Below are 144,179 nucleotides of genomic sequence, written 5' to 3' on the forward strand. Positions count from 1 at the left end.
AACAATGTCCTGAACAAAACAAAAAGTCTTCTCTTTGCACTGGAGATTTCAGGGCAACTTTTGACCTTCTGCATCTTCGTTGACTTATTTCTGACCTTTTGTCAGAGTTGAGTGTGGTTAACAGTTTCTTGTTCTCTCTAATCACACAACTTTCTTCTTTTCTCATTTTATTTGATGTCAGTGAGATTTTTGATATTACCAATGGCTCTGACTGGGATCACCTCTTTTGGTTCTATTTCTACATCTTTAATTGTACATTTTCCACATGTAGTGTACAAAGATTTACACTAGCCCTGCACTAACCCACTATTATTCCAAGAACCCATCCTTGGATTCTTCTTCATATAACTGCAACCTTGAAAGCAGCTCACTGCACCGTTGAGGTGTACAATGCTCATTCCAAGTCTTCCAAGGACAGAAGCCCAGGAGTCCTTGTCTCATGTTTCTCACCACCATCATGCGCTCGACTCACACACTTCTCTTTCATTTTGGTGGCTCTCCAAAGGAGGCCTGGGGGGACATTACTGCAGGAAGGTGACCTTTCACATCCATGGGTTCTGCAGCCATTGCTGATCATCCTAAACTGGCCAAATGATCTGATACTACCCCTTACTACTCCTTCCCTGTGTGCAGCCTGCCACTTCCATTTCCTCTCTACATCATCCCTTTTTCTTCAAAGAGAAACTTTTAAATAAGGATGCAAAACAGAGATAATCATGGGATGGAACCGAAATTGTGGGAACTCGACCTCAGATGCTCACAATTTCCTGAGAGGAAGGCGGCTGTTCCACAAAGGACTGCAACCCTTTCCCACAAGGTGATGTGCCAGAGAAGGGTAGAGACGGGCAAGGCCTATCCTGAACGCAGCATGTGGTTGATGTTAAAACCTGGTGCTACACGAACCAGCGAAAGGAGCCGGCTGAGAACTCGCTCCCTATTTTGCCGGTGAAATGTTCTGAGCTCGTATTTCTCCTATCCGAGTCTGTCTGGTATAAGCACCTGGAATATGAAGTTCCCAAACATTTCAGACTCCAGGCACCCCTTGGAAAATGCTAGGTCTCAGTTGCCACTGACTTTTTTGATTACAGAAAATATTAGAGCGGTTCTGGCCTCGTTATCTATCTCGTGTCCTTTCCTGCAGCCTCCACCTCCTTCCCTCAGCTAGCCACCGAGGCACTTGCTCCTTGGCTCCTTCAAGCCACCGCCTCACTCCTCCTCTTCGAATCCCACCCTGCCTGTCTGCTCTGGTCCCGGCTGCCTCCCGGGCAACGAGGCGACGCTCTGCGGCGAAGACGCTGCATAAAAAAAAGGCCCTTATTACCTCTCTATAAAAAAGTGGCAGCGTTACACCCAGGCTGGCTCTGGGGGGGCTTTTATTATACCCAGAGAAGTACAAGAGAAGCCAAAGCAAATTCCCCTGAGCTTCGCACACATTTTTGGGGATAGCCTCACCCAGGCAGCACCCGTCCGGGGGGCTCGGAGACACGGCCCCGGCCGGGGGGTGGAGGGGTTTCCAGTCTTGCCAACTCATGATGTTGGGTGTTGCTCTTAAAGTCCACGCTTTGGGCAGGTGAAACCGGTAGCTCTTTCTTTTATCTCAATATATAAATATATTTTTAAAAAGAGCTAAGTTTTTCACCTGCTGGAAGCGGGGACTTTAAGAACAACACCAACCATCATGAAGTTGGCAATCCTGGCTTTGATACAGCTCAGAGGCACATCTTGGCCAATGGAGGGTGCAGGGAAACTGAGTCACGGCCCAAGCCTATGGGTCACGGCCTCTGCCCATTGCTCTTATTCCTGAGGTCCCCTCATTGCCCCCCCCCCGGCGCGCGCTGGCCCTTTAAACCCCCCTCTTCCCCCCCCCCGCTCTGTGGTTCTAGTCGCCGCCCGCCCTGTAATAATTAGCGCCCAGAGCCGGCGCCTCCCTCCCGCCCCCCCGCCGCGCTCCGCCAATCAGCGCCCGCTCGCGTCACTCCCGGGCAACGACACGGGCCGGGGGGGGGGGAGGAAAAGTTTAGTGAAGAGCGAGGAGCGCGGGGCCGGCGGCGGCGGGAGCGGCCCCGGGGCCAGGTGAGCGCGGGGGGGGCGCGGGCTGGCAGCGACCCCGCTCAGCCCCCAAAACAGGAGGTGCCGGTACCCCTCCCCCCAGCAAGTCCGGACTTGTTCCGAGCCGCCCTTGTTCCGGGGGGGGGCGCTCTACGGGCCCGACACACGTTACATATATGGTGGGATCCAGGCTCCCTCCCTTGCGCTTGGAGGGGGTGGGGGTATGCTCTAAGACCTTGGCACACGTTACATATATGGTGGGATCCAGGCTCCCTCCCTTGCGCTTGGAGGGGGTGGGGGTGTGCTCTAAGACCTTGGCACACGTTACATATATGGTGGGATCCAGGGCCGCCCCCCCCCCCCCCGTCTGAGGGGGTTGGTGCCCTAAGGCCACGGCATACGTTACATATATGGTGGGACCAGGTCTCCCTCCCTTTGCCTGGGTTGGGCCCTGCCCTAGTTTTCTGCTATAGGTCACGCGTATGAGGCAATGCACTGGGCGATCGCGACATAAAGGAAGACGAGTCACACACTCAAAAGTAACTTTCCTGTCATCAACGTGACTCTCCGGCTCTAAAAAAGCCGACCGGCAAGAAATTCAGCTTTTGGAAATGTGGAACGACTCTGTGGTTGGCTTGTATCAAGTTTTGATTTGAACGTGTGGCACGGCCCGGTGAGGATCCTGGCAGTGCTCCCTCCACACCCTTTGGTCCCCTGGCTCCTGCTAGGAGCTGTCAAGCTACACCAGTTCTCCCAGTCTGCGTGCGACTGCCCTGCCATTGCCCTCCTCTGCGACCTTACCGTGCTCCTTCACTTGTGGAGTCACAGGGGCTGGACTTGTGCCAACCTCCCAGCCCTTCTTGTCCTGCCGGCTTGTTTCTTCCAGCGTCTCGATCGCTTCTATTGCTGTCCTTTGAATTCCCCCTTGTCTGCTTTTGAGGTGCCCAGAAAGGGGCTGCGTGTTAGGTGTGGTTCCCCTCCCCTCCAAGAGGAGGGCTCTGCTGTGTGCCTACCTCTGTGAGCTCCCTCTTTTTGGGGAGCTTTGCTTTGTTGGATGCCCGTGTTTTTATTCCAAGCCTCCTGAGAGAGTGGAGTGAATCCAAAATGCCTTTCTACCTGTTTTTTTCTCATGCCTTCAGGTCTCTTCCTGTTTTTCTTTAAGAGCAATTCATTTACTATATTATACACATGGAAAATGATTTCAAGTTTGACTTATTTTTGCATTCAAAATTCAAATGATATTAGGTGTGAAAACGTGGCCAAAAATTGTTTAAATTTCAGTATCTGACTACTTTTTTTTTTTTTTTAACTCTCAACAAATGATTTGCCATCATCACTTTAAAGTTATCTGAAGAGGACAGTCATTTTAATGGTCTCTTGCAATGATGGTTAGTACTGGTAAAGGTATCTCCCATGCCTGTGTAAATGTGTACTTTCTTGTAATAACTACATTTTATAAATTGTTAATATTAATGAAAATACACAAACTTGGGGCTTGGTTTTCTGAGCTACAACTGGGATATACAGTAGTTATGCATGTGGCTTTGAGGACTATTTCTGAGTCGAGCGTTACACCCTTTTTGGGCTTGCTTGTACAGACTTACTACAAATTCAGTTTCCATGTATAGAAAAGAGCAAGGGTTCATAGACCTTTCCACTGAATTCGACCATCCCAATCACACTTTCTCGTACTACTTACCTGGTGTCAACAGACCTCTGAGATGCTTCCTCGTGGTCTGTGGCTAAAGGAGGTGATGGGTGATACCTGCTTTCCCCTGTATTATTCTACAAGGTTTGGTCTCCGGTCCCAGACCTAATGAATACCAGCATGGCAGCCCCCCTGGGAGCATCTGGGAATTACAAAGTACAGGAAGTGTCATGGTCATAAGTGTGCAAACAACACTCTGCTCTGTTTACACTTCCCAAAAGATCATCCCTATACTGGGGTAAAGAAGAATTGAAGGCAGTTTATATCCCGCTACAGTTTGTGCTTGCCGGCAGAAGCAAAGAGTTTGTTTGCTGTCCTGGCAGTGGAGACCTTAAGCTGGTTAACTTCTGGGTTTGTTGTGGACTTTCCCCATAGCATCTGTTGCAGAATTACATCCTGTGACCCTGAAAACTGAACACTCCTCTGTCTGATGAAGACCTGGCCTTGTTCACATGCACATTTTGTCCTCTCAGGACTTGATAATTGCATTCCATTTACCTTGGATTGAAAGTGTTAAAAAAACAAAACAAAAACCCACCAGAAAGGCTTCAAGCTTACTGGGCCTACTGGGTGCCCTTCACTCTGCTGCTGCTGTCTTTACAGGGTGTCTGTTGAATAATGAGTCAGGTTCAGGGTCTCTCCCCACACTCCATGGTTATAGTTTTGGATGCCTGAAGTTCAGCCTGTCTGGGACCTTGACTGACATTAGTGGCATTGCTCTGTGGAAGTGTGTATCGCTGTGCTGATTACATAGGAGATAATGTGTTTCTGATGATGAAGTTCACATCCATAGATTTAGGAGCATACAAAAAAACCACAGAGCTTTCAGCTTGAAGTGCAGATCCCTGCCCCTTGACCTTGCTTTCCCTGTAGCAACTTGCTAGCATGCCTGGAAAAAACAAACTCCACATAATCTCACACAGCTAACTAATGTCAGAGAGGTATAAAAGAGTACCTGATTGCTATAAATCATTTATTTGTTCAGGGATATGCTCTGATACTATACCCATCACAGTGATATAAGAATGTGAACACAATACTGGGGATCATTGTTCCAAAAATACTGGCATGTAAGAAATAGCTGCAGTTGTCTAGACTGGGTGGATAATAGCTATTTGAAGTTGAATATATCTTTTCCAAGCAGAATTTAGTAGTACATACATACACCGTTTACAAGATTATTGGAAGTAAACTTGTTTACATCAAGTTTAAAGGCAGGACTTTATGTCAACAAGTCTTTTCTCAAAAAAGGGCGAGAGAGAAGTGGCAAGCTACATGTCCTCTTCTCTCTCACCCTTTTTTGATAAAAGACTTGTTGATGTAAAGTCCTGTGTTTAAACCTGATGTAAACAAGTTTACTTCTAATTCTGCCATTCTACTTAGCAGTATAAAAAGGTTACAAGTTAGAGCTGTAATTCTTAAATTCTTTCTAGTGCTGGCACACTTGATAGCCGTACAGGCCAAAGTCTCTTCTCCCTAATAGGCACAGCATGAGTAAACTATAGTTCTCTATGTTGCTTTGCTACTTATTAACCTGAACAAAACCTGTAATGTGTGTAAGAGTGTTGGAAAATGGTGCAAGTTGTCAAAGAGGCTTTTGCAGTTTACATGTGTCCATTGGGAACTGGACTGAGACTAGTGTCTTTTCATCTAAATGGCAGAACAGCCATGAGATAGTAAGCTTTTGATCACTGCTCTTCTGGTCTCCAAACTGGTGACATAGAGGTGAAGGCTCATTTCTTTATCATCTGAGCTATCAGGTCCTTCTAACTCAGTGTCTTTTATGGATTTAAAGATTACAGCATGAATGGACTTCTAGATCTACAATTACAAAAATCAAAGGAGACTAAAGCACTTCTGTTGCTGTCCCTAGTGCAAAGTGGCAGTGGCAGTAACAGGAGCTAAGACTTGAATCTTTTGTTTTAAGCTTGCCCTTGTTCAGAGCTTCCCCAATTAAGTAGTAGATTGCAGCTATCATCACTTTTTCCTGCTGTTTCTGCCAGCATTATAAGAGAAGCAGAGGTATATCTTAAGTCTTCAGAAGTTGAAATAAAATTAATTTCTCAAATCTGGAATGATTCAGGAAAACACCAAATGGAATTAAACCTGTGAAATTGGTCTCTTTCATACTCCTTTTCAGCAATCCCTGAAGTGGTTTTCTAGTAGACAGGACAGTAACTTCAGTAACAAAATCCTTCTAAATTTCTGACCCTGAAATTCAGGTGTGTTCATGCATGAACTTTGTGATGAGGTGACAGGGACCAGCTGCAAAGTTTGAATCTGAGTTAGATTCTGGTAAACTCCTTAAATTTGGAGGGGTGTTTACAAGGGTAGCTAAATATTTTTGGGGACACTTAAAGCAAGTAGTTCTTCACACCTTTCCTCCCCCCTTCCATTTCTTATGCGATGTGCCAGTTACTTGGCTGTTCCAGCCCATATGTGGCTGCACTGCTGTGGTGGTATAAATATATGAGGAGTTGTGTAAAGCCCTCTGGGTCTGTTCAGGAAAGATACCATGTAAATGCATATTATAAAACAAGCAAGCTACTAAACTGGTTTTAGAGTGGAAGACATTCTCTTTTTCCAGACTGGCTTTGGTGGTAAGAATTTCTGACTATATTTGTTGTTCTCCCAGGCCATTCAACTTAATTCATTCCACATTGCAGCATTGAAATTTGTCCCAGGTATTTCACTGTGACCCTTAATAAGTCTTACTCACATGGTGCTTTGTTTGCATGAAGTGTGTTCTTGCCATTGATTACTTAGATTGCGTGACACTTCTTATGATTTAATATTGTCTTTTGCAAGCATAGCTGCACAATTGCATCCAGATATCCTTACTAACATCATTAGTGCAGTGCATTCAGCTTCCTGGATTGTTGAAGTTAGGGCTCTAAAGTGATTCTTAATTAACGCTTCTTAAAGTTAGCCCTTTTCTTGTTAGTTTCCTTTGCTTATGAACGAGATGTATGTGTATTGCCATCTATTGAACCTTGTATTTTGCTGTGACTATTCCTCTTATTTGCTGTGAGTTAGCCATAATACAAGAAGCTATCTTGGACTTCATTGATCTTCAGTGGCAAAGTACTTTAGAAGGGGTACGTCTACTTTTCTAATACATGCTGGAGATTCTGCTTAACCTCTAATGTAAGTGAAATAGGCATCCATTTAGGAGTGTATACTAGACCTTAATTGTGTTTGGGGGTGGGAACCAGGGAGCTGCTGTAGGCTGGAAGGGAGTGTTGAAAACCAGAGGGCTATTTATGTTTTCTTCCTGTTCCCTTCTGAGTTTCAAAAACAGACACATTTGTGCTGATAGTCTATAGCCTGTTTCATTTTTAGGTTTAATGTCTTGCCCACTATCACTATTCCCATGAAAATACTGCACTGCACTAAATGTGCAAGCTTTATAGCTATGGTGGCACTGAAATACTTCCATTGTGTTGGCATGGACTTGTCTTGTGGGGCTACTTCCCTTTTGCACTGGATGGAGTGGGTCAGAAAGAAGTGGTATTCCTTAAGGGGTGTCTGGGAATGCATATGTTCCTAATGAACTGTGCTACAAGATACCTTTGTACTGTATTTTAATTTTTTTTTTCTAAATTCTAAACTTTTCACTTGTGTAGACTTAGTTGTAGTATTGCTCACAAAGTTTGCCCTTATGTTAGTTAGGTTGTATCCAAGAGCTTAATTGGGAACTGATCCAGTGTTTTTTCTACAGTACAGTTACTAAGAGTAAAGATCTGCTGCATGGAATACTGACTATTAATGTAGTTGGATTTAATTACCAATTAAAGGAAGCATGAATTTTAGGTAAACAAAGTCTGAGTCAGCAAAAAATAGTTTCTCTGGCACAAGCACAGATCCTTATAAGATTAAGATACTGGTTTCCATAGCACAAACTTTTTTTGTGCTGAGTCATGTCTTGAATTAGCAGAAGAAAGCAATTTTGAAACTGGCAACTTCATGATTTTTAAATTTAGATAACTAATTCTTATCTTTTGAGTTCTGTATAGTGTACTCAGTCTTTTGGGGTAAGTGCACAGCAAAACTAAAACTACATTTTATTGCATTGGTAAAGCAAGTAGTAGTTAAATTTTACATTAAAACTGAATTATTTTGAGTTCACTTAGATTATTTAGTCCTTTAGTAATAATTGGGTTTGAAAAAAGGATATCTGTACCATTATCTTCGTGTTTCTAGATAAATAATGCCTCGTGAATCTATGTACTTGCAAGAGTTCTTTGTTCAAGGTCTAACATGGCAAAATCTAAGCTTTTCTTGTTTGGTTTTACTGGAGGGTGCTTAAGCTGTTTCACTTGGTAATGAAACTAGTCAAAATCATGCAATTGAACGCTGTAGTTTGGCACAACTACACTCATGTACTGTTTCTTTAAGAAACCAGCTTGCCCAGGGTGTTTTAACCTGCTGAACCTAACCTGCTAGCAAGGAAAAGTTCTTTAAATAATGGATATTAGGTTTTACCAATCGGAGGCTCCAGCTTCCCTAAAAAGGTGGAGTTTTTCCATTCCAGCCAATGGAAGGGAAGGAGGTGGGGTTTGGTGTTCAGGCTAGGTTGCTCTGGACTACAGCTTCAAGTGAAGTTAATCTGGGGTGAAGCAAACAGAAAATTGTGCAGATTTTGTTGGTAGGATTTTTTGGTTCTAATCTTGTTGTGTTGGTTTGACCCTTGTCGGCACTTAGGTTCATGTGTGTATCAATTTCTTTTCGTTGCTTTGTTTTCCGATGCTGGCAGAATATTAACATTTATGCAGGGAAGCAGAACAAAAGGGCTCTTTAGACAGGAAATAAGGTGTTGAGAGATTCAAACTTGACTGAGTTTTTCTACCATTTATTTGTAGTTGAACCCCCCTATTTTTATTCCGAAAGGTCAAGTTGTGCAACAGTAAGAAGGAGTGAGAATGGGAAAATATTGAGGATCGGACTGTTTTCCTTTTAACATTGTGTAACTCTGAAAGCTTGATTTTTTTTTTTTTTTTTTTTTTTTTAACTCTAACTTCTCTGATTTCTGATGAGACTTGAACTAACTGAATGTGGCAGTTTTGATTGGATTATTTAATGATAGCATTTGCTGCAAAGCATTGGGCTTAAGTTTAATGTCTGTGATTATGACCCTGAAAAATGCTACACTATTTTTAAATTTTATTTTCCATCTGTGTATAGTTAACAGCGAAATGAACATGTTTTTGTAGGTTTTCTGCATTTGGAACACTGTTTGCAAAGATGTTTAAAAGCTGATTTTTATGCGTGCTAAGAATTTGGGGGGGGGGGGGGTCTTTTAATCCAATTTCCCAGAATATTTAGGACTAATAGAGCTTTGGGTTTTTTATTTATTTATTTTTAAAGCAGACAGGAGAATTTTAAAATTTTCTTCACTGTTCTGACTACTGCTCTTTCAGCTGAACATGGAGCTTTTTTCAGAACACATCAGTGCATCTCTTAAATCCATGTAGTGCTTGAGCATAGTTTGTTTTGGTAGCTGGGGTTGAAAGGTGGGGTGAGGGTAGTTAGTTCTGACCCATGTTTTTGGCTATTTGGTCTTTCTTTAACTTTCCTTTTTTTGTATAATACCTCTTCCAGTGGTCACAGGCCTTCAGGATAGGACATTGAATTAATCAAGAGGGGGTTTTCTTGAGTAATATAAGCTGTTTAACACAATCTCTCTCTTGCTCTCTTTGTCAGAGAGAGCAAATCTACATGCCTGGGCCAAAGGTGGGTTTGGAAAACAATGTCCCACTTTTTTTTTTTTTCCTGCCTCCCCTTCCTCTCCCTTCTGCACCAAAACAGTGTCTGTAAACAAGTGCATGTTTCTTGCTTCCAAATGCAGAAGAACACCTCCATGCACACCTGCTCATAGGAATCACAAAGAAAGCTTGTTATGTTATGGACTTTTATATTGAACTCTAATGCTTAACTACCAGGTTGATGTGTGTATAGCAAATACCAAGATAGCCATGGCTGTCCATGGAGGTCTGGGAAATAGAAAAGCAGATACAGAAAATTGAGCAGGATCATCCAGGTGACTGCAAAACAGTCCAGTAGGCCTGAACTGCAGGTATTTAAAGATGTGGTTAATATAGCACGCTTCACCCAGTTTCATTTTTTCCGTTGCTCCATCTTATCCTTCCGCTTCTCAAGCTTTGGAGTACTAATGCTTTCATTTTATCAAAGTACATTGCTACAGTGGCACCTCACCCCTGGTTCAGTATTTTATAGGTTTATGGTGTTAATATACTACTACATTTTATATGTGGTACAGTTTTCAAGTGCTTCCTTCATTTTTTTTGGAAGTATGGAGTTTAGAAGTCCTACATCTTTACATATTTATAAATAATAAATTGAGGGATGTAGGCATATTCCCATGTGAAATTACGTATTGTACATATGCATGAGATTTGTAGTTGCAAACTTCTACATGTTTGTTTACTATTAAATAGTAATTTGCAGAAAGCTGCTTTTACTTAAACTTGGAAAAGTCTGCTGAGCACATCAGCTAACACATCAGCATTTCAAACTATAGATTGAAGTAAACATTCTTCTGATTTTTTCCCTATATTTGATTACCTTGGCTTGTAAAATGTATTATGTGGGATCGATTTTCTTGATTTATTCAACTTGGAGGTCAACTGCTGTAGTCTTTAACCACATGTATACAATATCAGTGCAAACTGTAGAAAGCAAATCTTCCCTAAAGGATAAATATACCACTTTGCTGGCATGGCAGAAGAACTTCTGAATCAAGATCTAGCAAACATTCTTGTTTGCATTTAAAACTGTAGCTGGCAGACAGGCTGTTTCAATATGCTGATTGGTTGTCCAGTAAGTCCAGTAGAAACTTTTCTTTTACACAGAGAAGTTGCAGATCCTCTATAAATTGAGGCATGTTCTTATTCACTGTGTGGAGATTTATGTATATGCCTTTTGAGGGATATAAATAAGTGAGATTTCCATTGCTCAAAGGTATAACTTTGAACTTACAGCCATAGAACTAAATCATACTTCCCTCATCCACATAACCACAGGGATGGTAAGGATCCCTGGTATGATTCTTCTAACACTGTCCACATTAAAGAAAAGTATCAGGTTGATATTGGCTAATGCTTTCTAATGAAGGAAAGGACCAAGTGTTTGTCTTGGCAGAAGCTTTGGTTACTGGTGCTGGGCTGCTGATGAATGACAGGGGCAAGGGCTAGAGATGCATACTTCATGCACCAGAAACAGGGACTCCACGTGTATCTGTAGCCTCCTGTGGTATGGAGCTGTACTGTGGGAAGGATTGGTGATCTGTCCCGTGATATTTACACTGTAATAATGTTGTGTAAAAATAGGCAGTTAATTAAGTATGACCTGCAAAAGGATAAAAATAGCTTGGGTCTGCTTTTGCTCTGAGATGCATTTCACAAAAGCTTTGAAAGGTCTCTTAAAAAATATGTATATTTGTGTGTGTGTGTGTGTGTATAGATCTACATACACATTGTTGCATGTATATAGATATATATGCATGTATATAGATATAGCTGCGCTTATTTTTGCCTTGAAATATCAGGAATATTAAGTCTTGCCATGGTGTTAGATGTCTCATGTGTTATAAGCTTCTCAGCCATTAATTTAAGGGGCGGGATGGTATATTTTTAACAGATTTCTTTTTCCAATTGTGTTTTGTGCTTTTGAGACTAAACAGGGAATAATAATAATAATAATAGTAAAAAGCTTTAAACAGCCCAGCCCCTGGCTGCTTTACTTTTCATTCCATCCAGGAAGAGCACACACCAACTGCTGAAACTTCCTTAGCCTGACGAAGGGTTTTTGAACCCGAAAGCTTGCTTAATAACTATTCTCCAACTATTTGGGTTGGTCTAATAAAAGATATCAGATTCACCCAAAGAACCTTGTCTGCCTTAAACAGCTTAAATAATTTCTGCTATCAGTCAGATTTCTTTTATTAGTTATACCACAAGCTCTTCAATACAGAATAGATGATCTGATTTTTTTTTTTGATTTTTTTTTTTTAAACACAGTTGACTTACACGTTATGCAGAAACTTAATTCCTGCCTGCCACCCTTTTTCTTCCCCTCTCCCCCAACTTTTTTACAGGCCAGTATCTTGAATCTATGTCAAATAATTGAAGCCTTGAATTGACATACTACTCAAATTATAGGAATGTGAAAAGCTGTGCTGAGAGGTGTAATGGCATGAATATTTCCCATAGCTTTTTGAATGGGAAATCCCCAGTAATGAACTGTTCTGCTTTTGATGCCGCGGTTTAGCCAACTTGCAGAACCTGAATTTGTCCCTGTCCACATTCCATGTTTGGGCTGTCCACGCTCTGTGCAACTGCTTCCAGCCATTTTGTTTCCAGCCATGACGGATTGCATCATGACACTCTGACGAATACCATATCCTGAAGGATGGAGTCTAATATGTAGTAATCTTGTGTCTGTTGAACAAAACTATAAACAGCGTGACTGACTTGGCAAGCTCTGACGATTGCTTTAACTAGCCCTTGTTTTAAACTAGTAATGCTATGGTATGCCTCTTGTGATTCATAGTGCCACTATGTGGGGTTTTTTTCCTTTAACACGTGAAGGATTAGGGAGATCTAACACACGCACACACCTTAAGATCAATGTTTTGTTTGTGTTTTGTTTGATCTTATTTTATTTTTGAGGCCAGCAACATAATAGACACCTGAAACTCTTATTAATAACTATTTTTTCACCCTGAACAGACCTTTGTGTGGACACAGAAAATTAGAGTTGGTATGTTTTTCTTGAAGAGTGATAGTACCAAGTTCAAGGCCAAATACTACTTGGAAAATAAAACTTCAAAGTATATTTCAGTGGAATTAAAATTAAGTTATTTAAAGTTTCTTTACTTTGGTGGGATTTGGGGGGTTTTGTTGTTGTTGTTGTGTTCGGGGGGGGGTTGTTTTTTTTTGTTGTTTTTTTTTTTAAGCCCTACTTTTACGGGCAAAACTTTCAGGTTTAAATCAAGTTGTTACACAAATTTGTGTTGTTTTTTTCAAAGTAGGATGCATCTTTGAATTAAAGGTGTTAAGAGAAAATGATTGTAATCTATTGTTGGTCATAATAAATCTAGGCACCAAAGGGATATGGTTGAATCTGAATTGCAAAAAAGTAATGGAGAAGATGAGTGAATAAAGAGTTTCATGGAGTTAGGATATTAAGTATTCCTGTTATCCAGTAGGATGTTTACAAAACAAAGTGTTAATATTTTGTTACCCAGGTATCTTAATTAACCAAAAAAAGTTCATTGGGCTAATGGGTGAATATGCAAAATAAAAAATTGAAGGTCACTTTTCCTGTGTAGCTTTTCTGAAATTTAAGTAGTTTACAAGGGGGCTTACATTGTTGGTTATGGAGGATTTATATCATTACAAGAACTTTTAAGAAGAACCGTAGGCTTTTTACTTTGGCATAGTTCTGACATGTATTGTTAATATTAGTGTAAGCACTGGACTGAGCTTGTTTCATGACTGTACTTACAGTAGCTAGCTATCAAACTTGGTTACACTTCAAAATCCACTATAAGTGGTCATGCAGTTACTTGAGTGCTGAAATGCAAAATTAAAGTCTAGATAGGAGCTAATGTCTACAGTGTATTTTAGGGAGGGGGCTTAAATTTAGTTTAAAATATTACATAAACAATGCTAAACAGCAACAGATGCTTATGAGTTATGTTCAAAACAGCATTTGAACTAAAATGTTCTAATGTTGGCAGAGACTTCTCCCCAATTCACCCTCTTCCTCCCCCCTCACTCCCCTAATTTGAGTTGTCAGTGATTTTTTTTTTTTTTTTTTCAAAAGCCTGCTTAGTGATGTGCTCAGTAATGGTAAATACCTAGACAGACACTTGCCACTTGCATTCCTTTTCTACTTTGTGTTTATGTGAAAGCATTCATCTCAGTAAATTTAAGCATGCTTGTTGTGGTCTGGCCCAACTTTCAGTGCCTTTTAACATGCCTGGTCTAAGTGGCAAGTGATCGCATTTTTAAGGCATTACGAATCATACTGTGTAGCAGTCGACTTGGATTACTATTTTTATGTTTAAAATAATTCTTCTGTCTGTTTTTTACAACTTTACATGATTCTTCTGATCAAGGTGTATTTTCCTACTTTCTTTCCTTCCCCACCCCATTGTATTAAGACCTCGGTCCTATATTTAATCTCTCTCTTTTTTTTGGTGTATCAAACAATCTTTAGATGCCCTGACAAGTTAGAATATTAGTGTGAGAGCACTCCAATGTACGCTCTTCAGAACTGAATCTGATGCTTCGCACTGACATGGCTGCTGTTTACTCTGATTTTAGTGCAGCAATTAGCTCTTCATCCTGCCAAGTCATACAGTGACCCATGTCTCAATTTGTATTCAGTTGTATATAAGCAAATACTTGCAGAGCTCACGTGTTACCTACTTGTCATCCAATTTCTACCATTAATTCTCTGTTGCATAATCAGAAATATCTGAAGTATTATCAGTCTCCTCTGAGGAATCCTTGTATCCCCATGATAGCTCTGAGCACCTTCATTTTTTTTCACAACCATATAGGTCCTTTTATCACTTGTTTTGTCCTATCCTAAGACTTTAAGCCCTGAAGCAACCCATCTGATTGACTTGGAATAGAGTATGCTATATAAAACAGATGTTAATGTTTAAACTTCAAAATTAATTCTTAAATGGGAAAAGACTTTTACTTCCTTCAGAGTTTTTGTATAAAAAGCACACTTGACCTAATACTGTTTCTCTAGCAGAGATGGCTACTTAAATCTTTCCTTGCTGCACACCTTTATTAACCCTCTCAGAAAAGAGGCAATTTCTAGGTCCAGGGGGAAGCATCATATGCTGTTACTGCTTTCTACAATGGCAAAGGAGTGTTTCCCAAGAAGCCTGCTGACAAGTCTATGGTTGAGGCAGAGGTATTTTTCACTGGTGATTGTAACTGTGTTGGTCTTTGGGGGGGGGACGTGGTCTCCCTGATGCAATATCCTATGATGGTCCTAACCTTAAATTAATATCACTGTAAATAGGTTTATCTTGTGTCTATTGTCCTTGTACACATCCAGCATAAGTATAGGTCCCGCATATCTGGGGGGAAAGCTGGAATGAAGAAGAGGATAAGCCTCAGAAAAGACATCCTACAACGTTTAGTATTGTTAACAGATATCCCAGATAATCCTTACTACCTCAACTGTAGGTCCTTGTGTGAAGGTTACAGCCGAAACAGGTATCAGGGTAAAGGTCATCCTGCTAGCACTATCTTTTTGATAGCTAGTAAGGCTGTGCAAAGCTTTGGTCGCTGATTTGATTCAGCGGCTGAATCTCTGAAACTGAACTGAATCGGGAGACCCATTAATCTCTCCGAATCTAATTGGAAACCTTCGATTCAAGTCGGAGAGATTCGATAATTCGGCCACAGATGCAGCTTTGTGTTTTTTCTACATACCTCAAAGTACCAGGCGTGGCTCGTGAACGCTGAAATGGTGGGGCGGATAGAGCATCCCACAGGAGCGTGGGGGGGGTCCACTTCTAGTACTTCTGGTCCACTTCTCCACTTCTAGGTCTGCCGCAGAGCATGCGGGGGGACCCCCCCCCCCCTCCAGCTCAGCGACTGGTGCCTCCTGGGTCTGGAGCTCACCTGGAGTTGTCCTGTGGCCAATCGCCAAGCTAGGGGGGTGAGGGGGGGCCTGAAGGATCCCGCCGCCAAGTGTGCAGGCCCCCCCCTCCCCCACTCGCACGGGACACTCCATCTGTCCCACCATCTCAGCCGTGCCCAGTACCTCCAAGGTACGTAAAAAACCCCCCACAAAATTTGTGTCTATGGCCAAATCACTGATTCTCTGAATCGGAATCAAATCTTCAGATTCAGATTCGAATTAATCAAATTGGGACAGTGAATCACATCACTGTCCCCCAAATCAGGCTGAATCCAACTCGAATACTGCCCGCTTCACATACCCCCTCCCCCAATACCTACCTAGTCCATTTGATCTTTAGCTGAGTAAGAATATTACAGCATGACGATAAAGCAAAAAAGTAACTGGTCAAGTGAATAACACTGTCTACATATTCAAGTCTGGCCTAGAAGGTGCTCCTACCAATGCAGCCCAGTATGTTGTTAGCCTTCTTGGCAACAAGGACACTATAATGGCTCATATTCAGCTTATTGTCCCCTTTGGTCCCCAGGTATTTTCTGCAGAGTTGCTGCCCAGCCAGTTGGCCCCCAGCCTTGTCCTTGTTGAACCTCATGAGATTTCTTTTGGCTCAATCCTCCAATTTACCTAGGTCACTCTGAATCTTAGCCCTACCGTTCAGTTTATCAATTACTCCCCCTAGCTTGGTGTCCTCTGCAAACTTGCTGAGGGTGCACTCTATGCCATCTTCCAGGTCATTGGTGAACAAAACCAGCCCCAGGACCGACCCCTGGGGCACTCCACTTGACACCAGCTACCAACTAGACATTGAGCCATTGATTACTACCCCCTGAACCCGATGCTCCAGCCAGTTTTTTTGTCCACCTTACAGTCCATTCATATAGCCTATACTTCCTTAACTTACCTGCAAGAGACTGTATCAAAAACCTTGCTAAAATCAAGGACCAGTGCATCACATCCACTGGTCTCCCTGCATCCACAGAGCCAGTCATCTCATCATAGAAGACAATCAGGTTGGTCAGGCATGACTTGCCCTTGGTGAATCCATGCTGATTGTTCCTAATCACCCAGGATAAATCCAGTGTCTGATTTTTAGCCTAAGATCCATGTGGCTTGTGCTACATGAGCTTAGGGCAAAGAGTCTATTTCATACCGGTAATTAAAAACACTGGAGGATTTGTATTCATGTCTCTGACCAAATTCCATCGTGCTCCCCACTTCTTTCCCTGTTGTGCAACTTCCTTTAATTGATCAAATAGCATTCATATATTTTCACTGTGGTGTGTGTTAGAAGTTTCAAAAAAGTTATAAGCTGTTTTGTATATTCAGCACATTGAAATACATGCCTCTTAATGACAGATTCTTCATTCAACTTAGGACACTTCCTGGATGGTTAAGGCTGAAAACACGGGTTGAAACAAAATGAGGCAGTTCATATTTTAAGTGCAGCAGCTAACATGTATTTCTCCAGCTGTACTTCAGTGTAGAGTGCATATGTATTAAGCCTTACAAACCATATTTATTTTGCCCAAAAGTTGGGATGGAGCTAGTTGACATTGGCTCTCTCTTTCAGTTGTCTTTTCAGCTTTCACTGGCATGTGCAAAGACATTGGATCTTACTTACTCAGTGCATTCCTGTTTTAAGTGCAACTCTACTACTTGTGTAGTAAGTAATTTAATTTCACTTGTCCAGAAAGGATTTTGACTGACCAAACTGCATGAGACTAGCCTCGCCTGCATGCATGCAAAGTCCATGCTTTTATCCTGCAGTCACACACCCTTTTTGTATTCATTGGAGAACTGACCTAAAGCATGCTATACAAGTTCCAAGATGCCTAAATATAAAAGCAAGCCACCACCTCCAAGTCACCAGGCTAAATCTAGGTGAATTGCAGAAAACTGGGAATATATTTTGCCATGGGGAACCGCATGCTTAATTTTCTCTCTTACTCTCTGAAAACTTGTCCCTAAATACCCTCCTTTCCATTTGTAAGTCAGTAGCTTTAAGTTGCTTGCCACAAGTGATCACAAAAAGGATAAGTTTGTCTAATTTTAAACACCTGAATTACACTTGGTACAAAAGTCCAAATGAATGTGACCTAGCGTAAAATGATCGTGGGTGTCAATACCAATAATTCTGGAAGTTATCTTTAATTAGAGATTCACTGGCCTGTGATATGGCTATTGCCTTAAGTGATTATATTTGTTGGTGTTTTATTTGTTACCAGCCCAGGCACTGTCAGTGCCATGGGCACTATTTTGTTCACAGGATCTGTCTATTCTGATAAAAGAGCTCTTATCTTTGCCTCTTTCCTTTAAGTTGTGATAATGTTTTTAAAATAAGTGAGCCCCTTGCAGCCGCAAGAGGACTTTATTCACTGAAGCTCAAAATAAACTATTACTAAAGCTATATTCAATCTGTCAGCATTTACTTGCGTACTTTTGTAAACGTTTGAATTTTCTTTATAGATTTTTTCTCATAAGTTTACAAGGCTGGAACTGTTTTTAGACACAGAATACAAGATTTGCTTGTGGAGTTACAGTTGCTACTGTTTTGCTTCTTTTTTTAAAGAATATTTCAGGCCTAGAGAGGTTCATAGGTCTCCTCCGCCCACCCCCTTAAGCTTCTACTCTTAAGTATCAGTTGCCATCTGAAAATGTGTTGCCGCGCCAGTTAGATGTAACATTGGCCTACCTGTTTCAGTGAACAGCACGTTTTTTGCGGGTTTTGTGTTGTTTTGGTTTTTTTTACCTTGTAAAAAGTGTATTGGTGTATGGTGTGCCTATAAAATATAAAAGGTGGTTATGTTTTTTGGGATTCTGATTAAGAGGAAAAGCTTCTATCTGCAGGTGTCTCCTTACACCTTTGCTACTTAGTCCTTGTCTGCAGTCCTTGGGCATTAGATATCCGGAAGCCCAGAGGTTTATGTGTATGAGAGTGCCTGGTCATCCCTTAGCAGGCAGTCATTGGCTGTTGATAGGGCCGAATTGGTGCTGAACACAAAGTGCAGATGAAGATAAACTGTGTTCAGCTCTGTTTCAGGTAAACAGGTTGAATAGGTTCTACTATATTTACACAAATCCAAGATGACTTCAAATTTTAGATGACTTCCAATAATTAGATTCCTCACATGGAAAAGCATAACTTTTGTTATGATTTTCCATGTATAGAATCTAATTGTTGGAGAGTTGTCTTTAAATTTGTCCCCTGCACTGTTGCCATAAAGAAAGCAGTGGCAGGTAGCCAGATCACTGCTCCTGGTCCCACAGCCTCACCCTCATTCCTGTGCTTCTGGCTGTGCCCCTCTGCTACTGCTCCCCACCTCCAGGAGCCTGACACTTGCCCCCCTGGCTGCTTGTTCCCCCCCCAGTGCCTGCCCCACTGCCACTTACCTGCTGCTGGTGACTGGTTCCATCAGCAGCGGTGGCCCTGGCCAGGTGCTGGACAGAAGCAACAAGGGCAGCTCTGGAGCTGGAGCCAATGGTAAGTTGGGGGGAAGGGTAGGAAGGGGAGCAAATAACCAGGGAAGGGAAGGCTGTGCAATAACTTCCATGTTCCCTCCAAGCCTCATCTCTTCTGCATTCCCCTCCAGTTTCAAATAAGACAAGGCTCCCCTCTCCCCCCGCCATGTTATATCATTTTGGATTTGAGTATGTGTAACCTGGATAAAGGCCTCTTCTTTGTCCAAGGGGTACATGAATTAGGCAGGCTCCAAATAGACTCAGGGATTTGAAGATGGCTTTGCCTTTGGGACTGTCTACATGAAATACAGTGACATTACAAGGAGACTTGTTAACAAATTGTTAAAATAAATGATCTGAAATTAAATGCAGGTCTAGTCTTGGTCTCAAACTAATTTGGGTGAGGTGCCCTTTGAGTTGGTGAAAGTGAATAAATGCAATCTCCATGTTGTTCCAGCTTGTTTTTATGATACTTTTTTCTGGTAGGATGGCATGTCACAGAGACCTGCTGGTATTAGATATCTCATGTCTTTTTTTTCTTTCACATCTTCCTTGAATTCCTGTTTGTGCCTTACTTACATCGCTCTCTTGCTCTTTTTTTGTTCCCCAAAACATTCTCTACTTCCTGACTTCCCGAAAAGGTATTTATATAAAGCCCCATCAGAGGTGGCTAACTTATTTTTGCTTCTGTCTAAAGTTTATTCTCATTTTAGTCTCTGCTTTGTACAGACCACTGTGGTTCTTGGTTTTCTTTATCATTTACACATGTTCAACCCTTCCTCCCCCAATACTCGCTTGTCTTCTAGTAACCTGTCACATTGCCTCTTAATCTGTGGAGCAGGCATGCTTATTTTACATTATCATCTGCTTTGTTTTAAATCAATAGGTATGTTTTTCTAGTTAACTTTTTGTTTTGGGAGGTCAACCTGAATCCAGCTTGAGTGACCTGCCTCATTTTATAACTATTCTGTTTCAGAGATGAAGTGAGGGTACTTTTTAGCCTAATCTGACAGTGACACATGGCTCATTTGCCATCTGGTCTCACCTTTGGGCTAGACTTTTCTGGGTCATCTGGATGCATGTAGAAATATAGTACTGATGCTGCATTGAAGTATTGGGAGCTGAGCGGCGGGCCAGGTGACATAGCTCTGCGTGCTGGATCTGGCCCACAGCCCAGGGGTTGAGCACCTCTGATTTTTAGTCTGGTGCATTTCGTCATTTTATGCAGTGTCAGGTGGCAGATGCTTCAGCATAAAGAAGTGGTTGTCTAAAAACAATTTAAAATGAAATGAATGGCTGTATAGCAACCTGTAGCTTCTGGAATTTTGATACGTTCACGAACCCCCTTTTGTCCACACTGCATCTAATGTAAATGTCTCTGATGTAAATGAAATGTGTGGGGGTTTTGTTTTTTTTTGGGGGGGGGGGGTTACTAGTTTTAAAACTGTACATGTAGAAACAGATAACTGATCTATAAACATCTTTTTGATGGATGGTTTTCTCCCTACAGTCTTGGTATCCTAAAGCAGCTCAGATGGAGCAGTGAACCTTCATGAAGCTGCCGCTTCATTCGCTACAGCACAGCTTGGCATGAATACATTTTTGTTTTTAAAAAAAAAAAGTGATTTTGCTTGCCATTTGTAGCTTCTAAGTGGTTGTCGTAAGTAATTTGCTGTATCTGAATTAGATGAACCAGTTAGTGAAGTGCCTTATTTTACAGCAGTTACAATCTATGATTTAAAAAAAAAAAACTTTTAGTAATCTGATCTGTATTATGCTAACCTTGAGTGTGGTTTTAAGTAGGAACTATTGCTTCAAAGTAACATCAATTCATAGCAAGTATATGCAGACATGCACTGAAAGCTAAATCTTTATAATCAGTGTTTCTTTAGATATTGATAGAGAGCTTGTGTCTTGAGTTTTTTTGGCTAGTTTATTGTGCAAGTGTAGTAATGCAATGTCTCCCTATTCCTGATGCAGTCCAAATAAGAAAATGTTAGGCCACGGTGGTAAGGTAAGAACGGGGGCTACCTTTTTGCTCTGTTTGCACAGGCCGGGTCAGAATGAGATACTGTACTCCTAAGTCCTGGTCCACTGTAGCCACATGTTTGTTGCTGACCTTTCCTTTGTGTCCTAAAGAGAGTGTAGTGTGGGATTGCAGTTCTCAGTCTCCTGAATCTGATTGTGAATTGAGTACATAAGCTATTCTCCTGCCTTCCCCACTTTATAATGGTGGGTTTTAAACTATTTGGCAGCAGTTTGGTTTTTTTTCCAAGAGGCTCCAAACATAGGCCCTGTCAGAAACTCCCTGGTTCAGGGGTGCTCAGTCACTGTCCCATGAGCCGAATCTGGATTATAGGCGGCTTCTCATAGGTCAGGAAATTTAGCAGTGGGGGAGCAGTGGCAGTTTATACTGCCACACCTCCCCGCTGCCAAAATCCCAACCCCTGAGCAGTGGGTTGGAGCTGGGCCATGATCCTCCCCACGCATGACCAGATCAGAGGTGGGCTGTGACCCTTTCCTTGCATATGGCCAGAAAACAAAGCTGAGAGAGCATGCACGAACATTGAAAAAAATGCTTCTTTTAACAGAAATTGTCTGATTTAGTAAGTGGATAGTGGATGACCATACTGTGTTTTAGAAGAATATATTTTTAAATACTGCCAGGAGAAAGCTGAAAGTCTACTGGAGGTTTTAAAATAATTTTCTCCTAAAGATGAGAAGCTGGGTAGCTTGTGTCTTGAGATATAAACAGCTATTTGTTCCTCTTCCACTGTGTGCGAGTGAATATTTAGAACTATAGACCCATTTAAATTGGATATTAGAAATGGTTGCCTAAAACTACATTTACTTAACATAGTTAAACTTGAGCTTCTTCAATATTTTTCTTGTTTGTTTTACATGCCAGCTTGCACAACTATTTAAGTAGCTACCGATCTAATTAGCTGAGCTGTAAGAACTGAAACCAGCCTGAGTCTGTCTACATTTTCTGTAAATTGTAAGAAGCACAAAGTGCTTAAAATCCTAGGCTGTATTTAACCCAAATACTGTAAAGCCATAATGCCCCCCCCCCCCCCCCCCATTCCCTCCCAAAGTTGTTGTTACATTTCTTATCTTCCTTGGGTTTGACTTAAAGGATTGAATTCAAGCAAAACAACTTGAATCATTGTATAATCTCCCCTTTGGGCAATTCAAGGTGCCTGTAGATTCTCTTTGGCTGTTGCTAGTTGTGGCTTTATGCAGTACTGGGATTAGTTCATTCTGAGACTAATACATTCATATACCTGTTTTGTCATGCTTGGTATAATTGACTTTGGTACAGTCGAGTCTGTTACCGTAAGTATCGACTTGTGTACACTTGTCACTGTTACTTTCCAGTCCCCGGTTCTCTTTCCCCAAGTGCAAGCAAAGGAGCTTTCTCTGCACTATCAGGTGGAATTGCTTTAGCCTTGGTCGCCTTCTGCTGTCATGTGCCCTTGTTACTTTTTAATTTTTATTGTTCAGCAGTTGTGGAAAGGTAAGCAGGTTGCTGTGTTCTTGGCTCTTTGTTAGATTTGGCAGTTCTCTTTTATTAATATAACTACTTTCTGTGTTGTTAAAGGCCCAAGGATGGAAAGAACTCCTGCTCTTACAACTCCTGGGTTTCTTGAATCAGCAAATCTAATGGACTGTGTAGTTGCAGACAGACAGATTAACTTGTTCCAAAAGCATAAGAAGGTCACATGCTTCACACAGTTGCTGAGGATAAAATGGTGCTAAGAGCAGGAGTCATTGGAATGAATGCATGTATGCATAAATGAGGGATCCTGTGTGGTTTTGTTTCCCTCTTCTCTCCTAATTTATTTTCCCATTTAATTTGAAAATCCTGTGCTGTTCCTTTGCCTCTTAAAGTCATACGACTTTTCATGCAGTGACGCCAGATGATGCATTAAAGTGAAACCAGTAAAGTCCTTACACATGGCAAGTCTTGCTTTTGTTGAGGAAATGCTGTATCCATGAGCAGCACACATGACGGGTGGCTGAGTAGGACAGAACATGTCTGCAGTTTCTCTTTTCTGTTTCCTTTGCAGCAGTGGAAGATTATCTTTTAGAGCTGCTGCCATTCCTACTATAGCACTTCTGTGTTGGCTTGTGTGTGTCAGCAATGGGGGAGGCGAGCTTCAGCTTCAAGTGAGATTTGAAAGGCAGGCGAACTAAAGTACTGACTGTCTTGTTTGATAATACATTAGGGTTAATTTAAACCATCTCTTCATTCTTATAGCAGTGTGTAGCTACAGTATACTGTTGTATTGCTACAGTACAAATTCTGTTTAATTCTGCTGCTGTATTTGAAGTGCCTATATATTGTTCTGAGGTTGAGCAAACCATCATAATTTAATGTTTGGAGGTGTCAGGAGGAGGACTGGACTCTATAAAATGTGTCATGGTAGTTTTGGGAGCATTTTACACAACTTCAGTCACAACCCCTTAAGAAGGGTTAGCTGACATTTAAAGGCACCTGCCTCCTTTTTGCATCACAGCTTACAAATATTAGTAATACAGTAGCAATTGCATGCGTACTATATGCTTACTAAATACGCTTACATACACATGTTCTTTGTGTAGACGAGGTCTGATGGCGCAAACTGAGTGGTGGAGAAACGTGATTTATGTTCCGATCTAGGACTAAATGCTGTAGGACACAATCGCAGCATGATATGAAGCTTGAATGTGGAGGAAGTGGAGCAACAGGGATGATGAGGCATGCCTTATTTGGGGGAGGACAACAAGAAAAAAGGTTCTCTCTTTCTTGAGAGAGATTAAAAACATAAGGACTAATCCTGCTAAATACTGCTGCCTCTGATCCTGCTGATTGATGGTTGAAGACTGCAAAGCTAACGAGTACAAACAATTCAAGACGGTGGTGGTTACTTTGCAGGTAGCTTTTCAGAATTTGTCCTGCACCCATCATTCCTTTGCTTTCCATAAAAGGATAAGCAAGACTCAAATCAGAACCATTTTGGGGTTAACTGCCATGCACAGCATGATAGAGATGTAGTTTTTCCCAGAGAAGTTGCCTCCTAGAAACAGCCTGTACAACCCTCCCCACAATTTGTTATAGATCATAGCAGGAGTGTATAAAGCAGTGGTTCTCAACCAATGTACACCATACCACAGGGTTGGGCAATTATTTCAGCTGGAGGGCCACTTAACAAGTTTTGCTGAGCTATCGAGGGCTGCACACACAATCGTTCACAAGATATCATTCTAACATATTGTAGGATTTAAAAAAAAAAAAAGCAAATCTTATAACTAAAAGATAAACATCTACAGTTAACTTATTTTAATGTTATTTCAAGAAAGAGACAATCAGGACAAAAATTCTTTGTTTTTTTTTGTGGGGGGGGGTTGAGTAGCATATGTAGACATGATTGCTTAATAGTTCAGAATAGTCTCATTTTTGTATATTATATGTTGGAGGGGGGTTGCTCCTGTTTGGTGTTGGTGGGGGGAGGAAGGGTGGGGATGGGGGGGTGCATGCAGCAGAGCTTGCCTGGGAGGTGCGGTGCAGGTGTTGTCCCTGCCAACAGTATTCCAAATGGGGCCAAGCCCTGCCCTGGGTAGGCCACACCCACCCTGTGCCTGCTAAGGGCACTGCCCTGCAGCCCCAGCCGGCATGCACATCTTCCAAAAGGAGACCTGCAGCTGGACCCCCACACACTGGGGCAGGAACTGCCCAGCTGCAGCTTCCTCCCTTCCTGGAACAACCTAGCAGGAGGAGGAGCTGCTGCAGATTGGGAGAGCTGAGCAGCATCCAGGCAACTGCAGCCACACTAGAAGCAGCCCTGCTGGTAAGCAGCATGTGCTGGGCAGGACTGTCAGCAGCTGCAGTTGGGAGTGCAGTGCGGGCTTTCCAGGTAGAAGTGGGCAGGGCTTAGCCCCCCTGTGGAGCTCTGCAGGGGCAGCCTTGGGCCAGATGCATCAATTGGCGGGTACCTGCCCCTAAGCCAGATCCAATCAAATGACAGGCTGAATCTGGCCCCCAAGCCATATTTTGCCTGCCCCTGCCATACCAGCACTACTGCTGCCACAAGGTGAAACTGCCTTGCGTGTCATGGTTTTCAGGAGGTATGTCAGATGGAGAAGTGGATGTGGCAAAAAAAGCACATTACATTATGCAGGCAGGCATGCCTTTCTGGTGTATCCCCTTCCTGATCTGGCTCCACAGGAAGCATGTGGTGCAGTTCCCTCTGGCTCCAGAACACCCTTGGCCTGTTCCGTCTTGGCCCTTTTGCCCTCCCCCTCGGCCCTCTGCATGTGCTGCATGTACAACCTAGCACCTTGTCCCTGCTGGCTGGACAATCCCAGGCTTGGTCTCTTACAGTCCCGGGGCTGGAGTCCAAGGAGAATTGCCCTGGGGTAACTAGGGGAAGAACTTGGCCTAGAGATTCTTGATCCCCACTAGAGACTGTCATATTGAATGTAATAGTTTGAATGCTTGTAATAGTTGCCCATTAGCCAGTTTAGACAAAAAAGCGAGGTTCATCTGGAACCGTTTGTGGAGACTCCACTGTTGCTCTGGAAGCAAATGTGTGCTGAGCCAGGCAGAGCTAGAAGAGCCCTTTCCCCAGGGGCCTGAAGGGGCAAATGTAATATAAAAATAATAATATAATCAATGTATAGTATATTAATTGTTGAATGATAATATTCCTAATATATGTATATTATTTTTAATGGGGTGCTGCTAAGTTCTGAAAAGTTTTGGAGGTATGCCTTATGTCTAAAAATTGTTCTGTAACTGGTTCTGTAGCTACAAGGCCTGTGGACTGTTCTGTTCTGTCCAGTTACCTCTGTAGTGGGAGAGTCAGGTATTTAAATGGATTTTTAGCTGTCTTGCAGTGCATTTTAGCTGGTAAACACAGTACTAAATCCCCTTGTATCAAACACTTCTTATGATTACTGGTGGTCATGGACCACAATTTGAGAACCATTAACTTAAGGAAATCAACTGACAGCATTAATATCTCTGTATCTGGATACCATTTGAAATATATAGCAACAGTAATCTCTTCAACAATAGATGAGTGGAGGATGATCAGGTTAGGTGCTAAATAATTGTCTCGCTCAACTTCTGTTGGTGTTTTTGTTTGTTTACTTTTAATTATTAATTTCATTTATGCTCTTCAGTTAACCAAATCCTTTTGTTTCAGAAAGTACCAACTATATACAACATATGATTTTCGTAGTATGCTGGACATTTTGTTTTGTTATGCCAAGCAGTCTAGGGTACAGGTTATGCTGAAACACCTTTGTTTTACAAATTAAATAAAAGAAAGGGCAAGATGCTAAGTTGTTAATCAAATCCCCCAAGTGGTGATTTAAAGTACTAGTTCATAAATTGAAGTAAGTAAGCATCCATTATTTTAATATCAGGCTTGGGTAAGTGATGTGAAGCTCTTCTGGTTTACTGAGATCTGGCCACCTTAATTTCGTCACCACTAATTGAGTGAGGCATGTGCCAGTGTAGCTGGGTGGCAGCACTTGGTGATTATATCAAAGAAGCTTTCTCCTATTAACTGATGATTCGGACAAGCCTCTATTAACATTCCAACTGAAGACCCTTTCCCAATTTTGTACTTGAGAGTACTCAGCTCAAAGGTAGCTGACTGGTTTGGGAACTAAGGAACCACAGAGGTTTGTATGCCTGGTTATGCTGAGGTGCGGAGGCACAGTAAAAATGCACTAATGCACAGTACTTCTGTGTACAGTTGTCTGTGGCAGTGCATGCCATAGAAATATATCTGATTTCTCAGTAGAGGCCAACTGGTCAGTTAGGAGCTCGGTGAGGGTACAAACAGCACCTGACCTTTGCATAATTCTTGATTGCGCTAAAAGCTTGTTTTATATTGACAAAATAAGATGGTGCAATATTAATATTTTTTTTTCTCTATTGTATTCCCAGCATTAATGTAATATGATGAAAGATTGCCCACTTCCTGAATGGCCTTTGATTATTGTTCTTTAAAAGAATCTTTGGCGTTTGGAATGTTTAGGGCATCATGCCAATTGCTTGTCCTGTTTGGTGACTTGATCAACTGGCTAATGGACTCACTAACGAGTTTAGCTGGAAGTCTGTCCAGCTTTTCTTGTTTTCCCCTTGAGCCTTTTTACGTACGTACAACTCCTTTCACAATCAGTGGTGCTCAGCCTTTTTGGACAGTGGGCCAGATAGGTAGTGCCCAGTTGGCCCATGGGCTGGATCTGGCCAGTGGTCCCAATCTGGTCCCCAGAGCAATCACATTGGAAACCCATCCAGCTGTGCAGTTGGGTCGGGGGTCTGTGGGAGGGCCCTGGCCCTGTTGGGGGAGGGGGCATGGCCTGGCTGTAATCCCATTGGGAATGGGGGTGTGGTACCCCATCCTACTGCATGAATCTTGGGGTTTGAGATTTGGTAGCAGGGGTGCATGGCTGTATTTAATTGCTTCCACTCCCCTACTGCCAAATTTTTTAACCCATGTATCCCCCTGCAGGCTGATAGATCCACTATAGATCCACAGGCCATGTGTGATTCAGAGGCCAGAGTTTAAGCACCCTTGTTCTTAAATAATCTAATATAATCCATGTTAAGAAACTAATTCTTGAGCTCTTATTAGCTGCTGGTCCCTCCAGCAGCAATGATATTGATAAACTGGAGAAACTAGTGTTAATGTCTTACAGCTGCAGGATCCTGGGGTCAGCTGTGGCAAGGCATTGCTCAGACTTCGGAAAGTTAAATAAATGCCCCTTACTATTAGAGTGACTGGTGGCCTCCAGCTACCACAGCCTAATTTTAAACCAAAAAAGCATTATGCTTTGAGTTGGACATCTGTGCTCAATCAGCCATTTAAAAAGTATTTCTTTTCAATCCTTTTAAACCAGTCGTAGTGCACATAAGAGGGATTTGTATATACCATTTCAACTTTTAAAATGGTTGGTGGTACAAAAGCATAGAAAAACTTCTGAACATATTTTGTGCGTGAAATTTAGTTCTAATTACTAAATGTTGGGCCTAGAGAAAGTGATAACTTTCTACATATGTTACCTCTTTGAGGATATTGGGGACTAGTGAGGATGTTAGGGTTGTTGGTTTTAACTGTGTTGGTCTAAGGACATAGGCAGACAAGGTTCTTTGGGTAGATGTGATATCTTTTATTAGACCTACTATAGGGTTACCATACATCTGGGTTTTCCCAGACATGTCCTCTTTTTGAGCCCTCTGATCTCCATCCAGGCGGGTTTTTTAAATCTGACCAAATGTCTGGGATTTTGCTTTGCTCTGCTGGTGGGAGCAGGGGAAGGGTGATTGGAGGCAGCAGAGAGCACAGACATACCTGCCTGCAGCTGTGGAGGCACATGCAGACACATGTGGTGCTCCCTGCTGCCTCCGATTGCCTCCCTCTGCTCCCACTAGTGGAGTAAAGCAAAATCCCAGACATTTGGTCGGAGCTGGGGTTGCCTGCCCCTCCAGTGGGGAAGAGGGTCGGCGGGGTGGGCTTTGAGGGCAGCGGAGAACTCTGTGGCCAGCTGGGCAGCACAGGGGCCAGTGCCTGTGTTCACAGGGGTGGAGCGGCCAGAGATGCTGCCCAGAAGGGAGGGGGGGCCATGGCCAGGCTGCCTGGTGCATTGCTGCAGCCCCATCCCAGGGCAGGGGGTGCCACAAGTCTCCCCTCCTCTTCCATCCAGCTTACCTCCTGCATGAATCGGAGCTACTGCGCTCCGGTCCAATCAGGCCTGGGTCAGCAGGGGCTCCTCTAGCAAGGCTGGGGGGGCAGGGGGCTGCAGGTTGGGGGTGTGGGGCACTGGGGGGGGCTGTGGCTTGGGAGTGTGGGGCACTGGGGAGGGGTGGGGACCAGCTTGGGGGAGGCCCCCACTGTCATATTCCCCCTGCCCCCATATCACAAGTGTCTTCTTTTTTGGACCTGGAAATATGGTAACCCTAACCAACTAAATAGTTGGAAAAAATGTTCTTTGGAAGCTTTCAGGCACAAGTGCCCTTCTTCAGGCATAGGGAGAGTTTTTTGGACTTTGAGGATATTTTTTTCCCCCAAAAAATATTTGAAATGTTTTTTCAGCCACTAATAGTGGTTCTGTAATAAAGCCTGCAGTCAACATACTTCTGAGTTCAGTGGGAGCTTTGTGTGTAGACTTGCAGATGGAGGTGGATCTGGAGGGGCACAGTTATCCCCCCTCCCCTTTGATACTTGATCATCCTCCTGTAACCCCCACCAAAGTTTAAAACCAACTGTCTGACAGTGGCAACAGCATTTCTATTCAGGCAGCAGTGAGGGAGTCCCTTGACTTCATGGCTCCTTACAATCTATCCAATTCCTTCTGATCTTGTCATTCCACAGATATTAATGGCCTTTTCTCCTTTTTAATTGTCTTGATGTTCCACTAATCAAGCTATCCTTTCTTCTGCAAATCTGTTGTCTGCTAGCTGGTAATATTCCTATTCCACAGCCTTATGAACTGTTTTTAGCTCATTCCAGTAAAGTTGTATTTGTCTTTGCTTCAACCTTGAACTGAATAGTATAACCCTAGCCCCCTAGCAGATTTCTTAATCTCTGTTTTGAGAATGTGGCATAGGCATTTCTACTAGTTGTGCAGCCAGGAGACTAAGACACTATTTTGCATTCCCCAGATCTCTGTGAAATTTTTGTACTAGAAGTCAACTTTCCTGGTATGATTTTTGTATTTGATTCTCAGACTAAAGAGCATTGTTTTTTCTTGCAAGAGCTGCTTTCATCCTCATGAACATTTAACTGTAGTTTAATCCAATTTATAACTTATCTTTGGTGCAATTTTCAGATACCCTTAAAAAATCCTGGGAGTGGATGTTCAGGAACTATTTATTCCTCAGTGTTCTCCCAGTACATATTGATGCTATTTTTTTTTTTTTGTACTTTCAGTTTTCAGTGCTATTGCTTATTAGCTTTTGTTCTAGCTTAAAAGTGGTCACTCAACACCTTAATCTAAATTTTTGTCGTGTGCCGAGTAAACACTAGGCTGATGTGTTGCTTCCTATTTAGGGTATCCGGGCTTTATTAATGTTGAGGTTTTTATGCGGGTTTTTATCCGGACTTTATTAATGTTGCAGTGAAGAAACTCTTAAAGTTGATATACAAAGAATGAGGAAGAAATGTTATTGTAAAAAATATATAAATATATTGATCAATATATTCAGCTATATATAGATATATCTGGACTTAATCAGAGGAAAGCTTGTTTACATCTACACAATGTTTTCAAGAATTGTGGAACAGCAGTGGTGCCTAGAGTAAATTATCTGCATAAACTGGACTAACTGGTAGAAAATCTAGTTTCAGAGCATGTGCTGTTAAGTGTTATGTTGACATCCTTTGCCTAGAAAATCACTAGGTTTGCTTAAGCAGGATTCTTTTTCATAATTTTTGTGGACTACCTTTCTTGTTTCAGTTCCCACTCCCTAAAAATAAGATTGAAAAATGGATAATTTTCACTTGGTTTATGCCCTTAGCTAAAAATACTTTACATGGCTTTGGTTTGTAAACCATCTTTTCTGTATGTGAACTGTCCCTGGGCCTCAACCTTACTTGAACTTTAACTGGCTGAGTCTTCACTTATTTTCCAGTGATAGAGGTGACATGTACACATTTTGAATGTGCCATCTCAGTAACTAGACAAGTAATGAGCTGGGACTTAAGCTTATATTAAATCCATTCATTTATTTTTATGAATTTATTTAATTTCATCCCACACCATCTGTTTCATCCACCTAGTGAATCTGATCACAAATCTAAATATTTTTCTCTTTGGGGCACGGTAACTCTTAGATGTTTGCTTGCACTATGCCTCACATAATGGGGTGTTTTTGAGAGAGGTCCCTCCCTACATCAGTACAAATAAAGAGTGATCAGCCTTTTCAGTGTCAACTGAGCCTCTCTCAGGCTGAATTGATCAGATTACTGCTACTTCAGGTCTGTAATAAAAGGATCATTTCTTTGTACTGATGTGTATATGCATACTAAACTGTACAAGAATGATGTTCAGAAAGGGAGTACTTTAATCTCCATGAACATGAGAGAACCTCAGTTGCTTAAATAACCAAATATCAAAGGAAAATGTCTGCTAATTGACTCTACCCTAAGTACTTTACCTAGCTGAATAAGTGAACCAAGCACATGCAATTGAATTCTGTGTAACGTTCAGTAGTAGTTTATATTTTTTCAGATTAAAGTAATGTTTCTTTTGAAATGAAGTCTGTAATACAGACTACCCTTTAGCTGTATTCTGATGTCAGTTTATAGGTTACCATACTTTCAGTTTCAAAAAAGAGGACACCTGTGAAGGGGAGGAAGGTATATAATGGGAAGGCAGCGATTATGCCCCTGCTCCTCACTCCCAAGCCACAGCCCCCTCCAGCCCTGCTGCTGCCCCTCACTCCTGACCCACAGCCCCCTGCCCTTCCCACCCCCCCCCCCACACACACTTACCTGCCTGCAGCTGCCAAGCCTGCTCATAGAGCACATAATGTCCTGCCTCCAATGACCTGGCCCCAGCCCCAAGCAGCTCCTTGCTGGGGTAGAGGCAAAGCAAAATCCTGGACATTTGCTGATGTTTAAAAAAAATGCCCAGATGGAGATGGGATAACTCAAAAAGAAGACATGTCCAGGAAAATCTGAACATATGTTACCCCTAGTTTTGGGATCTGATTGGGGCATTGAACACGGGTCTAGAAGGGGGTTTCTGAGTCGGGGTTCCTGTGTTCTCAGGCAGCTATGTCATGTCCCTTTCATCCAGTCTCTGATCAGTTTATAAATGTGTTGAATGGATGTGTTGCAGATTCCAATTATTTGATCCAAGGGGTCAGGTCATTTGAGCGTAGCTAAGGAAGCTTTTTGCAGAGATGGCCATCTGAGCTTGTTTAATGTGCAAAGATAAATGTGCCTTGTTAAACAAATAAAGGCCGGGTTGACTTTACTCGTAAAGCTTCCTTTACTCAGTTGGCTTTAGAACAATACAATATTCTTTCATACAATGAAAACGGAACAGACCAAAAAATAAATAAAAAAACCCTGTACCAGCAAAGGTGAGACTATCACCAACTCTAATGCTCTTGAAAATTCCTGTGTGTAAATACCTCAATGTGTATTTTGTATTGACTGGTAGCACAAAGTAGAGTTCACAGTGTGAAGGGGAGTTAAATGCAGAAACTAGCTTGGGAATTTCTGTAGTCTATCTAGGATTGAATATTTGCCATGGGTAAGTATAGTTCCCTGTTCAGTTCAGGCGTTTCAGTTGTCAGGAACGGTTCCAAAAGTGTTCTCTGTAAATCATCTGGTTTTTAAGGCTGTGGGTTGGCATCATTTAGAAAATGACTGCTCAGTGCTGAAAGTAAAAATAAATAAGTAAATATGCAGACCTTTTAAAAATGTGCATGCTGCTCTATGTACTAGACAGGATTGGGATAGTAGCCCTTACTTTCTGGAAAGTGTGTGAGATTGATCTGTTTGACTCGATTTGAGAATTTGACTCAAAACTCTCCCCTCCCTTTTTGTGGCCTGAGGGGACTATGCCGGAACAGTAGGAACATTTCTATTTTTAAGTGCAACAGATGAAAAATTAACTTTTCTGAACCTGCTAGATAACTGGCTACATATGTGAATTTCAGGTTTGCAGAAGAGGAAAATGGCTCAAGAAACGAACCATAGCCAAGTGCCTATGCTTTGTTCCACTGGATGCGGATTTTATGGAAACCCTCGAACAAATGGAATGTGTTCAGTATGCTATAAAGAGCATCTTCAAAGGCAGAATAGTAGTAATGGTAGAATTAGCCCTTCTGGTAAGTAACACTAATAAGTATTCAGTATTCAGCTTGCTGGTTCTCATGTGACCGAACTGTGATGTGTCAGTGAGACACTTCCTGTCACTGCCCCACTTAACTTTCAGAGACTAATTACAACAAGAATATGAAAGATACAGCAATACTTCAGTGCTTTGTCCTAAGTACTTTTCCATCTTGGAGAATATTTTGAATCGGCTTTAAAATGAAATATACTTATTCACAGTGTGAATAATCTTTCTGTAAGTATAATCTTAACTTATTTTTGTGGCTTACATTTATTTTTGGTAAGGTATTGGACACACAGGGCTGCTTCTAACACTATGAAAATTTGGGCAACACTTTCCAGAGAGGATTTACCAGAAATGACTGACTCTGGAGATAATACCCAGCTTGAGAGAATTAATGAAAACTATTTAGAAGAAAATCAAAGTCTGAAATTCTGGAAAGAGTGCAAGATTCAAGCTGACACTTCAAACAACTCGGGGAAACCTTTTTTGAGAAGTTGTACCTGCAGTCTTTTATCTTAACTTGGGTTAAGATATTCCAGAGACCAAGGCCCAATATGTACATGGATTAAAATAGATGGCAAGAAGATCTTCTGCTAACCAACTGGAATGGGAAATGATTGTGGCTGGGGGAGTTTCCTTCTACCAGCTGTCGAAAGAAGCTACACAGCCACCTCTGTTCTGAACCTGTGACTGTTCTGTGCAGGGTGAAAGCAACAGAAAAGTCTTGAGCAGTGATGAACCCTGCTCCTAAACCCTGGTCTGCTCTAATGAGCCGGTTGCCAGAGCACTTCCATCCTGGTTTTTCGGGGCTGCTACTGCTTCCTCAGCTGGGAACTTTGTATGGGCTCTGATTAACCTCACTATAGCAATTGTATTGAAAATATGATCAAATTGGATCATATTTTCTAATATTGCTTCACAATTATGAGGGTAGGGACTTTTAAAAATAAAAACTTGGACTCTGACTTCAGGATCTGGGGCCCTAAGTATGGGCCTGTTTTAGGAGCTTGAGAATGGATTGATTTTTAACATCCTGTGGTACAGCATTTCTAAACCCCTGGGATGTGACCCAAAAGTGGGTAAAATTCCAGCAGCAAGGAATTTTATAATTCCATACTACCACCCTTGCTGCGGCCAGGGGGCACCTCACTATGGTGGCACAGAGCTCGCAGCAGTGTCACCAAGCTGCCCAGCCTGCTGTGCCCTGCCGCACCAGATCCCACCTGCTGGGTCGTGGAGGCCCCAGGAGGAGGGCAGCAGGGCCAGGAGCCCACCTCTGCCCCATGCACAAATTGCGGGGGCACATGCCCCCCATGCCTCTGCTGGAAGTGCAGCCTCCCTGCCACCCCCCTGCACAAGCCACCCACAGCAGTGTCCAGCTCCCTGCCCAGGCCCTGCAGACCCACGTTCTGGCCCCAGGCCCCAAGCCTCATGCACTACCTTGGCTGGGCAGCAGCCCCAGCCCTGCCCAATTCCCTCCCTCCCTCCCCAACTATGGGGGCCTCAGTTCCCCTCCTCCCCCCAACTTACCTGCGGGGAGCTGCTCTCCAGGTACATGGTGGCCGTGTACATGTGTACATGCATGCATGGGCATAGAACCTCCTGCCTGATCACCCTTTTCCCACTCCCCCTAGCCCCTTGCAGGCTGGCAGAGGTGCAGCCTGCAAGGGGAAATTCAGTTTCCCACACTTTTCTCCTTTTAAGGGAGAAAATCTGGATTTTTGTCCTTTAAAATGAGAAAATTTGGGTTTTACCATGTTTTTCTGTGGCAAATGGAAAACCCAGATTCTTGTTGATTTATGCAAGATAATTCAGCATTTCATATTCCTCTAATAGGGTTTCCATGGCTAAAGTGTTAACAAACCGAGACATTTGAAGACTGATATTATGCGCTTCACTGTGTGAAGGCTTGGCACTGTATATCTACAAAGAGATACTCAGTCCTCTGAATTTAAGCAGTGTCCCTCTGTTTTACACTGGTCATCACTTGACTTGGTGAATAGGCCATATTAAAAGCGTATAAAATTCAAATCGATCAATCACTCCATGCAGTGTAAATGCCTGATGCATCACTGAGGGTTCAGTGGTGGATCCCTGGTGAAAGGGGTTGAAGTATACTGTAGATACTAGATAAAGTGTCTTTGGGTATACATGGCCAGCGATACGTAGATATTCTAAAATATTTCAAAATATTGGTCTCTTTCAAAAATGTACACTTCAGTTACTAACAAACTATAGAAGCTTTTGATAATCTTAACGAACATTCTTTCACTTATTTGCTGTTGCTACTTTGAAATATATGCAGGGGTAAAGAGGCAGATGTGACTATACTTAAGTAACTTTAGTAAAACTTTTTTATATTGTAGATTCAGGTTCAGGAAGGATTTTAAGCATATGCTTAATTAGCTTGTTGAATTGGAACCGTAGTGCGGAAGAATCTGTTATGGCATCAACAACGTAAGTCTGGGAGGTGGCCTAACTTATTTTGTATTTATTGTTTTCCTTGCAGCAACTTCTGTCACTAGTATAACTGAGTCCTTACCAGTTCAATGCACAGAAGGCAGCGCGCAGGAAACTCAGTCAGCTTTAGACTCTACATCTACCCCATCTATGCAGCCAAGGTAAATGTCCTCGTCTATGCCTGTTAATTGACCTTTTACTTCAAATAACTCATTCTGAATAATTTTAAATACTGAATATTGGGAATGAAAAGTTAACACTTTATCTCTCATTTTAAGGTATTGGAATTCCCTGCCAGTTACTATTGAATAAAAAGTTCTGTTTTTTAATGGACTCTCAAAATGTCTGCCTTGACATCTCTCTGATATTATTCTCCTATAATGTGACTTATCTATAAATGGTCTCTAATCACTTGTCACCATGCAATTTGGTGGTTTGATTTCTAAGATTGAAAGCAGTTCCCTCTCAAAACTCAGACTTAATTATAAATATATCAAACTAGGTAGAGTTCCAGTTGCAGTTCTCAACTAACTTTGCATCAGTGTTAGGTAAATTGCTTCCTTGATTTCATCCTAAGGGAAACAGTGTGGTCCGGTAAACAGGATACACAAGAGCTGTGTTCTAATTCTAGTTCTGCCATTGACTGCTCTTTTCTTAAGCAAGATGCTTTATTTCTCTCAGAATTGGTAAAGGATACATAATGTCCTCTTGCAAAGCATTCCAAGATCTGCAGGTGCAAAATGGTCTGTAAAACGAGTACTGGACCATGTAGACTGGGATAGGTGGGGTTAGACTTTTTATTTTTGTCTAAATAAGTGCCAGCTAATTCACTGCTCCATGGAGAATGCAAATAATTGTAGGTTACCTAGTTGTGACTAATATTCGGGAGTAGATAATAAGGAGTAATTGGTGAGGGGATAGTGGTGGTGAACTGGTACAACAACAAACTAAACCAGTGCAAATTATTCCATAGAAAAAAATACACAGAAAACTCTGGTTAATCAGCTGGTACTCAGCTTTTTAATTAATACTTACAAAAAGCATTTAACTCATGACTATTTGTAGGTGTATACTTGGGTTTTGGCTATAAGCTGTTTTCCATCACTGAACCTTCTCCCCCACCCCCAATCCCTGTGTCCTGTCTACTACATAGATCAACCTTTTTAGCTTCCTGTGGCGTTCTCTGCTGATCTCTTGCTTTGTTAGCAAATGTGGAGAAGAGTGAATAGTTTACTTTGTGCATGAAAACTTATCTAAAATGTCTCCCAACCATGCAGTTGGTCTATAAAAGATACCACTCCTTCCAAAAAAAATCCTTGCCTATTGCTTTCATTCACATTCACATGAGTAACTTTGAGCATTGCAGTCTAAATAGAACTGAAGATGAAAAATTGTGCTCTCAGTAGTACCTGGGAGTTCTGCTACATCTTTTTTCTCTAGACAAATTCTTAACCAGACTGATGTGCTAAGCCAGTGAGGGGCAGCCTTTTTTGGCAGGCGTGCCACAAATTAAGCTCCAAGCCCTCCCTGAGTGCCATTCCCCTTCCCCTGTCTGCTCTGATTTCTGCTCCCTGCCAGGCCTGCAGCTGTGCTCTCTGCCCCTTCCCTGATCTCCTGTATACCACACGCAGGCTGCGTGTACCACTTGTGGCTTGCATGCCACAAGTTGGCCATCCCTGTGCTAAACCATGAAGTGTGAAGACTTCTACAGACCGTTCCATAACTGACTAATCTTCCCCATTGTACACAGACAACCTGAGGTGTCTGTGTAGATTCCCTTAGATTCTGGCTACAGACTGGACAACTAGAGAATCCACCTTTTTATCTCCTACTAGTATGTAATTCTGAAGCTTTAAAAGGAACTGCAGTCACTTTATCTTGTATTATAAAACCCTTGCATTTGGTGGATGGTGATGCACAGCATCATTCCTTAAAGAAACAGTAAGGACAACCCTAAAATGTTTCTGTTATCTATTTCTATTCTGTATCAGTCTTTCTTTACTGATATAATATGCCACAGTGGAAGCTGAAAATAATTGTCCCAGCAGCTTAAATCTAATGATCAACTGCCTTAATGTGCTGCTGATGTCCTAAACCAAAAAAACAAGGTTGTGTGCCAACTTACTGTTATATTAATTGCCAGGCAGTCTATTTTGGGGGAAGGTGGAGGGGGGGCAGTGGTGGCACCTGTGTCTCTGTCCCTTAAGAAGTCTAAACTGTTTTTTCTTCCTAGCCCCGTGTCAAACCAGTCACTTTTAACAGAATCTGTAGCATCTTCCCAAGTGGAAAGTACGGTTGTGGATAAAACAGTACCTGAAACAGAAGATTTGCAAGGTTAGTATCTGAGCTTGAGTAACTAGAACATGCACAAAATAATGCCTATTCTGTGTTGGTTTTTTTTTTCTCTCTTCATACTCTACTATTTTTAACATAGCCCTAACAGATGACTCATTCTGAAATACGACAATGTTCTGTAAAACTGAAAGAGAATACAGCAAGGTGCACATATGTAGTCTTAATGCAGAAATACTACTGTGGTGAAACTTTCAGATGAGCTTAAGAGGTGTAAATTTCAGTTTCTTTTTTTAACTTTACAGCACTTGCTGAATTTTTACATTCTACAGTGTTCTGTTTACTGGGATTGGAAATATATTTAGGGTGCATCTTGGCTATCTATCTAATCATAATTGTGCAAGAATAAGGACTCGTCTAATCGCTGAGAGTGCTAGAGGGGATACCGTAGTGATACAGAAATAAATGGATAGTGGTCTGTACTTTGTCTATATCGGAGGTGCCAAACTCTTTGAGCCTTGGTCCGGATCCACACCAAGGGGTTCCTTGCAAGCTGGATCTAGGAAGCGGTGGCTCTGACCTGTGGCATGTGGAGGTAGCAGTAGGTCTGACTCCAACGTTAACCTGGAGAATGTGGCAGTAGCTTTGGCTTCTGCCGTGTACCTCATGGTGCTCCTGACCACTATGTCCGCTGGGGTCTGAGAGTACCATATTCTTCAGTGGGCTGCTCCCCCTAGCTTCTGGTAGTCCAGTGGTCCTGTTCCGTGAGCTGTATGTTTGACTTTGTTATAAAGACCTTTGTGGGGGGTTGGGGAGTATGATGAAACATTTGCAGAACAGGTCCAGTCAAGTATATTAGCCTGGAATCGATACAGTGAGAATGGTATTGGATTCACACTTCTATGATTCATCTATAATTATTAAACCTCAGTACATTAACTTTTAAGCAGACTGAAACTGTCAGAGTAGGGCTGAAAGGGACCTCAAGAGGCCAATTAGTTTAGTTTAAACCCCAGCTCAAGTCAAGATAGCCTCTGAATAAACCATGCCAACAAGTGTCTGTCCAGCCACTTTTAAAATGTCCAAGGATAGAGAATCCACTTCTTGGAGGGATTTCCTTTTCAGTTACTTAGCTTCTGTAGGATAAAGTACAATTTACTCAGTCCCACCTTTGCTTTAAAAGTGTAGAAGTTCAACAAAGAAATAATTTGTCTGCTAGCTAGACTCCATTGAAACGTGTTTGTAATCTTCAATTGTGTTGAACAATATACATGTAAGAAGGTAATTATAAAAAGAAAACTTGAATGGGAGTCACTAATAGAACCTCTCACTGTTGGCAAGAATGTTTCTCTTCGCAGAAGCTAAAATTATGCAAAATGATGCTTGATCTTTATAGCATCATACTAAGTGCAGAATGTTAAACGTAAGAAATGTAAAAGCAACAAACCTCCAATGTATCCATTTAACTCACTGCAGCTTTCTAAAATTCCTTCTTGGAAGAAATACAGAAATCTAGAACTCTTGGTTCAGAGATGATAACTTAGTTGGTCTAATAAAAGGTATCATCTCTGAACCAAGAGTTCTAGATTTTTTGCATTTCTTTTTGTCTCAGACCAACACAGCTACCAAATACATCCCTGCTTGGAAGAAGTAATTCTTGCTTTGCATAGTACAGATGTAAAGCTTCATTAATTTAAACTCTTTTTTTTTCCCCCCTACCATTGCTGTGTAAGTAACTTGTAATTTATGGTCAGCAGTATGAGGAACTGGTACCAGACTGAAGCATTAGTTCTTGGGAGCATAGGCCACCACATCAGCCAAAGAATGAAAATATCCTTACAGTATAATAAAGGCAAGACAAATGTAATTTTGTACTATTCCTAATATGCGTGGCTCATAAATAACTGTTCCAGAGTTATATTAGTGCCCTACCGGTCATTTAATGAAAGTTAAAATATGCATTAGCTGCATCTTGTGGAAATACTTGCAATTGTTTAGTGTCTTAACAAAGCCTACAGTGTTCCTGTAACAATGAATGTTTTGGCTGAGCTCTTATGTTTTAAGTGGATTTTCCCAAAAGTTAAAAACAAGCAAAAAAACCGCAAATAGATGCATAGAGATTTATTTATGTTTGTGCAGACTTGTAGTATATTTAAGCCAAGCTAAACCTGTCAAGTTTATAAACCCCTCACAGGACAGTCACTCCCTCTCTGATCTCTCAGTTCTAATCCTCAAAGGGAACTTACAACACACCTTTCATAGACGAGCCTATGAACTTCACTTCATCAACCTACTGGATACTAAAAATCATGGACTCAATATAGACATTGGATTTATGACACATTACAACCTGCCTGACATCTGATTCACATGGTACCTGCCTGACCTGACTTCTTACATTGCTTTTCTCTCCTCCACTTCTCTGCCCCCCCCCCCCCCCCGTTTTTTTTCTGTTTCCTTACCATTTCCTTTGTATTGCTAGCCTCTATTTTTACCTTGTATTATTATCTCTGTAGTATTTTCCCTTTGGCTTTTTTGTCCCGTTTTCTTCCTTCTCTTCTACCTTTTGTTTTCCTACTTCTATCCTTTTATATTTTCACTGACATCCTGTCATGCTTTTAGCTTCTCCCTTTCCTGCTTCCCTGATCTCCAGCTATTCCCTTCTTCACAGACTGCCTCTCTTCCACCTTGTATTTTATCTCTGTTGTCTCCCTCTGACTTCTTCTTTCTTTTGCTGTCTTCCCCCTCCCTTCCCTGTGTTTCCTTTTGTTTGGCTTATCTTGACCTATTTACATTTCCACTCACATCCCTCCACACTTTCTCTTATTCCTTGGAGTCTCAGACCAGCAGAGACTCCCTATGCCTGATGAAGGGTGACTGCGCCCAAAAGTTTGCAAAGAACTTTTTTTCCCAGCTACTCAGTTGGTCCAATAAAAGAGATTACATCTACCCAAAGAACCTTGTCTGCCTAAACCCCTCAGATGAATTCAATTCAGACTTGTCTGCATGGCTTCGTTTTTTCACACCTAAGGTGATTTTTCTGGTTTTTAAAATAACTCTAGTAACTGAACAACAGCATTTAATTGCTAGTATTCTCAAATAGCATTAACATTTTCCTTAAGGTGACAAGATAAAATGCACTGACTTTGTTAACTTAAACTTTCTTTTGAAGATTTAGTCATGTGGTAGCTGGTTATTCTAGCTTCCTGAGGGATAACTGCTATAAAGGAGGTATGTGTTCAGAATCTTGCAGCTCTTAACTTTAAAAATTTGAAGGTGCAGAGGCCATTTTTCTGGTAAACCTTTTTTCTTCCTATGAAAACTCTAGTTTGGGAAAATACATGCAAGTGCATGCTTATGTCCTGCTGAAACTGGATCCCTCCCAGGTACAACAGTTAGCCCTAGCAATATTCAACCACTATTCCTCACCCTTTGTCTCTAAAGGATGAAAACGTACTTTTTGGATTTTTTTTGTCACCACACTTGATTAGCTATAGGTATTGATCTGTCTTTTCCAGGTAGAGAAACCAAGACTAGTAATTTGACTGACTAGCTGCAACAGTACCAGTGGTGCAAACAGCTTATCCCCTTGCAGTCCCTGCTAAATGCAGGGTACTTTCTTTTGTTTGTATCTCATTTTCTTGTAAATATTTTGAAATTACACGTGTCAGACTAAGGGCCTCTTTTGCACAGTTGCAGCGTCTATAACTCAGGCTATAGGTGTTTTTTTTAATGAGTGAGGGACTTCTAAATGGCACTTTAATTTCTAGGTTCCTGTCAGATACTGAGGAGGCCTGCTGCCAGCTCATTTCTGTAGCTTCTTAACATAGTCCATAGTCGTCTCTACTTTCTCACCCATGTCTCCTGTAGATCTGCTACTAAGATCCCTAAGCTGAGTTCACCAATAGATTTGCTGGATTGTGGCTTCTAACAAGTCTCCATATTCTGCTGCTTCTGGGTAGCTGTGTGTAGATCAGTAATTTTAGCATGTACAGTGCATCCTGTGTAATAGATCTTCTGCATCACAAGGAGTGTTTTCTTCAGCATATTATATTTAAATCCTCATGTTTTTGTATGCTCGCTGTCAGAGCCATTCAGATTTGGGGACAGAGGTGTGGATTAGAACATTAATCTGTTAAAGCCATCTTCTGGTCATTGTGTGACCTTTCTCGGTTTTGGGGTGAGTCCAAGTGCTGTTATCTGCTGTTTTCAGTCCTTCACGCTCAGGTGGGCTCCTGGCCTTGAGCTGATAGAGGATTCTCTTCATGATGGAGAGGTCTGATCAGGTGCATTAGCACTTTCTCCTTTGTGGTGGTGACATTATCAGCTACGCTGGCCAAAAAAGCTGATTGCTGATCATGTTAATTTCCTTTTATTGGTGCTGATCCAATATGCAACCTGATATAACTGTGCACTATTCCTTTGGATTGCCCCATGGAGGGATGGATGGATTGGTGATTCCATGCTGTCTTTCCAATTCCGGTAGCTCCAAACATGGTCTTGATGTTGCTTCAAGAGGAAAGTTGAAGCATCCTCTGTACTTGTGCAACATGGAATGATGGGGTTTTGGCTACACAGTATTTTAAATAATTTAAAGCTTGCCAGTTACATTACATTTCTTAAACCCTTTTCCTTTCCCCTCTGCTTCATGCTCCTCTGACCATTCTTGAACTCCTGTTGCTGCAGTCAAATAGTTAAGGGTGTCCTTAGATGTTGCTCAACAACAAGCAAGATAAAAAAACATGCAAAGATCAAACAGCATAACTACTGAAATGCAACTAATTCCAACTGAATAAAAATGCAAACAAGTAATGTTTTTAATGAGCATCACATCTTACGAAAGACATAAATAGAATGGACCCAAAGTCCCATTGAACACACAGAACTGTTATCACATTAGAGACTATTTCAGTAAGCAGTTATCAGAGTGGAGTTGTTGATAGATACTTCAAATATACATGACAGTGCCAGAGGCTCTGAAACAGTGTGATTATGATGTAGGCATAGAAACATTGCAGGGTATCCTGATTTAGTGAATGCATGCTCCAGAGAGAGAGAGGAAAGATGTATGATACAGATTTAAAACTGTTTCATAGGTGAGTGAGTTTTATATAAATGCTACCGAGTAGGTGGACTAGGTTAGTGCGTGTTTATAGAAACTCAGTAAAAATGTGCCATGATTTGTTTAACCACTTAGTCCTTTCAAAATTTACTTGCCATTTTACTGCGCTGTGGCCTGTAAAATAAATAAATAATTTTTTTTTATGTTGCATGAAGGTAGACATAATAAAAATACTCGGTATGTGTGTACACAGATTTGTAAAAATGAGTAATTTGTGATGGACTGTAGTTTTTAGTTGGGAATATCTAATTCTTTTTTTTTTAAGTTAGCAAATTGCTTTTTAGTTTGGACTTGCTTTTCAGCTGTCTCTTGAAATGTTGTCAGTTTGTAAGCTCTGTAGCCTTATGTCAGTTTTCTTCTTTGCATCTTTCCCAGTTCAAACATTTGTGTGTTTTATTCTATCACGGTTTATATTTCTATCCCCAGATTTTAAATGAGTCCCTATTTTTTCATAATTTCATTTTTTTTTTTTTTTTTTTTTTTTTTTTTTTTTTTGGCTCCTTGCAACCTGAAACCTGTCATCTCCTTATGAATTATGCTTTTCAACCACCCATTGAGAATGCTGGCAACAAAATAGCAGTCAAAACTTTGTACAACTAAACAGCTTATCTAGATTTGGAGACTTAACAAAATATGTATTCCAGAATAATTTCAATGTAAGCCTCTGTTTGGACCCTGTCATAAAACTAGCCACTGGAATAAGAGGACCTCTTTCTGATGTTTTAGTTTTGTGTGGATTGAAACCATCCTTCCTTTTCTCCAGGATCTGCTGTTGCTCAGATACAGGTTTTTGTGTGTTTGCTTCCTTTGAAATGTATTTGATTTCTTCTGCCTCACTGAAGGTCCTCTTTATCCCTTCAGGTTTCCTCAAGGAAAAGGTTATGAGTAGTGGAAAACGAAAAAGAACAAATGTAGGATGTTGGGGGTTTTGCATGCCCCGCAGGTGAATGAACCTCTTAATAGGGATTACTCCTGAATTTTTCCTGCAGTCCCTTTAAAGGACATGTCCAACATCCATGTGTCTGAAGTGGTTACAGTCTGAATCCTAGGTGTGTTGGATTGTACTTTTGTCTTATTGAAGTAAGGAATATTCCTCATGGAAATGGAGGTGGATTCCATCTTAACAGAAACTATCAGACAAGCAACACTTTCCTGAGATTGATTCCCAGCTCTCTTCCAGCTGCTGCCTTCCCCTCCTTTTTCTTGGCCATGATACAGAGGGTTGGGAGGATGTAGAGCCATTGTAGTTCCTTAGTGCAGCTTGAGGATCCCATGTACATCAAAGGAGATGGGAAGGATGGAATAGGGGGGAAAGAGGAGACACTTCAAGATCTGAATATCCATGGCTGAATGTCATTCTCTGATGGAGTGGCAGGGACCAAGTCAGGGACTGACCATGGAGTGACGCTTGCTGTTCCAAATTTAAGGTTGATGATAGCTTCCACTTAGAAAAACAAAAATATACTTTTTCAACCTTTTTCTCATATACTCCCTCTGGAAAGATGATGATCCAAATTCTTGAGTTAGTTCTTGGTAAACTTGATAAAAATCACTTTTTGTTATTCTGCTAAAATAATAAATCCCATGTTCCAATAAACAGACAAGGTTCCTTGGGTGAATTTGCTATCTTTTATTAGACCAACCCAAATAGTTGGAGAATAGTTATTAAGCAAGCTTTCGAGTTCAAAAACCCTTCGTCAGGCTAAGGAAGTTTCAGCAGGGTTTTTGAACTCGAAAGCTTGCTTAATAACTATTCTCCAACTATTTGGGTTGGTCTAATAAAAGATAGCAAATTCACCCAAGGAACCTATGTGCTTAGACCAACACGGCTACAACCTACACCCCTGTAGCATGTTCCAATAAAGAAATTAAATTACAGTCTCTTAATGGTTTTGGTCAACATAACTTCACTTATTTTATTAAGCAATAGTTATGTTCCTATTTGACTGAAAAGTTAATGAGATTGTCACCTATAATTTGTCCATTAGTTAATAGCTCCCATCACCATGCTATCTTAGCATGCACACCACCATGTGCTGCCCATTGTAGCATTTGTTGTCAATGTTGTGCCCTTCCATAACTGACAGTGTCCTCAGTCACCAAGATATTTGTGTTCCTTTACCCTAATGGATCAGACACATCATCAGTCCCCATTCTTAAAGAGCTGGATCCATCAAAAAAACACCTCTCTTCAGCCCAGCAAATACCTATGATGGCCTCAAAGAAGATCTCTTCTTTCAAAGCTGCCTGTGCATATTCTAGCTGATCCTTACCAAAGCAACTGTCTTTCCTCTTTCATCCTATGTGGAAGTCTCATGTTGTCCAAAACTTGGAGAAAATGTAGAATTGCCTAGTGTTGTCAGATGTGACAGGGTGGTTGAAACACCCTGTCACAGGAATGCAGAGACAAAGAAGATGACTAGGAGAAGAAACTTAACTTACCTGGGGACACCAAAGAAACTGAAGTGGGAAAGATGCTGTGCCTTGATTAAGGAAAACAGCTGGGGCCTCAGCAGTTCAAAGGCTGCCGTGGCAAGCCCAACTGTTGGAGTTAGAGCCTGGGACAGGGGGAGCGGTGTGGCAGAAGAAGAAAGGAAAAGCCGCAGCAAAAAAGAAGAATGGCTAAGTCAAGAAGGCAGTGAATCACATGCTGCCACAGGGGATACAGCGGGGAAGAGAGGGAATTTAAAGGGACACTGAGGGAGCGTCCTATGTCAGTTCAAGGAGAGGGAGTGCAAGATGATGATAGAGAGGACGTCCAGAGACAATGGGGGAAGGAACCAACCATGGGGCTTAGAGGAAAGTTCCCAGACTTACCTGGGAAGAGCCTGCAAAGAGATGGAGGAGACCATTTTGTCAGTGAGTCCAGTCGCTAGAGTTGGAGATAACCTGGATCCTAGAAGAGGAAAGAGACACAGATGACATTACGCCCCAAGGAGGGCTAAGTCCATCCTGACCCTGAAGGTAAGGGCGGGGTTGAAATTGAAGCGGCTATCTTGGGACCCGTGCAGGGAAGAACGGGGCAAGCAGCCAACCTAGAGGAGGACCCCTTAACAAAGGAGTCCATAAGACTAGGACCAGACCCTTAGTCCAGCAGGCAAGCAACAACAAGCCCAGAACATCTGGTGTAGTATGGACAGGGTATGGGGATGGTGGAACCCTGTGAAGATAAGCAGACCTCCTGAGCCTTTAATTGATCCTTTTGTCTCCCAAAAGTGTTTGGTACCTCTCTCTCATTAACACCAAGACGTGGCAGGAAATTTTTGGAAGGACAGAATACTACAGTGCTACTGGGGAAACAGCTCGACTCTAGGAGGCACGACACCAGCCACTTACATCAAATATGGCATTTTGACTTGTTTTATCAATAAAAGTATAAATATACAACCCTTAAAGGGGCGTTGAGTAGTTCAGGTGGGCAGGCAAAACTTTTTAACATAGCAACAGAAATATCTTGGATTTATCCACTGGAGGCTAATTTTGGTGACCAGTCTAGTTTCACTAAGGTGGGTAGTTTAAAAGAAAATAATTTAAATGGTAGAAGCTAAATTAAACAGTATAATCCAGGGGTGTTAAATATATGGCCTGTGGGTGGGATCTGGCACTTGGAGCTGCTCTATCCAGCCCACTGGACCCAGTGGGCCACCAGAATTTGGGGGGAAATAGCTTGCTGTAGAATCCCAGGCTCTTGGGTCCTTATGGACAAGAGGATTTGTGGCAAGAGGGTGAGCAAGGGCTGCCACAGCCCCAGTCACAATCCAGTAGCTTTGCCCATTGCCACTGCCATGGCCCCAGCTCCTTGGCTGTCAGCGCCTGCTAGTGCCCCATGCTGGAGCTCTACTACTGCCATGTACTGTGGGCTGGATCCAACCTGTGAGGAGCCCTGCAGTTTGGATCCAGCCTGGGTTGCAAGGTGAGTTTGAGACCCCTGGTTTAATCTATTCATTTGTAATGGTGTAAAAAAAAAAAAAAAAAGTACTGGTGGGTAGAAAATCAGTATCTTTGCCTATATTCCTCCTTTTTAATCTGGGGTTTAAGTTTTAGCAGTATTGTAATTTATAACATCCTACTAAAAAGTGCTAGGTAGGTGCAGCACGTTTCAGAGAGGCTTGTGCTTTCCGCCCCACTTCAAGGGTGGACCTAGAAAGGCTTGATCTGCCCCCAGAATGGTTGTTATGCTCCCTGTTCCGTTGTCTGAGGACCCATTTCCTATGCTCTCCAGGATCTTGCTTGTGGTTTCCCAGTTCTGTTAAATGCATGTGAAATGAAGGCAAAAATCTCCCCCCCGAAATCCTTCTGGACCTTGTAATGTGTAAAGCAATCATTGCTGAGTGTAGCGAGAATTGATGAGGTTCTTAGCACCCCATAAAAAATGTTTTGCACATCAGTGCAGGTGATGGTATCCTTATCACTGTAACATGGGCAGCCATGGTCCTTTGTAATTAATTCAACAAGCAATGCAGCATTTTTTTTTTGGTTGTGGGAGAAGATCCAGTGCCTAGTTTTCACCTCTTTAAGAGCTTATTTTCTAACAGTGACCAGACAGACCAAATAATGTTCTCCAAAGGAATGAGCTCTTCTTTCTTGTGCTGACTTTGAATTACTTGGCAAACTTGTCTTGATGTTGCTAGTATCGTGTGTGTGTCCTGTTAAATACAGTTTTCATATGATTTTTCAGGTGCTACAGTCAGTATCTGAAAAGAACACAAGTAAACTATAGTAGTAATCCAGTAAACACTTTTAATGTTGCTACACAAGTGAACTTGTTTGGCCCTAAACGCTGAAATTCAAACAGAACGGGTTACTTGGTGATGGCACTTGAGACATGCCTCCCAAGAACTTTCAGCTACATGGCATTGCATTTTAAGCAGCTCTTGCATTCTTAGTCACTAATGCATAGGTACAGCACTGAACACTGTCTGACTTTACTGTCCAAAACAGAGCCCAAGTTTTAGAGCTTGTATACTTGTGACTGGCTTAGACTATTTTGAAGCAGTTGTTTGCATAAATGAAGCCAAAGATAAATTGCTTAAGGATCTGAAATGTCAGCAGATGAAAATTTACTGAGACTCTCCTGCCTGCTTCCATAATACATAGCAGTCCTTGATCTATTTAACCTTTTTTTTTTAAATTTGTGCTTTATGCATACAAATCCATGTAAAGATGAATGTGTTAATCAGTCTCTATATGCAAAGTACAGTACTTTTCCCTAAATTTGCATAATAGTTTTAGGCACTCAGTAAAATTTATTTTATAACAATTAGATTTTTTTCACACTAGGAAATGCAGTGCTATTCAATGCGACTTAATTCTAACTGAGTGGGTGTGTCAACCACCTAGTATCATAAAATGATCAATTGAAAGGTCAGGGTATATATTTTGTGTCCTAGTCTAGAACCTACCACTGACCTCTGAAGGACTTCTTGCTCTAAAACTTATTAAGATAGGTGGTACTTTGCAAGTGGTTCTGCAGACAAACTGGTGAAGCATTACCTCTATAAAGAATGTTTTGAACTCTGGGCTGCTTTGGTTTGTGTGTGTGTGTTGACACTCGCTCACGTGTGTATGTTGCACTTTCTAACACATTAATTGGGTCTGGAATTACCAGCTCTAAATTAACCCTTGTGTATCATATTACTATTTTTCTTGCAAAACTTTGAAGATCTTTGTCTTATAATTAAAAAAAAAAAAAAAAAACTTTTAAAAGTATTGAGACTTGTCTTTGCATCATTATTGGCTTTCATAAATTTTAGAGCAAGAGAAACTGTCAGTTCTTTAATGTAGTGGGAAAATACTCATATTTTAATGAAGTATGTCCACATTAAATAGTCTGTATTTATCCTTGCTGTGTTAGGCTTTCAATTAAACTGATACATCTCTGCATTTATTCTCTTTCTCTCTCATATTGTTTTTGTTTTATTAGATGTTAGGTGCCCATTAGTTTTTGGGTAGAGCAGTAGCTTTATTAACGCGTTATAATGAGGGCCCTTCCTTCTGCACTTTATGTAGGAATTGTATGTGCAGTTGCTCTTCAAGCTTTTTTGACCAGATCTTTGGGGTTTGTTTCTTTTGAATGTCATCCTACTAATCCCAGAAGATTTTGCTTTTCCCATCATGCATCTGCCTGCTGGTCTGCAAAGCCCAACAGGCACTTGAAGACTTTCTTACTGTGTCTACTGACAAACAGTATGCATATTCTAAAGTGCTTCTCCTCTTCCTCCTGACCCCATTAAAATGTACCGACAGCAGTAACACTGACAAAGTATGGACTAGCACAGGAGTGGGAAATTATTTCAGCTGGAGGGCCACTTAATGAGTTTTGGTGAGCTGTGAAGGGCTGCAAAGGTAGCCCCATCCCTTGATGGGTGCCATCTTGACACTGGAAGTCCCGCACCTGAGGTTTGACCCCAGAAGTACTCCTTTTGGAAGGGGAGGGTTGTCTTGGAACCAGAAAAGCACCAAATCCTATACTAAAAGCCAAACATCTACTATTACATATTTAAATATTATTACAAAAATATTTTTGTCATGATTTGGGTTTGCTTGCTGTATATAGAGATGCTTGTATTAATAATTCAAAAATAAAATCTTATACTCATATTTTGGGGGTGTGTGGAGTGTGGGTGTGTGTCTATGGTGGGGTGTGGGGGGAATTGGTTATGTTGGGAGGGATGTATATGTAGGAGGTTTGTGGGGACAGGTTGTGGGATTTGTGGGGTGTGGGGACTCCCCCACGCACTCTTCCCCCCCCATGGCTCCCAGCCCCCGCCAGTGGTGCATCAGAAGTAGGCGGTAGGCGCTCAGGATGCCCATGGCTTGCACAGGTGCTGCCGCCTGGCCAGAGCTACACATGATGGCAAGGAGCAAAGCCAGGCCGGCATGCCTCTTGCGTGGCACTCCCCGTGGCACACATGCAGCTTCCGGCACTTGTGTGCCACCAGGGGATGGGTGGGAGTGAGGTGTGCAGACTGGGCAGGGTACAATTAGTTGGCAGGCACCCACAGGCTAGGTGAAGTTGCCTGGGAGGCTGGATCTGGCCCACAGGCCATATTTTGCCTGCCCCTGGACTAGCAAGTAATGGATGAACCTTAAGAGTAGCTGCTAGGTTAGTCTACCTGCACAAAACTGTTAAACTGTGCCCTCGCTGCACTTCTGCCATTCTGTGTAGCAAAAGTGCAGCTGCGTGTGTGTATTTGTCTTCACTTGGTTATTTTTTTTCCTGGCAAACTTCTGGGATTGCTGCCATAGTCCCTCCTTTAGACCACTGATAGGTTGGTGTGCGCTGCCAGGCTCTCAGTTACAGCCTTCCTTCATTCTTTACCCTTTTTCCTCGCAAACGCTTTCTTTTTTTTCGCAGTTTCTTGTACACCTGAAGTAGTGAAAGCTTGTCTTGCTGTTAACCCAGCAGTAGCTGATAGGCAGAATTTTGGCTAGTTTGCAAGTGGGGTTGAAATGAGGCCTAGTTCCCTTGCTTTCTGTTTGTCTGGTACTCTTAACACAAAGAGCTATTAAAGAAAATGCCACTCATGTTTTTCCTGGGTCAGACAAATAGCTCAGTTATATGGCTTGTGTGGGAGAATTCAAGTATAGGACAAGTATCTTGCTTTTAGATATGAGAGGAGATAGAGCAGCCTGGAAATATTACACACCTCCCTTTTCACTTGGCATGGATCCCTGTGGCTCCAGCCCCTTTTCATTTCTTCCCTAGCAAATGCTGTATCCAGTCCAGCCTCCAACACCTGGGGAAAAAAGCTGCACTATCTCAGTAGTATACGTTGCTTGATCTCAGTATTGTTATCTGCAAGAATAGCATTGAGACAGCATTGTATGAGGGAGAAAAGTGTTTTTACAGAAATGAGTGTGGTAAACCATCAGTGACCTGAGCTTCCAGGACTGCTTGTCAGTTTGCTGGAAATACTAAACCTTGTATGTACAATCTCTTGGCAGCATCAGATCTTTTGAAAATTAATTCTTCAGTTTTGGAAGAAGGAAAAAGCAGGTATATATCGAAAGGTTCCCCTCTCTCGGTATTCTTTACAAACAGTTTTCTAGCAGGTATTGTATATAAACCATTTAGTGAGTTTTATCTGGGTGAGGGCAATTCAATAATCAAATGCAGAAATAAGGAGCCCCAGTGCGTCATTCCATGTAGTTAAAACAGGCTTCAGTAAATCACAAGATTTTAAATTATGGAAATATAAATTAGCTACCAACTTACGTGCCCTAGAGTCTGAATTTTTTTTAACAAAAATAATAATAAGCTGCAATTTCTCTTGTGGTTGGTTTATTTATTTATTTATTTATTTATTTATTTATTTATTAAAAAGCTCTTTCAGTTTTTTTCCACTCATCTTTTTAGTATCTTTTGTTTGTTTTTTATATTAGCTTCTGTGTCGGAGAGTGCAGAGCCCACAACTGAGGAACAAGACAAGTCTCTCGACAAACCAAAACAGAAGAAGAATCGTTGTTTCATGTGCCGGAAGAAGGTTGGACTTACTGGTAAGGAATACTTGAAGAGAGATTATTTAATAAATATAATTGGGACAAATATAAATGTTGCTCTTTCATGTACATGTGGATTGGCCTTCATTTGACTTTGAAGTTGAAGTAAAATTTGGCCCTAAGATCCTCCATAAGTAGTTCTTATGAAAGAGAAGTTTTCATATATCCTTGTGGGGCTTCTTTCCTACTTGTTTCTTTTATTAAGTAAAGGGAGCTTCATATCTGTGCTGCTGTTTAGAAGTTAATGTATAATAGCCTGGGGAGTTAAAGTAAATTTAACAGTCTACTCGTTAATCAGCCTTCATAATGAAGTGGTATGATTCAGTTAAAGAGTTTGAAGATCACTTTGAGTTTCTCTGGGTGAAGGCTGAAAAATAAGTCTGCAGCAGACCTTTAGGGGGAGTGTGGTTTTCTTGTACTACTGTATGTTTGAAGAGATGGCATCAGTTTTTTTTCTTTATAATAAAATTAGTGAAATGAAGACCTATTACATGGAGTTGGATGATGGTGATTTTTACAGCAGAGACTGCCTTTCACCAGTTGACACTGGTGATTCCAATTTGATAGGGAGCAAATATATTCAGTATATTTTTTTAAAGCTAACATAAAAGCTGCCCTAATGTCGAAGTCAACTTTATTTATTTATTTATTTATTTATTTATTGTTTTACAGGGTTTGAATGTCGGTGTGGAAATGTTTTCTGTGCTATGCACCGTTATTCAGATGTACACAGTTGCTCTTATAATTACAAAGCTGATGCTGCTGAGAAAATCAGAAAAGAAAATCCTGTAGTTGTTGGGGAAAAGATCCAGAAGATTTGAACTGCTGCTTCTGCTAGAATACAAAATCCTCTGACCATCTGCAGATTAAATCGACTTGAGCTTTTTTCCTTAGTCATCAGGAATGTAGAGCAGTGTACCTTGCCTAGACCTTTTAATCATGCATGTCATCAGATGAATAGATTTTTTTCATTTATTTTCTTTTGTTTGTTTTGAAATGACTCAACATTTTATTTTCATTGCAGTTTTCTGTGGCTGAAAACTTAACTTTACAAGTATTATCCTTTAAGATCATTTTAATTTTAGTTGAGTGCAGAGGGCTTTTATAACAAACATGGAGAAAAATATTGGAGGGCTGTGCTTTCCCAGCGTAAAGCATGCATGCGTTAACTTTGCAGTTTATTTCTTGTTGTATATAGCTTTTCTCTGCAGCACAATTTTTTTTTTGATAATGCCTTGTATGGCACAACTAGTTATCAGTAACTGAATGTATTTTAATCATTATGGCTGCTTCTGGTTGGTTTTTTTTTTGTTGTTGTTGTTGTTTTTTTTTCCCCCTCCCCATTAACAAGAAAGGATATACATGTTGGCATATTAGCTTGTTTGCACCCACTACCTATTTATGTATGAATCATTTGTAATGAGTGTGTGCTGAGATTAAGTTTGCGTGGTTTTTTTAAAAAATGGTTTTGGTTTTTGTGTGTGTGGGGGGAGGCTGTATGCACTTCATTGACTGCAGGTTTCATTGGGATTACATTCATCAGTCTGTATGTACACCAATATGAAGAATGATCTGAAGTAACTGTGCTGTATTTATGTTTATCCACGTCTTAACTTTGATTAAATAAAATTTTAAAAAATTGGAGTATTTTTGTGCTTCTGATTGTCAGTCTTGCATGGATTTTTTTCAGCTATTTTGATTGAGACCTTTCATCTCTTGTTCCTCTGCCTGCAGTGCACTATGACCTCATTAAACTAGGTAAATCCCAACAGCAGCTGAATTTCGTTTTGTCTGAACCTGCCAACTATTACAAACAACACTTTAAATACTGAAAGATTGCAAGGGAGCAGATCATTTGTACTTCATGAATTTAACAGCACTTTGTGTTTGGGGTGATTTTCCCCTTCCCCTCTTCCAATGTGTACTTTATGCAGCAACAAGGGAGCAAAATAGATTTTTAAAATGGGCAAATGAGTAAATATCACAATGACACAGGTGAGTTCTGGGGTAAAACTGGTTTTCATCTGCTTTCTTGAACCTGACAAAATCAGTTGTGCTCAACCTCTTTGTCCAGCATGGTGGATGGGCTGTGCCCAGTCAATCAGTGGGCCAGATCTGCCAGTTCAACACCTGGGGCAGTGGGACCCCATCTAGCTATGGGGGTGAGGGGGCAGCAGTGGGCAGTCCAGCCCCACAGGGGGAAGGGAGCTTGACCCAGCCCCAACCCAGATCCACAGAGAGACAGGGGCATGACCCAGCCCTGATTCAGCTGCACAGGGCTTGGGATTTGGGAATCTGGCAGGGGAGGAGGGTGGCCATTATTAACTGCTGAAACTCCCTCTGCTGACAAATTTCCCAACCCATGGGGAGCCCTGTGGGCCAGAAGTTGAGCACCCCTAGACTAGATCATGGGTTCATGTGATGCAGTCAGTGAGGTCACTGGTGGATTGGGGAGTTAAACACTTGCAGAACAAACATCCTCATTTCCATCTACTAGGTTGCATTTGAAGTAGTTGAAGTATGTCTGTATAAGTAATGTCACTTTTTCATGTAAGCACTTGCTGTAGGGCTGTTAAGTGACTAGAAATGATATTTGGTCTTTGTAGTTGCAAATGGCAAAATATGCTCCTTGAGACCACTTCTCAGTTGGGATCTGGTCCACACTTTGACTTGTAACCCCATAGACTTTCAAGATTGGCCTCCACTTAATGGAAGTGGTGGCTCATGAATCAATCAACTTCTTATGATCAGTCATTCAGCAGTTCTTCAAATCCTTTTCAAACCCCAAACATAACTGCCTAGAGATGTTCAAAACCATTTAATCACCAATGTCAGGTTAAAGGTTCAGATCTCTTTCAGTGACATGCTGTAACTGCTCATGTAAGTTCAACCAGCATTGAATTCATTACAAAATTTACAAGAAACAACTGATTTCTCCCCATGTGGAACTGATCATCAGCTAGAATTTTACTTGGCAACTTCCAAATATTCAGACCAAATAAGATGTTACAAGCAGCTGCTTCATTAAATTTTTCATCAAAGCTGAAAACATCCTTTAAAATTCTGAACAGTCTGCAAGTGGTGGCTGGCAATTAGTAGATAAGCACACTATCTAGTGTATTAACACTATGCTTGCAAAAAGGATCTTTTGACATCAGATAGCAGGCAACCTACAATTTTGACCACTTTGTACTTAGAAGAACATTTCGTGGAAGCTTTATTTAGCAAAACTGGAACTTCTTGAACTATGTATTTAGCAAGGGAGCACAGGAGGGAATGCACAGATTTGCCAAACACGTTTCAATAGGGCCCTGTCTTTGTATTAAAGGTGCTCATTCATGCTGACTCTGCTAGTACCCAGCAGTGTCTTTGTACAATAAATCAGCATTCTTGTCCATTCTGTCTGCTATACTTTTTTCTAAATGTTGCTTACCATTACTTCTCCCTCACGGCCTTTTCACTCGATTCCTCTTCCTTTCTGAAGTCCTTGCCTTCTTCCTTTTTATTCTGTTGGTCCTCTTCATCTATCTCTGTAGAAGTGAGCTATTGCTCAGTTCTGCAAGAGCTCAGACTAGAGAGAAAAAAGCACAACCAGGTCCATGAAGAGAGAAGCTGCTTGACTTTAAAATGAAGCACTTGTCATTCTCCAAGGGCTATAACTGACCTCCATGAGTGGGGATAAGGAAAACTTGGCAAAAAGCAGCTGCCTTTCAGAACTCAGAGGCTCCTTTCCTACCTGCTTCTGCGCACCTGCCACCAGGCCTCACACAGTGGGAGCCATTATCTGGACAGAAAGGGATTGGAGTTTAAATTCCTCTTATTCTTAAACACAATGGGATAATTGACTATCATTTGGGGGGTATCCAATTTCCATTTCACACCTGTCTTGAACCAATGAAATAGAAGTCTGCAGCCCAATTTGAAGGGAAGAGCATCATTCTCTTCCACACTTGGTGATTTCTTTAAGTTGAGTGTGTCCCAAGAGCAGCCTGTGCCTTGCATAAACCAGAACAGAGACTTTGGATCAGCCCTTTCCTAACTTTCTAGTCGTTGAGTGGAACAAAAAGGGTGCATTACATTGGGTTGCTTTGGTATCTGGGATCTTGGCATCGCTGAAGTCTGAATCTGGATGATTGTATGTAGGTAGACAGATGTCACTCTAGTTCTCTTTGCCTTGACACATCAGTGATAGTAGGGCCCTCTCTAAACATTACAAGTATTGCACAATTAACTGGTTAATTGTACAGTTACCTTAAGACCAGCTACATGTGCAGAGTATTTACCAGGAAATAAAAAGCTCCAACCAGCTATGAAGTTCACCTAAAAATGTGTACTATATAGCCAGTTGCTATCAACCTTTAATTTGCACATGTAGCAGGGTCTCCCCTGTGTCTGGGAGCCCCATCAACTGATAGGGCTCCCAGCCACAGGGGTGCTCCAGGCCCTGGGGACTGAGGCAGCCATAATCCCCAGGGTCTGGGGGTATGTGAAACCCTCAGGCCCTGGGGACTGAGATAGCTGCGGGAGCCTGTTTACTGATGCAGGGGGAGTCCAGTATCAGGTTCCCCTACACCAGTAAGAAGGTGCAAGGCAGGAGGCACAATTGTGTGGATTGCACATTAGAGCAAATTGCACCTTTGCCTACATGTGTAGAGGGGGCCCAGGTGATTTTCACTGAAGCCGGCTTCCTAGCTTGATTGTTTAATTGCATTTTGTGTGCGCATAGATTAAAATCAGCTTGGCTGTATAACTGCTTTTAACTAAATCTTACTGTACACTTTGCCTGGCTGAAGAATATTAATCCAGTTAAACTATAACTAAGATAAAAAGCTGTTCTGTTCATGCAAAGACATCCTTAAAAGTTATAGTGGCCAAATCCTGAGCTGCTGTAAAACAGTGTAGTTGCACTGAAGTCTGTAAAGTTGTATCAGTTCTAAAATAACCCTGAATCTGGTGGGAGTGCTTGCTACTCTGTGGCACAAGACTACTTCAAAATGAGTAACTATTTCATGATTAACTGTTCTTGGAAAGTGAGGAAGTCCATCTCCCTGGGCTTTGTAGCCACAAGTTCAAACATCTTTCCTGAAGAGAAAGCTCTATTATTTTTAAAGGGAGGAGGAAGTGTTATTTGCAGCCTTGTATACAGAGCTGAGTTGCTAGCTTTTTTTAAGGTTATTTTTGGATAAGTTTGTCCATGTGGGGTGAGAAGGCTGTGGAGTGAGAGCACGCCTGCTGTGCTCTTTCCCGTTCTTGGGAGATGTTCACCCCTGTTCTACAGCTGGAGCTTCAGAGCTGAAGTCAGTCGGGTGCAATTTGTATAAACATTGCTAAAAGACACCAATTCTAAGCAAAATATAGAGAAGTCCAGTGTCCCCAAGGGATCTGAGATCCTGCTGTACGAACTGCCCCTTTTCTTTCCAGTTATTTCATAGTTACTTTGGTATTTAAGTAACCTACAATGACGGGAACCAGTAATTAAGCCCAAACATCTCTAGTCTCTGAGGCACTCTGGCACGTCTCATCTGCTTGGGTTTCTTTTGCTAGGTATTGCTTACTCAGATAAGGGCCCTCCTCACTGTTCAAGGATCATAGAAATGGGAGCGGGATGTGCTCTGAAATACCCAGGCCAGAAGCATTGCAGCCGGTGCTGCTGAGTCACTCAGACCTCTGGTATTAATTAACCATCCCGGCTTCAGCAGCCACACAGCGCAGGGGGGCGGGCTAGCAGCAGGGCTCTCAGATTGGCTGGATCCTAGAGGAGGGGGGTGGGATCTGCCAGCTCCACATTGTGGAATACAATATCTGGAGAGAGTCTACTTTTAGGTGGGATAGTAGCAGAGCCAGGACTGGGGGTGTTCTGCTGAGGTCTGTTTTACGATCAAAATGTCGTTCATCCAGGTAGAGCAGAACTCAGATTTCCCTCTCCAGAACCTTCCCTATGGGGTTTTCTCTACTAGGGACAAGGTGAGTAATGTGCTGCTTTGGCCTTGTATTGCTACGATTGCTGCTTTATCTTATGAAGAAATTCAGCCACTGAATGGGTGAGGAGTTCGGCAAGAAGATGATTCCTAGTTGTTGGAGGCTAGAAGGGCCTGATACGCGGGGAATCGTGCAGGTTTGTCGAACTTGCCCTGACATTGCAATGAATAGGTTGCCTTTTTGTATCCTGGTGTTGGGTGGGCTGTTTCTATAGAATGAAGTGAACAATATTAATACTTTGGTTAAGTATCTTCGCTCTGTGCAGGATGGTGTTAATACTGTCTCTACCCCTTGTGCGTAATTTTGCAAGAGTCTGGATCGCATTAGGTATGCACAGCGTGCATTAGTTTCCACTTTTTGCCAACAGTTTCTTTTCTGATGGTCCGTGCAGTTGAACTTAACCCTCCTTCATCTCACTCTAGAAGTCAGATTTTAAACTCTATCAGACTGGCCACTAATCCAAACTTTGTTTGTTGTCTGTGATGTGACTTGATGCTAAATTAGAAGTTAAAATATGCTTAAAATGTCAAGTGGAGTTTGTTTTAAACATAAAACAATCTATCTAACCTTTTAATTAATGGCCTACCTTTTATTTTTTCCACTCTAATGCAAGAGGCAGTTGGGTTTACTTGCTAAGGTACTGAGTTGAAAGGGGTGCTGTTCCTAACTGTATAACTGCCCTTCTGTGCAATCTTGGGCAAGTCAAGTTTCTTCTATATCCTCTGTATTCATTGTTCCTGTCAATGCAAAGGTCTGGGTGGAGGAAGGCACCGTATCAGGCAGGATTCTGGTATTCATCCAACAAGAAAACTCTGGCTGAGATTTTGACAGAAGCCTACGGGAATTTGGGCACCCTGTTTCTCTTTTAATTAAGATAGGAAGAGGATGCCTAACTGGTTTAGATGCCTTCAAAAATCTTGCCCCTATAGCTCTAGTTTTACACTTTGACACTGCTGATTGCAATAGATTCCCATGTATAATTTCCCAAGGTAACAAAGATCAGGAGCACTTGAAACACACCCTCTCCTAAAAGAGAAAGCAGACAAACAGATACCTCTGGAAAGGGGAAAGCTGGAGGATTACCAAAGGTTAATGGGCAGTGTTGTATGCACAGGTCATAATAGCTATCACTTGATCTCTAGCATTGTCCTCATCTATCAGCAGGGCTTTAAAAGTGAATTCGAGCACAGAACCGCCTTGACTCTGACCTGGTGTTTTCAAAGATAAAAAAGCTGGATGATGAAACTAAAGATGGTCCCAGATCTCTCTCTGTTACTAGTTTTCCCCTTCCACAGTCATGATTCTCTGCTGAGGAAACATCTCCAGCATTTAAACAAATTGGCCAAGCGGATTTTGGAAATTGATTTCCCAACCACATCCCACTGTTGGAATGATTTGAAGTTAAAATAACTGATGTAATTCAGGGCTATGGATTATAAATTAACCTGCCCTGTCCTGAGATTTTTATGGCAGGAATGTTTGTTGAATAAACATTTAGGGCCCTGTTTGCTCAAATCACATTGGGGGCTCCTATTTAAAGACCAAAGGTTAAAACTGCTTGTCCATGTCTTTTTTTTCTTTATCCCTACTGATCTTAGTCCAATTTGTTTGGCCAGACATGCATATTTGTACTTGTATTTGGAATGAAAGTTTAACATGGCTGTATTTCATTTAAACATGCCACTGGACCTTGCCTTGATCAAGCCAAAGTGTCTGTGATTTCAGCTCCCCTGTGGCAGGGGTAACAGTCTGTGCTGCACACTGGTAGGCCTGGCCTTGTATCTGGTTAATGTATGTAGTTTATGTCGATCCTACAAAACCAGCAGGGAACGAGCAAGGTTTTCTGGTTGGTTTTGGCTCTTTCCATTCTGTTTCCCTGGGATGGAGAGGAATAATCACACTGGGAGGGAAGCTTCCACAAGCACTTCCTCCTTCCCAAGTGGTAGACCACTAGCCTAAGACTGGTTCAATCCCAGCTTTTCTACATACATCCTGGGGGACCTCTAGATGAGCCCCCCATATGTCTCAGTTCTTCAAAGTGGCACTTTCATATCTTAAAGGAGTATAGTGAGGGAAACTAATGACAGGCATTTGGTTAACTAGAGTAATGGGAGCTGTAAAGGTACCACTGATATGTAGGAAGGGGACAGGAGATGTTGGTCTTACTTCCACCTCATCCCTTCAGGGTTCTGGGATTGGGATGCCTCGTTCCAGCTCTCAGAATCTGCGAGGAATCTGCAATTTGTTTTGTTGGTTAATCATACCATACCAAAGGTTTGTTGGTTTGTTGGTTAATCATACCATACCAAAGGTATAACTAACCACTCCAACAGCTTGGCTCCTCAGCCCCTGACTAGATTAGACTCTGTGATGCATTGCTCCCATCACCCTCTGTGGATGATTTTTGAGAGCACAGGTATAAACTCTTCTTTCCCTTGTAGCCAAGGCACAGGATTGGGGTGGCGATTGGAGACCAGATATTGGATCTGAGTGCTGTTAAACATCTGTTCACTGGACCAGTGCTTTCCAAGCATCATAATGTCTTCGACCAGGTATTTATCGTCCCTCTTGATACTGCCCCCTTCCATCAGGTTTTGTAGAGGTGAGTTTGCAGGCACTCGGGCTCAGATCAAGAACGCTGCAGCACCTGACCTGGGTTTGTCTGTAGTGCTGTAGTGTGACCCTTCAAGCAGAAACACGGAATAGGGTATTGGGGTTGTTCCAGCTTCACATCAGAGTAACTGCTGAATGAAGTTACACAGGCTTAAACATGGAGTAGTGCGATACTGGGTGAAGGCTGGGGCATGGGCTTATGGACAAGTTACCTCGAGGTAAATGAGAACATGGTTTTGGAGCTCAGCATCTGCTCTTGTAACTGCCTGTGGGATGACATAAATGACAAAGTAAATGAAAGAGAGATATTGTACTGTAAGCTGGTATACAGGTTCTTCCCTAGACATAGGGAAGATGTTCTGGCATGCTGTAGATTAGAGATGGGCAAAATACAGCTCATAAGCCGGATCCAGCCCACCAAGTGATTCTGTCTGGTCCACATTGGGTCCCTTGGCCCTGCCCAGCCCAGGCACAGGGGGCAGCCTGGGCATTGGTGTGTGCAGCTGGTCCCACCACCCCAGGGTGCGGAGGTGCCTCCTGGCATGAAGCACAGCCCATCCCTATCCCACAATAGCTCCCACCAGGACTCAGCATCCTGGCAGCCCCCGCAGCAGTGGCTCAGTCTGCCCCCTCACTTCCATCTGCCACTTTTAGTGTCGGCTGCCACTGGACCTGGCCCCACTGTCCAGCCACCCCGGCCTGCCCACCCCAGACCCACCGCTGCAGGTGCCAGATGGAGTGGGTGGGGGAGCAAGTGATGTCTCCATAAATACTGGCCTGGGACCCCCATGGGCTGTGGGCAGGTGGGGAGCAGTGTCTGGGAGTGGGACAGGTGGGCAGGCTGGGATCAAAGGGCAGTGACAGCACAGGGCCTGGGGCTTGGGGGTGATCTATCCCCCATGTGTCCCTGCGACGGGCCCTAATTCTGCAGGCAGAGGCCGACTGCTACCTGTGACGCTGGCGCCTGTCGCAGGGACGTACAGGGAGCAGATCACGATTCTGCCCCAGGCCCCAGCCCCATGCGATCACTGCCCCATGATCCCAGCCCTGCCTGCTGGTCTGTCCCACTCCCAGACACCCTCCCCGCCTGCCTGCAGCCCTATCCTATCCGCCCAACCAAGCGCACGCACCCTGCCTGCAGAGGTCCTGGGCCAGTCTCCATGAAGACCCCTCCCGCCCGCTCCATCCAGCACCTGCCCACTCCATCCAGATGGGCCTGGGGCTGGATGGGATCAACTGGCATCACTCTGTTCCCCCTGCCTTCCCCCTCCCCTCCCCCATGCCAGTGCAAACAACTGTGATGGGGGGGCCAAGCACCCCACCCTCAACAGCTCACCAAAACACCTTAAGTGGCCCTCCAGCCCAAATAACTCTCCACCCCACAACAAGCCATGGATCTACAGTGCCCAGGGCTCACTATTTGTGTGCCCATTGCTTATATATGTATCTGTTCAGGTGATTCTTCTACAGTCCCATAGGAGCAGATTTTAGAGGATGTGGTATTTAGTGAGGTCCAGCAAAGCTCTTTCCTTTCCTCTTCAAATACAGAAGGCAGGGAGCGGCATGTGATGAAGGGGGCAGGGGGAAGTCTGCTTTGTTGAAGTGTTACTTGTGTCACTAAGGAGTACACCCACCAACAAAGAGCAGCCATGATTAAAACTTAGAAGGACCTAATGAGTGCAAGCTTTCTTGCTGGCTTCCCATTGCACAATAGTGAGAGACAAATCGCAGATTTGTGATTTTCGCGAAAACTGCGAAGAACAGCGATCTCTGTGATCACCGCAGAAAAAGGTGTTGACCACGATTTCCTACAGAATTGACCCCTCCCAAAAAATGCTTACTGTAATACAAAGATTTAGATTTAAATTGAATACTTAGATTTATAACAATATGGTAATTTATATATTTCTGCAGAATTTGCTGTTTCATTATGCGGTTTTTACCTCTTGGCCAATCAGCAGCAAGGGGTGGAACTGCCATAAAATGCCTGCGAAATTGGCTCTGTGTACCATGAGCAGGCTGTGAAAAACCTTTTGTCTTGCCATGACTGAAGCAGGACCCCAACAATAGGGCTAGCCAAAAAACAGGTTTTGTGATTTGCAGGAGAATTTCTTCTGCCTGATATCAGTCTGAATCAGACTGAAACCCAAGATTTTTCTGAATTCTTCCCAAGCTGCAAACTCCTCAGCCCCTGCAGCTGGTCTGTGAGATGGATGGGCCTTCGTTTCATGGCAGCAAAGACGAGGATGACAATATCCATCTCAAAGTGCAGCTGCGGGAGCTCCTGCGGTCTATGGCTCTCGGGCACACTTGACAGACCCTGCAGCTTGCCCCAAGAATTTGAGGTGCCAAGTCCCAGTCTCTAGCTGCCAACCCCTGGCCTGCTCAGCTCCCTGCTGTAGAGCTGTGGTCAAACCCCCAAAATCCCAGCACTTGTGTGCTGTGAAGTACCTCATGCCTGTTTGCTCCTGTTCTGCACGTACCAAATCACAGAAACGAGCCCACGTAGTGCTTTAGAGCCCTGATCGCGTGCCAGTGATCACACCTGAGATGGTGAGAGTAGCAGTGGCACTTGGCACTCATTCAGGACCCCTTGAAGGTGGCTGCAGCATCTCATTTCAGGATCTAGCAGGCTTAGATCAGGAGCGATTGGACAGGGCATGCTTCACAATAGGACTCCCTGGCCTGGCCCAGAAGCAATACAGACAGGCCCTAATTCTTCATGATGAAGGAACAGCAGTGATTTGTGGAATTTAACTGGCATGTAGGCCTTGCAGTCTGAGACAGTATATATGCTGTGCACATATGCCCACACTGGTGTCTTGAAACCAAAAGCTTTCGTGGAAATGTAAGAAGCAGTCACTGTTATTTCGTCATTGGTTTGGTTTGCTGTAGAGGAGCCCTAGTTGCAGTCCCGAACTCCAGCGTGCCGGGCTCGGTGTGACCACAGGATGGTGCCTGCCCCAGCACCTGAGCTGAGATGAGTGGTGGCGCAGACAAGGGGCCAGGCGAAGCGAGCCAGCATTGCTCAGAAGCACGCTAGGCTCAAGTCTCAGGACACCCAGCTGCCTATCATTTACTTCATAATTAGTTACTGAACACCAGTCACATCAGGCTTTTGCTGTGTATGGAGGGTAGGGCAAGCCTGCTGCCTTTCATGTGCCTCTCTACCTTTATACTGTGTTTTAGCCAACGCTTAACGACTTCATGGGGTTGGGCTGCGAGGCGTGGAAGGAAGCTAGAGCCTTTCTCCAAAAGCTCCTGTCAGCCCGGGAGCCAGTGCTCAGAGACGACTCAGAGCTACGAAAAAGGTGAGGAATGTGGGAGCTGGAAGGGACTCCCGGCTGACTTGCATGGTATGTCCTCATATGTACAAAGCAGCACTTGGACTTGGCTCCAGCTGTCTGAAGGCTGAACGAGAGGAGCAGAGTGTTAGCTCTTCTTGCCCGGGCTCGGGAACTACTTGCACTGTGCCGCGAGTGCGAGCGGTGAACAGCACCAGGCAGCCTGTCGCCTGAGAAGCGGGGCTGGCCTCGCTGGCAGAGAGCCCTGTACTGCGGGGAAGTGTGGCTGATTCCCTCTGGCAGCTGACTGTCACTGCTGTTCCTGTTGTCTCTCCTTCCCTTGATATTTCAATTAAACGTGGGCTTGCAAAACTGTTTAACTGAGCTCGTAGCCTGGTTGCTGTGCAGCTGTCAAGACTTTTCATCGACTCGGAAGGTACAAAATGCTATTGTGCAGAGAGGTACATTTTCAGGAGAATTCCTCACTGTACGGAGACCATGGCAGGCTGCATTTCTAGAGACATCAATATAGTCCCATAAAACCCCTCATAGGCCTGAGGGGCCCAGCTCTTCAGGGCTCAGAAAACCAGGCTACCTGAATGTGTGCGCTAAGAGGAGCCCCATCAGCTTTAAAGCTGGCAGCAGTATTTATACTATTGCTTTGAGAGTCAGAGCCACAGTAGGAGCTAGGCACCTAATGTGGGACTTGGGTGGAATTTAGGCCTCCAAACCCACGAGAACAACTCTCAAAATTCCCTCCTGACCCTTTTGGGCATCCATGGATTTTATAGACTTATGTTTTCAGCCGTAAAGACCACGAGGTACCATGCCCAGGGCTGTTGCCATGCTGCGCTGTTCCCGTCAGCCTGATCACAAGCCTTTAAAGCAGCCCGTCCTCTGTAAGGGCCAAGACACTTCCAGCACGTTCTAGGCACACCTGACCCTCCAACAGCACTGGGCTCTGCCCAAAATACAGCGACTGCCAGCACATTAATTAAAAATACGGCTATGGGTTTCCCCTCCTTTTTCCTACAGCTGAGTGGTTGGGAGCACCTGGGCTTTGAAGGCCTGGGTTCGAGTGCCCTCTTCAGCCTGAGGACATTCAAACCCATGCCTCACCTCCCGGAGAAGTCTAACCACCTGGGTGTGTGCCCCTCCGAGGGAGCCAGTCTCCACCCTTCCTGTGGACGCCCGCAAAAAAGAGTTCAAGATTCATTGAGCCAGGGTGCTGCTGCGAGAGGGAGTGTGAGTTAGTTCCCAAGGATTACGGCACTCCCCTGGGAGAAGGGTGTCCTGCCCCAAGGGCTTATTTATACATTATCTCCATGTCTCCAGTCCTCAGAGCAGACTGGGACCCAGCTGAGTGCACTAACCGCTGCCTGCAGCACTCCCTGCTCCCAGTGCTCCCTCTCGCTGCTTCTTCCTGGCCCGAGGCATCTTGAGTTTTCATCTCCCTCCTCTTTTTGGCAAAGTGGAAGTACCGTCATGACCACCTGTCTTTTCAGAGGCAGGACCATCTTTGCTTCCCTTCTGACAGTCTAGGTGCCTAAGCCCAGAGGAGAGAGCTGAGCTGTGAATCCTGATCTAACATTGATACTTCCTTTCAGCAAATATTTAGGCATTTATGTGCCCCAAGATGATGGATTTAGAATATGCTCCTCTTCACCATTTTCCATGCTCTAGCTCTAGGAGCTTCCCACTCAGCCTGCTGCCTGCTATGAATCCCAATCTGAAGCCCAAAGCTTCAAACAATGCCTTGGGAAAGCTATGCATCTAACTCAGGGCTTGGGATCCCATTTTGGGAGATGGGTGGTGAAAAGTTAGCCACTGCAACACTTGACATTGCAGCAACACACGGCAGCTTGTGGATCTTGCTCTGCCAGGCCTTCTCTTAGATGGGAACATAATGCTAAACCTAATCCTAATGCTAAACCTAATCCTAATCGTAAACCTTCCAACCAGCAAAGGGCAGTGACAACACATACACATCACTGCCAGTGCACTGCAATAGACCCATTTTGATGCACTGGTACAAGAAAAAAATGAGCTCTCCCAAACCTTCAGCGGTTCCTGTATGCTCCGATCTACCTCTTAACAACAGCGCCTTAGAGTCAGCTAATTGCATCATTGTAATAGGACCTGCATATTCTGTGCCGCTATTTTATGCCCTATGAATTAGCTCAGCATTATAGCAAAGAGCAGAAGCAAGAAGAGAGTTAGCACAGAGAGACTGAATGTCTTAGCAGCATATATGCCTCCAAACCAAAACAGGAGGAGAGCTAAATTTTAAGTGCTGAAGCATAGGTGCCAACTTTTATTTTTGCAATGGGGGGGACCTAAGATGATGGGCATATGGAAAGTTTTACACATTTCATGTGACAGCCCCCCTGTCCAAGGGGGACCAGAGCCCTTGGGCCCCCAAGTACTCAGCACCCATTTGCTGAAGTCTTTCTTTGTATTTCCAGAGCATTTGTACCTCAAGCCTCCGCCATAATGCATCTGCCAGCTGAAATCGGTAAGTGGCATGAACTGGGAGAGACTCTACTTTGCTCTGCATGTCCCATATGTTCAGGATGAGGACATTGTGTCTGTGGCAGAGATTTTCTATCAGTTTACAGGAGATTTTACACATGGCTAATTGCAGGTGGCATTTCCAATGGTCAATAAAATGTGTGGGCAAGTTTTAATACCAATGTAAGGCCTTTGGTGCATTTTTTATTAAATTAAGTTTCCTTAGTGTCACTTTATCTCTGAAGACACAATTGTATCACCAAATGGCTGTATGATTAAAACCAAGCAGAAAATAATTCTCCCAACCTGTGGAAAATGTTGACATTTCAAACACCTTCCACATCAGGACAGAATTGAGACTCTCGTTGCTTTGGAAAGAGATTGCAGAACAGCCGGAGGATTAGGTTGGTAACCTGGGATGACATGGAAGACCCTTACTCAAGTCCCTGAACAGAATGAAATGAGTCATCTTGGCACTCAGCTGTTGGCTATTCTGGGATTTCTCTCTCTTTTTGACAAAGAAGAAATTTGGTCTGAACCTGAGAAACCTTCCAGACAAAAGTTTCATGAAAAGTGATACATTACTACAAAAAGTCTCAATTTTAACGTCAGCATTTTCTAATGAAAAAGCAACTTTTTGAAACATTCTGTTTATGACCACATCATCTCAAAGCACGTTTCTTTAGCCAGATGCTCATCTTGACCATAACATGCAGTGCCATATAACTGCAAATTATTTATGGCTAGACTGAGCTGTTTAGATGTAACCTCAGGTTGGACAGGGGCTGCACTTGCTGTAAGAGCGAGCACCGGGCAGCACTTTGTATTACGGTTGCAAGATAATTCCTGGATATCCTGGATGTGCAGATCCTAAATACTGGGTATTTACAGTTCTCGGTTTACTCCGTTGGTGACAACCTCTTAGAACAAGACAAGATGGAAATCAGCAGAGTACGCCTTTCCACTTGTTGAAACTAGCTGTCACTGGTATGTGAAGGTGGGAAAGTCTTTCTTTAATGAGGTATAGAGGCCAATTTTACCTGTGCTCATAACTGCATATACAAACAAAGAGGAAATACTGTGAACGTGGCCTTCTTTTACACCTGTGGCCAGTTGAATTTGAGAGACAGTCTCTGCCACTGGGATGTGCAAACCCTTCCTGGCATTGCCAGCCCCAAGTGTTCAAACATCAGGCACCGAAAAACAAAAAGCCGGCAGCTGACTCAACAACGTGATGTTTAAAGAAAATAAATGTTGGGTTCTCTTTCATTTGCCGTCTTATATTTGAGCAGGAAAGTACACTCAGGTCACATTTTCAAACTCTTCTTTGTAATTACCTGGCTCTAGAAACTGAAGCTTTATGTAAAACCTCATGTAAAAAACCTGGAATAAATCACGATAATGGTCCATGCCATCTTCTGTCACTAACTGAGGCACTTGAGGGTCAGCATTTTAAGCAAGAGATGGACACGGGATGCCTGTTATATAACCCAAGACACTTTCAATCCCACTGAACCCATTGTGAGTTTTTCTGGGGCAACAGGCATGGGCCAAGTTAACCGACATGGTTGGTAATTGTTTCTTAGACAGAACAGCAGAGGGCAGCAAATGTACTGTGTATGAAACCACTTCCTCTGTTAGCAGGCAGCGTTTCCCATAGCATCCGCACAATGGCAAACGGATAACCTGTAAGAAAACAAAACAACACACACCAAAAGAGGATTCTTTGTTCATGAATTTGTAGCTAACAGATCAACATGCGGCTCATTATTTTTTCCCTTTCTGCACTGAGGTTGAAAAAACCCAATATTGCATACGTTTTATAGTCCGTGCATAGTTATCCATCTGCCCCTTTTATGCAATGAACATCAGTAATCAGATGCTGTTCTTAAATTTTTTTTTTTCCTTTCAAAACTGCTCTGTCAATCTGTCTTTCTCTCTGTCCCCTTCCCCCTCCTTTTCATGGTGAAAATGTGTACTCTTAGCCCCACGTCTTTCATACAGTTGATCAGTTTTTGTCCTTTTCCAGGAGATTACACTGACTTCTATTCTTCACTGCACCATGCCATGAATGTTGGGATCATGTTCAGAGGGAAGGAGAATGCTTTGAACCCTAACTGGTTGGTAGTTTAGTTATTTGTTTTCTCAGACAACATTTGCACATTTTGAAGGGGCCTGTCTAGGCTTGCAGGAAAATAACCACCTTCAGCTAATATATATTAACAGAGCCCCACAAAGGAGTGCGACTCCATCTGCCCCACTCCCCGCGATCTCTGAGTTGTGTTTAATTGTAGCAAATGGGGTAACTGGAGGGGTTCAGTTGCAAGTCAGGGGCAGTTTTATCCAAGAACTGGTTCTTCGCCTGTCACCAGAAACCAAAGTTTCAGTTGTGATAAAAAGCTGAGATCCCTGAAAAGGTGGGAAAATGGTTCCCCGTGAACTTAGACAACATTAAGCTTTAGTAAGTTCTTAAAAAGAACTCGGTGCTTTCATAGAGCATTGCTTTTCTGGGGGTGATAATACAGCACTTATCACACAACCAACATGTCTCTTTAACAAGGTTGCATTTACCTGTTGGCTACCATGGGCGAGCTTCTTCAGTTGTGGTGTCTGGGACACCAATCCACAGACCATTAGGACAGACACGCCCAGATGATGGTGAGTTCCTCTGCACACCCTGGAAATGTGCTTTTCTTCTCCAGAGTGAACAGCACCCATATTCCAGTATACATTGTGGTCTTGTCTACCTTCATTGCGTTGCTTTTTTCTTCCTAATGTGCTTTTCTTTGTCTGAACCACAGCTAAACCTCCAGTGTTTGGTGCTTGCAAACGTTTGGACCTTGAGTTAGAAATGGTAGGATGCATTTATTTTATTTTACTACTCATTCCCTCCCCTTACCTTCCTTTAATAGAGAACAAACATTCAACTTGTTTTAGGAGAGTGATTCTCAGCCAGGGGCCCATGCCTTGAAATTGTTTCAGGGGTGCTCTGAGCTGCCACACAATATTAGCACTGCTAGTTGTGCAAAGGTGAGTCACAAGATACACCCAGAGATTTCAAATGGAAATCCATAGTGTCAAAAACTCTAACCTGGTTCAGTCTGTTTGATTTTTTTGCAATAAGAAAAGTGCTCTATTAGTTTTCTGCAGTCAAAAAAATAAGTGAAAATGAAGAGCTCTAGTGTTTGACAAGTCTAAGGAGGGGTGCCTTGAATCTAAACTTTTTGAGAACCACTGTTTTAACAGCTAGCATAACACCATGGATACAATCTGTGCTCAATCTATCTGGCTCAGCAGGCCAGATGAGTGGCATGGGTCTGGTCTGTGGCCTTGATCTACTTGCAGAAGTATGATCCAGCCATGGCTTGGCCCCCCACACACTAGTCTGACTCCACATGCCTGGATCTGGCTACATGCCAGTGCAATCTAGTGTGCCGGGCCACATCATCTGGCTTGCAGATTTGGCAGCAGGGGAGTGGCAATTAACGCTGTCGCTGCTCCCCCACTACCACATTCCAGACCCATCGGGGAGCCCTGCAGGCCACATCTGGTCTGCAGGCTGGGGGTTGGGCATTGCTCGTCTATACTATTCTCAAGGTGCCTCCTTCAAATCAGTATATTGCCTGCTCTAGAATTTATTCCAGAGGGGAGATCTTCCCTGCCTAAGGGTTACAGGAGAAAGAAAGCAATTCTAGGCTTTTAGGGTGCAGACACTAACGACAATTTTTACCTGATCTGGCCACAGAAAGCAATCTATAGCCGTGACCAAACACAAGTGCACAGCTTCAGACAGCTTCAAAAATGGCCGATCAGGTGAAAATATGACCCCTCATTGCATGAGGTATCAGATAAAGACATTTCAAAGTGTAGTATCTTCTGTAACTTGTGTCTGCAGAGCTCCCAGCCTGTTGCTGTTTTCAGACTGGGTAGGGGGGAAAGGGAACAGAGGGGGTTCTGTCTGGGGGTTATTTTTCAGCCCCTCCTGGGTGGTGGGGCGAGTGTGTTGGAGTATATGGGGGGCTCCAACTCACCCACCCCACCCTTCAGCACCAGCTGGAGAGCCCCAAGAATGAGCTCCCTCCACTGCCTTTCCTCCTCCCATTTTGAAACCAGTGAGCACCAGCACTAGCCGAGGTGGCCATTGCTATGGGAACCTGGCTGCAGGCTCCCAGCCCACAGCTAGATTTTCCTCCTTTCTGGAACAAACGGTGAACTTCTGTTTGGTCTGGGGTCCCGTTGCAACTCAGGCAGCTTTACAGAAAATGTTCTGAGTGACAGCTGGGAGCTGCACTAGACTGAGGTCATTCTGGTGCAATGGGTTTGTAAAATAGGGGCCATTGTATTGGGTCTGGCTGCGAGGAGGATTTTATTAAGACTTTTGTCCAAAATTCATCCCGAGCTTCATTTTCTCTCAGCCTAAGGCTTTTCCCACAGCTGGAGCTGATAACACAATAGCATGTAAGCAGAAATGCTGGAGCCTGAGCAGGCCTCGGAGTTCATTGCATCAGGCTCTGTTACAGGAACAGCCCCCCTCTGTCCAAGAAGACTTGATCACATTGTTAATGCACCAGCTTCTGCTCCGCACTGTGGCAGCCGTAGTTTAAATAAGAGGTAAAATCGGAGTTCTGGGAATGAACTGGAATTGTTTGTGTGTCTGCAGGGTGGGGGAGAAGCAGGATTATGTTTGCTGCCATCCTTAACCTTATGGGCAGCCTTTTTCTGGTGTTTTTAGCCTGCCACCCCCCAAACCAAAAAACACCAATAAATGCTATCAATCAAAACAACAATAAATACATCCTACAGATACAACCACCCCATGTTTACTCACCATAATGCCGCAGCCTGAATACTTTAATAGATACCAAGGGTGATGCTGTGACAGTGCAACCTGGCTGTGCGTTCTCCTTAGTCAAAGAACAAGTGAAAACTAAGAGCTAGTATTTTTCAAGGGGTACCTCAAGTCTAAGGCAGCTTTCCTTGAGCCTAAAAAGGTAGAGAAACACTGTTGTAGAAGAAGCAGATGCTTTGCAATCGGGTGTACGAGAGAGTGCATTATGTCTATACCGCAGTATTTCTATACTATTGGTAATGTCGGAAGGATGTTGTAGCTGTGATGGTCCAGTACGTATACAAGAGGCTAGAATTGTTTTGGGGTGATATCTTTTATCGGACCAACTGCATGGATGGGATAAAGTTAGGCAAGCTTCCGAATGCAAGATGTTTTTCATCCAATCTGAAGGAAGCCTACACAGCAGTGATTAAGGACAGTGGGTAGAGCTGTGAAATCAGAGAGACAAGAAATTCCCTGGGGTAGCAGACAAACAATTAACTGAAGAAAAGATTTGATTACTGGAAATCAAGACCTGTCAAAAAACCAAGGAGGGTCATTATCATCTGTAGTGTGAAGGAAGCGTTTCAGGAATCAGGTGGATTACAGGAATTTCAGGAATCGGGTAGATTACAACGTGCTATGAAGTCAGTGTCAGTGTTCAGTCTTTGGTTCCAGGTATGCAGCCAACTTATGAATTTTTGTTCCCAAATTTGCCTTTTAAAGGTGTTTGGCAGATTTCCCTTGAGTATGAGGATTGTGAGATCAGAAAGGGAGTGGTTGTTCTGTGAAAAATGTGCTATTGATATTTGTGTGCATTTGTCCTTTCCATGTTTTTCTGTGAGAGTTCATTCTGGTGCATAGTTGCTGTTTAGTTTCACCCACATAACTATCATGAGGTCATTTGGTGCATTGGATCAAATATATCACATTTTGGGAAAGATGTGCATAGGATGGATTCTGATGGGTTTGTTGTGGAGGGGGTATCCAGGTTGTAGCCATATTGGCCTAGAGGAAAAGGCAATCAGGACTCAAAGTAGAGATGATATCTTATATTAGATCTTTTATTTGGGGGGGGGGGGGGGCATTGATAGTTGTACCAGTGGAGATATATTACAGGTTAAGCATCTGTTGTTAAGATAAGGCTGTCGCATTTGATGTCTGTTGAGCAAGAATTTGCTTCTGATGATCAGTTAGGCAAAGCTAAGGGGTGTTTAAAAGGCAGGAGCAGAGAGGCTGGGGATATTTTTCTTAAGGTCTGATTTTTGCTGAGTAGAGGCTGTAACTGTCTGATGATTCCTCTAATCAGCTCAAGTCTGGGGTAGTAGGTGAGTACCAGGTGTGTGCAGTCACAGGGGGGTTTCTTTTGGTATTGTGGCGGGTGACTGCAGGGGATTTGGGTAGCTCTTTCTCTGTAATATTATTAGTAGTATGTACTCTGTATTAGTAGTCTGAATGATTATGCTGGTTACTCAGCCAAAAAATACTGGGAACATGAAATTAATAAGAAAACATTTACTGAAAGTGAACTAACAATTTTAATACTGCAGGCACAGCAAATCAGAGGCATAAAACTGTTGTATAAATGCTGAGCACTGGCCTAATCTCTTTGCAGTGGGAGTTTTACCTTTGGCTTCATCAGAAGCAGGCTTAAGCTAATGGGAAGCAATTTTTTTTTTTAAAAAGAGCCTTATCCACACTTAGTAGAGCCTGTGTTTGAGATCTCTGGCAGGCGGCTGTCACAATTGCTCAGAAGATCTGGATGTTGGAAAAAGGGACAGCACATCCCCACCTCATGGTCTAGCTTATTTGATTGCTGGGTCTCTTTTCTTTCTTTCTCTTTAGCTCTGATCGGCTCCAGCCAAGTTAGGTGTCCCATTGTCAGGATCCCCTGATTGGTTACTTAAAAATTACCTTGCCCGTTGTGACAAGCCAGAAAAAAGTGTGTCACTTACTTGGAAAATATGTGTGTCCTGGGAGTTAACTGGAATCCTCTGCTTCTCGGTGGGTTGTTCCTAAATCAGTGACTGATTCTTATTAGCTTAGCTGCGATGCATGTGGTTCAGTCCCATCCACTCAGGGGCTAGGGAGGAAAGCCATAGTCTTTGTGCTAATTACATTCAGAAATGTCTATTCAATTTAAGAAGGAAAACAAACAACACTGCATCCGACCCTAAGTGTCTTGCCTGCAATCATCCTCCATATGGCTTCTTGCACTGGGTGGGTATGTCTCTTCTTAGTAAAGTCTTTATTGTCAAAACTCCACCTGGTTGAAATGTTTCTTTTCAATTTCAGGCATTCTTCGTAGGCCCAGGGAACAAGCTGGGGGAGCCTATTCCAATCGCCAAGGCTGATGACCACATTTTTGGAGTGGTTCTTATGAATGACTGGAGTGGTAATCAGCATTGTTCTCTGTGGAAATGTGTTTCATTGTTGTACGCTTTTGAGACTATTCACAGATATTGTATTTGTTTTAAATAAGGGAAATATGGTTATTCAGGACCCTAATTGTCTTTGACAAGTAGGAATGGGATACAGTCTGCAATACAGGAGCACTGTTCAGATCCAGTTCAGGTCACTAGGATTACAAGTCGCTTCTGTGTAATGCATTACCGTTGATATACGGTTTTTTGCTGGACAGGGACGTGCCATAAACCACCATAGCTGGCAGTATCAGGAGTGGGTATGTCTAGATGATGAAAATGAGTTAGCAATTGCACTAGTCTAGATTCAGGATAATACTTTTTATCTCCACATAACTATTCAGTGTTAACCCTAGATAGGAGCTGCAAACTAGTGTCTGCACTACGGAAAAAGTAATGGTGAGGTTGAAGTTAACTAACTCACTCTGATTTAACCTTGGCCCCTCCTCCCCCTTCCTAATCTGGACCTATTTAGAGGATTTAAACTACCCATGCAGGTTATTATGACCTCAGGGGAGGGCTGAGATATATTGGCTAGTAGGGCTGTACGAAGCTTCGGGTGCTGATTCGATTCGGAGGAGATTTGGCCCGATTCGGTGGCCGAATCTCCAAATCCGAATCTAATCAGGGGGCCAATTAAAAGGTCCGAATTGATTCAAAGCTCTCCAAATGGATTTGGCAAAGACTCGGAAAGCTTTGATGATTCAGGCAGTCCCCACCCGCTGCAGCAGGGAAATGGGCCTGGACTCCAAGCTGGTAAGTAGAGGCAGGGGGGGGAGGCTGGAGGAGCAGGGATGGGACCATGGAGGGACCCTGCCAGGCCGCATCCCCTGCCTGCTCCCCCAGCCTCCCTGACACCCCCCCCCCCCCATGGCTGCCCTGCCCAGCCCCAGCTTCCGGCCCTTTAAAAAAATGCCCCCACTCACTGACTGCTGCCAGGCAAGGGGGTGATCCCTGATGTCCCCCACTGCCCCGCACTGTGTGGGGGGCTCTGCCACAAGCCCCCCATCCCCACCCGCTCTCCCAGCCCCCACCATGGCTGCTATGCCTGCCCCAGCTCCGGCCCTTTAAGAAAAAAACACACCTCAAAAAAAACCCCCGAACTCACTGGCTCGAATCACTGTTCCCTGAATTGGCCAAATCCAAATCTGAAGCAAATACTAGCCACTTCATACAGGCCTATTGTCTGGGTATGTGGTAAGTCACTTCTGCACTGCACTTGCTCTGTGGATGGTGCTCTTTAGTGTGCAGAGGTGTCCTTCTGGTTTACTCTCACGTGTGTTAAGGACACAAGAAATATTTAATTCTGTTGCTTTGCTTTTCCTTTCCTGTAGCTCGTGACATTCAGAAGTGGGAATATGTTCCATTGGGTCCATTTCTAAGCAAGAGCTTTGGCACAACTATATCTCCCTGGGTCGTTACTATGGAAGCTCTCATGCCATTTGTGTTGCCAAATCCTATCCAGGTTAGTAACAAGCAGACATTGTTGATGGAAACAATTTGGAGGAAGAGTGGTAGGAAACAGGATAAAAATCACTAGGCCCTGACAGTAGAAACACTTGGTTGTACTGGATTGTCAAGTGTCGCTCTGCTGACTTAAAAGTTTTATCCTGCCTCCAGGAAGTGGGCACTGGGAAAAAATCTTGGCCCCTTTGCATTCAATGGTAAAGTGCCCAGTGATTTCAGTGGGACCAAGATTTCAGACCTGCTGCATATATAGCTGCATTGCTTTGCAAACCATCTGTAGACTTGATTAAAGCAAGAAAAGCACCTCTCAGGCCCCCTCTACACATTACATGTGTTATGCAATTAAGTAGTTAATTGTGCAACTGATTTAAATTGGCTACATGTCCAAAGTAACTATCACACCATGAAAGGTCCATTCCACTATAAAGTGAGAACTGAAAAATGTGTAATAACTTTATCATTAGTTTCTATCCAGCTTGAATTTGCACGTGTAGCAAGGTATGCCTCTGACTGGGAGCATGCCAGCTGCCAGGGCTCCCAGCCACAGGGGTGCACTATGTGCTTCATGGCTGGGAGTCCCACAGTTGGCAGGACTCCCAGCAGCAGCAGCATCCCATGTGTTGCTGTGGCTGAGAGTCCTGTCAGCTGCAGGATTTGCAGCTGCAGCAGTTTGGGGAACGTTCAGCTAAAGGTGGGACAGGGTATAATGTTAGATCCCATAATTACTCCTCCTGCCATACACGTGTGGCATGGCAGGAGGCATGATTTTGTGGATCACATATCGCCTATCATGCCTGTACCTAAACATCTAGAGGGGCCCTCAGTGTGTGCTATCTTCTCTTTAGAGTATGGTGACACTGTATGTATATGCAGTAAAGGGTCGAGATGATGGCCTGAAGCCAAAATTTTCTGTTTAAGATTAAGGCTTGGCCAGATGTCTCGATTATGTAGCTATTTATTTGAAATGCAATAAGATAGTAAAACAGTGATGAGATCTTCAAAGCCACTGTTTTCAGTGGGTGTGAACTAAACAGCTTGGGTCTGAAATGCAAGTCCTTTGCAAGTTTTGGGTGAATACAGTATGTCAGGGCAAAGACGCAGGAAAACTGTGAGTTTTAGGATTAATAGCTATTTTAAGTATAGGGTTTTGAGGCCAAAGATACAAGGCAGTGTATTTAAATAAATACTATGTAAATGACTTAAATGTGCATGTGAAGCAGTTACTTAGATATTACTGACCATGACAAGGCCAATGGGAAAATAAATGTGCCTTGAGGAAGGGGAGCAGAGCTGTGTGATTAGATTTGTTTCCAAATATCCCAGGGAATATGCTGGCATTTTCTTTCCATTTGGCCTTTAGACAGTAATGTACATTGTATTCTTCCAGGATCCCAAGCCGCTACCTTACCTCTGTGATGAAGAGCCCTATACATTTGACATAAATCTCTTTGTTGCCATTAAAGGTACAGTAATGCTAGATGACTGAGGGAGCTTTGCCAAGGTAAGGGATATTGAATCCACCACATATTTCAGACAATTGTCCTGTCAGCTCCAGGATCCTGCATTCCTCACTGCCTAATATCATGTCAAAGGAAGACAAAACATTTCTTATGTCCTCCATCAGCAGCACAGTGCTGTTCTGAGCAGGGAACCAGTCCCACCCTAATGCCTTCAGGTGATCAGCTTACAACCTGAAGGATGAGTACGGATTATTTTTGTGTTGTTAGCATCTAAAAGGCCATCGGGCTCAGGGTGTTGTGCAAACTGCACCAAAATAGCCCCAGCGCGAAAGACTTTGCAACCCACTGAATATAGGGGATAGTTAATAATAGAAAAAAATGGTGGGAGGGAGGACAAGGGAAACAGTAATAGAAATCAGAGTTTGCTATGCAGTAAAATGTATCAGGAAATGTTGAAGTTCTCCCTGTTTCCTGCAGTGTGAAATGTAATGGATTTTGTGACTTTTTTTTAGAAAATATTCGAATTCTGAAGGTTTGTTTTACTTTTGGCCAGTCAGGGCAATGAGAAGAGTAAATGTGTGTGAGTGTTCATATTTTCCATTCTGTAGCATTTCAACCCCTTCCCCACCCTTTCCCCAACTTTGGTAAAGGTGAAATGACCAGGTTAGTTTAATTTTTTTTAAAGACCCATAATTTTTCCAGAATTAAGGAAGCTTTGAGAAATTGTGGAGTGCCCCAAAGAAGGGGTGCATAATCCCTCTATGTTTAGATGGAAGAGGTCTGGTCCTTCCCTTTCTACAGCTTCACAGCACCTCTGTAAGGTAGGCAAGCAGTACAGCCCAGGAAACCATGGCCAACATCACAGGATGAAGTACATACAGCCTCAGGCATAGATACAGCCTCAGTGGTTGCTTTCCATTGAGGCTGAACGTATAAAGGGAGCTCTGTCTATCCATAAAATGAAAATCCAGCCAACTTCTTCACCTGGTGCAAAGAAGTCTCTTCTTTCATTGATTGCTTTTTTCCCCCCATAGGAGAAGGAATGAGCAAGCCAAGGACTATATGCAAATCAAACTTTAAGGTAAAGTTTTGGTTTAGTTGCATCTGTTTGACCAATGTTGGCAAGTCGGGCCCTGGCTTCAGAGGGCAATATGCTTGAGTTTAACTAGCTGCAGATTTGGCCTGCTGGGGCTAGGGAAAGCTGATGATTTCTCTCTTCATTGGCATACACGTGGCACTGCATGAACACAGGTTGGGAGGAAGAGCAGGAAGAGCAGGTGTGTATCTCAGCCTGGCACTGCTTTGTACTGCTCAGATATACCCTCAGAAACACCTGGGTGCTTCTGATCTGAACAGAGGGCAACTCTTCTTGCAACTAGGGTTTAGCACACAAGAAAAGTGCTCTGTGTACCGTACCAGATCTGCTGGAGTTGGTGAGAGGGAGAGACCAGGAAAGCAGGGAGTATGACATCCCCTGGGATGAAAACACCCCATTTGCAGCGTTTAGGAGTCTACATCCAGAATTGCTGCTTTGACACTGAGGTGATTGCATTGTGCATCTCGTTCCCCATCTGACAGCAGAATAACAGATATTCTTCTAGAGGCCAAGGGACGATACCATAAAATGAAATGCTTACACTCTAGCTGCAGGGATTCTCAATGCATTTTAGGTCCATTCTGGTTTTAATTAATGGAGCATAGGCCAATATATTTAAACAGTTGTTCAGAAAAAAAAACTGTTGAGATATTCTTTGTAGCCAGTGCTTTAACCTTTCTTAGAAATATTAGGCTTAATCCTTAAGTCTCACCAGTGTGCATAGGGCATAAGAGGGAAGAGAGCAGGGGAAGAAGTGAACCCCCAATATTAGTAAAGGCAGCCTCAGGGACACAGTAACGTATGTCAAATGTCATGAATGCAGAGTTATAATTGCTGCTCCTTGCCTTTTCAGGAGTAAATTATATGTATGCAGGCTACATATTTGGAAACCAATGAATGAGCCCCAAAATCAATTTTAAGTAATTGCAAACATTACACTGAGGTGACTGGAAGCTCTTGATTAGATAAGGATGTTTTTCTTGGGGGCTAATCAGTAGCAGTATGATCCAAAGAGATTGAAATGAATTCTGTATAGGATAATCATATCTGAAACACATTAGTCCTTCACAACTTGAGCCTTCATTATCCTCTTTTCCAGCACATGTACTGGACCATGAAACAGCAGCTGGCTCATCACAGCTGCAATGGATGCAACCTTAAACCTGGAGACCTCCTGGCATCTGGGACAATCAGTGGTCCTGTAAGCATTTAAGTAGTGATCATCATTAATAACTAATCAGTCAGGAACCAGAAACTGGTCAGGCATGGTGAGGGACCTCCATTCACTTTCTGTTTGTTCTACTGTGGATGCCTTTGCAATTCTTCCTCAATCTGTTTCAAACAATTTTACTTCTTTAAACCTGTCTCAATTCATAAAACACAATCCCAATAGGAACACTGTTGTGGTTGTTATATCCCAAGTATCCACACAGTCTTTCTGACTGTACCAACCCAGTTACTACCCTCATTGTAAAACAAATCAAATCAAACTGGGGTCTACAGATGAAATCTGAGGCATAAGATTGGAATGGATCTCTTGTTCTGTAGAGTCCAGTCCCCTCCAATGTTGATGGACCATATTACCAAGGATTCCCTAAAGTCACCACTTCATCCCTCGCACATAGCTACTGCTATATAAGAACTAAATATTATTGTTATTGGATGTATAAACACTTCCAAGGTCTCTTAACTCTGCAAGAGGCCAGTTTTATAATTCATTATTTCCATTTAAAGTACACTGGTGTTACACAGGACTTAGAAAAGTGCAAAAAACATTTTTCTCCAAAATATTTGCTGGGGATTCACTGACTTCTCTCCTTTTTAGCCAATGACTGGACATCCTTCAGTTGCTGGATAGAGCTGTGAGGTGGTCTTTCCTTTGACTGAAATGGAATAAGGCTAATTTAGGAGTCTGTGCCTCTTATACATTGGTCAATAAGAGACAATCCATTGACTTGAATATCTGGCACAAGTGAATTGTCATCAGGTTAGCTCCATTAATGAGCCAATGGAACAAAACCCATTATATACCATCCTGCTGGTGCATTTAAACAAATAGTCCTTCTCTCCACTGAATCAGTCCACAGAGTAACATTAAAATCTTCCAAGCATTTAGAAACTCAGAGCATTCACCTGCATAGTGAAATATGAATGCAGTCTGACATGCACTAATGTTAAAATACTAAAGATACAGAAAGAGGGACCCAGATCTCTCTTCATTCTTCCTTACGTGGGGCCCAGTTTTTTAAAAGCCTACTGCTAAAACTAGAGGCATTGACAGAAGGGTGCTCTAAGCCAGGGATGTCATGCATCCAGCTCACAGAGCTGTCATCTGGCCCCTGGGGCTCCTGAAGGAGCTGGGATGTAAGCAGCAGTGGCAGCCAACACAGCAGTGTCCATTAACATCAGCATTGCTTGCCCTGCAGTTGAAATCCTGAGTATGAGATTTTGGTTGGGAACTTGTTACAGCTGTGCTGTTGCTCGCTCTGCTGTCAAAATCCTGGGTAGAGATCCCTGCTGGGTGCTTGTTTCAGTGGCACTGGAGCGCCCAATAGCAATTTAAACTTCTGTGGCTGCCAGGGCCTACACAGTAACTCAGGCAGCTGTGAGGGTTAACATCACTACAGCTCACCCTGCCACCAGAGATGGGTCTGGATCTGGCCCATGAGACCAAATGAATTTGACGCCCCTACTCTAAGCCATTGTGGCCTCCAGCAAGTTAAAAACATATAAAAAGATGCATGAAAGCTAGCTCCTCAGTGAACTGCATCAATGGCCATTCCTGGCGTGGTTCTATCATATAGAATCGGAAAACATATCGGCATGCCTGTTCCCCATAACGGGGCGTAACAGTACTATACATATGCTCTCTAGCTTGACAGGTCTGGTTATTAACTTCTGTTTTAAAGGATCCAGAGAGCTTTGGCTCCATGTTGGAGCTGTCGTGGAACGGAACAAAAGAAATTGACCTTGGCAACGGGCAGTCTCGTAAGTTTCTGCAGGATGGAGATGAAGTCGTCGTGACAGGTAACAATGAAATGACTCAGTCTGTATGCCTGGTACCATGTAGACTGGCCTAGTGGCATATAGTCATACTGCACATGCAGTCATATTGTATATGCAATATGTCTATTAAGAGGCAAGCTGCCCTGAGTACCAACCAGGACTGCCTCTTTTCGGGGAGTTGAAGGCAGGCAGACACACTATTGTATATGCTCTATGAATGCGTTTTTGTTATCCCTTCCCTTGGTCCAGTGAGAAAAAGGTTAATTTCCTCACTGTGCCTGTGGACCAAATAGTGAGAAGGCTGTGTGCATTATTTTGTTGAGGGCTAGAATTTCTTGGGACTAGTGAAAGACACTGCACTGTTATAGCTCTTGATTTAGGCTGCCCATTGAGTAAAGCTAGAACAAATCACAAGCAATTATTTTGCAAATAGTCATAGGAAAAGAGGGTTGGAAGGGATCTCATAAGGTCATCTAGTCCAGTCTCCTGCTCAAGGACCATCCAGGCCAAGGGTCTGTCCAACTTACTCTTGAAAATATCCAGGAATGGAGATTCCACTATTTCTGTATGTACCATATTCCAATCCTTGTCTAAAAATAGACCGAAAGTTCTTCCCAAGAATACAAAGACATTTTCAGAGTTTTTGGAGGTAGTTGTGTTGGTCTAAGGACCTAGGCAGGGAAGGTTTTTTGGGTAGATGTGATATCTTTTATTAAACCAGTACAATTATTTATTAGACCAAAATATTTTGGGTGACTGCACCCAAAAGCTTGCTAAGCATGTCTTTCCAACTACTCAGTTGGTCTAATAAAATATCATATCTACCCAAAGATGTGATATCTACCCAAAGAACCTTGCCTGCAAGAAGTTTTCAGAATATTTGACCAGCTCTTGCCTGGAAGGTGTGTGCAGGGGACTGCTTCTAAGCTTTCTGGGCTGCTCCATCTGCTGTTTTGATCTTGTTTCTTGAACACTAAAAGTTAAGCATTGTATTAATTCCATCTAAATGAATACCTGGCATCCCCTTTCGTGGCTGCTGGGGACAACAATATGACCCCAACTTCTGACAGAGGCCTCCCTGCTCCCAACCCAAGTAGCAGATTCTTGCAGCCAGGTGTCTATCTTACAGCTTCACACAGCACCTGTCAATGGGGTGCCCAAGTCCTTGGGTTTCCCCAAGATCCAAGATCACTTTTGAGGACATGTGTATATCACACACAAATGTGCTCTGTGTGTGCATGTCTGTGAGTAGTTTGCAACACAAACAAATAGATTGTGGATCAGTTTATTTTCATATGTTTTTTATTTAACTGAGTATAATATAGTATTTGTTGCTCTTTTTTTATTATCCCTTATCCATAGAGATAAGTGCTCATGTTATTCTTTTAGGCAGTATAAAAGTTGTTATAGGAAGTAGAGGAACTATCTCTTCCATCAGTGACACCGGAACTGGAATGTTCAAAGGTGCCTTAGGGATTTAGGTGTCTCTGTATGGATTTAGGTGTTTATTTTATATATAAGTGTGCGTGTGTGTGTGTATGTGTGTGTGTGCGTGCGTGCGTGTGTGTGTGTACACATACACATACAGAGTTGTATATATAAGTCATATATCATATCATATCATATCATATCATGTATCATAGTATCTGAGGCTCGCTTCATCAGATGCTGTGAAAGCCTGTTCTGCTACGTCTTCACTGCTGTTCTTATCCATGCTAACTAGATTATGCTTCAATCCCACCTTTAATTTGCTGTGTAGATGTGTCCTACCCCAAGAGGTCTGGAATCTCACTCGGGGTGCTTGGGGTTGGAAAATTTGTAACATTAATAGGGGAAAGGCTACTTCCAACACAGAGAAAAGACTAGGGCATTTTAGCCAGTTGCAACTCTGCAGTTGTAGTATAAGGACAAGAAAACAAAATCTGCTAAAGCAACAGCCCAGCAGAGCAAGGCTGGAGTCTGAAGGGATGCAAACATCTCGGAGAGAGCGCTGAAATAAATGAGGTGACAAAACAGTGCACACAGCAGTGCATGCACATCAGACCAGCCCATTAGTCCCTTTGAAGGCATCAGCAAGATTAACAACTCTGACATCACAAGGGCTGGCTCTGTAATAGATCCCCTGAACCAAGAACAGGGAACTGGAAATATGTTACTGAAACTGATGACAGCTGAAATAAATGAGCTGAGATATCCAGAGGGGTAATGGTGACAGCTTGATTGACAAAAAGGCAACGAGGATTTACATACAGCGATGGACAAGAAGCTTAGCCATATAGTCACTAGTTTATAGGCTGGTTTTATAAGTAGCAAAGCAAATCTGTGGCTACAGAGCAGCTGTGGAATAAACTGGGACATTGGGGAGATTTCTTTGCACATGGATTGGTGTAGTTAGGTCAAGTTCATGGTCCCATTAGTGTAAATGAAGTGCAAATCCTGTAGCAGTCACATTTCACAACTGCCTCTTGATTTTGAAATCACTCTTGTGGCTGCTCTACTGCTACACTCTGCCAAGTGTTAATAGGCAGACTTCCTTTAGTTCAACTTTCTGCAGGCCAAAGCTGAGCCAGGAGGCCAGGCTGGTAATTCCCCACTCTGGCCATTGTCGTCTGCTAGGAAAAGCTGGAGCAAAGAGGAGCAGCCTTCCATTTCTTCCGTCTCAGTATATAGCTGATATAAACCAGTCATGAGTAAATGAGCATTATTCTTTATTGGCATAGATTCAATTACCTTTGGGCTAGTCAGCCGGATCAAAGAATTACAATTTGAGTGCTTGAGCATTCAATCAGTGGCTTGATTTTCAGAACTGGAGTATCGCATCTTCAGTATCTTGTTTCATCTTCAGTTTCTTTAAGTGCTCATTGTAGGTGGTACTTCTCTTGCAGGGATCCTAAGACTTTCTGCACTGGGGTTTATGAAATGCTTTGGTCTGTGGATGGAAGTTTTTGTAGAACTATTGGGTTTTAATGAAACATGATAATAGTTCACTGAGAATGGAGGTGGGCATTATTTCTTCCTCCTAATGGTGTGCTGGGTGAAAAGAGTTTAAAAAAATTGGACATTTTTTATGAAAAAGCTGTTTTGTGTCAAAATTTTCATTGAAAAACAGAAATGCTTCCTTTGGGGGGTTGTTTTTTAAAGAAAACAACCCCCAAATGGCAAACAGTATCAATTAAAATATTTTCATCATAAATTTTCAAAGAAAATAAAAGAATTCCCCAGACAGCTCTGCAAACCTGTTTGACGGTGCCACAGTGTGACACTGTAGGGTCTTTTGTGTGACCCTCTGCAAAAATGGTATTCATGACCAAGCCTCATAACACTATTTTAATGTAGCTTTTAACCCCATTTTACCCCCTGGAAAACTGAAGCAAAGGAGGGAAGATTCTTTGTGAAAGGTCACATAATACATCTGTGGGTATTTTGTGAACCAAATCTACAAATTCTGGATAACAGCACCCTGCTCTAGCAGCTGGGCTGTAGGGCCAGATTCTGCTAGCCTTGATTATATTGATGAATTCCAACTTTCTCTGCTAGTGGCACCATCGACTGATCATGGACTAAAGAACAACTCTTCCTAAGAACGGCTATCTGGGTGTGACCCAGACTACCCTTTATGCTTAATAAGAACTTAGCTTTAGATCATAGTATCATAGTGCTTAGGGTCAGAAGGGACCTAAACAGATGATTAGGTCCAACCCCCTGCCCTGGGTAGGAACAGGTGCTAGGATCATATCTGTCCAGCCTCCTCTTGAAGACCCCCAAGGTAGGAGAAGGTACCACCTCACCTGGGAGCCCATTCCAGAGCCTGGCAGCCCTAACTGTAAAGTAATGTCTCCTGATGTCCAGCCTGAACCTTCTCTCTAACAATTTGTTGCCGTTATTCCTAGTAACCCCGGGTGGTGCCCAGGGGAACAGAGCCTCCCCCAATTTCCGCTGGTCCCCCCTGGTGAGTTTGTAAATGGACACCAGATCCCCTCTCAGCCTTCTCTTGTGGAGGCTGAATAAGTTCAGGGCCTTTAGCCTTGAAAAGTGGTGCTCAATCTTCAGCTTGCAAGGCCGGGTCATCCAGTCTGCGGGGCTCCCTACAGCTCCAAAATTTTGGTGGTGGGGAAGCAGTGGCAGTGGATAAGTCTTGCTCGTGGGGCCTGGCCAGTGCACAGGGTCACTCTGCAGCTGGATTTGGTACATGAGGACAGGCCAGCACGCTGAGTCGCACCCACAGACTGACCCACAGACTGACTCCTACTGAATCTGGCTTGTGGACTGATCCAGGCTATGGGCTGGCCCACACTACTCCTCTGGCCTGCAGGCTCTTAACTCACAGATTGTACATCAGCAGTGCCTATAAGTAAGGACCTCCCACAATCATGGCAGAAGTGCATTGTGCAGTGTCTCCTTTAATTTTGCTCATTCCACCCCACCCCTGATTGGCAGAGGGGCCCTGGTGACCCTACCATTTGCTGCTGATTGGCTGGGAGGCAAAAACTGTGGTTTTAAATATGTCACAGGTTTTGCCTCCCACTGCAGATCAGCAAATGGGCCCCGGCGGCCTTGCCACTTGCTGCTGATTGGCCGGAAGGCAAAAACCATGGCACATTTAAAACCATGTTTTTTGCCTCCCTGCCAATCAGTGGCAAGTGGACCCCTCTGCCAATCAGGGGTGGAGGGGGTGCACGATGAAATGAGCAAGATTAAAGGGGCTGCTGTATAGCTTGCTTCTGCGGCAATTTTGGTAGGTCCCTACCTATAACACAATGAAATGAAAAAGTAAAAAGATAACATTGTTGATGAACACGTGTGCATGCAGGGAAGTTAATGATCTAGCCCCGCACGGTTTAAAATGTGCATGATTCTGCAGTGATCATAGACCAAGACCTACCACCCAGTTGTAAGGCCCAGCTGACCGTGCATGTGAAAGGAAAGAGGGAACAATTCATGAGTGGACTCCTGAAATAACATCCATTCAGTGCCTGTTTAGTGACTTCTTGGAGAACCAAAGCATTAAGCACACTCGAGATTTGAATGCAGCACTATTATTACATCCTGTCCCAAGGCAGGACCAGGCAGGGTCTTACCAAGCGCCCAACCAATAATGTATTGCTTCCTCCTGTTGTTTTAATTTTCCACCTCCCCCTTTTCTCCTGGAGCTGTTGTAGAGAGATCTAGCCCACAGAGACAAAACCTGAGAGGAATCTGTTGTTCCTAAGAAGTGCTGCCCAGGGCAGCCAGCATGGCAACGTTTGATTTGCTGAGCTGCACTGCAGCCCATTTCAAAAGATGTGTATAGTTCCTTGACACTTTCCTTGGGGCTTGTAGTGCTGGCTGGCTGCTAAGAGCACAGAGCCTGTTATTTAACTATGCAACACTTTAGGACTTTACTAAATTATATTTGTCAACAAAGATAACAAAATGGTACTAAAATAATCAGCCAGCAATGAAAAGAAAATAGGCAATGAAGCTTTATAAAGACTAATATAAACTCTTCAAGGCAGCTTGGCTGAGTAAGATGTTGTGTATTAGCAATGTGGAAACAGGCTGGAATTTGGATGTTATTCACATTTAGGTTTCCTGTTGTAGGGATGGTAGGTAGTGGGAGCACCCAGACCAGTTAGAGAGACAAAGGGGAGGACTAATTTATGCTCAGGGTGCATCTATACTGTAATCAGAGGTGAAGGCAGTGTGTGTAGTTTAATGAAGTAGCTCAGCATCAGTGAAGCCCCAACAGCATGGACTTCAGGGCGGGCTAGCTGCTCCAGGATTATGGAATCAGTACTCTCAGACTTTTCCCTCCCCCTATCCCCTGGCCATCAGGCTGCAGTTCATATCTGGAGGAGGAGATATGCGTGCTCAGCTGGCCCAGAAGAGAACTGGGTTTACTTTCCCCTTGCAATGCTGTAGCACTGAAAGAAGCAGCCAGGGTGAACATTTGTGGCCCAAACAGAACAGCTCCTCGGGAAGTTCAGCAAAGATAACACTGCATTTTCCAACCCTCAGTTAGCTTTCTTTTTTCATGTTACCCAGACCTGCCCTGCTAGTTGAAAGTCAAATCGGTTTCTAGCCCCCAGAGTAAATGTTTTAACAGCAAGTGCTCAGCAGGCCCTGCTGGATTATTGTGCTCAGTATTCTGCAGGGAGCACCTCCTTTAATTTCACTGACAGTCAATACAATAAAATAGTTTTTCCTGATCAGAAACTTGGCCTGCTGCAAAATTCAGAGGCAGCATGTTCTTTCTAAGCAAGTTTCTCAGAAATTTGGCTAGTAATTGGTCAGTGTAACATTTATCTCATTAATTCTTTCTATTTGCATCTCATTCCAGTCCGACTAAGCTAAGGCCAGCTGTCTCCCTTTTAATGCCCCAGCTTGCACTGTGTTTTAGCCTTGATCATTTGACTATGCTAAGTTTTTCACTGTTTGGTCCTCAGGTGGTACATCTACACATGCTATTGGCATGGAGCATATTGCACCAGAGTTTATTGCTCCTGGGCACACAGCTTGAACGTGCGCACGGGCCCGCAGTATGTTGAGCCAGGTCCGAACAGCCCCAGCTGGCAGGGGGTCAGCCTGCCAGCCCGGGGCTGCTCCAACCTGGCTCACTGTGCTGCGCAGGGGCTGGCTGGGGCATGAGGATGCTCCAGTGCAGGGCTAACCAGCAGGCTGCCCTCATACTGAAGCACCCTTGTGCCTTAGTCAGGCCCATCAGCATTTACACATGTGTTGCTGTGCACTAAAGAACACCACCATAGGATAGTACTTGTGTTTACAAGTACTAACATACAGAGGAATTAATTAGTTTACAGTGGCCTAATAGAGCCACACATGTAGATGCTGAGGCTTTATGGTGCAGCTACTTAGTCAGCTCTGAAGTAAACATCTCATGAAGATGCACCCAGGGAGAGGCAAATGTTTCCCTATCCCCATCTGTCCCTGTACAATATGAGTTCTTGCAAGCATTGATTCTGCTACATCAGGGGAGAGTGCATCACTTTCATAGTTTCATAGTTGGTAGGGTCAGAAGGGACCTGAGCAGATCATCAAGTCCGACCCCCTGCCATGGCAGGAAAAAGTACTGGGGTCAAACAACCCAAGCAAGGTGTTCATCTAACCTCCTCTTAAAGACCTCAGGGTAGGAGCCAGCACCACTTCTCTTGGAAGTTGGTTCCAGATCCTGGCTGCCCTGACAGTGAAGTAGCGCCTCCTGATGTCTAGTCTGAATCTACCCTCTGCCAGCTTGTGACCGTTATTTCTAGTCACTCCTGGTAGCACTCGGGGGAACAGGGACTCCCCCAATGCCTGCTGGTCCCCTCTGACTAGTTTGTAACAGGCCACTAGAGGCTGTGTCCAGTTCTGGGCACCCCACTTCAAAAGGGATGTGGACAACATTGAGAGGGTCCAGAGGAGGGCTACTCGCATGATCTGGGGACAGCAGGGCAGACCCTACGAAGAGAGGCTACGGGACCTGAACCTGTTCAGCCTTCACAAGAGAAGGCTGAGGGGGGGCCTTGTGGCCATCTATAAATTCACTAGGGGGGACCTTGCTTCCCCTAGCGCCCCTGGGGATAACAAGGAATAACGGCCACAAGTTGTTGGAGAGTAGGTTTAGATTAGACATCCATAAGAACTACTTCACAGTCAGGGTGGCTAGGATCTGGAACCAACTTCCTAGGGAAGTGGTGCTGGCTCCTACCCTGGGGGTCTTTAAGAAGCGGCTTGATGCCTACCTGGCTGGGGTCATTTGAACCCAGTTTTCTTCCTGCTCAGGCAAGGGGTCAGACTTGAAGATCTACAAGGTCCCTTCCGACCCTACTACTATGATTCTATGATTCTATGATTCCCCAGCCTGTAGGCATGCTGCTGGTCCTTCCTCCCCAGGTGCAGTACCTTACACTTGTCAGTGTTGAAACCCATCCTGTTCTCATCTGCCCACCCCTGTAACCTGTCTAGGTCCAATTGCAGCCTATTCCTCCCTTCTAGCATGCCCTCATCCCCCCACATCTTAGTGTCGTCAGCAAATTTGAACAGGGTGCTTTTTACCCCCTCGTCCAAGTCACTGATGAAGATGTTGAACAGCGTGGGTCCAAGGACCGAGCCCTGGGGGACCCCACTGCTCACATCCCTCCAGGTCGAAAATGACCCGTCCACCACCACTCTCTGGGTGCGGCCCTCCAGCCTGTTAGTGACCCATTTGACTGTGTAGGTGTCGACACCACAGTCCCCTAGTTTTTTAATGAGAATGGGATGAGAGACTGTGTCGAAGGCCTTCCTGAAGTCCAGAAAGTCTACGTCCACTGCTATCCCTGCATCTAAGGATTTTGTGACCTGGTCATAGAAGGCCACCAGGTTGGTCTGACAGGACTTGCCTCTAATGAACCCGTGTTGGTTGCCCCTAAGCATAATCTCCCCTGCTGGCCCCTCGCAGACATGCGCCAGGATAATTCTCTCAAAAAGAGATCAGACCAGGATGGAGGTAAGACTAACTGGCCTATAGTTTCCTGGGTCCTCCTTCCTCCCTTTTTTGAAAATGGGAACCGCATTGGCCCTTTTCCAGTCCTCTGAGACCAGAGCACCACGAGTGCTCGTAAAGCCGTGCCGAGGGTCCCGCAGTGACCTCTGCTAATATGCATAATTGCAATTGACTTTGATATGCACAATTGCAAGATAGATGAAGTATAGATTCAGGAGTTGTGACATGATGAAGAGTCACTAGAGCTAGTAACTGTGGGTAGAACTGAGGGGGAATGAAAACCTTTAGCACCTAAATAAAGGTTAGAAAACCTTTATTTCTTTATAAAGGACCCCTTGGAAAAGTCAAGAACTGAAGATGCTCTTTGAAGTCTTAACAGAGCTTCTAATATTGAAGAATGAGGGAAGTATCTACCATGGTCCAGTCAGGCTAGATATGTACAATAGTCCAGTTGAACAGTCACCATCTCTGTGACAAGCCTAATGGGTGACCAACTGGCTAAACTGCAGCTGTGCAGAAAAGGACCTGGGGGTCACAGTGGACAGTGTGTTGAATATGAACCAGCATTGTGCCCTTGTTGCCAAGAAGGCTAAGGGCATACTGGGCTACATTAGTAAGAACGTTGCCAGGAGATGGAGGGGAGTGACTCTGACCCTCTATTTGGCACTGGCGAGGCCACATCTGGAGCACTGTGTCCAGTTTTGAGCCCCCCACTACAGAAAGGATGTGGACAAATTGGAGAGTTCAGCAGAGGGCAAAGAAAATGGTTGAGGGACTGGGGCACATGACTTATAAGGAGAGGCTGAGGCAACTGGGATTATTTAACCTAGAGAAGAGATGACTGAGGGGGGATTTGATAGCAGCCTTCAGCTACCTGCAGGGGGGTTCAAAAGAGGATGGAGCTGGACTGTTCTCAGTGGTGGCAGATGACAGAACAAGGAGCAATGGGCTCAAGTTGCAGCAAAGGAAGTTTAGGTTAGACATTAAGAAAAATTTTCTCACTAGGAGGGTAGTAAAACATTGGAACAGGTTACCCAGAGAGATTGTGGACTCTCCATCCTTGGAGGTTTTCAAAACCTGGCTAGACAAAGCTCTGGCTGGAATGATCTAGTTGGGGCTGGTTCTGCTTTGAGCAGAGGGTTAGACAAGATGACCTCCTGAGGTCCTTTCCAACCCTATTTTTTATGACTCTATGATTTTAGCACCTGTGTACAACAGTAACACCCTGTGCTTTGGCAGGGGGCGTACATGTGCATGTGTCTATGCATATATACATATGCAGACTGTCACTAGGAGCCACAAGCACTCTGTGCTGCAGAATCTTTTTCTTTAGATACAGTGAGTGAAATCCTTAGCTCCAGTCCAGCCCATTTCTGTTGTGTGGAAGGGCTACAGTGAAATGCAGCAAGTCTAAAGTCCAAAATCCCTGTAGACAACCAGGGGAGAATTCCTTCAGTGCAGGCACTGTGATAGAGTCACAGGGTTGTCCTCCAAGCATGGTGGGGGAGGTGATGGCTCATAGGGGAGCCCAGGCCGGCTATCACAACTTAGTTGAGCCACTGGGGTTGTTGTGGACACATAACACCATGCAATAAATCAGACCAATCCAGGGTAAATTTTCCTCTTGAAAAATGTGTCAGTCTCTTTACTGTAAGGGAGAGTTACTACACAGACTGTGTGCATCTACTCCTCTAGTCAGCTTCATCCCCGAGTAGTTGTTTGTTCAGTGCAAACTGCTTTCCTGCCACCTAAGAGCCAAGCAAAGTACTATCTCCTGCTGCAGGCAGACACCTTAGGTGAGCTTGTCATATGCCTATTCCTTATTATGGAGTAAACTCCTAGATAAATTAGTCCATATGAATCATGCTGTGTATCTGTACAGTAAGTGACACTAGGGGAGTCTCCATCTCCCAGCACAGCCCAAGATCAGGGAAAGGTGTTTTGCCCCACTGTCACTGTGCATTTGAGAGGTCTGCCAGCTTAGACCAAATGAGAACAGCCACACCGTGAAACACTTGAGATACCCAAAATGATTGAAATAACAGCTGATGAGGTGTGTGAACTTGGGCCACAGCCTGCAGCAGTATCCCCACTGCATTTCTGGTGTGAGCATCAACAGCTCCTGAGTTGCTGCCCAGTTCTGCAACTGCTCAGCTAGTTTAAGTTTAAAACACCACTTAGCTCATGCAAGATCCATGGGAATGGCACGAGTCAGTGTGGAATAACATTGGGTTGTACCTAAAGCTAACAATACAATGAAGATGGACTCCTAGAAAGAAGGTCTAAGTGATGGGGGAAAAACCTACTCCATCTATTTGTTAATGAATAACTCCCGTGTTAGATGAATCACTGAAGCTGCTGTAGCTTTTGTTTGCATGTGGCTCTTCCATTATTTTGGAAGAATATATGCTTTAGTTATGAAATCAACCCTTACAATAAATTATTCTTAAGGGTGCATTATACTACTGATGCCCTTCCCTTCATCACATGTTATCCACAAAGATCTCCAGTAATTCTGTCCATCTCGTCCTCTCAGAATAGCTTTTTCAGATGTGCCTGCAACACATGGGGTGGATTGCCTCCAGCTGAATGTCCTTTCCAGTTTTCTCTGTAACCTCAACTGTGGGATTGCTGTCTGTGGGAACAGCACCCAGAAGGATGCAGCATCACTGAGTGGGGGGTGGAGGTACCCACGTTTTCCAGGAGCTGGGAGGAAACAGTAACTTAGTACCACGGATCCGAACGCCAGATCCCACATCATGCAAGAGAGCCAAGAGGGTGACGTGTTCTGCAGTTAAAGGTGGAATCAGCAGCCAGTAACCTTGGCAGTACTCAGTAGACATTGACTGTCTGTTCATCTAATGGGGGATTAATGAATGCTTTGAGCCAGATCCTCAGCTGGCGTTACTGAAACTCTGCTGATTTATTTCTGTTTCTTTATTTTCATTACACACATTGAGATTCTGCCCCTTTGGGTTTGTCATTATAACCTTCTCCTTTATGAGCATGAAGGAGGCAACATCTGAAGTGCAATCCTGATGCTGCTGAAAAGTGTCCAGCACTGCTTTATTAATTGCAGGGCTGGACCAGCCAGCTATTTCACTTGTCACTTAGATGTATGATGTTTAGACTTAAAAACATAAATCCTGCATCTGCTGCTTGCTCCGTGCTCTTGCTCGCTGCACTTGCATATTGCTGTGTTAACATTTATGCTTGTTTTTTCCAAGCTAATTGAACTTTTCTAGACATTTTTCTCTACCACGTATTGGTCATTTATGCTGCATAGTCACTATTTAAAGACTAAGAGGGCAATAACCAACTTAATGTGCAGCCATTCAATATGGCAACATGTAAATCGGAAGTGGGCCCAGTCCATAAGCCAGATCTGAAAGCCTACAAACTCAGCAGGAAATTCAAACCCAGCTAACTAGTTTGCCTCCTTTCTCTGTCTCCCTAACAGGCTGACCCAACATTCAGGGCATGTTAAACCTAAGAGGTTTGGATCTCAAGTCAAGCTCAGGTCAGGCTGAAGTTATGACTCAGGTCTAGTTCTGGTTCAGACAAATTTCTGGGTTGTTCATTAAACACATAATGCGAATGTGTTTGCCATTCAACATGTTGCATTATGTTCTCCAGTCATATTTGTATGTATATAGGTGTCGGGGCTGTACCCCATTCTGCACTAACACATACATGTAGACATGCAAATAGATAGAGTTTTTAGCCTCGATCCTACCTTTGGAACTACTAGTTGCAAGCTCATGAACAAGCACAGGGGATGAACAAGATTGGGTCTCTGGGTATTTAAACTGCTCATTTTCTGTGTTACCCCAAGGGAGGAGTAGATGTTCTAGATTACTGGAAGCACACATCAGGAATCTGGGATTGAAACGGATTCTTTTCTGGAGCTCCAGTGGGATACACTGGTGCTCAGTGAGTTGAATAGATAAGAGCTTCCCTGCCTCCTTTTCCCCATTTAAGTGAGAGCCATGTTTCCTCCTTAGTATTGCACTGAGCTCACTCCCCTCAGTTATGCAAAGTGGCCGTGTCTTCATGAAATGCTGACTGTGCAGTAACCAGCATTACTGTGCAGTAGCATCTCTGCATGGCTTCCAGATAACCCTAACTCGTTACTACTACGCAGTATCTTGTTACTACTATGCAGTAGCGTCACATCATGGTTTATGCCCCACAATGCTACTGCACAGTACTAACAAGCTACTGCACAGTAGTAACAAGCTATTGCACAGTAAGCCTCTTCAGTAGATGTGGCCAGCGTGTCTTGGGCTTGATGCAAAGCCCACTGAAGTCAACAGATAGCTCTGGGCCAATGGGATTTGTAGCAGGCCCATGAAGGATATCTGAGAAGAGAACCCTACTTCAGAGTGTTTCCACTTACTTCAGTCCCTCCACCTTTGCATTGCACTTCATATTCATTATTTTTCTTTCTAGTAGGGCCCTGAAGCCCACCTTGTGATGCTTGTCCTCTCCCCGTTCTAGGTTACTGCCAGGGGAATGGTTACCGAGTGGGATTTGGCCAATGTTCAGGAAAAGTACTTCCTGCACTATCTCTTCCATGATCCCACATCCTTGAAAACTTCGGAGGAAGAGAAGAATCTGTCCACCCAAGCCTTCTCAGTACATGGCCTTTGGAGCGCTTCTCTTGCTTGGAGAAATCAAAATGTGCTGCAAATTCTGTTTTCAAATCAGTATTGTCTGTATTTGTATAAATGCTTGGATCTTCATGACATTCCAGTCCTTGTCAATAAAAGTCTCACTGGTGAGTACAGGTCTCTGCGGTGCCCGTAAGGCAGTGTTAGCTATACCCACAATGATGGAAGCAATTCTTCATAAGAACATAGAACTGGCAAGGTCTCCTGGGCCATTGTGTCCAGGCCTCTGTGCTTGCAGGTAATTGTTAACCAAATGAATCCCCCAGATTGCTACTTGCCCCTCACCGACCGTGACAAGAAACAAAACCTGAATGACCAAAACCACCCTGTAAAATGCCATAAGTAAAAGCAGTCATGTGAGTGCACTGCTTATACCACTGCAGAGTCCATTGGTAGTGGGTGTCGTGGGACAATGTGATTTTTTCTGAGTATCCTAGGGCATTTGTAAACGACACAGGGGTTTAATTCTCCCTAAATTGAAGCAGTGGGGAGGGGCGGGGAGGGGAGGACAAGCTGCCAGCAGGCCGAGCAGTCCAGTGAGCTGCAGGGGGCGGTGCTTCCCTCTGCAGCAGCAGCGGCCTCCTCCCTAGGCAGCATCTGCCTGCAGGCATCTGGCTCAGGTAGTCGCAGGGGGCACCACAGCTGCAGGAGGAAGCACCAGGCCCCATGCTGCTCAGGGAGGCTGGTAGGCTCCGGGACAGGGGGAAAAAAAAGATCAGGCTCACCACTTTTTTTTTTTCCTTCAGTGCAGCCTGCCTTCCCGGGCTGCTGCTGGGCTGCCTGCAGAGCCCCTAAGCCGCACAGTGCCCGGTGATTCCCTCCACAGCTGTAGGGTAGCAAACTAAAACTCCTCCGAGGTGTTTTAGTTTGCTGCACCCCAAAGTCATTTAAGGCGCATTATGCCACCGGATTTGCTACAGTGGCTGGAATTAACGCGCAATACACTGCCAAATATGCAAACTCATGCAAACAGCAATGCCATTAAAGCAGTTTAAATGCCCTTTTGCACTGCTTTAATGTGTCATCTACAAATGCCCTTAAAGCATATTAGGCAGAAGAGGAGCTTTGCCTAGTTTGAAGGAGCATGACTAAGGATGGAAGGTTTAGACAAGGAAAGGAAACTCTAGAACGGGCATGTGTGGGTAGCCCAGAAAGCTCTAGGAAACTCTGGAATGGTATTTAGGAGGAGTTTGGATTGCTGAGTTAACAAGGAAAGAATAAGGGTATTTTTGCCTCAGGCTTCACCACAGCAAAAGCCTGAGCATGTCTAACCCCCAAGCTCCTCTTTGTAGGCAACTCTGAGGCAGCAACACCAGGGCTTGAAGTGATGCAAAAAATTGATGGTTTGAATCCCAGCCAGGATTGGATGGATCATCCAGGAGCTCTGAAAGAACTTATTGAAGTGGATTGGGTGCTTGCAAAGCATGAGGAATGATTCTCTCTGTACACAGCCCTTGCGTGCTGCACTGGCATTGTATAGGGGCTATCAACATGCCTCAGAGGGCCAGGAAAGGATCCCTCTGGTGAACAAACTAGTATAAACCTGAGCCATCTCTGTCACTGGCCCTGTTGTAGTGTGTGCTGGGAATAACGTGGCACATGGTCCGTTGGGAGGTCTGTGATCCAGGACATGGCAGAGGGAGTCTTCAAGAAACTCCCATAAATTCAAGTGTCCTTCAGGGCCAGGAACAGCACCACCTTTTTGCAGAGCTGACCCTGAACTCTGACATCAGAGTATCATTGCCCCCTCCCCCTGGACTACACTTCTACAGTAACATAGTGGCAAAGCAAAGAATTGGACCCATATCATTTAAATGGGCTCTTCTAGCAGCCATCTTGAGTTTAGCCAGTTCTCTGCAGTTCTTCATCTAAAAAATGTCAGATCTGTAAGCCTGGCTTTAGGTAAATTAATGAAAAATAATTCATGATGTTTTTAAAACCCCGAGATGAGTGTAACATGATCACTGTGAACCAGCCCAGCTTCTGCAGAGGAAACTCATGCTGATCCAGCCTGTAAGAACTCTTTGTGGGAGGCAATATCTTGGCTCAAGGAGAAGGCCGTAGTAGGGTTGACTTATTAGAGCTAGCAGCATTTCTTAGAGCGGTGGTCACCAACCAGTCAATCTCGATCAACCAGTCAATTGGGGAGCCCCTGACAGTCGATCTCAGTCTGGAGAGGCTAGCCTCAGTCTGGGGGAGGCTTTGCACAGGCCTACTCCCTGCCACTGAGAGAGTGGGGCCCTGGCTGGGCTGGGCTGGGCTGGGCCGGGGGAGGGTCAGAGCTCAGGACAGCTTGTCTAGGTGCATGGGGGGGCTCCTGCCACTGCACATACCCCAGCGGAGGCCTGGGGCATGTGCCCCCCCTGATCTGTGTGCAGGGCAAAGTGGCTGCCACTGCATGCTGGGCTTTGAGCCCCAAGCCCTGCTGTACGGTAGATCCTGGATTGCCCTTTACTTCAAAAAGTGATCTTTACCATAAAAAGGTTAGAGACCACTGTCTTAGAGTCTTTGGCATGAGTCTGTTCAGGGAACTAGGGAGTGATTGGGTTGAGAGGTAATATTTTGTCCCAGGTAAGAAACTGGTTGACTGAAAAAACAGATTTATAAAAAAAAACATGCATTTTTCATAGGGAAGGTTAATAGCTGGGTGCCCTGGAACTCCACTATTGATAACATTTTTCATTGATCAGGAAAAAGAGGCCAACAGAGAGGTGAAAACATTACAAATGACACCTAATTATTTTTGTCTCTGTCCTCTCTGCAGAGGAAATGTTGAAACACCAGGGAAGGACATGGCTCACTCAGTGACTGCACACTCTGCACTGATTTGGCCTGTTTCACTTTGCAGTTTTTAATGTAGGGGAGGTACTGGCAGAGACCTGCTGCTCACTACTCTGACTCTGCCAAATCATGTGCAAGGAGGAGGTTTCCATGAGTGAAGGAAAGGAGCGGCATGAAAGGTTAATGCCTGTCTACAGCAGGGGTTCATAAGTGAAAGTCTGTAAGAGCGTGGTCCTGCCAGTCAAGATGTCAAGAAAAAATACCCCAGTCCTTGTGGGAAGCCCCAGAGAATTGCCCACACAGAGTGAAGGCTCCTCTGTTACTTGGGGAAAGGCAACCATTTACCTTGAACCTCTCTTTGCAGCACTAGCTATAAACAGCCACTGTCCCAGTGGGCCACAAATCAGTTTAACACTGTGGAGCAGTGCCAAATAATGCCAATTAGAGGATATTACTTAAGGAGCCCAGGAGACCAGATAATGAACTACAGCATTCTGTAATGGGAGCTGTTTAGGGATTTGCCTTGTAGTAAACAGTTCCACCAGGGTGCAGGTCTCATGAAATGGCATCTCTTTCAAGGTTGAGTGGACTTGGCCACTACATCATTATAAGGCAGATGCTGGTACTGGTGCCTAGTAGATGCTGCAGTGATGAGTACTGGAAGGTTGTAAATAGATCCATTAGCATATTCATAAAGGATCAGCTTAATGCCATTGGGGAGCAGTTACTCAGACAGTCCCATTGATCTATCTCAGTCTGGTCCAGAGATCACACATCGCTGCCTTTCTTGCTATACAGACCCACGCAAACTAAGGCTGCTTTCCGCTGCTGCATATCTTTCAAAATATCCTTTGCCACCCTTTAGCAACATCCTTTAACAACTGGTAAGATGAGAACATACAGTATTCCTTGTGAATGTGACCTCCTGTCCATAAAGGAGAGAGATGCTTTTAAAATGAAGATTAATGAAAAATGTGATTGTGCAGATAAATCAGCTGTGGCTGGACATATGCGCCAAAATGGGCTCATTCTCAGGCAATTTCTGGATGTACACTAATCATGGTTTCCCTCAGAAGGGGTGCAGAAAGAATGGTCCAATATCAATTTAAATGCTCAGCTTAAGACATTTGGCTATTACCAGAAATGATGACCCAGAGTGGAAAGCAGAGGCTCTGAAGTTTACCTATGGAAAGTTTTCCCCCTCTAGCTCTGCTGGTTACTCAGAGTTGCATTAATAGAATATAAAAATAAAAATCCATCTATGATGTGGTCATCACACTGTAGGAAATGTACTCTGTCAACCAGGTGCCATCAAACAATATCCCCTCTAATTCTGTGTGCTTAGGAATGGCAGCAGTGTTGTCTAGGGTTTTCTGAACAATGGCTCATCTTGCTTCTATCTCCATCCTACATGGGACTGGGCGCTCCAGTGAAGTGCCAAGGTACACGCTGACAAGTGAGCTAGGTACTCAGAGTATTGACAGGACATACTGCATTGTTCCCTCGCTTGGCTGTTCCCCAGAATCCAGGCGAGGATAACAGTGGGGTAGGGAGAGCAAGGAGGCAGCCCCTGCAACAGTGGGAGGACCTGTTCTGACAAGGTGAGGCTCGCCTCACCCCCATTCAACCTTCCATGCACATTACTTTATGTGCTGTCTCCCTGGATGCTCAGTTCTTGAACAGAAAAAAGTGCTCCTGGTGCTTCCTTGAAGGTATCTCTCCTTGATAACCACCCTCAGAAGGGAACTGCGTAGCGTAAGATTAACAATTCAGCTCTTTGGTGTTAGTCTCACTCTCTACCTACTTCTGTGGGTCCCATCACTATGATGAGTGAGTGCCTCCCTGATGCTACTAAATTCATCCTTACAGCACCCCTGGGATTTGCATATGCAGAACTGAGGTGCAGGAAGGGAGAGGCTCAAGGTCAGACAGGGACTTGGTATCAAACACCACTCCTCCAAGCTCCATCCGGTGCTTTAATGCAAGCCCTCCTCTGTATTCTAGTGTTGACATCCATCTCATCAGCATTCCCCGGAGATTAGTGCTGTACCCTGTATGCTGGAAACCCTTTTTGAGAGGTGAGAAACGATGCATTATCATACGAGCACTGTTCTTTTATGGGCACCATGATGCTACATGCTCAGGAGGCAGAAAGGAGATCCCTGCATGCTGAAAAAAAAGAGCTGTTTTCTGAAAAGCAAGTATAAAATCTGTATTGACGATAGCTGACAATAGGTGTCAGTTCTGCGCATTGTTATTAATGGGTTCTGACCTCTATGTACCCATATTCATTACATTTTTAGTCAGATGGCATCATAGCTGCCATGCTACCCGGGGACAAAAATGTCTATTAGAAACCACTAAATCTTTTGTGACATTTTCTCCTTTCTGGCAGAACTGAATGCAGATCCTGTTTACTGGAGCTGAACCTTATTCTAAAAGAGAAGTATCATCTGTGCATTGTTGCTAGAATAACAAGTAGAAAATATGCCCCCTGCTCCAGCAGTGCGAGCTGGGGAGGGCAAGTGACATTCAGGATGTGGAGTCTGGTGTTTTCATACTTTCTGTGCTTTCTTTCAGACAGTCTAGTCCCGGGAGCCTTGAGCACTCACTGCAATTAATGGAGGTTCAGTGCATGGAAAGCATGCAGCATCAAAACCAACATGCCTGTGTCCCAGTCCCTAGAAAACTAGCAGTAGTGTCATGTATAACTTCTCCCCTGGAATGAGGAGGACTTGAGAGATGCAGGGGGAAAGCAATTCCCATTGACTTCGGTGGGGCCAGGAGCCAAGGCTCAGGCTTGCATCCAGGACTGGTTGAACAAGGTTTAACTCAACAAAGGAGACCAGATTCTGAATTTCAACTCCGCAGTGACCCCCAACTTAAGTCGGCAAAGCAGTACCGTGGCAAGGAAGTTTGGTGCTTGGGGCAAAGCCTGCAGTGGCAGCCCACCCGCCATCACCCTGCACACAGATCCAGGGAGTACGCCCCCCCAAATGCTTGCCTGGGAGTGCATGCAGCAGTGGGAGCTGCCCTCCCCCTATCTCTGCACCCCCACCCCAAACGAGCTGCTCACAGCTCCGTCCTGTGCCCCACCTTGGCTGGGCAGTGCCTGTTGGCGCCCCTTTGCTTTGGCACCTGGGGCACTGCAACAAAGGATTTTAGACCCATGTAAACAAGATCAACACTATGACCCAGAGGGTGCAGATTTCCAGTACAAGCAGGGAAAATGTTATGCTTAACTGTGGGCAGTTCAAGGCGCGTCCCATATTCACTTCACACCTGATGCCAATTGACATACTAAGAGGGAGAGGAAGATTTTGTTTCTGTCTGGGGCACTGTTATTTCATACCCAATCTGCTATTGTTCTGGGTCATTGCTGTGAAAGAGCGTGGTGCAGTCAGACCAGGACTTGCAAGACCTGGGCTGTATTTCCAGACTGTCCCATGACCTGCTATGTGACATTGGGCAAGTTCCTTCATGACCCGCCAACTCCATCTCCTGGCTCATTCTTTGACTATCCTGCCTGCTAGGTTGTAAGCAGCTCCCTGTGTGTTTGCTCAGCAACTATCTCAATGGGGTCCTGATTTGGGTTGGGATTTTAGGTGCCACTGCCCAACAAATTAATAATAATACTTTCAATATTGATAAAGGCATTTTTCAATGAAAACAAGAGTGAAGGACTTCGCTAGTAGTAGAGCACCATGATATAACTCAGTGGCCTGTACTGATCAACACCAACAACACCACCTGATCCAGCACTGTTACTCTTTCAGTAAGTATCATTATCCCCATTTTACTGATGAGGAAACTGAGGTACAGATCCACAAGTGGCTTACCTAAAGTCATCAGCTGATCCAGGTTCTCTGTATGGCAACTCCAGCTGCATCCTGCAGCACATGGATTCAGTCTGGTAAAATTATGGGATTTACAGAAATATCCCTAGATGGAGCATTGAACCCAGCTCTGAACACTGTGTTCAGATTTGCTTTCCTATTTCCATAGAGAGTACTGTAACAACAGAAAAGGAGCAGCCCCACGCAGCAATGCTTTGGTTATAAAAAGAGCAATGGACTGCTTAAGTTGCATATGCACAGTGAAGAAAAAGCTGTCAAAACTTCAGGAAGCACTGAATCCCAGATCCCAACATCTCAGAAAACTGATGAACTTTACGTCTGGGTTTGGAGCTGAACTCCAAGTTCATTGTTTCATGCGTCTGGCAGTGCTCATTAGAGAGCTGTCAGGGGCTGTTCATATGAATGGTGTTGCCCTCTACACAGAGAGGATAAGGTCACCTATTAGGAGCAATCTTTATACTCTTCATTAGCTCAAGTAATAAAGCAGGCTGTTGGCTTTGATCCTGGGAGACTAGAGTTCTAGCCCAAGTTCCTGGGTATGATTTATATAAACTCCAGCTCTTTGTTGGGGTAGGACTCCAGGATTTTAGTTATATTTCAGGAGGTTTGTCTATTAGTGTTCATATAACCACCCTTTAGAGAAAGCAAAGCAGTTTTGCACCGATAGTGGTCCATGTCAGGACAACTACAGTCCTCTGGGGTTACTGAAAGTTGGTAATTACACGTTCACTTTAAGGCCAAGGCCTAAATGGGAAAATCTGGGCAACTGAATGGCATTAGCCATTCAAAGGCAAACTCATTCTGGGATGCCCACCTGCAAAGAGCAGGAAAGGAGAACCTGGTAAGGGTCCCACAACTCATTAGGTTGTTTTGTTCTTGCTATACTTATTGTGGGGATGAGGTAAATGTCAGCCTCAGGCAGGAGGGTAATTCTTTTATCTGCCAGGGTTAATAAAAGAATTATAACTACAGCAAGTATAGAGTCAGCAGCTAGTTCATAAACTACAGTACAGGGACATCCTCAGTCACTGCAGGCTATGCAGACAGGTCCAAGGTAGCACGCACGGTAGTAGTATGGCTGTGGCAGAGCACAGCTTAGCACAAGCTAATAGCCAGAGTGCTGATTGTATTTGCCCAGCTACTCCAGCAGACTTTACAATCCATGCTGAACTCTGAGTTTAGGAATGTCTACACCAGCAACTATCATCCTCCCACACACAAAGACAAGCTTTTACTGTGCTTCCTTAATACATCTACCATCAACCCCAGAACTACCACTGCAAGCACTTGATGCAGCTGACTTTTAAAATGAGCACCTGACTGCCAGGAGTACTATGGGGTCTGCCATTAGCATCACATCACATCCAACATGCAGCAGGATTACAACAGAACAGTGCTGAGAGCGTCTGTGCTTGTAACAGAGACCCCAGGGTAAAGGGGTGCTTCAGCTTTTGCATCAATCCAGATATAACCCATGTTTGAAAAGTTTTATTTCCAACATCTTCTCTTTACCTTTAGGGGTTAAATGGTTTGACTCTTCCTACAAAAAACTTCCCATTTGCCAATGGAAACTTTTGCTGGAATTGGACTCTACCCATATGAAGCGGCTCAGCAAAGCACAGTGCGCTACTCTCAGGGGTTGTTAATCCTAAATCAGCATGAGACTCCTTCACCTGAAGGCCCAGCTTCTACAAACAGGTAGAATTTAATTTATCAATCACATTCAAAACAGATCTCTCCCTTCTTCTCTGGTTTAGCAGCTCCAGGTTCTCACAGACTTTCAAGGAAGAAAATAATTACCTCCAGGGGCAATTGGATATCTAAGATTTCACATTTATTAGGAGTTGGGGCTTGTGCCTTTAATGTTCAAAAGAAAAGAGAATATGGTTTTCTGACTAGCAAGGAAAAGAAGACTATGAAATCTGGAGCTACAAGGTAAATCATCAGTTTTATTTCCTTCCCTGAACTTCCTTCACAGTCAGGCTTTTAGTTTTTGATGATGGGAGGTCCAGGCAATGAGCACTGATTGTTACCAGGAACATGAGATAGATTGTGATGTATTTTTTAGTTATATCATTATGAGTTTGGCTTAATTCTTTTAAGAATAGATTTATTTTATTTTATTAACTTTTTGCAGAACTTGGGAGCATAGAAGTATAAAAATCTCTGATGAAAACTAGATAAATAAATTAGACTTGTTTTCTTTGTTTGCTTAGAGATGCTGCCAGCTTCTCTTTTCCAGGGCTTCTAGTACCTTAAAGCACCCAGACCCAAACAATTCATAAGAACTCAGAATTTCTTGTTAGCATGAATGGTTTTCATTCCAATTCAAGATGAATAATAAATTAAGAAATGACCCAGGAAACTGGCTTTCTGACAAAATTCCATTTTGGCTTTCAAAAATGTCCTTTTGGTATTCTGAAATTTAGATTTGGATTTTGTTTGTTTGTTATTTTTACAGTATTTCATGATGTACCGAAAGTCATCCTGTGTTTGATATGGATGTGCACAACTGTTGATATGTCATAATTTGACAACGACTTGAACTGTTCAATTCTAATCACTTAATACTTTTTTAGTTGATGCTTAAAACTGTTAAAGGAGTTTGCCATTTAGTGCTGTTTGAAACACCTTGTCTTCTCGGTATCAGTGTATCTTTTGTTTGTGTTGTAATAACAGTTTTAATAGCACAGGGTATTACTCTTGACAGGTGATGAAAAACAGTAATGTACAAAAATGATATTAAATTAAATTCAAATGAATTTTCAGAATCCCAGAAAAACACTAGAAATTTTTCAAACCGAAAATGTTTTTCTATAAGACTTCATTGATTTCAGTGATTTGATGAGAGGGGAAAAAGTGAGTTCCGATGAAAACTTTCTGGGTAACACTATTTATAACTCTTTAATTAACCAGGATTACACTGTCTAGTTGTAAAATGCTTTTCAATAATTGTTCAGAGCTGAATTAATGACCTCATTAAACAGAAATTTAAAAGAAATTGGTAGATCAAATTTATATTGATTTTGGTTTTCAGTTCCAAGCCAGAAGTACATTTGTTGGCTAAAATGATTTGCTCTGTTTAGGATGCTAATGCAGTTGCTGCTGGTTGGGAAAGGGGAACATATTTTCATTTTTTTAAAAATGTAAATGGTTTCATGCTGTTCATTTAGATGCATAAAAATCATATACAAGTACCTATGCTAGGCTCTGGGCTGTCCTGCTATTATTTAATATTACAGATTGGCTATAGTCCAAATATATATGTCAACCACCCCTCTTTTTCAGACTCATCTTGGTGTCAAAGGGCAAGTGCAGGAGTTGTATTTAGGTTGATATAAATGCTCAATCATGCAGGCATTCAGAGGGCTTAAATTGCCCCAAAAATTGTACACCTGATCTAAGTGAATACACATGCCTGCCAGCTCCTGGATGCTATAACCATGCTCCGAATTCAGTACATTTAGAATATCCCAGGTTGTTGCTCAAGCTCTGATCTTTATTAATTTGACATGGTGGTGTTTGCTATGACAACTACAAGGAGATTCACACCGTGGCTTCTTGCAGATACAAAATTTACTCTGCTACTCTGGGTCCTTTAAGCAGCTTTACTGCAAATTGTATCCTCTGCCTGCTCTATGCAGGCTTTGGTTCAGATTCATTGCTGGTCTAATACTGCTGACTCCAGTGGAATAGGGCCCATTTACAACAGGAGGAAATTCAGCTGGTTGTTTCCCTACTGCAGGAAAGCATTTTCAATGAGCCTCTTTCATTGGTGGCAAAGCCACAGGCGGTTTTCATTCCACTTTGTCCTAGATGGTTCAGTGGGCTGTGAACATATAGCAATATTCTTCTCCCCCAGATCTCCCCCCTGATATTAGCAGGGATTTGAATTTGGATGAAAGCAATGCACTCTATTGAGCTAGGTATTCATATCAGGATCATCCCGAAGGTGCTGCAGGATAGTCATTGAAATGGGATACATTACATAATCCTTCTATTCAGCTTGCCACTCCTCTGGCCCAGCAGATCTGGAGAAGGGACTAAGAATGGCTACTTTGGAAAGGCTGCACTCCAAATCCATAGTTTTACCAGAATCTCTTGGATCTAATCATTCTCTCCCGACTTCCACAAGGAATCTACAGGGGATGTTACAGGGAATGGCAAAGCCCCTGCTTAAACCTCCCTGCCTCCCAACCCCACGCTGGCCCTTCTGTGGTAGTGAAGGGAAGGTGGCATGGAAGAGGATTCTTTCTGCCAGCCCCTCACGGGAAAGGGGACATCACTCAATTGAGGGTCCCTTGCATGCGCTTTACTGAAGGGAGAGTTCCACTCCGTGCTATCAGTCCTAATGCCTCACAGGTACTAAGGGATCAGGGCAAGGCTGTCAAACATATGGCCAGATCTAGTCTGCAGAAACATTTCATCTGGCCCCCCAATAGTTAGGGGGTACCTAGAATTCAGGGTTCCTGGACCCTAATGGACATGGCTACCTGTTGGCTGAGCTGTAGCCAAAAGCCAGTAGTAGCAAGCACAAGGGACAGCCAGGGTGCTTGAGGGCTAAGAGCTGCAAACAGCAGCTAGGCAGGCAGGGCCTTGGGGCCAGAATGAACACACTTGTGATGGCTGCTGAGTCACCTGACCAGGAGGGGCAGGGCTTAGTGTATATATAAACTCAGGGCCTGTACCTGCACAGTCAGTCTGGCCTGGGAGACTGTAGAGCCAAGAGCAGGGGGAAATGTAGGGGAGCACCTAGTTGGCACCAGAGTTTCCTTGAGGAAGGCAAATATAGGGCTGCTGCCCTACAGGGGACTATTACCCAGGTAAGGGGAAGCCTTGCTACACAGGCAGGAGTCATTGTTTACATCTGGACCCAGAGGGGGTTAATTTGTGTTAGCCAGAGGGCTTCTTCCCTGGTTACTGTTTTAGCCAGTGGTTTGGGTGTAGCTGAAATGGGAGTGTGAGGAGGCTATGGTGAGGTGCCAGCAACATGCTAGCGTTTCAAGCCTTGCTAGGGGCTTTGGTTCAGGACTCTGTAGGCTCAGGATGGAGGAACAGGCTAAAGGCAGTCTGAAAGGGCAGCTGGAGCCTGGTGCAGGTGGAAGCCAGATGGGGCTGGAGGGCCTAGCACCCAAGGAGGGTGGATCCCTGTGCACTAGAAGGACAGAGATGGGGCCAGGGGTCCAACACCAAGAAGGGTGTAGCCAGGACTGAGGGGCCCTGAGAACAGAAAGGCAGAGGCCAGGGCCTAGGGCCCAGCAGTTCAGGGAAAGGCAGAGGTGGGACCAGGGGCCCAGCAGCCCAGAGGCATGGAGACAGGGCTGGAGTCTAGCGCAGTGGATCTGAGCTAAGCAGCCCAGCAAGACTGATGGGATGGAGGACAAATGGGCTGAGATCCCAACAACGGAAACTGATTGGACAGGTAACATTTCTGAGGCCTGGGAGTGGCTAAAAGGGGAGATGAGGAGGCCACAAAATTGCCCTTAAAGCAGTGAGCAACCGTAGCTCCTGAGCAGATGAGATTTCACTTGGGGATCCCTGGGGCAGCCTCCCTCTTGCAAGTATGTATTTACACCAAGGCCCGGGGTAGAAGGGGAGGATGCTCAAAGGACAGGGTGAGGCAGGGGCTGAATGGCCACCCACAGGTGTCACGGCCACACCTGGGGCCACCTTCTGTTACACAGGCATTAACTGTACTTAAAAAAAAATGCAGGCAGTCTCAGTGGGATTGTTGGGGAGGCGAAGACTTGTAGCTGTTTACTAGATGTCATAAGCTTATTGCACAATTACTAAGAGAGCAGAGAAAGTCTTGCTTCAGGAATTTGCAAAGTCCGACACCAGAAGTCTTTTCTGTGTAAAACACAGCTAAAGCAATCAAATTATAGATTTTTATGAGAAATGCACTGACTTTGCTAAGTGAAACTATAAATCTCTTGGCACTGTGAAATTCCTTTAGTTGATATGTTAAAATAGTGATATTTTTTTTTTTGTACCTGGAATGCTTGTTGACACCCATCCCCTAAACAACATTTTGAAAGTTGCAGGAATAAAAGAATTAAGAGCCAGGATGCCAAAGCTGGCTGTGACAATTATGTTGTTAAAAATACACCTGTGCCCACTGGCCATTTATTAGTACATATTGGCTAAAGGCAGAGAAATGATCTCTGAATGCAAAACTGTGGTACTTTGAAGATGCAACAAGGACCCTACCTGAATTCACTCTGGCTTTGAGAATCGGGCCTCCAGAATACCCGTGCTCCTTGAATTGCTCCCATATCTCTACTGTGGTGACAGTTGCTTTGAAGCTGATTGCCACACACCTTTATTCAGATGCACGGGGGGTTAGGGGGAAGTGTTGTTCCCTTTGATTTCCTTACTGGGCCCTGCTCAAATTATGACTCCAGCTGTTCTAACTCTTCCCTTCTTTCTACTTTCATAGTAGCTGAGGGGGAGAGAAACTTCTTTAAGACCATGGGTGAAATCACTTCCACTTTTTTTCAGGCCAAGGAAGACACAAGCAGGGAATCGACCGATTTCAGTCTCTTCCTGGGACTACGCAAACGTACATCACCCTGAAGTTGGGGTAGCCATTAGGCCTGTGCGAGTCGGCAGCGATCCAATCTGGCTTCAGATCCGGCCGCATCAGATGGACGTGATCCAATCTGGAGCTCCGGACTGGGTTTCTGCCTTAGTCCGGCCCGAACTTTGGAGCCTCCTCGGAGATCCGGCCATAGAATATAATGGGGAATCAATGAAATATCTATAACTCGGTTGGTTTTTTGTCTGATTTGGATGAAACTTGCAGGGATGGTAGCCTCTGCTGAGAGCATGAAACCTGCCAAGTTTAAAGTTTCGGTGCAGGGGCTTGGGGGGGAACTGTACCCCAAATTCTTGAAAGCCAAACTCATGTCACAGCTGTGTCGCACCACAGGGGGGTCAAAACTGCAGGGGTGGTAGCTCTTGCTGAGGCCACAAAGCCTGCCAAGTTTCAAGGAGATCGGTCCAGGGGTTTGGGGGGAACTGCACCTCAAGCTGCGGACAAGCAAAATTCATGCCATGGGTGACACTGCGCGTGTTCAGGCGCAGCGGGGTGACAGCTGCAGGGATGGTGGCCCCTGCTGAGGCCACGACACTTGCCAGCTGTGGAGGAGATCGGTGCAGGGGGGTCTGGGGCCCTACACCCCCAGCTGCTGACAGGCAAAACTCGCGCCAAGACTGGCTGTCTTGGGGCAGTTGATTGTCTGTATTGAGTCTTTCCTCTCCTTAGCCTGGTTTTTGTAGGTGCTAATTGATGCTCGTTAAGTCATTACGTAGTAGCTAGGTCCTGTGTATTGAGCTGGTCCCTGAGTGAATCGTGATTGATTGGTAACTGGTAACACAGTAGCTCAGCAGCCAGGCCTGCAGCAGTGTCTTGCACACCCCCAAGACAGAGACAGTCAGTCCCACAAGCACCCATGGCACGAGTTTTGCTTGTCTGCAGCTTGAGGGGCAGTTTCCCCCAAACCCCTGCACCGAACTTCTTGAAACTTGGTTTCATCCTCTCTGCAGAATCTACCACCCCCGAAAACTTCATCCAAATTGGACAAAAAACAACGAAGTTTATCGATATTTTATTGTTTCCCCATTATACCCTATGGCTGGATCTCCAAGGCAGCTCCAAACCACTTCGGAAGGTCTGAAGCGCTTCGGGAAGCCTAACAAGGCCAGCGCTTCGACCCGGATGTGCCGCTTCGGACCCCGAAGCGACCAAAGCTTCTCCGGATCCGAGGCTCTGTCCAAAGCCTCGCGCAGCCCTAGTAGCCATTAGAGTTGCCACCTAGCCCTTGATAACATAACTGAAACTTCAGAGAGTAGAAGCCAGGCAGTTGAAGTGTGGAGATCAGAGGAAAACTAGAACTGCTTTATTTTGATTTGACAACAAGAAAAGTCTGGTGTTAAAGCTGTTTATTGTACTATTGAGATACATTCTTGACAGTTTGCATTAGTTTTTGAGTGCAATAGTAGGAATAACCATTTCAACTGAAGAAATAATGTAGCAGAGGCACTTGTTACATGCAAATTAAATGACTATTTGTGCCTGGTGCTGCAGCCCTGACTAATGAACTTCCATCGACTTTGAGGAAAGTTCACCTGACCGGGGGGCTGCAGGATCAGAATGAAGTGTGCACTGGGGAATAGCACACCCTGGGGGAGAACTGCCAAGCTCCAGCTGAGACTGCAGGTGGGATGCTTTGCTTTCAGCACAGAACTTAGCATTGCCTTGGAGCTCCATCAGTAAAGACATGCTGGCTTGTGCAATTCTGGTGGGGGGGTGGGTAAATTAGAGTACATTTGTATACTCTATAAAAATGCAATAGACTTAAGTTGACATGAACGTCAGGTGGAAACATCGGAGATGAACATGCAGATTCTTATGGAAATCTTAACAAGTATGAGGAATTCTCCTTTTTCTGACAGAAGTATGAATCAGGTAGGTTACAGCTGGAGAATAAGTGCATTATTATTACAAAATAGAGCTCTTGAGCCAGCATCCCACTTGAAGTGTCCCCAAGAAGCAGTTGTAAGGTAGCCTATACAGCCAAATGAATACAGCAAAGAAAGTGTTTGCCATTATCCTTGCAAATAAACACTGCTAATCTATTTCCCTTGTATTCTTGACCCCTTTTTCTTTATCTCAAATCTTAGTCCTGGGACAGCCTGAGTGCTGCAACCCCAATTCAGCAAATCGTTTAAGCATCTGCTTGTATGCAGCAAAGTACTGTGGCATTGAGCATGTGAGCCTGTACTAGATGAATTATTCATGGGAAATACTTTGTGCAAAGTTACCCTTGTTTCCGTTGGCTGTTTAGCCACAAGTTGGTTCTGGATTTTGACAAGTGGGAATGCTCCTCATCATAGTTTGGGCAAATAAATTTTAGTTTAACTTGTTCACCATCAGTGTATATTTATACCATTTGAGTTGTCATGTGGTATGTTTTCTGTTTCCTGATTGGCTAGCCCATGTTTTAGGCAGAAAGACACTCACCAGGATTTTTTTGTATGGGAAGGGAAAATGTGCAAATAATTGCATCATAAACTTATGATTTTTTTTTTCTTCAAAGTGCTTAATTTCTCTGAGGTAGAATGCATCTTGTGAGTTGTTGCAACTGCTATGATAAAATTCTTCCTTACTAAACAGTAAGCAAATAAAATTTCCTCTTGCCTAGTTCTGAATGACAAACCTGGGATGCCTCTTGTGTATTGCCTTTCCTTCTTTATCCTTGTGCAATCCAGATGGATCACCACAAGGCCAGCACTTAACATTTGCAAATAAAATATGGGAATAATGGTATAATGGATCATTTGAAGATCAAGACAAGTGTGCTGTACTCTAATATTCTTTAATTGTGATTCCTGGAACTATAACTAGAATACTGCGGTGAGAACAGAACCAGCTTAGCTAAAACTGATCCCCAGATCTCTGCTCTGCTGTATATGTCCTTCTTAGGGCTTGCTTGCACTCACTGGCATGCCAGGGCCAAAAACCCATGGGAGACATTGACTTTGAGCCACTGTAAGGGCTTGTATTTTCAGAACCTTAAGAATTGCACAGTAATAACAACTGATGAAGATGTTTAAAGCAACCCATTGTCAAAGAAAGATCAAAAGCCCTAGTGGCTTTTTCAGGTTTGGGGTTATACAGATTCATGGGGAACAATACAAATAATATCGTTCAAGGAAAAAAATGTGCCAAGCTGAGAATTTTATTAGAAAAGGCATCAAGGGAGCCTCGTTGCCTCAAAGGGCTTTGTGTTACTCGAGTTACAATCGGCATCTTTCCCATTTTAAAGCATGGAGGTCTCTATGCAGGAAGCAGCTGTACTGTCAAGCAGCAGCACACACATCCCCAGCTGATATGTGTGAGATGTGGTAACCAGCGTGCTGTCAGAGGTATTTGCATCACCCTGTGTATCTTGGAACGGCTGTTTAGTACGTGTCCATCATGGAACAAGAAGGCCTCCACGGTTGTGCTGTGTTGTGAAAGCTTCCAGCAGTGTCCCTTTCAGTCATCCAGGTGCTGCTCCTCCCATGTGGAGGTCGGGATGGCACTGTAAGGGTCCATAATGACTTTTGCACAGCGGATAATCATCACAATCAGGAAGAGGCAGAGGAAGACAAAACATGCTAGTGTCAGTCCTTTGTCCACATCAACATATGCAGGCTCTGGTGTTGGTCCTTCCATTTTTCATACCTCTCCCCCTCTGGGTGTATGTTGACTGCTACCATGATCATGCACCTGCAAAACAATAATGCTGTCAAACATTAAGAAAGTTGATGTGTATTGCTGATATGGGGGGAGGGATGTCTTCCACTGAAGAGAATTTTGCTCTTGTGGGGTAAAACTGCTGGAAATGTTGTGGGCAGACAGCTAGCAGGACTGGAAACAGAACCCTGTCTAGACCTTCTCTTTAATTTAGTCCATTAGTATTTATAAGCCTCTCTCTAGGTAACAGATACAGCTGTTTTCCCATTTTTAAAGGGAAGATGGTATTAAGAGAGAGAATCCACCTGAAACCTAGTCCCTAGTTTTGTTTAAAAAAAAAAAAAAAAAAAAAGAATTCCAAATGTCCCTACATTTTATTATTTAAAAAATAATGGTAGTCTTTCTTGATTGGTTAAAGACCCAGTAAAAGATCAGCAATATCTGAAGTGCTGTCAAATGAACAAAGCAAAATGAAAAATGTGTTTTAAAAATATTTTGCCTATAGTTTTGTTCAGTTGTAGTGATCATAAGTGCTACTGGCACTAATAGGAGCAGTGTCACTGCTGAAGGGTTATCGCTTTACAGAGATGCAGAAGATAGTGTATGTAATAATATAGGGTTTTATTTTGTTTGAACAAGGGGGGCAGCACTGTGCCCTGAGGCTCTCATCTTACCGTGTCATCTGATTCCAGGAATAAACCAGACTCAAGCAGAGATCTTTGCTGTCCAGTTGAGTAACTTATAAGTGTGCTAGGCCATAATGTAATTAATACTAGGAAGGGAACTGACCTGACTTCCATAATGAGTCATTGCCCCAGAATAAGGGGGGCGGGAGGGGGGGAACTTTTCTTGACCTCCACCCCAGTCAGGCTGGGAAGTGAAGACAGCAAAGGCTTCTTACTGTAAAAGAACCAGAACGTTGTATGATGCTATACAAATCTCCTGAAGCTTTGTAGCATGGTATGGATATTCCAGTACTGGTACCTCTTTCCTTTGGAGGAAGGAAACCAGGACTAGATCAAAGAACAACTTGGTACTAAGCAGTTCAGCACTAAAAAGGGAAAGAAAGATGATGTTGCTGGCCAGTCTGAACTTCAACACAAGTTTATGCAGGTGTGTTCAGAGCAGTTCTTCACTTGGGTCGAGTGAGAATACTGCTGTTGGGGATGTGGGTGCCTGGAGAGGTGGAGATTGAACAGCCTCAGGAAGGTACCATGTTATCTGTGCAGTGATGTGGCTGCTGGGATGTGGCCCTTTGATTGCTGTATTCCAGAATCCACTGGAAAATTGTTTGAAGGGTTGTAGGATGTCTGGGCCTCTTTTACCCAGCATAAACCCACACTGTTCTTGGGTCATGCAGACTTCTCCTCATGGACCAATTCAGAAAAAAGGCTGTATCCTTTTCATTCTCCTTATCATGATGAGTTCCTCAGGAGTTAATGAAGAGATGGTCTTCCAAAGTACCCCAGATGAGGTCACTAATAACTAAACAGAGAATCACTTTTGAATTTTTAGGGGTTGCTAGACTATGAAGGTAAATGGTAGTAATATGTTAAAAAAATATATATATTTCTATAAAAAGCTGCATGAAAACATGACCAAGCCCATCATCACTATTATTTTCTGAATGTGTACCTAGATGGAGAACCACTGCTTACCACCATTAACTGCTCCTTTCTGAATGCCTCGTGGTGCATAGCTGGTGAGTGTGGTGGGTGTACACATTTTAAATCCTCTAGCCATGAAGAAAAGGGGCCAAGTTAATTTTATGAATATGATAAAAAGCCCACTCTGCTAATTAAAAACAATGGTGATCTTGGTGTAATATCTCTAATGAGGGATGCTAGAGACTTAGTGAAAGCAGCTGTTGGAGAGAAACCTCATGGTTGTTCAGCTGATGAGCCCCACTTCAGAGTGATGTGGGAAGCATCCGACTTGGGTGGGAGAAACCAGCAGTGATCAGAGGCCATTTACTTGAAAAAGCAGGTGGAATTGTCCTGTTGGGCCACAACATCTTTGTGGGACATACTTAACCCATGCCCACCCACGTGGGAATTGTCTGATGGTAATAGGAGCTAAACCTGCTGCCTTGAACTAACTACTCTCCAGTCCTGCCTCTCTCCTGATTTGAGGCTCTGCATGCAGGTAATATGGTTTGGACTTCAAAACCTGTGTCCAACTAAATTACAATGCTTTTTCTGCAAACCTTCTGGACTGATTCACATGCAGCTTGAAATCAGCACAAGTAGGGCTCTTCTATTTGCAGCATACTAGATTTCATTTGTTTCAGGTAAACATCTGAAAAAAATGTATACTCTGTTAGCAAGCAAAAGCATGCATTTGGGAATGCTTTCTGGCTGTTCTTTATGCTTTTTTCCCCTGTTGCTATTACCTAGTACTGCCAATCTGTGCTCTTAAAAGAAATTGGCCACTTTAAAATACAATACCTTTGTTCCCATCCTGTGTGTGATGTCTGCTATTTTATTAGCGGGAATGGGAGAAGGAGAACAGTGAAGTTTCAGAAATTGTGGGGTTTTTTGTTTGTTTTTTTTTAAGGCATTCACTTATAGTGCAGTAAATAACAACCTGGGCCCCCTTCTCTTTCCTCCATGATTAGTTTGCTCCCTGGGTTTGGCTGGTCTGGAATTTGCCTGACTCTTGGCTGACTGGCATCATCCATGTCAGCTCCTCAGGAAGCTCGTCCTTGCTGTGTGAAGTACCAGGGTACCCTCTTCTAGAAGTCATTAGGTATTTGTGGTTGCTAGCAGGTGGATATGGTAGGAGGTCTGTTCAGAGAGGTACTAAGTCTTGCATCGCGTAGCATCAGACTGTGTTGCCCTTCTTAGTGTTCTGCTAAACCTGGTACTGGCCTTTACCCCTGCTGTACCCAGCATCTGCATCCTCTGTGCAATACCATCATATATCATCACTATCCTGTGGGAAGACTGCCATGATATCTCTTCCTCCTGCTCAGCATCAGCCAAGGAAATCCAGGACCTCTTTTTCTGGACTAAGTAGCAGTATGGGGTTGACCTTCAGTTGTGCTTGTAGGTATCTTGGTGGTGGGTTTTTTATATGGGGACACAAGCTTCTGCACAGTGAGATGTCTGGACAGGCTTCAAAACTTTAAGCAGAAAATCACTGCAGGGACTGTTGCATTGTAGTCTTCCCACTGGAGGACTGATTTTTTTTTTTTGTCGGGGTGGGTACTTCTGTATCCAAAAGCACTCAGTCAGCAGAACTATGGAGAGAGGACTTATGGCACTGGTTTAATTTCACTAGTGTAAATTCAGGGCCTTGTCAGCACAGCAGGACTCAGTTATGGATGAAGGGTACATGGTAGAAGCGAACATGTTACTGGTAAAACTTCCTAATGTAGACCAGGCCACAGTGAAATATTCCCAGAATACAAGGTAATCACATTAATGCATTGGGATGGTAATCCCAGAACATTGCTGATAAGACTGTCAAAGGCAACGTTAACAGTGATAGAAGACAGATGAATCTGGACCTGTTCTTGAGCTGATGTTAAAATGGGTAAGAAGTAAGAACTGAAGTAGGACTAAGGCCCTAAATCAGGAAACATGCATGCTTGATCTAAAGGCTCATTGACTTCAATGGGACCTAGGCAAGTTATGTAAGGCCTTTGCTGAGCCAGAGTTGCTTTCCTGAATTGGAAGTGTAAATGTCCTACTAAAAAAACTTGATTTTTCTTCCCCACCCCCCAGTTTGAGTGTCTTATGTTTGCATCCTCCTTGATATTCTGGCTGGACTCCCCATTTCCCCCAACCCAAGGGATAAGGTGGTATCTATTCTCAATGTCTATGTGAATCCTGTGCGGGTGGCCTAATGGGCTGGGAGCCTCCATGGTTAACTTATCCATACACAACAGGACAATGCTCCTCTGGCTTTCTGGATCCTTGGAGCCTCTTTGTGTAGCAGATCAATCTGAGATGCTTTTGTTCTTCAGCCCCACAAGAATGACCTGGCTCTCCAAGTCACCCTGTTATTCCCTGATGTGACCGATTACCCAAATCATTCAGTTCATGTCTCTAAAAGGGGGAATTTTCCTTTGCAAACCCAGCTGTAGAGGTTTGTGTCAGCATGCTGTTTGTACTCATCTGAATCATATGGTGGATTAGTTACCAGACTGCATTTGACAGTGTTCTGCACTGCTAGTTTTTGGAACTGCTCAGGTATTACAGTGAGCTTAGCAGCGTAGAAAACTACCAAAAATTCCAAATATCACAAAAGGACGGAGTTTTCAGTCTGTTTATTATCCCTGGGATGTGGTAGTTCTCTGGAGCAGGGTCTAAATTACCACTGGAATTGAGCAGGAGATAGTAGCATAAAAGGAATTATTTAGAAGCCAACATCAGTAGATGTGTGCTGTAGGAAGGGCAACTCTTGTATCTATTTACTTATTTTTTAAATCTAGCAATAGTAAATATCCCATCTGGTCATCATGTCCATATGTTTAGCTGAGACGTTACCAACATGGTCACATAGTGGCAGCCACCATAAATGGAGAAGTGATGTATGAATTGGCCAGTGAAAGTGAATGGGTAACACGGGACACTCCTTACATGAAACCCCCACTGCATCTGTCCAGAACAGAAGGGCTTAACTCCGTGTTATAAAGTAAAATCTACATTGCTGGCAAGTCCGACTGCAAAACTGGCTGGTCTGTGACACGGGAATGATTAATGATATAGCTGTCCTCAGATGATGAGGAAGAGTTGTGCCAGAGCCCTCCAACAGAAAAGATGCTCTCTCCAAGTAATCAAGCAGCATATACAATATGTGTGGTAGGGGATCCAGGCTACTGAATAATTAGCACACAGAGCGAGGCACCATTCAATCTAATAGAGTCTGGATTATCTCAATCTGCTATGACATCGGGCATTCCTGCCGCTGAAAAATTCACTAGCATCATATATTCAGTTCAGTAATCAATCTACTAACTAAATGAAGTGTCTTTCTAAAACAGGATAACATACAGATGAATTTTAGGGTTGAGCAGGACAATTAATCCAAGTATCCAGTAGAGATTAAAAGAATAATGGCAGACAGATGGGGAGATATCAAAAGTAAAGGAAATTGAACTCATTTCTATGTAGTTTTTCAGCATAAAGGATATCAATAGGCACAAGGACAGGAATAAAAAGTGAGCTGCTATTATATTAGAAATATGGATTTTTGAATGTGCCAAAAACATTGTAGATCATGATTCTGACCTTGATTTATTATTTTTATGTGCTTTAAAAAAGGGATAGCAAGCACAGACTTGGATCCATGCTTGAAATTTAGATCCTGATGCATATTTTTTTTTTTTCTCTCTACAGGATCTTGGTTAGATCATATTGTTAAATGTTGCCAAATCTCATGATTGCTATCAGGTGTGTATTTCATAAAACCTCCATTCCTGGAGTCCTGATGTGTGAGAATCTCAGCTTCCATTTAAAAGAAACATTTGTAGGCCTAGTAGTTCCTGAGCAAAACTTGAAGGTGTGGCATACGCACATTCTGGAGGCTGACAAAAATGGAAGGCAAAAAGGATCAAAGGTGTGTGTATGTATGTATGTATGTATGTAATTTTTTTTTTTTAAGTCTCGCTTTTTTAAGCAAATCTCAAGGTAGTTGGGGGACCCAGCAAATGATTTTGAGCACTTTGGATTGGTAATACTGTATGTTCTGTTGCAGTAAATTCATTTGTTCTACTTACCCCTGTTGTCTGCTGCTGACTTAGTATTGATGAATATTGCGTTCTGTAAAATGATTCTTTTATCACTGCCTGGCACAGAAAACTAAGTCTTACATGCATGCTTTATATTATTTGTTCTGTTTTTACTTTGTCTGGCTGTTAATAGATACCTTCTTCTGTGTTTGTCTGGTGGAATTAATAAGAGTGAATATTAGATAAGGAAGTCTAGTAAGCAGCGCTATTTAGATGACTTCATTCATAGGGTATTCCGCGGACAATTAAAATGTGCTTTCAAATCCTGAGATTCACATTTCAGTTCTTTAAATTCAGCTCCCTTGGTTAAACCATGTGCTGATGACTCAGTAATCCATTTTATCATATTGTTATCCTCCTGCTGCTTCTTCGTGCTTGAACCAGACTGTGAGCTTACAGTACACATTGAATACCAGCTTCTGTATCACTGCTTTCTGGTAAGACCCCAATTCAGCAAAGCACTTCAGGATTTTTTAATTAAAGTTAAGCATCTGATTAAGTCCCTTACAGAATAGGGTCTATGTAACCATGCCAGGCAAGAGTCTAGAGGTCTTGCTGCAGCTACCATGCACTGAGACGATTAACAGAGAATTCAGTGAACAGATCGATTCATTTTCTGGTTTTCTCAGTCAGTCAACTCTCATTCTAAGTAATACCCTCCAGAACTGTGGTGCAACAAAATGGCAGAGGGGTGTCTGAACTCCAGCTGGGCTTGACACTTTTTAGACTGCCTGCTGGATATCTGTCTGACTCCTGTATTCATCCACAGGAGAATGCATTAGCTTTTTAAAATAGCTTTCAGAGAATGTGATCCCACTTATTGCAGCATATCAGATCTGCATCTGATCTGAACTGAGCCAGCTAGAAGGAAACAGACAGGAAAAAAATAATTTAAAAAGCCAACTAAAATCTCCTCCAGTTAAGAGGCTGATTATCACAGAAAGTGAGGGTTGGGAGGGACCTCAGGAGGTCTCTAGTCCAACCACCTGCTCAGAGCAGGACCAGCCCCAACAAGATCATCCCAGCCAAAGCTTTGTCTAGTCAGGTTTTGAAAACCGCCAAGGATGGAGCTTCCACCACCTCTCTGGGTAACCTGTTCCAGTGTTTTACTACCCTCCTAGTGAGAAAATTCTTCCTAATATCTAACCTCAACTTTCCTTGCTGCAACTTGAGCCCATTGCTCTTTGTTCTGTCATCTGCCACCACTGAACAGTCCAGCTCCATCCTCTTTCCCCCCCCCCCTTCAGTAGTTGAAGGCTGCTATTAAGTCTCCTTTCAGTCTCCTCTTCTCTAAACTAAATACGCCCAGTTCCCTCAGTCTTTCCTCATAAGTCATGTCCCCCATCCCTGTCCCCAATTTTGTCACCCTCCACTGAACTCTCTCCAACTTATGCACATCCTTTCTGTACTGGGGGGACCAAAACTAAACACAGTACTCCAGATGTGGCCTCACCAGTGCTGAATAGAGGGAAAGAATCACTTCCCTTGATCTGCTGGCAACACACCTACCAATGCAGCCCAGGATGCTGTTAGTCTTCTTGGCAACAACTGCACGCTGCTGGCTCATATCCATCTTATTTGTCCACTGTAACCCCCAGGTCCTTTTCTGCAGGGCTGCTGCCCAGCCAGTCAGCCCCCGGCCTGTCCCGGTGCATGGCATTGTTCTGTCTTAAGTGCAGGACTTTGCACTTGTCCTTGTTGAACCTCATGAGATTCCCTTTTGGCCAAATCCTCCGATTTCTCTAGGTCACTCTGAATCCTAGCACTACCCTCCAGTGTATCTACTACTCCCCTGCAGCTTGGTGTCATCTGCAAACTTGATGAGGGTGTGCTCCATGCCTTCTTTCAGGTTGTTGATGAAGACATTGAACAAAAGCGGGTTAAGTTTGGATGACGTTAGAAGACTGGAAGATAAGAGAACTATAGTGCTTCAGTGTTTGCTATATAAAAGTTAAAACAGTAGCTAGTAGACAATTAACCAACAGTAAAATTAATGCTTTTGAGAGAGAAAGAGAGAAAGAAAGAAAGAAAGAAAGAGAGAGAGAGAGAGAAAGAAAGAAAGGGTGAACTACATTCTTGGGTAAAGGATTCGTTCAGATTTTCAGTGATGAGCTTGCATGACCTCTCTGCAACAGGGTGACTCTCACTTTAAGAAAATATAACATTAACTTCTTCTTGGTTTCCCTGTTCTCCAGCCCTGTGCTGGACGCGGAGTACGTCCTTTGGTACATTGGGGTCTGGGGCTCTCATTCATGGAAAAGTGTGTGTGTGTGTACATCTTGCTTAGTGCATGTAATAAGCCATGTATCGCATCAGGCAAAACGAACAGAGTCACAAGTCATTTGGTAAAGGAATGAAATGACTGTCAGAGCTTTGTCTTAAGGTAAGGACCTTGAGAACTGTGCCGATTTACCTCAGCTGTGAAGCTGGCCACACCCTTTAAAATTTTGCTTTGATGTCCATTTCCCTTGAAGGCAGGATATCCTATGATGCTCTTTTCCTCGGAGGCCTGCCCTAGAGGTGAGGGTATTTAATTTTATGTGACTTAATGCTGCATAGACAAGCACTGCATAAAGGTTTTGCAAATGTTTTATTATTACTGTTTTCTGCATCAACTTTTAAACTACCTGTTGCTGTACTGGATGGCTGAGATGTACTGGGAGAAATCTTGTTCTCATCCAGCAAAAAACAAACAAACCCCAGTCGCTGTTTATGTCCACGCAATTTTGGTACTGTTCCTTTAAATATATGGTAATGAGATGCCCCAGTAAAAATATATTCCAGAGAGGGCAGGAAGAGAGAGGTGGAGTGGCATAAATATTAACTGTTCCTTGTGTGGTTAATTAGTTTTCCCATACAAGCCTAAACAGAATTTGCATAGTTTATTCCTGTTGGCAGCTGGAACCAGTGTGTGTGTGTGTGTGTGTGTGTGTGAGAGAGAGAGAGAGAGAGAGAGAGAGAGAGAGATTTATCAGATCCCAGTGAGGTATTCGGTGTTTCTTTCTGCTTTTAATTTTTTTTTCTTAATTTCTTTCATTTAAAAAATAGTTTTTAAATAGCTGCAGCAGGAAGGGATATCGTACATCTGTTTGGCTTCACAACAAATCCCTGTCACCATGTCAACAGGGGTTAATGGAATTCTTTATAGCTCTGTCTAGATTTTCCTTTAGACTCTGCTGATTGCTGGAGGGCTACTTTTGAGAGTTTGCCATGAGCAGTTTGGGGAATCATTTCCATGTCAGCTTGTCTCAGGAAGACATCTGTACTGTGATGCAGCCAGAACAGACAGCTGGGACTGGAGCTGTATCCTTGCTGGCAGTTATGGAGCAGCTAAAACATTGAATTCTGTTGCAAATGAAACTGGAGCAGAGGGTGAATGACACTTAACAATAATGCAACCTAGAAATACTGAAACCAGATATAGGGCCAAGTCATCCTCTTCTTTTAAAGTGCTCTCACTCTGAAGTGTAACTGTATTGACTCCACTGGTGTTATTCCTACTTATGTATTCTGGCATCAGTGTAAGGGGACTGAGGTCCACGTTATAGTAATTCTACGCATCTATGTTTACACAAGTGGCAAGTGTTTGGAGCAGGCCCCAGTGACTCCTGGGGACAGAAATTGCATACAAGCTGGTATAAGTGATGGGGAAATTGTTCAAATCTATAACACAACAGAAGTTCAGTGCACATAATCTGCTTTCAAAATGGCCAAGATTGGTTTAAGAGAAATCTGGGTGGATGTAGTATCAGATTTAACTGATTTAGGTTAAATTGGTTTATTGAACTTCTGCCCCAGATCCTCTCCGGATTTGTTAACTCACAGTCCTCAGCATCCCAGGATGTTTTGCACCTCCCCTGCAACACCTCTCCCCCTCCCATGCGTGGGTTAGTCTTGGTCCAAGCTGTCTGCTCCAGCCAAACAGGGAGGCATGCTCTAGCGCCCCCCAGCTTCTGGCCTGGGTTACTACAGGCATATAGCTGCATTTCCAGACTCAAACATCAATGTCTGTTCATTTGGTTATTGGTTCAATCTATACAGCTTAGACTAACCTGCAAAGATTGAATCGATTCAGCCTCAGGCTTTTTAACTGTTTGTACGTAGCCTAAATATCTTAAAACCATTTCAACCCTTAACTTGCCATATTCTAATCTATTTTATTTTGAATGAAACTGGAAATGTATTATGCATGTGCGTATAATTTTTAAACACACCTCCCACCCTGCCACACACACACCAAGATGAAAGAGAGACCTCTTGTCTTGTTTTGTGTGTGTGTGTGTGTGTGTGTGTGTGTGTACACACACACATGAACAGAACAAGATGATACAGTTGTTATTAATAATAATCAGTAATGATTATGCAATTTTATATATTGTGTATATAAAATAGTGGACTTTATATATGTGCACATAAACCCCACTCATTATATTGTACCTTACAAGGGCTCATTTCTGGGGGGGTGGAAACTAAGCAGGTTTTAATTTTATCCAAATGGATTTGCTCAATCCTTCATATGAAATGACTCCTGTTCACTTCTGATTCAAAGGCAGCCTAACTCTGCAGTAGTGAACACACAATAACATGCAAATCAGATTCAGGCCCAGGAAAGACCCATTTCATTACCGTCCCCAAGCAGCAGAAGCAATCTGTCATAGCAGCATGCACGCTCTGCTGTCGTTACAGTCCATCGGACATATTCATAACCATCCTTTGTGCCCAGCACTCCCGTCCTGACTTAATAGATTTTTTTTTCCTCCCATTTCCTTCTAATAAAATATAGAAAGTTTACGGGGGGTGAGGAGGAGAGGAAAGGAAACTACATTTGATTTGCATAAATACAATTACATCCATACCTTCCAGTTGCCCAGACCTGAGGCTTTTTCAGTCACATACTAGCATTCCTGTAATGGGGGCAGTCCCAGTTGTCACCGTAGTTAAAGTTGTGTTGGTTCTCAGCATGGCTTTACCTGCGCACAGAATCTAACCAGATTCATTTCCACGCAGACCTGGAAGCAGTTCTGTTGTCACCTTGGTATCCTGCAAAAAGAAAAAAAAACCCACCTCATTTGCATATGCACAGTGACTGTAATAGATCTGATTAAATTATAGAGATTCATTCTAGCAAGAGGCTGAGAAATGCTTAGATTTAGTTCCAAGTGAGGTAAAGAATATCCATTTTATTTCAAATTTCCTCCCAGTTAAGGTCTTTGGAGAATTCTGGTTTTAAACAATACCCCATTTTTGTACCAATGTACTTTTGGGAAGGTGGGGGGCATATCTAATTCATAGTTATGAAGAAATTAATTAGAAGTTAACAAGCTCTCTGGGATCTTTTTGGTTTCTGGACTCTTTAGAGTTGGCTGGGAATTTTTCAACAAAACTTTTTCCAGAAAATGCTGATAAATTGACAGGGAAAGATTCACTTTACCAAACTTTTCAACTCCAATTTTGAAAAAAGCTTGGAAATTGTTGAAAGGTTTAATCTTGACATTTCCAATTTTCCCAGTCAAACTATTCCATCTGATTATAGTAAATACCAGACAAAGCTCAAAATTGATGCACCATTTTTCAAAATTATCAATAGATTCTAATTAACCTGAACAGAATTTTTTACAGTTTTGGTTTTGATCTTTTGATTTCTTGTCCAAAGTTGAGAGAGATGTTTCTATGTCTCAGACATTTTTGTGGGGTAGGAGCACCATTAGCAGTTCACCACTGGTAATTTTATATCTCATGTACACCCACTAGTAACCCACTCTGCAACCAAAAAGTTTGGAAACAGTTGCCTCTGGAAGGCAGCAACAGCACTATTGGCCCCAAGAGTTTGCCCTTGAGCATCGCACAGTGTTTTCCTAGTTCTGGGGCAGACTCTGCTTCTCTCTAATGCTTACAACCCAAGCTGGGTTAATGAATTGGTGGTAGGACTTGGTTCTCAAACTCAGCATGGTTCAGTTATGAATCCAAATTTATAATTGAATATAATCTACTCATCACCTACTACAAGACTACTCCAATTCTTCATGTTTAGTAGTAGCATCACAGTTCCCAGGACCCGTTGTCATAGACCAGCACGCTTCTACACTAGGGCACTGTACAGACACAAAACAAGTATACCTGTGCTCAGGAACTTCTGATCAAAGTATAAAGCAAAAGACAACAGACAGGTGCAGCCAGACAGGGGAGCACCAAGAGATAATGAGACAATACTGGTTTGGATGATAGAAAGAGATCTTGGTATACCACCAGCCGAACCTTTGTTGAGCTGTCTGTAAGTGTTGCATCAGAGAAGAGTGCTCAGATAGGATTTGAAGGGGATCTTGGGAAAGCAGGGTTGGAAGAGAGATCACTATGTCATTTAGTCCAGCCCCCCGCTCGAGACCAGATCATCCTTGACTAACCTTCCCAAGTCAGATGTTTGTCTAACCTGGACTTGACATTTCCAGGGTTGGAGATTCTCCAATTTCTCCTTGTTGCAGAGTTTGACCACCCTTTCTCTTTATCTCCAGTCTACATTTCTTCTGTGGCAGTTAGAGGCCATTGCTTCTGGTCCTGTCCCTACAGCCAGGATGAGGAGATTATTTTAGGGTGCCTGTAGGGAGCTTCTCCCACTTGTAATTTGAAATTCAAATGCGTGTCTGTGTGAAAATGTAACAAGTGGGTCAAGAAAGCTGGCTTTGCAGGCCAAGCAGAGATAAGAGTTCAACAACTGAAAGGTGGATGTGCAAGGACAGATTGAGAAGGGCCTTGAAAGTGAAAACAAATAGCTTCCAGGTATTGTGACTGAGAAGGGGAAGCCATTGGGAAGATGCAGAAATGTGCAGGGTGAGACTGCAGTTTATAGTAGAGCAAAAGGCATTGCTGTAATTGAAACACAGCATGAAAAGAGCTTGAATGAGTGTTAGGTATGGGTAGATAGATAAAGCTGTAACTTTGAGATGTTGTGTGGAAGGGATCTGCAAGGTCTAGGCATAGTTGGGATATGAGGATTTGGAAAGAAGTCCAAGCCAAAAATGATAATCAGGTTATGGACCTGGGTGACGGACAATAAGGGAGGGTGATGCGCATGGCATGGGAGAAAAAGGGTAGCAGTGAGGAGTTAAGAAAGAAGACAAAGTACTCTGTTTTAGCCATATATTTCTCCCATGTCAGATGAATTTGCCTTTAATTTCAACTTCAGATCTATAAAAGAGGAGTCTGGACACTTAATCGTATCAAAATAATCCAACTTTGATTTAAAAACTCCCAGCCCCAGAGCACAGGGAGAAATACCATAGATAGATACAGACAGATGGGCTTTTTTCTATGGCCATAGAGCCATAATCTTACTGCTGCCTTCATTGAAAAACTAATTGCCCTTTTATGCTTATAGTTCTTTCAGCAGAAAATCAATATCTCATTTTGGGAGCCCAGCCTCCATGAGGTCCTGATTACCTTTATATACCTGTAGGGTTTTCTTCCCTACTTTCACTTACCGCGATTATTGACTACCGCTGGAATTAGCAGAGATGCTGGTACTTCAAAATCTTCTGACTGGTTCAACTGATGAAGATTCATTCACTACAGAGCCCACTTGATTATGATCAAGAGAGATAACTAATGTTTCCCAGCACATTTACCTTTGATAAATCTAGTTCATAAATAACTGTCAGTCAGTACTTCCTTTGAAGATTATATGGTGCCCTCCCTGCTCCAAAACCACCCCCCCAAAAACCTGCAAGCACAAATGCACATAAAGCAGTCCAGAGAAAGCATTTTGGCCTGTTATTGTACAAAAATTTCTCTCATTTTTTGATGTTGAGAAACTTGGATCATATAACATGACTCTTAATTGGGAAGAAGTTGCAAGATAAATTTAAAATAATTTGGCAGTTGTTATAATTTACTGAATGAATTTCCCCTTAAACTGATCTAATAGCTGATCATTTTTCATTCATTTATGAAGAGCCTGACATTTCTTAACCAAACTTTGCTGCTTGGAAAAATCAAAGAGATTCTAGAAGTAAAAGGTAATTAGCTCCCTGGCTATTGAGACATTTTGAGTTTACAAGCTCTGAATATCAGAATCTGAGAGCCCAGTAATCAGCTTGATAGGCAGCATTTGTCTTCTATGGCAATCTGCTAAATTGTAGCTGAAAAGCTAACTTCTAATACATTTTTTTTTCTTCATTGCGCCCGAAAAATTACTTTGCAAGGTTGCAAAAAAAGCGAAAGAATGCAGAAAGTCACGATATAGGCTAGAAGTAACAGAGTAGGATATAATTGTTCAGGGTTTTTCTTTACAAGCTGTTTTGTAGAGGGGGAAGGATTGGAGATCTTTCCCGTGGATTCACCCTGGCTTGGAAACTTTGAGGCATCCTTCTGCAGCCAAAAAGACTGAACCACACAAAGCACATTAAGGATTTGAGGCTCGTGTATGCACTGCAGGAGACCTCCTTTAGTTCTGTTTCTAACATGGATGTGTCCAAACTAGCAATGTTTTTCAGTAACATTTTATGTTGATTTGTATTTATTTGGAACAGGTTCCAGTATTTATTCTCCACTTTGTAGGGCTGCTGGGAGGCTTTAATCATTTCTGTTTGTAAAGGCTTTGAGAACCTCTAAAGGATGGCACTATCAAAATGCAAAGTAATTGTACTGACCCCTAGAGTCTAGATGGATTTGAACAGCTAACCTCTGCCAATATTTGGACAACTCTTAATGTAATAAATATTTTTGGAAACAGAGGGTTGATACTGATGTGCTTGTCCATCGATGTACATCTAGCCTTTAATTAAGTTGCAATATAGAAATGATGTCCTAAAGAAACAAATTAATTTAGCCTTCAAGCCAGGGGTTGTAGTAGCTGGGTGGTTACTACATGAATCTAAGTTAATGGCCTATATTTCCTATGCCACTTAAATTTGGGGGACTGGGACAAACATGTCTGTTTGTGGTCCCTGTTTTGTTATACACTGCAAGTTAAACCATGTGTTTTTAGTCTGGAGAAGTATAATTGGAGCTATGTGGCTTTTCTTCACTGTGAGAAAAGCTGGCAAAAGCAAAAAAAGAAATTACTTCAAAATGTTTTTTACAAAAATGCAAGACATATATTGGCTGAGCATTTTCCCTTATTGTGAAAATCTAGCATGATGGTAAAAATGTTGCTAGCATCTTGCACATTTCTTTCAAGGGCAAAATGTGCTGCATTTTCATCATGTTAGGTTAAATCCAGTGTAATCTGGATCAAACTTGCAACTGTTAAAGAAAATATCACACACTGTAGGTAAACCATAAATCATAGGTAGACCCTTACAAGAGTAATTTGGGGTGTTGTATGTCACTACATGTAATTTCAACAGAAAAATAGGTACTGCTGCTATACAGAATTTTTGTCCAATAGGGGTTGTGAGCATGGCAGTCTTTGGCCCTTTGGTAGGGCAAATTTAGTATTTCCTATGAGATCCTGCTTATGCAGGGGGTTGGACTCGATGATGTATTGAGGTCCCTTCCGACCCTAACATCTATGAATCATTTATGCCAGTGGAGACCAGCCTTTTTGGCGGACATCCCACAAATTAGCCTTGCACCTTCACCAAGTACCCCACTAACACCCTTCCTCTGGATCTGCTCTTCTTTCTGCTCCCAGCCCTGTCCTTCCAGGCTGATCTGCTACTTTGTTTCCACTTCTTACCCTGTCCTCCCTGCCTGATTCTGTTGCTTTTCTTTCTGCTTCTTGCCCTATCTGCTGCTGTTCTGCCTGCCTCCCCATCCCCCTTCTGCCACGTGCCACATGGAAGCTGCCCATGTCAGTTGTGGTGGCCATGCCACCTGTGGCACCTGTGTCATGGGTTGGCCACCTTCTATTTTATACTCAGGCTCAGCAAAAGTTCAATAGGTGGTTGTCAAATCCTTGTTGAGAAGAACATGGCAAAACCAACCCCAAAGAATGATCCATGAAGGCTAGGAACAAACATTACACATAAACCAGTTTAAGTGATCAGAAACTGGTTTAAACCTGTAACACAGCAGACGTTCAGTGCACATAAACCAGTTTGAAAACAACCTGGTTGAATGTAGTGAAGGCTCAGATCAAGTGTAGTATCAGACTTAACTGATCTGGGTCAAACAGGTTTATGCAATGTCTGTCCCAGACCCCTTCCTGGTTTAAGTTAAACCAGAGTCCCTTTGCCTCCCAGCTGCTTTGCAGCCCTGGGCAGGGCACTCAGCTCCAAAGAGCTGGGCTGGCCCCTCCCCCTGCTCCCCGGCTGGAGCTCCAGCAGGCACTGCAGAATCTGCCTAGCTTCCTGGCTGCCTGGCTCAAGCATTCCCCAGTCCCCTCTCCCACAACATGGACAGTAGCCAGCATGTGATATGCTAGCTAATGCTGAGAAGTGTCTATGCAAGGCAGACAGGACAGTGTCCGCTTAGGGCTTTTTAGAGCTAATCAGCAGCTCAGCTGGTAATGTCCCTCTGTTCGTTCCTTCCTTGGAAAAAGTTGTTTAAGAAGAGCTTGAAATAATGAGAGAGGCTTTTTTCTTAATGGGTTGATAAACGTTGTGTTATCAACTCCCTGCTGGGCTGGTCAGGAGCACCAAGGAGTAGAGAATTTCCTTCCACACCTCCACCCTGCCTTCAAAGTTGTGCTAGAGCCTGGCCACGCCCTCCCCCCCCCTTGGCTCAGCAATATGGAAAAGAAGGGAGGGCTGCTCTGGCGCCCCTGGCTTCTAGCCTGAACCACTGCAGGCATGTACTTGCATTTCTTCAGTCCAGAGGGGATGTCTTTATGGTTACAAACTGGTTCAGCCTAGCCAGGTTAGACTAACCTCCAAAGATTGAATCAATTTAGGCTCAGGTTTTTTGAAAGTCTGTCTCTAACCCAGATGACCCAGTCTCCCTCCATCTTATTTTGCCTGATCGAAGGGATTGTGTCCCTTGAGGGAGACTGAACTCCCTGCTTGAAGCCCATAAGGTTAGGAACTATTTTTTCATTCCCAGTAGGTTAACATATGGATGTATCTACACTACTTTAAAATTGCTTTACTTATTTGTTATGGTCTCATCAGAGCTACAGTGTAACTCCAACCATTAAATAGAGCTCTTCTTCCTCTGAAACAAACTTGCAAAAGATTATACAGTCCACTTAAAGTCTTGTCATGGCTACTCATGTCAAGTAAAATGTGCTATGCAGGTTTATGCTTTAATAAGGCTTGCTTGAGGAGGGTCTTATGGGTTTTAATAAGCATATATTTCATAGAATCTTAGAATAGTATGACTAGAAGGGACCTCCAGAGTCATCTAGTCCAACCCCCTGCCTGAGATGGTACCATCCTTATCCAAACCATCCCCCAAATCTTTGTCTAACTGCTAAATCTACATAGGCAATCCTGCCACAAAACTACAAATAGCTCCCTAACCTGCCAACCTTGATCCCCACAGACACTTCCCCCCCAACACCTAGACGCTTTGCCAGTTAAGTACCTTGGGACCCTTTATGGATCACACCTTTTTAGGTTTTTTATACTTTGCATTTTACTAATATGGAAACTACAGGTTCTACTTTTCCTACAGCTGTGTGTATTAAACAACAGCCAAACACAAGTGTTGAATGGAGATGCCTGTGCCCAAGGGGGACTGCACCCATCCTCTCCTTTTAAGGGAGGAAAAATACTTCTCTAGCTCCAGCGTCTAAAGCTAATTAAAAGCAAGTGAGGGCCAGTTTATTGGAATGGCAAGTTACAAAAACTGGAATCCCATGATGCTTCCACATCAGCAGTATTTTGCAGCATTGACAAGTTAGCTATTGAACTGTCTAATTGCCTTTCACTGTGTAATCCCATCAACACTGCATGCAAGCTGCACTCAGAATGATATTGTTAGAGGTGAGAGGTGTTTATGTCACTGCAGAGGCTCGTCCACTGTGTTACAATTCCAGGAAGTGCTGCCTTTCAGAAGTCACCAACTTCTTGCTTGGACAGAGAATCCATGGTTGTCTTTAATCGGATGATACAGATCAATCAAGAATGTCTAATAAAAATTGCTCAAGTAATTAAAATGTTTGCTTTCTGTATGGGCTCCAAGCCAGATCTGAAGCCATGCTCTAGTGGCATAAAGCAGGTAAATTGCTGACAGATTCAGCATCCAGCAGATTTCCCAGGCATTGAGGAATCTTTGGCTGGCATTGCACCACTATATTGACATGAGTCATGAGCACCACTCTCTTTCTTCCTGTCTCTGATGTGTGGGGTATTTCTTGTGGGGAGATGAGGGGCAGGGAAGGAGACATAGCTGGGTGACCTTTAATCTGTGACACCTGACTGCCACAACAGCTCTGTCTGTCAATTAGCTGTGTCACACAGCTAACTCTGGTTTGCAAGAGTGACAAATGGAAATGGACTCCTGTGATGCTTCTGCATCAGCAGTATTTTGCAGCAATGACAAGTTATCTATTGAACTGTCATCTGCATATCTGATGGCACGTGCCAGACCTAGACTGCACCTACTTCTTCCTGCTACAAAAAGTCATGATGAGAAAGGGAGGAAGTGTGGTATCAACTCTTTTATGCTCACCTCAAACCTAACCTGAATAAACTTCCAGAGAAGCTCCTGACAAATTAGAGCAGTGCCATGACTTCTGCACTTAACGCTGGTTTTGCAAAAGCAACAATCTATAGTCACTGACAGCCTATAGACATTGACTGGTCACTTTTGCAAACCAGAGTTAAGTGCAGAAGCCATGACACTGCTCTAATTTGTCAGGAGCTTCTCTGGAAGTTTATTCAGGTTAGGTCTGAGGTGGGCATAAAGGAGAATTGATACCACACTTTCTCCCTCTCTCCTCATGACTTTTTGCAACAGGAAGAAGTAGGTGCAGTCCATGTTTCCAGGTGACTTTCTTGCTGTTTAATATGCATATGTATTTATAGAGTATAGATTCCAACATATTTTATGAAAGCTATGTTCATTTAGCTCTAAGCATATAGATTTTTCCATAAACCATGTAGTTAGAATCTCCTGTTTAATTAAGATTGTATTGAAAGGAGCTTTGATACCAGCCATGTGTTACAGACTGACATTGCTTTGTGTTTGTTACTTCAGCGGGTTATTGAAAGTGTAATCTTCAATTAAGAAGATAAAGTGTGCAATTACACTCTGTGTCTTTGTCATCACATAGATAGGTTATGTGTCCATGAGCCATCAGGAATCAAACTATCAGAATTTTGCACGGGTTCAATTTGTAAGAGGTTTGGTTTTCGGCACAGGATCCACCAGTTCTATACAAAGTACAGACAGTGCCCAGCTAGTCTGTCATTAGCCAGGAGAAAGCCTTTTCAAGTGAATCCAGTTTATGGAGAGCTCATCTGAACAGAAAGTGACGTTTGAGAGGCATTTTTTTTATTTAGCAAAAGTACATTGCTTGTGGAAAAACTACTGTTATGTTCTAGATGGTCCAACCCAAACTGGACATCTCTGTTTTCAGCTGCCTTATTATTTGGTTTCTATTTAGATTAGGATCAACAGACTTTTGGATGTAAACAAATAGTTTGTGAGACAAATGGATCTCGGTTCTCCACTCGGTGGCTATTCCAGCCCCTCGTGTAGTTCTGTGCAATTCTATTTAAAGACTGGAAGTTTTACACTCTTTTTTTCTCCAGTTGGTGGTAAAACCTCATAAAACACTTTTGAAGATCTCTAAATTGCATGAATGATACATTGCCCTGTCAAGCTTCAGATTGACACCATTATTTATGTGTCAGCCATGCTCTATATTTCATGCTTATCAGCCTTGGTCTTGCTTTGCATTACAATATTCTTTGTGCTCATTCCTACAATGTTTTCCATTTCCCTTTTATTCAAAAACTAATAAAAGCGCTAGGCCATTTGGTATGTTATTCAGCATTACATGATTCACTAGGTTTCTCTCTTTCCTTCCTCTGTTGATATAATATATTGCTTTGATTATTAGTTGTAATTCTTGGAGGCTAGTATACTTTTGAAGTATGTTCTGATACAAGACAGTAAAAAATACCCTTGGTCCTTTGCTATAAATTCCTTCCCCCACATTTTAAAATATCCTGAAGAATTATTTCTTTTAAGTTGTGACAGGTTGTAAGAAAAGTCAGAAATAAAATTATGGCTTTTCTGGCCTCAGGTTTTTTGTGGTTTTTTTTCCAGCTCCCCTTGAGAGCTATCTCTCTCACTTTTTTTTTATTTGCAGTACATTCTGGAGCAATGGCCAATAAATCCCAATCTTGCATTTCCTTCTCAACAGGTTGATCAGATAACATGTGCGCTTGGAGGTTGTTAGTGGAAGACTGAATAGAAGTGATGACATGGTAGTCGGGGGTGCATCTTCAGTACAGAATGAACTGGAGTTCTCTCGAGTTAGTCTTGCTGAGCGAGTGGCCATATTTTAGCTAAAAGGAGTGGTTGTATGAGCAGCAGCTGCCTGTCCTGACTTGCCTCATCCTTCACGGAGGGGTTCTCCCCACTCAGTGGGACTCCCCCTCAACTACAGAAGGATGATTTTATCCTCATGTGCCTTCAGCATTATTAACTTTTCTGTCCTTGGCTCTGGAGAATGCCCGCTAATAGCTGAGCAACTTTCTGCTTCCTGAGGAAGCAGCAAGCATCTGCTCAGCATTGCCAACCCCTGACAGTCTTCAATTCCTGACCTTGCCTTTGGTCTGATACTCTGCCTTGCTGCTGAAGTGTTGCATTAATATGAGCTATAACCTGCGTTCTGGCAAGTGAGCCAACTTGCACAAAAGAGCTATTAGCATTAATAATGTTTCTGTGTGGACAAGCAACCGGTTAAGGGCCAGACACTATAGTTAACTGCTAAAAATGCAAGCAAAAATTGGTTATCTACTCTATTTCTCATCAAAATAGATGAAGAGTAACTATTAGGATTTTATGGATACATGCTGGGCACAGATGTAGAGTCAGAGATGAAAGTATTCTTTAGAGCATGACTGTAGGAGTCTGCAACACAGTGTGTGGGTCAGATGAGCTTCTGTCAGTGCTGGGCTAAAATAAAACACCTTTAAAGGGAAACTTGCAGCAGGTCAGATTTTCAGTTTTGGCTTCCAATTTCCTTGCACAGTTCCCTGTGTTAGCAAACCTGATCAGGCAGATCTTCAGATGCAAAATTCAAGAGCACAAAAATGTAAGCCAGCTTGATACTATATTTTTGGGGCTGATTTTTCTGGATCTGAGCCTCAAAGTAATAGAAAGACTTGTATTTTGAATATTGCTGTAGCAAAGGAAGGAGAGTGGCTAGCATGTCAGACAAGCTGCTCAAGAACTATGTAATCTGTATCCACACCCTGACATGTGGAACATCGCCAGGGTCAGTGATCCCTGTGGTGATGTGCTGGCCCCATGTCTTACATCTGCCTGTGGGCGTCCTTCCTCAGTAGAGTGAACATCACAACTGTGTGCCTTACAACAGTGAATCAGTAATGGGCACAAAGATGCAGTGCTGAGCTACTTTTGAGGAAGAAGCCAAATCTTTATAGACACATTTAAATATGATTTGCACTAGCTAAAATGCATGCACTTTCTCTTTCTTGGGACGTCTTGTCTTAGCAGAGGAAAACATGTTCTGTTTGCATATACTTGACTTCAGCGTCTTGGAATTGAGCTAATTGTGAGTGGTTTGCAGAACAAATTCTAGTCTTCATAAATGGAAAGCTGCATAGGCTAGAGCCAGTCACGCAGTGGGCATATAACATGGTTTACTCAGTCCAGAGAGAGACATTTTTTAGCTTTATGCATCAATAGCTTTATGGTCTTAATGAAGTACCTTCCAGCTAACCCTAGAAAGAGGTCCCCCCCTAGACAAAGGAAGTATAGACAGCTCTCCATGATGTTGCCCTTTCAGTGGATAGAGGAGTCTAGTCTGGCATTGCTCACACGAATGCCATGTACGCCATGTCTATGAAGATGCAGAAAGGCACAACAGGTTATTCAACCTCAAGTGGTTATGCTGGAGCTGACAGGTCAGAGCCTCAAGAGGAATGAATCATTGTCACCCTACCTGTGGTGAGACCTGGCTTATATCAGCTGTGGATCTGGCACACAGGGACCGCTCAGACTGAGATGTTATTCAGCCCAATGGTGGTGTCAGACTCTGGTCTCGTGTGTTTTAAATAGACTTTTGAAAAAGGACATATCATAACTGTTTTCCCAGGCTACAAAGCGGGACTGACTAGCACTTATGGTATGAATCAGATGGTACTGGTTGATGAATATGAACAATTGGCATCACAGAGATAGATCCATGACCTGTTCCAGCTGGCAAAAGCCAGGGAAGAGCAGCTATGCACGCTACTGCTTCAAAAAAGCACACATTCAAAATCAACACTTGACTGAAGATCATTCCTAGTGCCATTTCATCTCCAACCTCCTATCCCTGGGAAAAGTGACAGGGAACATAGTAACCACCAACCTCGAACAAAATGCATCAGATTTCTGTGAGGCAGGTTTTTGGAAAATGGCTTTATTATTTGAAATGGGAGACTTGCCAGAGATGTTAGGAAGACCAATAAGGATTTTTTTTTTTTTTTTTATTTGACACGAGAGGTGCTGGTATAGTGATTGGTGGCAACATAAAACCTTAAGACAAATAAAGGCTGAGGTCTTCCTTTATGCAGATACTAAAAGAATAATTTAAAATGAAGGTTTTTCCCACCAACTTCAAGTGTTTGTAAAGCTACTTTGTCCCCATCTGATGAAAATGCAAAAATAGGGAAAGGTTTGTGCAAACAGCTCAGTTTTCCCCTTGCATCTTCTCTAAACCTGTGGAGTAATTTCCTGAATGTGTTTGGTATTTCTGTACTGTATGTCTCATTTGGTGACTAGCTACAATGACTAGAAACTAATCATAGCATTTGCAAGGTTTCTTATAAATGTAACCTTGAAACCCTGTTAGTAATTTTAATGGGGAATTATATATAATTTGCTTGTACATATCTGTCTTATCAAGCAATAGCTCAAGTGAAAATGCTTTGCAATGAATACAAATCTGCTTAACATTCTAGCCCAGCCCAGCCCCTGGCTTCTTTACTTTTCATTCCATCCAGGAAGAGCACACACCAACTGCTGCAGCGTCCTTAGCCTGACGAAGGGTTTTTGAACCCGAAAGCTTGCTTACTAACTATTCTCCAACCATTTGGGTTGGTCTAATAAAAGATATCAAATTCACCCAAGGAACCTTGTCTGCCTATGTCCTTAGACCAACACGGCTGCAACCCAAACCCCTGCAACATGGAAGATACCGAATTCAGCCATCTGAAATGGAAACTGTACAACATGAAAAAGAAAGAAGCCAGACTCAACAGCGACATATATTTTCTAAGCCTTTGCAAGAAACACAACATCATTCCCCGAGGACTAAACATCTACAATCCCCTGACTACTACACACAACTCCAAATATGCTTCCCAGCTACGCAGAAGAACTTCAGAGAAAATTAGAAATCATCTACTTCATCTACTCTACTCCAAAAGAGACCAACTCAGGAAGGAAATCACCACATACTACAACAACTTAAAAGACAGAAATCCATGCATGTTCCCTGACAATATACAGTGGATACAAATAGACTACGAAAAACTTTCTACAGCATTCATCCTACATAAAAAGAAGAAACGGAACAAATTACTCCAAGAACAAGCTCCCCAGCCACAAAACAACCATCAGAGGAGCAACACCAACACCTTACGACCTTCCAACCTCAGACTCGATGAAACTGAAAGCAGCAACCAACCCACAAATATTATCAATCTCTCCACACACACGCTGTCCAGAAAAACACCCTAATAAAATACTTCAATGTGGAGAACTAGAAGAATTCTTCCGATGCCTGCACCTCAAAGAATATTTCCACGACCACACTGAACCCGCTCCCAACAACAACTCATCCTCTGACAACATTCAGGAAAGGATCAATGCCAAAAAGCCCCAAAAAAATCAGATTGGACACCTCACAGTGGATGAAACCCTAACCTTGACCCCTACATTGACTGCTTCAGGGAAAGAATGAACAATGAGATAATCAGCAACATGCGCCACCACAACAGCCTCTCTCTACCAGAGAAAAAGGCCATACAATCTCTAAGATCTAACCACCAAATAGTAATAAAACCAGCAGATAAAGAGGAGCCATAGTCATCCTAAACCGTGAGGATTACATAAAGGAAGCCAAGAGACAGCTCTCTGACACCACCTACTACAAAGAACTACAAGAAGATCCTACTCCCCTTTTCACCAAAAACTCAACAATACCATCAAATCATTTCCATCAAGACTACAAGAAAAACTACAGACCTTGATCCCCCTGCTACCTAACCCGGGGACTTTTTACATGCTCCCTAAAATCCACAAACAAGGGAACCCTGGCAGACCTATCATATCCAACCATGGGACCCTAACTGAGGAAATATCAGGTTTCGTTGAATAATCCTAAAACCACTTGTCACCCACAGAGCAAGTTTTGTACAAGACACTACAGACTTTCTACGGAAACTTAAAAACATAGACCACCTTCCCAGCAACACATTCCTAGCCACCGTGGATGTTACCAGCCTATACACCAACATCCCACACCAGGATGGCATCCAAGTCTGCCTTACATATCTACAGGAACAAGATTACAACTCAGAATACAGGCCCAAAGCTATTACTGAGCTTATACACTTCATCCTCACACACAACAATTTCACTTTTAATAATCAACACTTCCTCCATATGATGGGAACAGCTATGGGCACTAAAAAGGCCCCACAGTATGCCAACCTTTTTATGAGCCACCTCGAAGAAGACTTCCTTAAGAACTGCACCATCAAACCCTTGCTATACTTAAGATGCATCGATGACATCTTCATCATTTGGACTGAGAACCTGCAATCTCTGATTTGAGTTCCACCAGAAATTCAACAGTCACCACCCCTCCATCCGACTTTCTTTAGAATACTCCAGTACCAATATCTCCTTTTTGGACACAATGATCAGTATCCAGAAGAGTAAAATACAGACCACAGTATACAAGAAACCCACAGACCAACATACATATCTGCACAGAACCAGCAATCATCCGAAACACACCAAAAAAGCTGTGATATACAGCCAAGCCTTCAGATACCACTGCATTTGTACTGAAGAGAACACCCGGGATTGTCACCTCACCAATCTTAAAAAGGCTTTCACCCAACAAGGACACTCCTCCAGAGAGGTAGATCGCATGTTTGAAAGAGCCACCTGGATACCACGTGAAGAACTGCTGCAGTACAGAAGAAACCCCCCCACAAATCCCACACCGCTAGTTATGACGTATCACCCATCCCTTGAACCTGTACGGAAAATCCTCAAAAAATTGCAACCCATGTTAGAAAGAGACCCTATTCCTAAAAAGATCTTCCCAGAGCCACCCATCCTAGCCTTCAAACAAGCACCGAACCTCGCCAACCTCATCACCAGAAGCAAACTTCCTCAAGCCCAGAACACACCAAAAGGATCCAGACCATGCCAGGACAAGAAATGCAAAACCTGCCAACACATCTCCACCACCCCCACAATTACTACACCCCACAACAGAGCCATCAGCATCCCTGGATCTTACAGCTGCACCTCCAGAAATGTAATACATCTCATCCAATGCACCAAATGCCCTGATGGAAGATATGTAGGAGAGACCAAACAACAACTGCGCACAGAATGAACGTACACCGGAAATCCATCGAAGACAGAAATACCCAATTACCAGTGGGGGCACATTTCTCACAGGAGGGCCACTCTCTCTCCAATCTCTCAGTCCTGATCCTCAAGGGAAACTTACACAACACTTCCCAGAGACGAGCCTATGAGCTCCATTTCATCAACCTGCTGGATACTAGAGATCAGGGACTAAACATAGACATTGGATTTTTGATACATTATAATCTGCCTGGCAACTGACTCCCCAGCCCAGCCCAGCCCAGCCCCTGGCTTCTTCACTTTTCATTCCATCCAGGAAGAGCGCACACCAACTGCTGAAATGTCCTTAGCCTGACGAAGGGTTTTTGAACCTGAAAGCTTGCTTACTAACTATTCTCCAACCATTTGGGTTGGTCTAATAAAAGATATCAAATTCACCCAAGGAACCTTGTCTGCCTTAGCATCCTATGACATTCTTATCAACAAGTCACCCTGGAGTAGCATTGCCTTAGTGGTTTACGTTAAGGAAACTCTTGTCCCCGCTTTCTTTATTTAAGATCTTCTGACAAAGTTAATTATTATAGCAATGCATTTGCACCAGTGTAGGTTGGGGCTGTTTCAGTAAGTGGAATAAAAGGCCCTGAGCTTGCATGTAGGATAGGATTTGAGTTTAAAAGACTCTGACAAGAAGCAGTTGCTATCTTCTGGCCATCATAACACTTAAAACATAAAAACTAGACAATGGTACTCATGAGTTGAAGAAATCAACTGGTTTTGTGCTGCAAAAATTGTCTTCTATTAATGGCCAGGTGTTGGGACCCAGAGACCTTCAGGCCTGAGTTTGACCTTTGTGCTTGGCTCAAGCTGCATGCTTAGCTTGAATTGTGGTCAAAACATGCATCTAGTGAAAGGAGTAGATGGAAAAGTGCTACCCCTGACTTAAAACAAGTAAGGAAGTTGGCTAACTAAATTGAATAAATATCAACTGGGCAAAAGAGGGACAGTTAGAGCAAAACCTACCCCCATTTAAGAATATGCTTCAGAATAACAAAATTCCAGATAAAGGGAACCACATTTGGCAAACAGAAGCAAGATTATTAATATGTATTCAGGGGCGGGCAATTATTTTGGGCAGAGTGCCACTTACTGAGTTTTGGCAAGTCATCGAGGGCTGCATGACAGGCAGCCCAGGGCAGACAAACATTAATTTTCTAAAATTTTTTAGTGGCCCCACGGGCCAGATAGAATGGCCTGGCGGGTTGCATCCAGCCCCAGGGCGGTATTATGCCCACCCCTGCATTAGGAGGAAGGCTTAAGGTAATTTTATGTATTAAGGAAGTGCAAGCTATATGGTATATAAAAAGAGGTGAAGTGCACCCTTTAGAGCACACCTGAGGAAAGCCTAATGAGATCTTGTTACCTATCCAAGATCCTGTCTCAACATCAGATGTGGGAGCCAGGAGCCCTGGACAAGACTTCATGGCCTGATCAACTGGTAAAGTTATTTTTGTGATATTATGGGGTGGTGAGCATCTGCTTTGACTTGATATAGATGTAAATTAAGTGCTGATACTGCTTCAGTTCTAATTAAAGGTTGTACCTGTTAGGGTTCAGTAAACTTGCTTTTAGTTTAGAATGATCTTTCATGTCTTAGTCTCCTTGCTGGGTATAAGACCCATTATAGCGTCAGGGGATGCAACAAAGGGTAGATAATAAACTTTGCTAATTCAGTATCATAGCCCCTAACAGAAATTGCAATTGCTCAAATAGAGAAGTGTGGTGTTGAGGCACTGAGTTAATGTAACTCAATACACTATGGTATATTTAAGTACATCATATTGCCATGAACATATTTGTTCTGGGATTGAGACCTTTTCCTTGTCAAACAGCCTTGGGCTAAAGTGTTTTCACTAGGCAAAACTTCATCACTTCGGCATGATTGGCTGTTCAGTGCTAGCTCCTCCCTTCTCTCCTTCTCCTCCCTCCCCCAGCACTAACCACAAGACATCAATGGATGTCCAGTGTCTGGCCTTTGGGATCAAAAGCCCATATGGGCTAAAAGAATAACTCCATTAGAAATAGTAGTAGGGTCTTACTTGCATATAATCCAGCCATTTAGCATACATCATCACTGGGTTACACCTACATGTGTACGCTTAACTCTGTTTTGGAGTTCTTGGATTCTGGGCTCCAACACTTCAGGATAGCCCAGGCCTTCCACCTTTGGGGGTGGATAAACTAAACGGTATTATAAAGAAACTGAATTGCAACTGTCCATAGGCATCTTTCAGACGACAGAGGAAAATGGTTGCCCTGCATGTGCTCAATTCACATAAACGATTTTGTGGCATGGTAAAGTAAGGATTTCCCTGGTGTTTTGGAACAAAGCTGCTCTTTATCTTACCACTCTGCAATGAGCCGATGCTCCCTACTGTAAAGGCGGCTGCATTTTATGCTGCAAAAATATGTGGATTGCTTTGATATCCTCTAAAACAGAAGTTCCCACACTTTTTCTTATTGCATACCCCCTTCCAGATTTACCAGCTGCTTGCATACCCATACCAACATAGTTTTAATTTTAACCCCTTAAATGCCTATGATGACGATGAAAATTAAATCTGCCATTACACGATTTCTCCTGTGTATCCCCCCCAGAGCTGTTTCGCGTACCCCCAGGGGTACACATACTGCAGTTTTGGAACCCCTGCTCTAGAGTAAAAGGCACTGTATACACGTAAGACAACAGCGCAGTTAGCAGAGGACTGCCAGGTCCGTGTGTTATCCTCCTTCCTTCAAACAGATAGAATAAATCATTGACTTAATAAATAAACTCAGTGAAGTATCATGGCAGCTGGTCCAATTTTGCTGCTCTAAATTGGTGGCATTCATGCAGAAAGCAAAGTATCTTTCTTGTAAAACTTAATATATAAAATTGCAATGGCAGCATCTCTGCTTCTGGGGTTTTCTTAATTGTAAAGCATTAAGCAACACAATCCCATCTAGCCCTAGGCAGGATGTCTCTGTTGCATCTTGTGTTAAGCTGTTGTCAAAATAATTTCTTTTCAGCTGTAGTCAAGTCAAGCTGTTACAGGACGTGATAGTATTTCTCTGAATAATTACAAATTCACTTTTCACTGAGGGCTGGATTATACAAGGTGCCAAATACTCTGCTACTAATATAGCAAAGCACTTAAGCACATATTTAATTTCAAATGCATATTTAAGCTGTTCCCTCTGGAACAAGGCACTTGGCTTTAAGTTCCACTGAAATCATTCACTTGAAGCTAAGCTAACAATTGGGTGCTTTGCTGGGTTGTGGCTCAACTGTTCAGCACTTCATAGCTTAGAGTCATGAACTCTTGGGGAGAAATCTTGTTCCATCTATTCAGCACCTAAGTGCAGGGCCAGATCTAGGGGTGCCTCAGTGTGGTTGCACACTTCTTTGTCTGTGCATTGAGTGTTCAGTGAGCAATCTGAGCTTATCAGCTGGTTGGTGCAGGATCCTGCTGGTGCCACTGCTTTCATGCAGCTCCATAGCCCCAGAGTAAGTGCCACTGTCATTTGCCCACTCTCCTTTTCCCCTGCCCCTGGATTCAGCATGGAAAATAGGGCACAAAGGAATAGCAGCATTGCCTTACCCCACGGGCACCTCCAGAAAGAACCTGCACCAACTGGCTGGTAAACTCAGAGAGTTCCCTGAAGAGGCAGAGTTCTGGCAGGAGCCTCCTCTGACAAGCCAGGAGCTCTAAGAGCTCATTATACATGTGCCACGCAACCAAAAGAGGTCTGGATTAGGTCTGTGTGAAGCAGCTAGTATTTGCTTTGGATTCGGATTCAGCTGTTTTGGGGAACAATGATTCGATTTGGTGATCCGAATCACTGTCCCAAATCAATTTGGCTAAATCAGCCAGGCTCGCCCCTAGTACTTACCAGCTCAGAGTGGGCTGCAGCTCCCTGCTGCAGCCACCGGGCACTGCCCGAATCATCAAAGCTCTCTCAATCTTTTCCAAAGATTCTTCAGCCTGGAAAAGCGCAGGCTCAGGGGTGATCTGGTGGCCACCTATAAGTTTATCAGGGGTGTTCATCAGGATCTGGGGGAACGTCTGTTCACCAGAGTGCCTTAAGAGATGACAAGATCAAATGGTCACAAACTCTGCCACGACCGATTCAGGCTGGACATAAGGAAGAACTGCTTTACCATCCGAGCCCCCAAGGTTTGGAATAGACAGCTGCCGGAGGTGGTTCAAGCACCCACTTCGAATGCCTTCAAGACTCATTTGGATGTTTATCTTGCTGGGGTCCTGTGATCCCTGCTGACTTCCTGCCCCTGGGGCAGGGGGCTGGAGTCTGATCCTTCAGGGTCCCTTCCAGCCTGAATGTCTATGAAAGAATCGATTCAGCCCTTTTAATTGGTCCCCTGATTCGATTCGGATTCAGAGATTTGGCCACCAAATCAGGCCATCTCCTCCGAACTGAATCGCTACTCAAAGCTTCTCACGGCCCTAATATGGATGCACCTCCCTCACTCCTTTCCTAGATCTGCCCATGCTCAAGTGTGATCCTATTACATCCTGCTCAAGTCTCTATTGATACAAAAAGTACATGGGTCTGTATCTGTGTTTGAAAGCGAAGATGACAGCATGCTACAAAAACAGTTGCACTAGTGCATTTGAAATGTATGGTGGAATAAGATCCCAATACCATATTTTCTTGAATATGACATGTACCTTCCCCAAAATCCTTCAGGAAATAGGCATGCACATTATATGCAAGAAGTATGATAATTGATAAGAACAGGTTCTGCCACTTACGGGTGAAACTGAAGCAATCCATAGGGAGCAGAACAATGAGCAGGCTCAATGTCCTCTAGCTGCTACTACTCAGTTTCTTCCTCCACAGAAAGATCTTTTTTTTCTTTCTTTCATTCTTCCTTTTAAAACCAAGATGCGTGTTGGGTATGTAAAAGAAAAATATGGTAGATGGAGTTGGATATAGCCCCTTGTTCAAAATACAATGCTTCTGTGTTTTCATCCATTAAATCTTCACTTCTGACATTATGTACTAAAGTAGAAAACCAAAGATCTGCTGATGAGAGGTAGGGAAGAGCTACTGAGTTTTAAAAGTAGCTGATTTTTTTTTTAATTCCCTGTTGTCGTAAACTAATTACACTTCAAAACCTCAAGAGGAGAACAAGGAAAGCACTTCAAGGATGACCTCAAGTCCAACTTGAAAAATGTAACATTGATATCAACTTATGGAAAACTATCATTCAGAACCACACCAAATGAAAGAAGAGTCTGCTGCAAGGATCTCAGTAGTTTGAAGCCTTACAATGACAATAGGAGATGGAAAAATGGGACCTGCAGAAACAGTATGCTGCAGATGAAACCAAGAACCCAGAGCCACCCACATGGTGTGGAACCACATGCCTGAGCTCCTACAGAGTCTGTTGGTCCTGGATAAACCTCATCAACAGGGATCCTGGTTTTCCATTTCCCACAGAAAAACAGAGAAAACCATGGATTTCCCCTTTTTAGCAGAAAAAAATGTGGATTTCTCCTTTTTAGCAGAGAAACCTCAGATTCCCTGCTTTTGCAAACAGCTCTGCAGGATGGTTGAGCTCCAGCCTGCAAGAGCTGTTTGCAAACGGGGTGGGAAACCACCAGCCCTGCCCGGAGGGGAAGGGTGGGGCCTGAGGCTCTCACTTAGCCACAGCTCCACTCAGCTCAGCTTCACTCTTTGTTCCTGGAGCCTGAGGTAAGTGTGGCTTGCAGGGGGCTGGGGGCCCCTCTCGCAGGGCTGGGGGGCAGTGGGTCATGGCTGGGGAGCACCAGCAGGGCTGGGGGGGACCAGGAGCCAGCCCCGCCCCCACCCAAGCAGGCTGAGCAGTGGGGAAGCTGGCTCCATGCTGCTTCTGCTGCAGCTGCCTGTTGTTGGGGGCGGGGAGCTGCAGACTCGGGTCCCTGGCCCCATAGCCCTGGCAGATGGGTGGCCCCCTCCAGCAGGACCAGAGGCTGTGGTTGGGGGCAAGAGGTGCAAGTAGGGTGGGGGACTGTTGTGGGGACAATGAGGGGCACCAGTATGGGCTGAGGGGTCATTGGGGTTGAGGGAGGGGCACCAGCAGGGCTAGAGGGGGGCTGCAGGGGGGCTTTTAATTTTAATAATGGCTTTGGGGGGGGTTGTCAGAGAATTTGTGGGGTTTTTTTTATATTGGAGAAAACCAGGATCCCTGCTCATCAACTGCTTCCAACCCACAGATAAAACAATTATGGAAGGTAATCTTCCTCAACTGCGATGGATTGCCACCAGATGATGACCTAAAATAATCACATTTGGAACTATACTGGTGCCTCAAGATAGCATCCAGACAGCTGGTAAAATAAGTGTTGTTATCCCCAGGCAGAAAAAAAAAGAAGTCAGATTAAATAATTGAGTGTATATACTGCAAGGGACTAAAGTCAATGAGGGCTTGGCCTACAAAAATATCAGTAGTAATAACTTCATTTAGTTTTTATGGGAACCACAGAATCGGGCACCATACTAAAAACGTAGTTTGGAATGTGTTTGTTCCCAATGGCCAGAAACGCGCTGTTTTAAGGAGTGTCTCAGGGATCACATTTACTGCACTAGAGTTTTCTATATCAGAGCTGAGCCATAAATCCTGGCTGATGCTTACAGAGACTGTAGAATCATGCAACCAGTTAAATAATCACTCTGGAGAACAGTAAGCATTTCGGTGCCTGATCTTGCTGCACAGCTATCAAAGCTAGGTTTAATGCATCAAAGGAGAACCCTTTGTATTAAGTCCTTGAACAAAGAAAGAGAAAGTAGATTGGTTAAAAATCAAAATGTAACATCAATGTGTTTTTTCCATGTCACTTTGAAAATAGATGAAGAAAACGGCCTTGGCCTGCTGAGAAGTATGCATTTGTTTAAATTTGCCAACTCAGATTCTAAGTACTGAATCTCTGAAGCAGTGGACTCTGAACAGGGCAGAGAGATCTCTGGGGATCAAGGTTTTTTAAATATATTTATTTATTTTAAGGAATTTTCCACAGCCATATTTCTGGGAAGCCTTCAGTGAAAAAAATAGAATTTAATATTAATTGTCAGCCTGATCCTGCATCATTGGAGTCTATACTAAAAATCCCATTGATTTCAATGAGTATCGGATCATGTCTTTGTAGGATGACTTTCAACAATGATGATTATCTACTCCAATTTGGGTCAGGAATACTGTGTTTCAGTCACCTGCTCCTTGAATATTCTTTGTTACATTTAGGTGTAATTATGGATCCATCTGCTTCTCTTCAGTTGCCTGTATACCCCTTTGTAACATTTCTTGTCTCAAGTGCTCTAATTCTGAAAGGGTATCTCATTAAAAGACCAAATGGTTTCTCATTTTTAGAGGGCTGTTTTCCTGTGTCATTTAATTTGTTTTGTTCCATACACATCTAAAAAATTTAGCTTCAGGTATAATGTGCTGTGTGATGCTTGTTAACTGGAATATTTCAGTGAAGTCAAATAAGTTATTCAATTGCAATTGAGAGAAGGATTTGTTTCTTGTCTCCTAAATGCTAACTAATATGGCTTAACCATACATATAAGAGTTACATACTGTATTTACTCGAATATAAGATGACCCCCCCCCCAAATGATAAATTGTTAAACATTTCCAGGTATAGAATCAAATTATTGGAGATTTGCCTTCAGTTTTGTCCCCCTCCCACTGCTACAGCAGGGAAAATAAATCTGGGGGATTAGCTTAGCCCCCTTGCCCTCTGACATCTTCCCCCAGTGTCTTCCTGCTGCAGCCCCTCCTTCCCAACCGACCTGGCTCTCCCTGATCACATTGACGTGATTGGCACATTTGAAAACACTGACCTTGAAATAAACGTGCCAGTAATGTTCTGGATCTAGTTCATCATGTTGCCTTTTCTGAAACTGCTGCAAGTTTTAGCATAGGTACTCCATAAACACACTTTTAAGTAGCTCTTTTGTGCTTGCTTATATATAATACAAACTGTGCATAATGTTTGTCCAAAGCCAAATGGCTCATAACTTACCATATAATTCATTTTGGCTGGGCCCTAGCTGCATCAACAGTGTTTCAAGCCACGGTGAACGCAGAGCTCAGGAGGTGTGTACTCCAGCTATCTTCTCCCACCAACAAAAGGATCCATGTGATGATTAACCCCCAACTCATGACAGGAGCTGTGTGTTCTTGTCACAAGTCCTGGGATCCTTCAAAAAATTATATGCAGATGGGGTGCAGGGCACCCTGGTCTGGTTCCACCTTGTGGAGGCTGGGGCCACACTAACCACATGTGCCAGGTTGAGAGAGGGTGTAACAGAGGGATCTGAATGGATGGCTTGGGGCCCTGTTTGTTGATGTTTGCCAGAGGTTTAAGCCTGGTGAGGAAATGGGAATCCTTGGAAATGGGAAAGAAAGACACAGCTCAGCTGTGGAATTGAAGAGGAAGTTGAAATGTATTCAGCGTACTGGCTCACCATGACTTGGGAAAGAGTTGGTACTGAGGGACACTGGGTGCAATGGGCACTACCGTATGTCGTACTCCGATCGGCTTCACAAAGCTATCCTTGTGGTAGGTTCCCATCATTGTTTGCCCAATATGGGCCATGTGTTTTACAGTTATGCTTACGCTGGCTGCATTTGATCAACTTCATGGTTGGTTTCAGTTGCTGAGCACATGCTGCTTTTATTTAATGAGATTTTTCTTGTATGCGAATGTAAGACAAGGGGCTTTTTTTCTCCTTGCTGATTGAGGGTGGGAATCCTCGTCTTGTATTTAAATAAACATAGTATTATAAATACATAGTATTATAAATATTCTAGGTATAAATCTGAAGTTTACTGCAGCCCCTTGCAAATGTTAGTTTAAATGTATGATGGGATCTAAGGAATTTTATCCCAGATCC

General features: G+C 43.3%; 3 protein-coding genes across 4 annotated transcripts; 2 read left to right on the forward strand and 1 right to left on the reverse strand.

The window, feature by feature from the left end:
• Positions 1–1,984: 1,984 nt before the first annotated feature.
• Positions 1,985–52,784, forward strand: ZFAND6 (zinc finger AN1-type containing 6). Of its 2 annotated transcripts, none has more exons than XM_059714603.1 (6): positions 1,985–2,073; positions 32,583–32,753; positions 35,274–35,385; positions 37,458–37,558; positions 51,024–51,137; positions 51,813–52,784. In XM_059714603.1, the coding sequence occupies exons 2-6, from the start codon at positions 32,600–32,602 to the stop codon at positions 51,959–51,961; spliced, it is 630 nt and encodes a 209-aa protein (XP_059570586.1). In that variant the 5' UTR covers positions 1,985–2,073; positions 32,583–32,599; the 3' UTR covers positions 51,962–52,784. The 2 variants fall into 2 exon arrangements, with proteins under 2 accessions (XP_059570586.1, XP_059570585.1); XM_059714602.1 differs by lacking the exon at positions 1,985–2,073 and adding an exon at positions 8,306–8,405.
• A 4,156-nt stretch (positions 52,785–56,940) lies between these two features.
• On the forward strand, positions 56,941–93,055 carry FAH (fumarylacetoacetate hydrolase). The gene is made up of 14 exons (XM_014605974.3): positions 56,941–57,104; positions 59,561–59,671; positions 62,922–63,043; positions 65,482–65,531; positions 67,557–67,647; positions 68,088–68,185; positions 68,329–68,381; positions 72,651–72,750; positions 74,113–74,243; positions 75,633–75,708; positions 76,740–76,786; positions 77,901–78,002; positions 79,711–79,828; positions 92,772–93,055. Exons 1-14 carry the CDS (start codon positions 57,024–57,026, stop codon positions 92,849–92,851), a joined length of 1,260 nt encoding a protein of 419 aa, XP_014461460.1. The 5' UTR covers positions 56,941–57,023; the 3' UTR covers positions 92,852–93,055.
• Positions 93,056–109,436: 16,381 nt separating this feature from the next.
• On the reverse strand, positions 109,437–120,600 carry CTXND1 (cortexin domain containing 1). Its single transcript, XM_059714604.1, has 2 exons — positions 120,419–120,600; positions 109,437–109,858 (listed from the first exon to the last, which is right to left on the reverse strand). Exon 2 carries the CDS (start codon positions 109,802–109,804, stop codon positions 109,625–109,627), a length of 180 nt encoding a protein of 59 aa, XP_059570587.1. The 5' UTR covers positions 109,805–109,858; positions 120,419–120,600; the 3' UTR covers positions 109,437–109,624.
• Positions 120,601–144,179: the final 23,579 nt, after the last annotated feature.

This window comes from Alligator mississippiensis, chromosome 11, assembly GCF_030867095.1.
Source record: "Alligator mississippiensis isolate rAllMis1 chromosome 11, rAllMis1, whole genome shotgun sequence".
Taxonomy (NCBI): domain Eukaryota; kingdom Metazoa; phylum Chordata; order Crocodylia; family Alligatoridae; genus Alligator; species Alligator mississippiensis.

Excerpts from the sequence above, each read along its gene's own strand:
- ZFAND6 (XM_059714603.1), top strand. The coding sequence starts at position 32,600 with ATGGCTCAAGAAACGAACCATAGCCAAGTGCCTATGCTTTGTTCCACT. Across the intron at positions 32,754-35,273 it reads TGGTAGAATTAGCCCTTCTG|CAACTTCTGTCACTAGTATA; the intron begins GTAAGTAACACT and ends TTTTCCTTGCAG. Across the intron at positions 35,386-37,457 it reads ACCCCATCTATGCAGCCAAG|CCCCGTGTCAAACCAGTCAC; the intron begins GTAAATGTCCTC and ends TTTTCTTCCTAG.
- FAH (XM_014605974.3), top strand. The coding sequence starts at position 57,024 with ATGTCGTTCATCCAGGTAGAGCAGAACTCAGATTTCCCTCTCCAGAAC. Across the intron at positions 68,186-68,328 it reads ACAGACACGCCCAGATGATG|CTAAACCTCCAGTGTTTGGT; the intron begins GTGAGTTCCTCT and ends TCTGAACCACAG. Across the intron at positions 68,382-72,650 it reads TGGACCTTGAGTTAGAAATG|GCATTCTTCGTAGGCCCAGG; the intron begins GTAGGATGCATT and ends TTTCAATTTCAG.
- CTXND1 (XM_059714604.1), bottom strand. The coding sequence starts at position 109,804 with ATGGAAGGACCAACACCAGAGCCTGCATATGTTGATGTGGACAAAGGA.